General features: G+C 42.9%; 1 protein-coding gene across 2 annotated transcripts; it reads left to right on the top strand.

Moving 5' to 3' along the window:
* The first annotated feature begins 49426 nt into the window (after window positions 1-49426).
* Window positions 49427-114711, top strand: Cep120 (centrosomal protein 120). Of its 2 annotated transcripts, XM_021150632.3 has the most exons (21): window positions 49429-49658; window positions 49799-49864; window positions 53958-54114; window positions 55584-55698; window positions 58453-58594; window positions 62536-62684; window positions 66074-66271; window positions 68927-69154; window positions 70141-70363; window positions 71583-71760; window positions 74062-74211; window positions 74805-74987; window positions 78119-78215; window positions 78299-78451; window positions 80600-80689; window positions 83347-83439; window positions 89274-89435; window positions 92995-93117; window positions 98805-98903; window positions 110442-110587; window positions 112940-114711. In XM_021150632.3, exons 2-21 carry the CDS (start codon window positions 49816-49818, stop codon window positions 113172-113174), a joined length of 2970 nt encoding a protein of 989 aa, XP_021006291.1. In that variant the 5' UTR covers window positions 49429-49658; window positions 49799-49815; the 3' UTR covers window positions 113175-114711. The 2 variants fall into 2 exon arrangements, with proteins under 2 accessions (XP_085689817.1, XP_021006291.1); XM_085833691.1 differs by lacking the exon at window positions 110442-110587 and having other exon boundaries at window positions 49427-49658.
* Window positions 114712-144179: the final 29468 nt, after the last annotated feature.

Here is a 144179-nt window from a genome sequence, read left to right as displayed (position 1 = left end):
GTCAGCAAACATTACTTTATAACTATAAAATGATTTGGTTGAAAAAAAAATCACCACAGGGGCTGGGATGTAGTTCTCTTGGTAGAATGTATATCTATCATGAATAAAATCCTGGGTTCTAGTCCCAGAATGTCATTAAACTGGCATAGTGGTATATGCCTGTAATTCAAATGTTTAGGAATGTAGAGACAGAAGGATCCAAACCTCACGAATTATCATCTGAGTTTGAGGAAAGCCTGGCATGCATGAGACCCTGATTCAAAAACAAAACAAAACAAAATATAAACAACTAGATCTACACTCATAACAGCATTGTTCACGATACCCAAAAGGGAAAACAGCCTGTGGTGGTTTGAATGAGAATGTAACCCCTAGGCTTATATATTTGAATACTTGATCCCCAGTTGGTGGAACTGTTTGGGAAGGATTGGGAGGTATGGCCTTGTTGGAGGAGTGTTACCAGGAAGACTCTAAGGCTTTAACACTGCCCACGATCCCCATCCTCAAGCTCTCCCTCCTATTTATGGATCAAGATGTGAGCTTTCAGCTGATCCTGCTAACGTGCCTTTTCTCTGCCATCATGGACCCATAACAACCTGAAACTGTAAGCCTAATTAAGTGTTTTCTCTGATAAGTTGACCTGTTCATGGTGTTTTGTCACAGCAATAGAAAAGCAAATAAGACTCGTCCTAAATGTTCATCAAGATAGAGGAAAATGATGTACAAAATGTTATCTACATATAGAGAAATACTATGATTAAGACATGAAAATTATGGAAATGCTGACACACGGTACAAACATGGATAAACCTTGAGGGGTTTGTGCTAAATGAAATCAGCTAGTCACAAGAGGCCACATACTATATGGCTCCACTTACATGAGGTACCTAGTGTGTTCAAGTTCACAGAAACAGAGGAGAGAGTGTGGTTGCCAGTGGGTGTGGAGGAAATGGAGTTATTTTATGGGTATGGGCCTTCAGTTTGGGACATGAAGAGGAGTCTGGAGATAGATGATTGCGCATTGTGAATATACTCAATGCTACTGAAATATAGCACCTTTGTTGTAAAACTAATAGAGACCGGAGAGATTGCTCAGTGATACAGAGCACTTGCTCTTGCTGAGACCTGGGTTTGATTCCTAGCACTCATTATCAGGCAGTTCCAAATACTTGGATCTCTAGTTCTGGGATCTGATGCCCTCTGGTCTTCAAGGGCACTACATTCACATGGTGTATACAGAGACAAGTAAGCATATATTTATGCACACATATGAAATTTTCATTATGATATGAAAATAGGAAATATTGTGTTAGGTACATTTTACCACAAAAAGAACCATTAATATGTAAATGTCTTTAAAAAAAGACATTTAAAATTAAAAAAAAACTGTATTGTTCTGATTCCTTAGACTTATGAAGCAGTTGACATCGAAAGAAATGAGCTAGCCCTAGAAAGAGACAGGTTGTACTCAGAAAAGATAACTAAGCTAATGATTTGCAGGGCCAAAGGGTTTCAGACGGTAACACTATGCAAAATATGATCGTAGGAGCAGATGAAATGAAGGAAAAGCCAATAGGATACAAGCTTGTCCAAGAACCAAGAGACTAGAACACAGGGTGGGGGCAGACACCAGAGTGTTTAAATCACTGGTGGGATGTCAGAGTTTGGGATGAGGAATACCGAGAAAGAGGTGAAACTCTGTGAATGAGCTCGAAGGACAATTCTGCTCCCGTTGATCAGCATTCCTAGACTAGATTTAGCTTCTGGATGTCCAGCATACGCCAGATGAGCTCGAAAGAGATGGCTTATATAAATGGAAATGACAGATCACTAGCTAAGAAAAGAAATGCAGCGATCCTGTGGACCATTCAAGCTGCAAGGGCAGCACATTCCTGCCCTGTGGGAAATGTGCGTGGGAAAGCACTTTACAATCAGAATCTGTGTAGTGAAGAATGTAGAACGAGAGAAAGGGTGGTGGTGGCTTCTAGGGGGAGGAAGAGGGGGAAATTTCAATTGTTTAAATACCCAGGGATGACATAATAATTTGATGTCTTGACTGCTACAGGTCAAGTGCAGTCTTGGGGTTCCAGCATCTCCCATTTATTGAACATTGAATAGATATTGACAGATTTTCTCCCTTTTAGAACTCACATTCATATTCTCTCTCTCTCTCTCTCTCTCTCTCTCTCTCTCTCTCTCTCTCTCTCTCTCTCTCTCTCCTCTCACCCCCAATTTCCCAGACAGGCTGAATTTTCTCTGTAACTCAGGTAGGCCTCTATCATGCTAGGCTGATGTCTCTTGCTTAGCAGTCACAGTTACAACCCCATTTTAACTGTTGCCTTGATTTCTTCATGAAAATGATGGCGCCATGCAGTCTTGATCCTTTATAATGTATCTAAGGACTCTGAGTTTGTAGGTTACATTGCCATGGGCTGTGGAGTCAATGCACCTTGTTTCCATCCACCTCAATTTCCTGTCGAGGCTCTAGCTCCCAGGATGATACCATTCCCAGACAAGATCTTTGGGGATTTTTTTTTTTTTTTTTTTTTAGATGTAGGTAAGGTCACCAGAATAGAACCCCTGAGATGAGATTAATGCCATTATAAGAAGAAGAGACACAAGATGTCTGTGAAGACTAGCACCAAGGATCCCTTAGAAGAATTAATCAGGAAGATACTCTCACCAGGAACCTAACCAGTTGCTTTGGCATGGCGTGGAGACGTGAGCAGAGGTCTCTGCTGTTCCAGCTCCCCAGTCTGCAACACATGCAGAAGCAGCTCACGCTAAGACAATATTTTTAGTTTTGCTTCTGTTAACACAGGGTCTTTGGAAACCCAGGCTAGCTTTGAACAGTGCTTCCTGACCCCACCTCTGAAAATCCAGCCTTTTCCCTGATATTATTTCTTACATCAACTTGAGTAGCTTGTGAAGAGTCCTGTATTTGGTTTACAGTGGAACAACCGTTGTTTTACTTTTCTATCTGTTTCTGCTATTCTTATTTCATCACATCTAGCCTCTGAGCATGTCTGTATTAGTCGCCCTAACAAAATACCCGAAGAAAACAACTTACAGGAGGGAAGGTTTCTTTTGGCTCAGGGTTTCAGTGCAGCGCCATTTTGCTCTGTTGGGGCTGTGATGCGGATCGTCATAGTGGGAACACTTGGTTGAGCAAAACTTTCACTCCCTGCTAGCTTAGGAGCTGAGGGTTGGAGCAGGGCAGGAAGGAGAGGAAGGGAGAAGCTTTTAAGGAATGCCCAGTCACCTACTTTCTCTATGTAGATCCTATGTCCTAAAGTTCTTACTACTTCAAGTAATGTCACCAAATTAGGGATTCATGGACATTAGAACCTTCATGATCTGATCAACTTCCAAAATCCAGACCTCTGGGCACTGATGCATTGTGGGTAGCACCTTTAACAGATGAGCCTTGATTCAGTGGGTGGGGATGGGCTGGGGGTTGAGGGTAGTATTGTATTTCAGATCTAAATAATAACAATGTCTGCCCAATTTATATGTATATTCATCACCCATTATCTTCTAAGTGAAAGATGCCTTATCATGTACTGACATCCCAAGAGCCTTATACTAAGCTGAGGCCATTGGAGAGACCCTAGTCTGTAAAGGGCTGATTGATTTGGATCAAGTCCCACTGTAAAGAAATTGGTTCTTATTTTGAACTCTTGAGGAGGCAGCGCTAACTGAATCTTACTCAGGCTGCTGTTCATTTTGAAGAGCCATTTTTAACATAGTCTGTCTGATTTTTTGTGATGGGTATCTAGAGATGTGTTTTAATGTTTTCAAGTCTCCAGAGAAAGTCGAAGAACAGTATGAGATTTAAACAGATAAATCCTGTGGTGTGCCCTAAGCATGATATCGGTATTTCTTTGTATAACCTCTTCCAGCTCCAAAATACCAAGCTACTTTTGCCTTTGTGGTGGATAATCTGTTATGGATGGATTAGATAAAACATTGCTACATGCGCCCAAAATAATTGGTGTTGGATTTTTAAACTTAAAGATAACTTTTTTTTTCTTAAGAGCAGTGCACAGGGCTGAGGAGATGGCTCAATACTTGAACTGTTTGTCACACACTGGAGTTGGGATCCCCAAGTAGCTGCCAAGTGGTCATGGTAGCCTGCCCATAATTCTAGCCCTGAGAAATTGGAGTCAGGGGATCGCTAGAGCAAGCTGGATAGCTAGAGTAACCATGTTGGCAAACTCTGGGTTCAATTAAGAGACCCTGTCTCAAAGAACATGGTGGAGAGTGGTTGAGGAATCCTGATGTCTCCATACCTCCACCCCACATACATGTGCATCCATGCACATGTGAACACATGCATATATACAAGCAGACACAGAAGCATGCACAGCATGCACATGCACACATAAAAATAAATAACTAATAAAAACAGAAGGGTAATATAAACCAGGCGTAATGGCACATGCCTGTAATCTTAAGTCCAGGGGCAGTTTAAGCTACATACAAAGTTCCAGACCAGCCGGGGCTACGTGGCAAGATGCTGAAAGAGAGAGTGGCTGGGGAGACAGTGAAAAAGAAAATATGGTCAGTGGCCAAATAAGCAGAAAACACAAACAAGCAAAAGGAAACCAAATGGTGGCTCAATCACATTTAAGACTGGATACTAACACACTGCTCTTGTTGTGCTTCGCAGGGCTGTGGCACCACTATTTCTCTCCCCTTACAGACTTTGCTATAAAATAAATATTTTTTAATGGAAATCCTACATAATGTACATACCATTTGATAACAAATGTATACGCATTGTGCATGCCTCCTATGTTGACACACATACATTGTTTTTTATTTACTAAAAACTACATGAAAATTTCTTGTACAAATAAAGCATCCTTTGCGGCTGGAGAAGCAGCTCAGTGGTTAAGAGCACTGGCTGCTTTCGAGGGGACCCCATTTTGATTACCAGCACACACAGGGTGGCTCACAACCCATCTGTATCTCTGATTCCAGGAAATCCAATGCCCTCTTATGGCATTGAGAGGTGCCAGGCATGCTTATACATGTGAACAGCTATACATGGCAAAACACGTGTACACAGAAATTATTTTTTTTAATTTATATATTTATTTTATGTATGAGAGTACACTGGAGCTATACTGATGCTTGTGAGCCTTCATATGGTTGCTGGGAATTGATTTTTTTTTTTTTTTAGGACCTCTGCTTGCTCCAGTCAACCCTGTTCGCACAGTCCCTGCTTGCTCCAGCCCAATGATTTATTTATTATTACACATAAGTACACTGTAGCTGACTTCAGACGCACCAGAATAGGGCATCAGATCTCATTATAGGTGGTTGTGAGCCACCACCATGTGGTTGCTGGGATTTGAACTCAAATTTGAACGGGAGAGCAGTGAGTGCTCTCTTACCTGCTGAGCTATCTCACCAGTCCCAGAAATTAAATTTAAAAAAAATCCTTATTTTAATTATTACTTAGTGGACATTACACTGGTCCTAAATGTTTTATCATAAGTGATTCTGTCATGAAAATCTTCATACCAACATTTTTTCCAGTATATCCTTCAGGAGAAGCTACTGATTAGATTCGTATCTTTTCATACCCTTGCAGGGAGCACACAGCTCCAGGTTAAGCTCTGACTGTGGCTTTCCCTGCAGCTTCTTCAGGACTGGGCATGATTACTACTCTTTCTATGGGCAACTTCGGATTTACACTTGAAAGTGCACACATCTGAGATTCTGAGAAGATCTAAGGAGAGTAAAGTGCAGAATGAAGGCGATAGCCTGGGCACCCAGGCCCAGCTGAGCCTCTCGGTTGGAGCCTTCCATTGCCCTGAATCTGCTTTGTTCCCTGCTTTAGTGAGCAGGACCGATTTCATCTCTGAGACTGAACTGGAGCCAGAGCGCCAGGCATTCCATTTCCAAACATAGTGGCACTGATGTAGTGATAATCTCTGGTGTGCTATGTGAGAGCATCACCTGTCAATAAAAAAACTGAACGGCCTATAGCAAGGCGGGAGAGAATCGGTGGGACTTCTGGGAAGAGAGAGGCATTCTGGGAAGGAGTTAGCTGTAGATGATTCACCACAGAGATGTGGAAGGAAGTCAGTTGCTTGATACTGAGGAGAGGTAGCCAGGCATGTGGCAGACCTAGAATAGTATAAATTGGTTAACTGAGTTGCAAGCTAGTTGGGGAACAAGCCTAAGTTAAGGCCTACATACATAATCATAAATAAATAGGCCTCTGTCATTATTCAGGAACTGGGGCAGACATAAAAATGCCAAATGTTTACACATTGACTCATGCACACCTAGATTTGAAACCTTAGCTTCCTGTGTTGACTTAAGTAAAGTCACAAAGTATCATAGCTTTTTGGTTATTTTGTTTTCTTTTTTTTTTTTTCTTTTGAGACAAGGTTTTGCTGTACAACCCTGAGGTTGTGTAGCAACTTCCTCTGCGATGAAATTTAATGTTTTAAAAGAACACTCTAGAAGATACAGGACGTTCTAAAGCAGTGGTTCTCAACCTGTGGGTCGCAACCGCCACAGGGGCCGGATATCAGGTATCCTGCAAATAGATGTCTACATTATAATTCATAACGGTAGCAAAATTAGTTATGATGTAGCAACAAAAATAGTTTTATGTTTGGGGTTCCCCACAGCATGAGAAGCTGTCTTGAGGGGCATTAGAAAGGCTGAGAACCACTGTAGGGAGGGAACATGTTCTACTCTGCAGGGAAGTGCCTCAAGCTTAGGAGGTAAAGAACACAAAGATGTAAGGAAGTCCTCGGATACCAGGGATCCTAAGCGCTCCTCACCCTTAGCATCCAGAACACAAAGATGTAAGGAAGTCCTCAGATACCAGGTATCCTAAGCGCTCCTCGCCCTTAGCATCCAGAACTACTGAGAGACACTCTCCGATAAGCTGAGCTGCGTTGAAGACTGTCAGACTGACTTTGCTGTGTGAGAAAGACACTTTTCAACCATCTGAGCTGTCTGCAGGCTGTGCAATGAGCTCCCAACCTGTCATAGGATCGATGTATAAGTTACTGAGTTATGGGATCTGCCACCCCACGCTGGGGTAGACTCTGATGACGCACTTGTCTTTGACTCATCTCTGCTCCCTTAAGTAACCCCTCACCCATATTCCTGTAAATAATCCCAATAAAACTCATTGGTTTGCCAAGCTGGACTTTGGTGGTAACCTTACTTTGATCTGTCACTGGTTCTCAAGAGTGAATACACACTTGCTCGCATCTCCCCAAGAACAGTGTCACGGAGCACCAGGCTGGTCTGGAATTTGCTGTGTAGACCAGGCCAGCCTCGAATTCATGGGCCATTGTTCTGCCTCTGCCTGAAGTGCCAGGTTTACAGGGATGTGCTATCACAGCTGGCTTAAAATTTTTCTTGCATCTAGGCTTCTATCAACAGAGCCCTGGACATTGTCAGGCTACTGTGTTGCTTAGTTTATATATATTATACCCTCCTTATCCCCGCCCCCACACTCCCCCCCCCAGCTTCTCCCTCAAGGTAAACTCAGTAACTTATACATCGATCCTATGACAGGTCTCTGTACTGGGACAGGGAGGTGTTGGAGATTGGTGCTAATAATTGAATCTGTGTGTTCAGATGCTGAAGGTCCTTGTCCCCAGTTGGTTTTTCATCTATCAATAAAGACACCAGTGGCCAATGGCTGAGCATGGGGCAGGAATTGTGGAGAGGGTGCAGAGAGAATCGCCTGAACTAGAGGAAGAAGAAGGGCAGTAAAGGCAGGAGATAAAGCCACCCAACCATGTGAGACTTAGGGTAAATGGCCACTGGCCACTTGCCTGATTGGACTTGGGGTAGCAGGGTAAGGTTTAGGAGTGCCCAGCCTTTGAGTTATCCAAGGCTTCTTAAAATTAACTGGCATGTGTGTATGTTTTCCATTCTCGAATCAAGACAGCTCCTATAGCGCCAGGGCTGGGAGCATAAAGCAGTATAGTGAAAATTCACCTCTCCAGAGAGGGATCGTTCACTAGTCTCTTTACATGACAAATATATTCTTTCATGGCCTCTCTTTTGTAGTTTGTTCATTTTCTCTTTTTAATTGTTATAAACTTTAGCATTTGAAAAAAAAAAAAACAACAACCTTGCAATAAAAATATTATACGGGCTGGTGAGATGGCTCAGCAGTTAAGAGCGCCGACTGCTCTTCCAAAGGTCCTGATTTTAAATTCCAGCAACCACATGGTGGCTCACAACCATCGATAATGAAATCTGATGCCCTCTTCTGGCGTGTCTGAAGACAGTGTGCTTACATATAATAAATAAATAAATAAATAAATAAATAAATAAATAAATAAACAAACACAAATAAATAAATAAATAAATAAAATATTTAAAAAAATATCGCACACTGAAATGAACCAGACCCAAAGTCTATCTATACACAGAAGAGCCATTCCAGAACTGTGGATGCTGACACTAGATCTAACACTTTGCTTATCAAATTTATTTTTGTGCCACCACCCAAATTGAAGACCCCGTGGCAGAGCTGGAACTACAAAAACAATTATCTTTATAACCTCATCTCCAGCTCATGTTCTTGCCTGCATTCAGCCCATCCTTCCTGAATATTTACCCTTTCTTCTTCCACGTCTTATATGTGTACATTTGTTTCTATTATTGGCTAGATTTAGCATATGAGAGAGAACATACAGGGTTTTTTTTTTTCTTTCTGGCCTTGTAATATTACACATTCTAAGTCCATCAACTTTCCTGAAAGTTTATGATTATGTTTTTCTTGAGAGCTGAGTAGTATTCCATTTTTATATTACTAAAGTTTCATTATTCATCCATCCATTGACAGGCAACTAGATTTATTCCTATTCTTTGATCTAGTGAATAAAGCAGCAACAGACATAGGGTGTAAGTAGGTCTATGGTGGAGTATGGAGTTCTCTGGGTATATGTTCAGAAGTGAAATAGCTAAGGTATGTGGCAGTTTTATTTTTAGTTTATAAAGAAATCTCCAAGTTGATTTCTGAAATGGCTATGTCAATTTTCAGTTCCTCCAACAGTGAATAAAGGCCCTTCCTTCCTTCCTTCCTTCCTTCCTTCCTTCCTTCCTTCCTTCCTTCCTTCCTCCCTCCCTCCCTCCCTCCCTCCCTCCCTTCCTTTCTTCCTTCTCTAACAAGCCCAATGTCATTGAACTATAGCCCCAGCTCTGCCCTCTCTACTATAGTACAATACTATAATACAATACTAAGTGATTGTAAGTGAAGTGAGATCAAGTCTCTCCCACATCACATCCTCTGGAACTAGCCAAAGTCACCATGATTCTCTTATTTTTTTAAGACAGTACCAGGCCTTGAACTTGCTTTGCATTGAGGGATCACCTTAAACTCCTGATCACCTGCCTCTGTTTCCCAAATGCTAGGATTCCAGACATATGATACCAAATCTAGTTTGTGCGGTACTGGGAATAGATTCCAAGGCTTCAGACACAAGCTTTCTACCAACTGAGATTCACCCACCATATCTTCCTCTTCATAACCACTGAGAGCTTCACATGTGCTGCTAATTCGTTCCCTCTTCTCATGTTCTCATGACAGGACCCTCCTCTAAAATAGCTCTTTCACATGCTTCAGACTGTACCACCTCTAATTTTAAACTACCTTTTAAAATATGCTAGGATTAGATTTTTGGTTTGCATTGGGATTTCTTCAAAGCAAAGGAAACCATATACCTTATTACTTGATATGTATTCGTTATCAGAAAAGCAGCCCAGATACTCAGCATGAATAACAAAGATTAGGTCTTTCCCAGACCACAGTTTCTGCCTGATTTCCTTTTCTCCTACATATGTCTCATTCTCATAGATATTTCATGTTCTTATCCATGCCTTCAGCTGAAACTCCTACTTATGTGCATCTTTCCAGAACATCTGCTCCTCTTACTCATTTAAAGTCTGACTTTAAATATAGGTCAAGTGCCTATGTTAAATATTTCATTGCACTTCATTTTCATTATGGTGCTTCTCACAAGAACAATTAATTTATTATTATGGTAGATATTTAGGGAATTGCTGCTCTACCAAACTATAAGCTTTAGGAGGTAAGAGACTGCATCTGTCTTCTTCTACAGCATATTCCTAGCTGCTGGGGGCAGGGGGTCTGTCGCAAGGAAGGACTCAGTGATTGTTAGGTAGACAGTAGTGAGAGGAAAGGAGGGAAGGGTGGGTACAGGGGAAGCCGGTAGGTCTTAAGGTGATGAATTGAGGAAGTTGTGTTTTTGTGGCTACTCCTTTTAGTAGAGTGGGAGACAAGAGAATCTTCCAGAAATGTCTAAAACTATAAAAGTGAAAGAGAGACTTGTGATGGTAATGGTTCATGTTGATTTGCCAAGCTTGGCCAAATGACATTCACCCATAATCACAGCAATCTGCAGGCTGTGAAGGGGAAAACTACAAGTTCAAAGTCAGCCAGGGATACAGAGTGAGACCCTGTCGGAAGTTAAATGAGACAAATCAAACCAAAAGAAAACAAACGGTTGCGTATTGACTTGACTGGATGGTAAAGCAACTTTAAAATTATTAAGTTGTGCTTCTAATTTCTCTATAAATATGTTTCCAGAGAAGATTGGCACATGGGTAAAAAACTCAATGGGAAAGACTCACCCTGACGATAGGCAACACGATCCAATAGGCTGAGGTTCAAATGGAAGGAAAGGATAGAGGAAGCTTATGTGTGTTCACTCTTGACCCTTCCTGAACAGGTGGGACTTTTTTGTAACTATTGTTAGTATGGGCGTGAGACTCTAGATTCTTTCTCCTTGGACTTAGAATTGTACTGGCAACTTTCCAAGATCTTTCAGGCCACTTCTTAGACTGGGGCTCTCTCATTGGTTTCTCCCACTCTGAGATTTCTATCTGTTCTCAGCTAAGCTGATATTTATCCCAATCTCCAGGCAACCATCTATAGTCAGCCTCTCGATGTGTCACCCAGTGTAACAACTCCTCTCTGGTACTTCTGTTGTTCCTAGTCCCCTGGAAAATCCTGACTAATATCAGTTGTTTCAGATTTGAAGGGAAATATTTACAATAGCCATAAAAAAGAATTAAATGTAGGTAATGTGAGGGCTATGGTTCATAGTCTCAAATGTATAGCAACATTAACTTGTATAATGTGGTATTTTTATTTACTGTCTCATTTAAGGTTGTTAACATTTCAGAGGGTAAGACAGAAATAGAATTGGGCAGGGAGCTTAGATACTGGAAAAAGAATGCTAAAATATTAGCATCAAGCAACCTGGCTTTATAAGAAAGGAACTAAAACCAAAAAGTCACCAGGAGATAGACACGAGGCCCAAAGTCTGACAATATAGGAGGCTTTAGACAACCGTGGCTTATTACACTTGACATGATGGTTTCAAGCCGTTGACACATTTTAACTGAGATAAAAAGAATACAATGAGAAAGAAGGTTTAAAAAGATGATGACTCACTCTTCTGAGAACTCCAGCCAGTACCACCGTGTGGCTCTTCTCATAAGATGTCTGGTCACTTAAGCCAGTAACTATTGGTCATTGGCAGCAGAGTGACCTGCTGACCAGCAGTTGCCTGCAGTACACAGCTGGTTTTGGTTAAGACCAGAAGAGCCACTTAGCTGTGCAACCGTTAAATTGTCAAAGTGAAGAAATAACAAGTGAAGCAAAGCTATTGTTTCAATCACATCAAATTTGGGAGTGGTGTGTTTCATGGTGCCTCAAAAAGAATAAAATAACTGAAATGCAACGGTTAAAAACAGAAAGAGAGACAATAGTGATTATTTTGGTGACTTTATGAGAAATTGTAGAATGACTGAAGGAAATTAAATGGGATCTTTTAATAAATTACTTATTTTTATTTTATGTGCATGGATGTTTTGCCTGCATGTTTGTCTTGTGAAGGTGTCATATCTCCTGGAACTGGAGTTTCAGACAGTTGTGAGTTGCCATGTGGGTGCAGGGAATTGAACCTGGGTCCATCTGGAAGAGCAGATGGTGCTCTTACCCACCAAGCCATCTCCCCAGCCCTTAAAATGGACTCTTTTACCCAGTTCTTGTGGTACAACATGAAAGAGATGAAGTTGATGGGGGGATCAGAAAGTTTAAGGCCATCTGCTACTACATAGGAACTTTAAGGCCAGTCTGAGCTAAGTGAGGCCCTATTCAACTGCTGCCTAGTAACAGCTCACCCACCACCCTCCAGATGCACCAGCAAGGACCACTCGCTACCCCGGCCCCATCTCCTTTCCAGGTCCTGCTCCCTTTTCCTTCAATAAATCTTTTTTTTTTTTTTTTTTGATATTTTCTTTATTTACGTTTCAAATGTTATCCCCTTTCCCGGGTTTCCCTCCCTCCTGGAAACACCCTATCATATCCTCCCTCTCCGTGCTTCTATGAGGGTGTTCCTCCACCCACCTACCCACCCACTCCCACCTCCCTGCCCTTGATTCCCCTACACTGGGTCATCTATGGAGCCTTCACAGGACCAAGGACCCCCTCCTTCCATTGATGCATGACAAGGCTGTCCTTTGCTACATATGCAGCTGGAGTTATGTGTACTCCTTTGTTGATGGCTTAGTCCCTGGGAGCTCTAGAGGATCTGGTTGGTTGATACTGTTGTTCTTCATATGGCGGTGCAAACCCCCTTCAACTCCTTCAGTCCCTTGTCTAAGTCCTGTCTTAGGGACTCTGTACTCAGTCCAATGGTTGGCTGCTAACATCTGCCTCTGTATTTGTAAGGCTCTGGCAGGGCCTCTCCATAGACAGCCATATCAGGCTCCTTTCAACATGTGCTTCTTGGCAGAGGGCTAATATCCAATATATACAAAGAACTCAAGAAGCTGAACTCCAGAGAACCAACTAACCCTATTAAAAAATGGGGTAAAGAACTAAATAAAGAATTATCAACTCAGGAATATCAAATGGCCAAGAAGCACCTAAAGAAATGTTCAACATCCTTAGTCATCTGGGAAATGCAAATCAAAACAACCCTGAGATTCCACCTTATACTAGTCAGAATGGCTAAGATCAAAAACTCAGGTGACAGCAAATGCTGGCGAGGATGTGGAGAAAGAGGAACACTACTCCATTGCTGGTGGAAATTCAAGCTGTACAACCTCTCTGGAAATCAGTTTGGCAGTTCCTCAGAAAATTGGACATAGGATTACCTGAGGACCCAGCTATACCGTAACTCCTGGGCATATACCCAGAAGATGCTCCAACATGTAATAAGGACACATGCTCTACTATGTTCTTAGCAGTCTTATTTATAAGAGCCAGGAGCAGGAAAGAACCCAGATGTCCTTCAACAGAGGAATGGATACAGAAAATGTGGTACATTTACACAATGGAGTACTATGCAGCTATTAAAAACAATGAATTCATTAAGTTCTTAGGTAAATGGATGGAACTAGAAAATATCATCCTGAGTGAGGTAACCCAATCACAAAAGAAAACACAGTAACTGATAAGTGGATACTAGCCTAAAAACTCCAAATAACTAGGATACAATTCACAGATCACATGAAGCTCAAGAAGAAGGAAGATCGAAGTGTAGATACTTCGGACTTCATTAGAAGGAGAACAAAATACTCATGGGAGCAAATATGGAGATAAAGTGTAGAGCAGAGACTAAAGGAAAGGCCACCCAGAGACTGTCCCACCTGGGGGCTCATCCCATATACAGTTACCAAACCCAGAAATTATTGTGGATGTCAATAAATCTTTAATTAGGTCTGTTGCATGGCGTGACACCTGGGCATGGGCCCTCCAGGTACCTCCTTACTCCCAACACATTATATTGCTTTATATTTCATAGCAGTAATATTTTACTTTGCCCCTCGTTCTGATTTTCTGAGAAATATACAACTATAAGGCATGAAAGGAGTTTTTTTTTCCCAATTTTTTCCACATTAAAAACACCTGGGCCTATTATAATTGTGAATTGATTTTAAATTTCCTTAGGACACCCCTTCTTCTCTAGATAGACTCCCAGTTTGTTTTGTCCTAGTTTCTAAACGCCTTTAAAAATGAAGAAGAGGACAAACCAAGAGGAGTCAGAGGAGTTGGAGGAGTAGGATCAGGAGGATACAGGGATGGGAGGAGGTATGGGGGAGAGGGAGGAGGGGGAGAAAGGGAGAAGATAAGGATGGGGTGAAAAAATATGGTGGGGGTAGGGAGAAGAGAGGGAAAAGGGAGAGGGAGGGAAAGAGGAGGAGAGTCTCTATGCTGGTGCAAGCATTGCAGTTCTACTGTGTTCCTAATGAGAAACTGTCACACGTTACAAAGATGATTTACTCCACAGGGAAAAAAAGAGTTCTGCTTATTCATTCAATATGCTTGGTTTACTTTTTCCTGCTTCTGAAATGACTGTTTCCAAACACACACACACACAAATTCATCTAAATCAGAAAGAGGTAAATGCCTAAGGTAGAGCAACAGCCTTGCATACATGATGGTCTGCGAAGGAAAAGACAGTGAACAGCTGCTCTAGGCTTCTGAGCAGCAGCCTGGCACAGGCAGTGCATTTTGAAAGGCTTAGTGGACTTGATTTTTAACACTACGTGGATGACAGCAGTGGTTCTCAACCTGTGGGTCGTGACCCCCATGAGGACTTTACTGTTCCTTTCATAGGGGTCTCTTATTAAATATCCCACTAATCAGATATGTATATTATAGTTCATAACAATGGCAGATTCCAGTTATGAGGTAGTAATGAAATAATTTTATAGTTGAGGGTCATCACAACATGAGGAACTTCATTAAAGAGTCACAGCGTTAGGAAGGTTGAGAACCACTGGCCTAGAGTCATATGAATAATATTGCTCTATGTAGAATATAGACTATTATCATTGCAATCTCTAGGATTTTATGGGTCCTCAAGTTTAACATCAAGAATATCACTCACTATAGATATTTGGAGCTGTCAGAGGATAAAATACTGGTCATTACGCTTTTGTCATACATAAAGGGGTCACTCTATAATCTGTACCTTATGGGTTTTTTGCACATAAAACGCTATGTGACCTTTTATTTTCCAAGGGACAATGAGTTATCACTACAGCTTAGAAAGTTCTATATTATGTAAACTATTTTTTGAAAAGCTTTGAAAGGAATGTTTAAAGCTACGCACATGAAAACACATCACAAAATTGAGATTCCTTGAAGCCAAACTCGAGGCTTTAAATGTGCTGAGGCAAACGTGGACAGAGCACAGTGGGCAGAGCTGCTCTTGTTTGCTCTGTAGAAGATCAGCGATGAAGGAAGGGTGGGCCGAACAGCAAGTGTCTAAATGGAGAGCAGCCTGAGGGAGATCACAGCAAGGGTACAGCATTGGCAATTAGCTAATGTCATTGATACACTTAAGAAACTCTCTGCGAGACAGATAATAAATCACAGCCTGCCATCATTAATAATCCATGACAGAAAGGAAAAGAAGGAGAGAGCAGTCAGTAACCAGATCCACGGCGAAGCAGAAGTGTCCTATAATTAGAATTATTTCTAATACCAGAGGACCTGGGAAAGGCTTTGTAGTGAGCGGCACAGTAAAGGGCTGTGGGGTAGACAGTTGTGAGTTTGTTAATTATTCTACTTCACTCTAATCAGATACAGGATGCTCTCAAGGGTATATGGTGCCAGATTGCGTGGGTATAGGGTTTTCTACTCTCAAGGACTTTGTAGTTCCAGATGAAATATATATTGCTGGTCTAGCCTCTGTTGGGAGTTTTTATCTAGACAGTCTTCCCCCAAGATAGCAAGGACTGCTACCCACCATTTTCAGGCTCTCCATACACAGAGAACTGAACACTCTTCCAATATCCAATCGATGTTTCTGTTCAACATTAATAACCTTTTCAATGATAACAAAGTTCATCCTAGTAAGTGCACAGTGCTAATTTTTTAAGCCCGAAATGGGTCAGTAAACTGGGAGGTATGGTATGGAGTAAAGTAAGTGAAACGTGAGAGAGAGAGAGAGAGAGAGAGAGAGAGAGAGAGAGAGAGAGAGAGAGAGAGAGAGAGAGAGAGAGAGAAGCAGAGGTTGCCGAGCTGAAGATTTTGAAGGTCAAAGAAAGCTTCCTGCAGGAAATGTCCTGCAGGAGACCCAAAGAATCTGTAAGAGGTAAACAGGCAAGGAGCCAGGAAGAGAGAAGATGACTTTAAGTGAGAGACGTGTAAAACCCTAAAACTGGAGAGCAGTTTGGCAATATAGGATACAAGAAGCAATTGAATATCTACTGTGCAGATCCTGAGGTCTGAGTTGTGAGGGTCTAATTAACCATAGAGAGCTAAGCTGCTGTATGGAGCCTGGAGCAATTGCAGCTGTCCAGGTGAGACCTGGTGGAGAGAGGAGGCAGCAGTCTCAGAAGTATTAAGTGAGGACTAGCAATGAATTTTGAAGGGATTGAAAGAGGCTGGATTTAGAATAACAGAATTTAATGTCGATTGCTGAATAATAAATTCCTAATTATTTTTTATTACTATTTCATGCAACACAGATTATCCAGTACATATTTGTTTAATGACTAAAGATATAAATGCAGCCAAACTTGCTTTTCCTTGCAACCTAACTTGGGAGGGATGTTCTCATCCCCGGTTTACTTTATTAGACTTTAACAACAATCTTTCTAGGATTATCTTTCATAGAGGTCTATAATGTGGGGAAAAAGAGACTATTTTCCCAAGTTTTTATTTTAGAGATTCCCAAAAATGGAAAAAGGAAGAGGATAATCAGCTATCTTTTCAATAACCCACTCTCCTCTTCTCTCTCTTTCTTTGGAGAGAAAGAATGTGTGTGTGTGTGTGTGTGTGTGTGTGTGTATGTGTGTGTGTGTGTGTCATTTGAAAGTTATAGTCAGCTAAACATGTTGTCTTACCTATACTCCCAGCAAGAGAATGAGGTTATAAAACAAACAAAATGAAACAAACAAGCAAACAAAAACTCACAATTTTGTGACCAGCCTTGAAAAAAAAAATCTCTTCTTCAAAGCCTGAGCTGTGTGGCAAGATCCCATCTCAAATGAATCAAAACAAAACAAAAACCTTCATTTGTCATACTTTACTTGTAGCTTCTAAAAATATTGCATTTAGATGGCATTTAAGGTGCATTCCTTAATACCAGAGCTCAGGAAACTGAGGCAGGAGCATTGTCAAGAAATCAAGGCCAGCCTTGACTAGATAGTGACACTTCTCAAAATACCAAATAAAAATTATATATAACTATAATAGCATTATTGTTCCTAAGAAATATAACAGTCTAATATGGTTTTGAACTCTTCCGATTAACCCCAAAATATCTTGCCATGGTTCACAGTTGTGCTTGGCTGTTAACTCAGGAGAATGAGAGCTTTCTAAATAATGAATAAAAGCAATAGAGTGATTTAATCCGAGATGAAGGTGCCGAGGATAATTTAATATTCAGCAGGCAATGCTGAGAAAGGTTGCTGTTTTCTGATTTCAAATACTTCTTGCTCTTTAGCCAATTAGTTCAGGTGGCGGGGACACTGTAATTTATGAGCCTCAGGTCAAGGGCTCACCTTCCATATGGGTCCCCTCTTGGTCCTATGAGGATAGTCTCTCTTGGCATGATCAGACAGGCAGTCTGCTCCGTGCCCCCAGTATTGATTTAAAAGAAAAATTGGCCTTTGTCACTGGCAGGAACTGAATGAGCATATATAAATGGTTATATAATATAATAAATATACACCTGAGCAATGTCTTCATAAGCAGTGTCCCTACATAAGTCCAGGCCTACTTCATGGTGTGCTTTTTTTTTCATCTTGAGATAGGGTATTACTATGTAGTCCTGACTGACCTAAGAAGATCAGGTTGGCCTCAGACTCATAGAGATATACTTCCATCTGCCCTCTGAGTACTAGGAATTGAAGGCATGCATCACCACACTTGGCATGGTGTGATTGTTGTGTATAGTGTTTCTACAGGAGGCTGGCTAGCAACGGAGAATAAGCGGAGAGAAATACCGAAGGTAGGTGGACATCATTCATTCCCAGTGGACTTGTGGAGTCATCAAAGAACTAAGCACATCAAAGCACAAAGACAATCTTAACTACAAACATCAGAGCTTTCATTCAAGGGCTAATGTTTTGTCCTTTTTAAATGTGTGTGTGTGTGTGTGTGTGTGTGTGTTTTAAGTCATCTGGCCTTTAACGCATCATGTAACTAAGGCTAGCCTTGAACTCCTGACTCTCCTGCCCCAGGCTCTCAAGTGTTAGACTCCCAGGAGCACAGCATACTGGCCCTCTTTTCACTAGACTTTAACTTTCTCATCCTCCTTCTTTGCAAACCCACAAAGGATGTATAAATTTGGCTTTTGTTGCTGTAACAAACATGGGAGGCTGGGTACTTCTAAAGAAGCAGACACGGGCAAGAGGGCTTTGGCAGTAAAGGTGAGCACCACCACGCCTGATGTCTGCAGTTTGACCTTTGGGTCCCACACGGTGGGAAGAAAAACCAACTGACTCCTAAAAGCTGTCCTCTACCTTCACATGAGCACTCAGATACATGCATACCCCCTACACACACACACACACACACACACACACACACACACACATACATACCAAAGAAACAAACAAATAAATACAAGGAAATGGAAAAACAAACCAAAAGAAGATGGTGTAGATCTCACAATATGACAGTAGCTCTGGTGAAGACCCTGGTGGCTACATCACTTCATGGTGGGAACTTTCTGGGGAAGGAAGGTGTGATCTCAGGGTGAGGCAAGAAGCCAGAGCAAGGGGTAGGTTGCCTTGTGACCTTTTTCCAGGTCCTACCCACCCCCTAAAGGTCCCAGCATCTCCTATATTGCCACAGTGGAACCAACACTTAAGTACATGGGAGACAAAGCGTATCCAAACTGTAACAGTGGAGAGTTCTTGCTTTCTTCTTTCTTTTAAAAACACATGTATGACAGTCTACCTTCCTATCCCATGCAGTCTGCTTGTATGTGAACACAAGTATCCTGTTTTTTCCATGATTATTTTTAAACATAAATGCTCATGTGGACTGGGATGATTGCATGCTCATCTTGGTTGTGGGGTTCAGGTATGGTCCTCTTTGCTGGTGAATGCCCTTTTGGGGCTCAGGGGGCTGCTTCTGTTATATGTGGAGCCTGACCTTGGTGATGAGGCTTTTTTCCCCTGAGGTCTCTACTCAGCCTTTGTTTTTAATTGTTGTGTGCCAGATTGTGGCATCTCTTTTCTGGCAATACAGGGCCTTGAGGCTGAGTCTGCTCTCATTGCAAATCTCGGGGATTCCTATTTAAAGCTGTCTAGTCATGTTCCCTGCTGTCGAAATGCAGAGACGGAACATTCCAGAACCCAGTTGTCAATGATGTTTCTGAGCACTGTCCTTTTCTATTAATACCAACTCAGAGGCAGAACTCACAGCGTTACATAACTGTTGTCCTTCAGGGTTTTCATTGCTATGAAGAGGCACCATGACCACAGCAACTCTTATAAGAGAAACATTTAACTGGGGCTGGCTTACAGTTCAGAGATTTAGTCTGTTAGGGTGGGAAGCAGGGCCCCATGCAGGCAGACACGATGCTGGAGAAGTAGCTGACAGTTCTACATCTGAATCCATAGGTGGCAGGAAGTGAGACACAGGGTCTGGCTTGAGCATCTAAAACCTCAAAGCCCAACCCCCAGTGACATACTTCCTCCAACAAAACCACACCTACTCCAACAAGGACACACCTCCTAATAGTGCCCCTTCCTATGGATCTATGGGGGTCATCTTCATTCAAACCACCACAAATGGAATCAGATTATACTTTAGGATATAGTAGTCATTCCAATCACAAATAGTATAGAAAAAGATTACTGAACCAGGGATTCCCAGTCACTATGGTGGGATAAATTAATGAGAAACCTAGGGAAAGATTCACAGCCGGCCTTCAGATTATGATGTATAGCCACAGCTGACTATACCTCAGATGGGGCTGTAATGATGCAGGTACACTGGCCTGTGTGTATACTCATCAAGAAAGCCCTGCAGAAAAGAGTACTCAGGGCCCCTCACCCCAGGATTCAGAAAGCTCTCCAAATAGCCTCATACATATTCATTTCCCTTTCTGCTTGTCATCATCGCGTATCTCAAAGAAAAAGCCTTCTAGGTAATATTAAATCAGTCTACTGCCTGAGCTGGCATAACTTTAAATTAAACATTTGATTTTTTTTTTTAAAGTTAATTTAGAACCTTGTTAATATTGTGGGAAAACGTGACGGAAACTGGTTTCAAGGAAGTGTGCACGCGCTTGGGGCTATTTAACAGCAGTGCGCACGCTCTGGGCTTTTCCTGGGCTTGCTTACTGGTATGCCTAAAATATCACAAAAGCATATGGAAGGCTTTACTTTGTTTAGAAAATAGTACAGGAATGTTCCATCGCCCAAAAGGGATCACGACTCAGGCAGACATTGACTGCTTGCTCGAATGTGGTTTCAGGGTTTCCTGACACCTTTGTGCAGCCTAGAAGGAGGGCGTCAGAGCCCGGGCCATCCAAGGCCTGTGAGGAACTTCTGTTCATGATTTTCCTGAGCATGTTTGCAAGGCATTTTCTCACAGAAGAATAGGAAGGATACAGGAAAAATAAGGGGATCTCTGTCTCATGTACCACTGTTGGTGAGCCAGAGCCCCCAGCATTAAAGAGGACGAGATGGGACTTAACGGTGAATGTTCTTAAGACAGATATCTAAGCCGGGCGTGGTGGCACACGCCTTTAATCCCAGCACTCGGGAGGCAGAGGCAGGCGGATTTCTGAGTTCAAGGCCAGCCTGGTCTACAAAGTGAGTGCCAGGACAGCCAGGACTACACAGAGAGACCCTGTCTCGAAAAAAAAAAAAAAACCAAAAAAAAAAAAAAAAGACAGATATCTAGAAGGGAGAGGAATATGACTCTCTCTTCTTCTATATGGAAAGGTCCATAGCTTTGGTGCAGTGAGACCCCTGGCTATCCAGTTTTGGAAGCATCTAGATATTAGGGCCAGCAATAGTAGAGACCAAGGTACCCTGAGATAGCGTAGACCCAAAGTGAAAGACTATGGGGCCAGGGTTGGGACGACTTATGAAAAACATAGCTGGAATCCCAGAAACAGACTGCTGAGGTTTTAAATGGAGCTAGAATCCCTGCACTAGCTCTCATGGGAGAGAGCTAGTGTTGTCCCATGAATAGTAACCTGCACGCAATAATGTTAGACCGTAAATAGCAAGCCTGATCATCTTATTGTCCTGTGTCATCCTGAGATGGAAGCTGTCATCTATTTTTTATGAGAAAACTAAGGCAGAGGGGGAGAGAAATGATGATTTGCCTAAAGCCCCTGAGCAAGTATAAGTCAAACCGCAAATCCTGCCCACCCAGGGTGGTTTGGGTTCAGACCCCACTCCATACTCCTTAACGGAATTGTCTTATGCTGTGACACCAATAACCTTGCTGAGACTTCCTATTTGACTTTTGTAACATCATCTGTTCTTTGTAAATCTTAGTGAAAGACTATAGTACCATAAACCATCACTGAAAGATTTCTAGATATAGTTTGTTTCATAAGATAAATAACTTTTCTGTTGATATATATATATATATATATAAATATAATGTATTTTATGTGGTTTATATATGTGTATGTACATATAAAAGTATATATGTGTATGTATATATATGTGTGCATATATATGCTTTTATATATATATATGCACATGCATGCCACAGTGTGGATGTGGAAGTAGGTCAGAGGTCAGCTTGTAGTAGTCACTTCTTCCATTCCACTATGTGGGATCCAGGATTCAAACTCAAGTCATCAGGCTTGGCAGCAAGCCCCTTTACTCACTGAGCCATCATATTAGCTCAGCAAGTTGTATTTGCTTACTGTGGTTTTGCATTAACAGCCATGGTTATCTCCTATACTCGGATTCTATACAAGCTGCAATAGAAGTAATTTTATAGCATACTTCCTAAAGGTAACTCCTTAGGCTTCATTCGTTCACTTTATTCCCTTCCAGCCAAACGACTTTGTTTCTACATTTCGTTCTTTCCTAGGGTTTCAAGTACCTTGAGGTCAAGGAATATTGTGTTTCTTTTATTCATTTATTTACTTATTTATTTATTTAGGCATAGAGGCATGAACCCAGGACCTCACACGTGCTAGGCAAGCACTCCACCATGGCTATATATCACCAATCCTTTACATTTTTTTTTAAATAGCTAAAGAGTCTGGTTCAGTTGTCCAGGCAGGGCCTTGAACTCACTCTGCGGGCCAGGCAGGCCTTGAACTCTTCATTTTCCTTCCTTAGCTTCCCTGGTAGTTGGTATCCCAGGCCTTGGACAGCAGGTATGACTGGACTTATCTGTATTCTTAAGCTCCTGCTAGTGAATAAAAATAAAAGCTACAGAAGAATAAATATACAGCCCATCTATGACTCATGAATAGTCATCAAGATGAATATTTGAAGAAAATATGAATTTTCAGCAAGTTAAAAAATGTAAATTTTTAAATAATTCTTGAATGGGAAACAAAGTTGTATATTTTTAATTTTTTTAAAAAAGATTTATATATTTATTTTATGTATATCAGTACACTGTAGCTGTACAGATGGTTGTGAGCCTTCATGTGGTTGTTGGGAATTGAATTTTAGGTCCTCTGCTCATTCTGGTTGGCCCTGCTCACTCAGTCCCTGCTCTCTCCGGCCCAAAGATTTATTTATTATTATGCATAAGTACACTGTAGCTGTCTTCAGACACACCAGAAGAGGGCATCAGATCTCATTACAGATGGTTGTGAGCCACCATGTGGTTGCTGGGATTTGAACTCAAGGCCTTCGGAAGAGCAGTCGGTGCTCTTATCCACTGAGCCATTTTGCCAGCCCAGTTGTGTATTTTTAATTACTATCCCATATGCTCTCAGTTCTTGTTTAAGTGTGTGTGTGTGTGTGTGTGTGTGTGTGTGTGTATTTTCAAACTCAAGTTGTTAGGCGGGGTGGCAAGCATCTTTATCTGATAAGCCATCTCTCTGGCTCCTCAGTCCTAGTCAACATGCTTAAAGATATATAAATTACTTTGGGATACTTGAGTCCCTTGTAAGTTAAAATAAAAACTCTTACGGTATCCTAGTGACCTTTAAGCATTAATAAAAATGGTTTGACATATTCCTGAGGCTAGCTCATTTGACATATTCCTGAGGCTAGCTCATTTTTTCCAGAGAAGGTTCACCCAGACTACAGACATAAATAGAAACGGGGTTAAAGTCATTCCAGCAGAGATGAAGCGTCCGCTCAGCCCTCCAGGAAGCAGATACTGAAGAATATGACTTAGTGAAGATGTGTGCCCTGGAGTCCTGCCTACCACCAACTAGCTCTGTCACATTAGCCAATTCAGGTTGAAGCCTCCAGTGCCCCTCAGCTGCTGATCACCACCACAACAGACAGCATCCTATAGAGTCTTCTGAACAAACACTAAAGCATCATCATGGAGAGAAGCATAAAACTCAGAGAAAATGTTTCTCGAGGTTTTATTGCTATTGCTATAGCTCTTGTATATTGGTTTTCTTGTTCTGGGGAACCCAGGAGCCTGGCGAATGAATCAATAACACTTAAGAGATTTAAAATCTATGGAATGGTTAGAGATGCGGCTCAGTTGGTGTGTTAGTTTTTGTTGTTGTGATAAAATATCATGACCAGGACAATGCACAGTAAAAAAGGGTTTACAGTCCCAGGAGTCTCCATCGTGGCAGAGGCAACATAACACTAGGCAGCAGTGTCAGGAAACAGAAAATCATACTATCGACTGCAAGCATGAACTAGGGGAGGGGGTTGGGGATGGGAGGGAGGGAGGGAGGGAGGGAGGGAGGGAGGGAGGGAGAGAGAACTGAAAGTGGGGTAGGCTTATAAACTCTCAAAGCCCATTCTCAATGATGTAATTCTTCCAGCAAGGGTCCCCCTCCTAAAGGGTCCATAACCCCTACACATAGCACCACCAACTGGGGACCAAGTGTTCAAACACATTCACCTCTGGGCAAAACTGTTCATTCAGAGCATCACACTTGGTAAAGTGCTTGCCTAGTAGCTGTGGAGTTTGAGATTTGATTTCCAGTACCACATAAAATGGGAGCTGTGATTTACACAACTAGAGTACCAGCACTCTGGAGGTAGAGGCAGGAGGATTAAGAAAAGACTTCAAGGTCATCCTCTGTTACACAGTGACATTGATGCCAGTCTGGGATACAGCCTTGTGGGGAGGAGAGAGAGAAAAGGAGAGACAGAGGCAGAAACAGAGATGGAGAGATAAAGGGACAGAGATAGAAAGACAGACCCAGAGGTGGAGAGACAGAAATATAAAGAGACAAGAGACAGGGAGACAGAAAAAGACAGAGAGAGACAGCCAGTGGAAACTATGTGAGCCCTAATACATCTTTCATTATGAATTTGTAGGCCTCCTCTGTCAACAGATACTTGTGTGGAAGGAGACTAAGCTGTCAACGAGCCAGAGTTTGTTCTAGCTTTCAAGCCTCATAATGATAAACTTCTGAAGAAGCTAAGCAGTGTTTATATCTCCAGTGAGGAGTCTGCCTGTAATAAAACAACCCCTGACTCCAAGAAGGGCACTCCAGTCTCTACAAATCTAATTTTTACATCAAACAAATCTGCCACAATCACAGTTGCAAAAATTAAAAATGATATTTATTTTTTTCTTAGAGTTTAACCAGATGAGACATGGATTTTTTTTTCTTTAACATTGCCTGTTGTATTTTTTTAAAGAGATAACCACTTTCTGTCCTATATAAAATGCCAAATCCTTTTTTAAAAAATTAAACACAGTAAATTATCTTGTCTGCATCTCATTGACAAAGGAGAACAACACAGTATGTTCCAATTAGCGTAAACAGACAATAGAGATTCTTTTCTCTTGCTGTAGTCTCAGATCTCCTAGGAGACACTGTGTCTGGTACACGTTATCAGGTTACAATCAAAAGTGTTTTTGTAGAATGACAGAAACAAAGTTACAGAAAACAGAAGGGACACAAACTAGCCACTGGGGTGATAATGAGGCAAGAGCATGTTACTACTCTTTCCCAATGTCTTAGTTTAATAAGTGAGTCTAGACTGGAAACCAGCTGTTTTGTGGAACTGAAATCAGAATCTGGATATGTTTAACAATCCTGAGGAAGAAAAAGAAAAACAGAAAGTAAACGATTGTTATAAAACTGAGCATGGAAAAGAACAGAACTATAAGGACAAATTCTGTGAATCCATAATGTATAGGTATATACACATTCATTTTTTTCATGGGATAGACAGGCTCTCATGTAGGTCAGGCCTTGAACTCCATATGTAGCTGAGAGTGTCCTTGAACTTCTGATCCTCCTGCCTCCAATTTCAGAGTGCTGGGATTACAAGTGTCTTAGTTAGGGTTTTATTGTTGTGAACAGACACCATGACCAAAGCAAGTCTAAGAGGGACAACAGTTAATTGGGGCTGGCTTACAGGTTCAGAGATTCAGTCCATCATCGTCAGGTGGGAACATGGCAGCTTCCAGGCAGGCATGGTGCAGGAGGAGCTGAGAGTTCTATATCTTCATTTGAAGGCTGCTAGTAGAATACTGACTTCCAGGCAGCTAGGATGAGGGTCTTAAAGTTCACACCCACAATGATACACCTACTCCAATAAGGCTACACCTACTCCAACAGGGCCACACCTTCTAAGAGTGCCACTTCCTGGGCCAAATATATACAAACCATCACGACAAGCTTGTACCACAATCTCCGGTTTTATGTGGCAGTAGGAATAGAACCCAGGACTTAGGGTTGGGGTGTAACTCAGTGGTAGAGCACTTGCCTGGTATGCACAAGGCTCTAGGTTTAGTCCCCAGAGCTTCTTGGAATGAAATAAAACAAAACCACAAGCCCTGGGGCTCCTGATGCTATACAAGCTCTATACTAACTGAGCCAATACCAACTATCTTCAGCCATAGCAACCGAGCTAGACCACTGTTTTCAGTTCCTAATCCCTATGCGTATATATTCTTATAGCAAATTGAATTTTTTTATTTCATGCATATAAATTAGAGCCTGTTGCCCAGCCTTGTATACTTTAAAGTAAATTAGTAAAGTCGAAGTAAAGCAACAGACTCTAATTTACGCATGAAACCATAAAGGAACATTGTAAATGTAAATGTCACTTTTATTTCCTTGGAGGAAGGATGAAATGAGAGCTATGCCTAAGATGTGTGAATACGTGACTTGGGCTGAACCCAGAGCATTTCTCTCTAACGATCTCCAGGCTTGGAAGCTTCTAGCTTCCATACAATCTAATCTTCAGCAAGCTTGGACCCTGAAGGCCTTAGCTTCCAGCCTTCATCTGCTAGCCTAGGCATAGAATGTTTCAGCCTCTGAGACTTACTGCTGAATAAAACTCACTCTTTCTAGATCTTTCTGAACTCTGGCTGGCTGGTTCAACTCAGCTGTTCCGGCTCAAACTCCTCTCCAAGCTGACTGATTCAAATTGGCTTCTCTCAGCTTCTGACCACATTGCTCTGCTTAGAAGAAGTGTCTCTTAACTCCACAAACTGAACTTCCCTAAATTGAACAGCTCAGAACTTAACTAAACTCAACTCTTTCCTGTCTGTTCTTATGACAGTTGGGTGTCTCCTATCTCTGACTCATTCTGTCAAATCTTTCACTTTGTCTGCTCCTCAATTAGATATCAGTGTTTAGGATTAAAGGTGTGTACTAAAGGCCTGTCTGTGTCCCAGCTAGAGGGATGTTTGGTGTGTGGCATATCTTTTTTTGCCAGAGCAGCCATGCTGCTGGATTAAATTCCTCTACAGAACATGATTTCTAGATGCAAGCTTCTAATCAATTACTGATGTTATGACTGAAACTGTTGCAATATATGAAAAGCTGAGAAAATTTTCCTCCTTGATCTTTCACATTTCTACACCTGTTGCAATTTCTCTTTGCTCTGCACCTTTTCAAGGATATTTGCATAGGAAGCAGATGTGGGAAAAGAGAGAAAGTGTCTTTTAGAACAAAGTACAGTTTGACTCATTGCCTTCATCCAGCAGCCTCTGGAGCAATGAGGAGGCACATGCATGAAACAACAAAGAGAGAACCATTCTCTAGGGCAAAGGGCAGGCAAGCTTACTGCCCATTATAAAAATACTGGCTTGTTTATCTCTGGTTCTTTTCTAGTAACAGATCAACACACATTAAGCCATCTTCTGGCTGCACTTATGTTGCTCTAGGACAGTTAATGCTGGGCAAGTCAAAGGCAATACTCTATGTTCTGGCTACTGCTATGAATGGCTTTCATGAGTTTTTCCTTCTCTTCCAGCATCCATTTGACTCTGTGAAGCATAGTTTGTAAGCTAGCAAAATCTCAGAAGCTCAGGTTTTGAGACTGGCAGAAAAACGACACGATCTCTTTTCTGAAATTCTGGGAAATTCTGAAAAACCTCCATACCTCACCTGAGAAGAGACATGGGTGGTCTGTTTGACCATGGTGATAAACCTTCTGAGGTACTGCTACCTGCAGTCCCATGCGAGGTACATCTTCTGGGTCCTTCGTGTTGACACAGCACAGGGGACTAATCAAACTCATATGAAACTCGTATAGAGTTCACGCTGTTGGCTCTCTTCATTTCAATTTAAAAAAAAAATCAATTTCCAAGAAGATGAGAAGTTTGCCTAGAGAGAGAGGTAGGAACCATGTCATATATGCAAAGCAACTGAATTAAGTGAGTAAGGTCATCAAGTCCGGTGCACGCTCTACAGTTTGAATATGAAACGCTACCTTAGGCTTCTGTGTTTGAATGACTGGTCCCCGGTCACTGGGGGTGGGCCTTGGGGTTTAGTGTCTGACCCTGTTCCTGTGCCTGTTCCACTTGATACTTTCCGACAGCAGATCCAAGGTGTATCAAGGACCTCCCACCCCTGCCGCCATGCCTTCCCCTTGATGAGCCATGTTTCCTCCATTTCCTGAGACCCAGACTAAGCTATCCCTCTTTCAGAGGCTTTTTGTATTTCACCATAGCCATAGGAAAGGGACCTAATCCAAAGTGCATGGCAGACGACTTTCTCTTATAGTCCAGGTTGACTGTTGCATCATTAAGGACGTTCCTCTGGATAATGATGAGCAACTTCAGATTTTACACTGGAGGGTTTCATTTCCAGAGATTCCACAGATCCACGCGAAGCCCTGTTATTTTCAGTGTGCCATTCACGGCTGTTCTCTAGTAATTTAACTTCATTCTACACATAATCTGTTTTTGTTTGTTTGTTTGTTTGTTTTTGTTTTTTTACCTGAAATAGAATTGGCTATTCCCAGGCCTTTCCTGTCATACATTCAGAGATAATAAAATGATTCGTTTCACCAGCTGTGTTTCTGGCCTCGGATGAGTTCAGAGGTATTTTACCTTGCCTGCTAAATACATGAAATGAGCCACGGGCGCCGTGCTTTTCCCTCTTTGGGTTCTTAAGGCATATCTCCAGGCCCCATCAGTACCATCGCTCAGCCATTCCTAAGGCTCCAGCTAAGTCTATTAAGTCTAGAATTCAAGGCGTGAGATCTATTAAGTGTTTGGACATGTCCTGCATTCTAAAGAGAGTGCATGAGGTAAATCTCATTAGATGAATAAGGCGAAGTCCAAAGGACCATTAAATTATTAGAAAGTATCTGATGTGTAACTGGGAATAAATCGAACATCATCTAGTGCCTAAAGCTTGAATACTTTGCTTTAGATAAAAATATCTATGTTGATCTTTATAGAAAGCTGAATGGAGTATACATAGTGACTCTCTGCTGTTCTTATAACTGGTTGTTGGGAAGCTATACATATTTCAAGATAAATGTTAAAATTAAAAAAAAAACAAAACCTCTCTGGGCATGACAGTGAACACCTATAATGATCTTACAAATGTGGGCATGAGAGTTACTCGATTTTGAGCCAGTCTGAGAAGACAGTGAATTCCAGGCCAGCCACGGCTACATAAGGAGACCCTGTCTCAATACAACACACACACACACACACACACACACACACTCACATGCAAATACATCTCTCACACACACACCATACACACATCACATAAACACCACACACACACACACACACACACACACACACACACACATCCTACCTTTTGAAAAGAGTTTGATTTGTATAGAAATCAAGTCAAAGATGTTCTCATAGTACTTAAAAGAGGTATCTGAGGAGTTTTCTGGGCAGCCAGTGTTACCCTGGGATGTCTGTCATGTATTTGTTCTTCATACTGTAGAGAGGGGAACTGAGATTCGTCTCTCTTATAAACATCCAATGTCTATTTGGGAATGATAATGACGAGCCACAAATAATCAAGCTGTCATTTCCAAAATGAGAGATCGCACAGAGTTTGGGACAACTGTCTCAGAAGAGTTTTGCAACTCATGAATATCAGAGTCTTGTTCACCAAAGCTCCGGTGTAACTTTGTAGATATTCATTGATCAACATGGCTATACAGTAGAAGGTGGCTGGTTTCACATGAGAATTTCCTATTGCATTCCAAGGTGAGAATAAAACTAAAACTTTCATGCATCTAACAAAAGACCTACTGTCATTCACGAGTCCACCACTCATGTTCTGTATATTGCAAGACAGGTCTGGCAGTCTTTATTCTAATTAGCATATACTATTATCCACTTCTGGCCTCCCTGTACACAAGGCATCCACCTAGTGCACACATACATATAGGCAAAACACCCTGTCTTAGTTAGGGTTTCATTACTGTGAACAGACACCATGACCAAAGCAACTCTTATAAGGACAACATTTAATTGGAGCTGGCTTACAGGTTCAGAGGTTTAGTCCATTATCATCCAGGCAGGCATGGTGCAGGAGGAGCTTAGAGTTCTACATCTTCATCAGAAGGCTGCTAGAAGAAGGATGGCTCCCAGGTGGCTAGGATGGGGGTCTTAAAGCCCACACTTTAAGTGTGTCACAGTGACACACCTACTCCAACAAAGCCTCACCTCCTAATAGAGCCACTCCCTGGGCCAAGCATATACAAACCATCACACACCTGTCTTAGTCAGGGTTTCTATTCCTGCACAAACATTATGACCAAGAAGCAAGTTGGGGAGAAAAGGTTTTATCCAGCTTACACTTTCACATTGAGGTTCATCACCAAAGGAAGTCAGGACTGGAACTCAAGCAGGTCAGGAAGCAGGAGCTAACGTAGAGGCCATGGAGGGATGTTACTTACTAGCTTGCTTCCCCTGGCTTTCTCAAATTGCTCTCTTATAGAACCCAGGACTACCAGCCCAGGGATGGCACCACCCACAATGGACCCTCCCACCCTTGATCACTAATTGAGAAAATGCCTTACAGCTGGATCTCAGGGAGGCATTTCCTCAAGGGAGGCTCCTTTCTCTGTGATAACTCCAGCTTGTGTCAAGTTGACACACAAAAACAGCCAGCACACACACACACATAAAATAAATGTAAAATAAAGATTATTGATCAGCTCAAACATATAGGGTAGTTTGGAAGTTTTTGAGTGAAATTTTGAGTGAAAAATACCAAAATTCCATATACCCCCTCCTCTGACCTCCTGGAGTTTTCCCTATTTTTAATGTCTGACTTAGCCTGATGTGTTTGAGTCAATCCCAATGCATTGGTAGCTAAACATCAGAGTTTATATTCAGAAGTAGAGTTTGTGTGGCACAGCTCTGGTCTTGACAACTTCCTAATGCCATCTCTCACATAGAAGTGTTTCATAGCCCTAAACATTGAGTGTGTTGGTGTGCGTTTGCTCCCTTATCTAACTCTGTTAATTATTTCTTCTTGTTACCAGGACAAAATACCCAACAAAAACATCTTAAGGAAGGAACGGTTGATTTTAGTTCAGCTTCAGAAGAGATGCTGTCCTTTATCTTTCAGAGAAGGCACGGAGGCAGGAGTGGGCGGCAGATAGATGGTCACATCAGGTCTCCAATAGGGAGGCAGAAAGAAGTGAAGTCTGGAGCCTTGCACAGAATTCCCCAGCCATGGGTGGTGTCCTGACACTCCGTGTAGGCCTTTCCATCATGTTAGTCAAACCTTTCTAGAAATATCCCTATAGGCATACTTACAGGTGTAGTTCCATGGTGATTCTAGAGTCAATGAAGCTGACAATGAAGAGTAAACTGCCATCTTACATCAAACCCTGGTAGCCATAGACCCTTTCACTGTAACCTTCTCAAATGTGCATTGAAGATACAAATTTAAGTGATAAGTTTTTTACTGTAGTTTTTTTGCCATCTCCAGAATATCATGCAGTTGGTGTATTCCAGTCTGTTGCCTTCTCGAATGTGCACTGAAGATACAAATTTAAGTGATAAGATTTAAGGTTCCCTCAAGTCTTTTCAAACTTGCTATGTCCCTGGTGGGCTATACCAGAGTTGCTTTATGCATTCATTCACCTCTTGAGGGACACTTTGGGGTCCCCACATTTTAGCAACTCTGGGTAAAGCTGGCATCACCATTCATATAAAAGGAATGGATGTAAGTTCTCAATACAGATTTTTTAAAACCATACACCAGGTGGTGCTGGTAGTGATTGTGGCTGTGGCTGTGGCTGTGGCAATGCCAGCAGTGTATGCCTTTAATCCCAGACTTGGGAGGCAGAGGCAAGTGGATCTCTGTGAGGCTGAGGCTAGCCTGGTCTGCAGAGTGAGTTCTAGGACAGCCAGGGCTACACAGAGAAACCCTATCTCATAAACAAAACCAACCAACCAAACAAACAAACAAAACAAGGAGTATCGAAGAGTCAAGCATGGTGTCCTGATTGTATTCAGGTTTGAAAGAAAGTGCCAGGGTACCTTCAAAAGAGGCCACACCCCACCGATGACCTTCCCTCTTTTATCCCCTTCCTTTATTTTTTCCTTTCTTTTGAACTATTCTGACTTTAAAGAGCAAAAGTAGCAGTTTTTGAAGCACCTTACCTACTTAGACACTCAAATATAATTTCCTCTTCACGTTGAAGAGATTAATAAATCACATAGACCTGGTCATGGTGGCGCAGGCTATTAATCCTAAGACTCAGGAGGTAGAAGCAGGAACTCAAGGTCTTCTTGGGCTACAGGAGACCCTGTTGCAAGCAACCAGATAAAAAGAGGGAGGAGCAAGAATGGTTTCCTCAACTCAAAAGAGCCCTTAAAACGTTCTTGCACAAAGCAAAGCTAAAGTCAAGACTAAATTGCTGAACACAATGTTTACAGCTGTTTCCACCTTAACCTCAGATACTAATTAACTTCCTTTGCAAAAGGACACTTTATGCTTTGAAACCAGCCTGAGCCACAGCGTGGAATTCCAATGCTTTGTGCACTGTTGTTGGGAGTTTCTAAGGAGTCCAACGAAAATAACAACCAAGGGCGGTGCTAGACCATAGGGCAGGTATTAATTTTCTTCTCCTGCCTTTCAGTCGGTGAGGGTAGAATTTTTAAAATCCTTTTCAGCCCTTTAAAAAAGAAAAAAGAAAAAAAACCATCTCCAGAGAGAGAAGCAGATGGTTCGCCCCGCCCAGCACACCTGTTCAACTGGTGACTCTCCAACAAAGCTTCAAACACAAACACTCACGTGGGCTTGCTAAAAATACTGGGTAATTATAATCCGTATGTTTTCTTTAGACAGTCAAGGAGCTCAGGTGTTTCCCAGCTTTTAGAAGAGTTCTATTGTCAGAAAGAAATGGAGATTTTACTTTAAAATGAAGAACTGATCAATGACCTTTCATTCTTCCTGGAAAACATATTATCATTCTAAATAAGGCAAAAGAATGTTACAAATATTATCTTTAAACCTCCCTCAAATTTTACAGCAAAGAGATAGTTTTACAAATAACATGGTAACGTGCTTCCTGGCATCTCTTTAACTACTAGGTTCAGAGAATTATAATATTATATATGTTTTAGCATAACCTGTGTTATATCTATACGCACTTCTCTGTCAAATACTAACTTCAAATATAACTTGTAAGGACAGTATGTTATTCTATCGAATGGTTCTACCATAAACTATTTGTAAATCCTATAATGAACAACAGTTAGATTTTTTTTTCTAATTTCCTGGTTCGGTGTGCAATGGTTATATACCAATAAACTATTCTGGAGAATTTATTCTGCCAAAATGTTTTTACTATTCTACTCTCCCTCCAGTGTGACAATAGAGGTTGTGCTTCTTAGGTAAGCATAATACCAAGCATGCTTAGCTGTGTGGGACACGTAAGTCACATGCATGTCACTCCAGCACGTAGGGGGCTGAAGAAGGGGGATCTCTGTGAGTTCAAGGCCAGTCAAAGCCACATAAAGAGACCCTTCCCCATTCCATCTCAAACAAGAAAACCACGGGTGAAAAGCTGTATTATCAGTTCTGCCTTTATATCTCTTTAAGTATTAGACACATTTTCCTTCGCTCATTAACCATTTTGACCACCTTTCTATTAGATAACAGTTTTCTTTCCTTTCTTTTTCATTTGGTTTTTGTCTTAGTTTCACTATGCAGCCCTCCTGACCACTATGTAAACCTTGAGTCCTGAATGTGCCGGCCGATAGGTTACTAAAGTTCTGTTGGGGAAGAAGATGAATATTTCTAGGATGGAATGACCCAAAAGGTTTTGCTTTCTAGTCACAAAACAAATTTTGGATGATTGTTATAAAAATGATTAACTTCATTCTTTTTATTTTTTTATGTCTTAATTTTTTATTTTTTTTATTTTTTTGTTTTATTTTTTTGGTTTTTCGAGACAGGAGTTCTCTGTGTAGCCCTGGCTGTCCCGGAACTCGCTCTGTACACCAGGCTGATTTTCTACTCTAAGATGACAGAAGACAGCTTGTTGTCTGTTTCCCTTACAGGAAAGACTGGGAACTCAGAAGTAAGTCAGCCCATCTGTACAGGCCTTCATGGAAACCACTGAGCCACCTGCACCCCCACTTACACTTTAATTAGGTTCTCCCTGTCGGGCTGGGAGATCCAGCCTTCCTAAATGAATGCTTTGCCTTTGTTTCCTGCAGAACTCACGAATTCAGACACAGACTCATCCAGGGTTTGCTGTATTGCATCCATTTTAAAGTATTTAGCAGAGATGCTAAGGAGAGCCCCACCAATTGTCCCAGAACCTGGAAAAAAGTGGGTTCCTTTCTTCCTATTTGATTGAGAAGAATAAAAACATAGAAGATGAAACTCTGTGACAGATGTGTATATACATATGCACACACATATATGTATTTCATAAATGTGTATTATATGTGTATGTATAAATGTATATGTCTGGTTAACTTTTATGGTGATTTATTTCAAATACATAGAATTTTTTTTTAATCCATTGAAGATGAACTAAATAAATGCACATGTCTTCCTTAAGGTAGGATTTGTGATTGAACCTCTGATCTCATTTGTAAAAGTCAAGTTTTCTACCCTTGACCTACAGCCTCAGCCATAAATATACATTTCTTGTTAATAGAAACAATCACTGGGTCTGGAGAGATGGCTCAGCGGTTAACAGCACTGACCACTCTTCCAGAGGTCCTGAATTCAAATCCCAGCAACTACCTGGTGGCTCACAACCATCTGTAAAGGGATTCAATGTCCTCTTCTGATATGTCTAAGACACTGACAATATACTCACATACATAAAATAAATAAATATTGAAAGAAATAGAGAGAAAGGAAGGAAGGGAAGAGAGAAAGAAAGGAATAAAGAAGAGAAACAATCACTAGAGACTTAGGTTTGGATTCCAAATCACAGAAACAGATTTGAAGCACACTCAGCCCTTCTGAACTGTAAAATGGAGGTGGACACTGTAGCGTTTACTTGGGCTCTCCTCCAGCCTCCCTTCTGACTTGGTGTGTATGTTGGTGAGATGGTAATGCGTTCCTTTGTTTGTTTTGCAGTACTAGGAATGTTGAACCCAGGGCCCAGCCCATGCTAAGCAAGTGCTCTATGCCGAGCTACGCTCTCAATAACACTCCGTTCCTGAAAGGGTATGGGGTCATTAGCCAAGATCAAGTTCTAAGGAAGTTAGGGTTCTTCTTAGTCTTTTAACTCTTACGGAAAGAGAGTGAGTGGTGTGAAACCTTTATATAAGAACAGAATTACAGCGTCACTTATTTAGTCTATAAAACCCTAGCTTGCTTATACACTTACTACTTATTTGTGAAGTTGTTTTCCTTGCTAACTATAGTCAACTCCTTTGGGGGGGGGCAGGGCCTTTGGATATTTTCTTGTATCTCCTCAATGAATACCTATTTCAAGGCTTCAGAAAAATGGGCTAACAGTATCGAGTGCGGGTGACAGTTTGTTAGGAACAAAAATAGGTGCCTTGAAGTTTTATAAACGCTCTTAAATTCCGGAAACCATGGCTAAACTGAAAATAAAGGCACGTTTGCTCACTATCGTAGAGCATAGAGAATCTGCTGTCAAGAGAGTCCAGTTCACATGTACCGAGTACACATACATGTATGTGTACATCCCCTGTATGACTGAATGTTAACCCTAAACCTTGTCATCAAACCTAGAAGCCATGCATGGGAACACATGTCTGTAATCCTAGCATTATCCTACGATGCTGAGGCAGGAGAATCGCAAGCTTGAGGTCAGTTGGGCGACTAAGCTAGAGCCTGCCTAGAAAATTAAAACAGACCATTTTGTGATGTTAGGTAACAGTGTATTATTTTTAAAAGGTCTTTGTTTTTCCTATAAAAAAATAGCACTCATCATAGAAAGATGGTCGGTGCTATCGCGTATGCACAGATCTGAACCCATGCTGCAAGTTTTGCCAGTCTTTATTTTTTATTAATCACAACCTTGGACCATAATTAAAAGGTACCTATAGCCGGGCGTGGTGGCACACACCTTTAATCCCAGCACTCGGGAGGCAGAGACAGGCGGATTTCTGAGTTTGAGGCCAGCCTGGTCTACAAAGTGAGCTCCAGGACAGCCAGAGCTATAAAGAGAAACCCGGTCTCAAAAAACCAAAAAAAAAAAAAAAAAAACCAAAAAAAAAAAAAAAGGTACCTATGCTCCTATGTGCTTGCTTAGATGCTTGCTTCCAAGTGCAGGTGTCCAAATGATTTACATGGCAGGCATAGTGGCCCAAGCCATTAATCTTGGCACATGGGGGGGGGGGCAAAGGCAGATGGAATACTGTGAGTGAGAGACCAGCCTGGTCTACACAGGGAGTTCTAGGGTGATATAGCTAGGGCTATATAGTGAGATCTTGTCTAAAACAACACCAATAGAATATATACAACATATACCCTTAAAGTATTTTTATTACTTTAAGTTGTGGATATATGCATGTGAATAAAGGTGCCATCGGGGCTGGGAGTGTTGAATCCTTAGGGTCTGGAATTACAGGTACTTTGAGCCAAGTGACTTGAGTGTGTGCTTGGGTCCCGTTGAAGAGAACTACAAGCTTCTAACCATTAAGCCATCTCTTTAGTTACTCCACATACACTTTTATTCACAAAAGCATCTTATTTAGATACTTGGATACTATGGAAAGTATAGTGTAACATCCTAAGTATTTCCAAATGTGTTCTGATGCTCGGTTTCTTTTTAAGTGGGAATAAGGGGTGGCCCTCGGTCCAGCAGGGCTCAATCCTGGGAACCTGGCCCCCTGGGGTTACGCGTTCTACACTTGGCTTTCTTTCTCTCAGCATGTGATAGTGTGTGTGGCCTGTAGGACTGGCTCAAGAAGTACATGAGGAGTAATGGATACCAGCTAGGGGGCTTGAGGTTATTTGGATTTCTTATGTCTCAGTTTTTCATCCGTAAAGTGGCCTTAGTAGAGAGTTTCATCGGTCTGGGAGATGGTTCAGTAAGTAATATATTTTCTGTGCATGTTGAGGACCTAAGTTTGGATCCCCCATACCCATGTAAAAACTGGTGTGTTGGAGCGCCATGGCCAAGGCAATGTGCAGGAGAGTCTGTGTGGGCTTAAGGCTCTCATTCAAAACACAGAAAGCCCTGGGATGAGGGTTGGGGTGTGTGTGTGGAAGAGGTTAGCTAGTCTCCCCAGGAGGTCTCTGTAGGAGTACATTCTCAGGTGGGTTTAGGAGGAGAGACTGGTTAACAAAGACAGTTGACTAATCTCATGGTGCCATAGCACCCTTTAGTTCATACATTAGTGACTCCGATGATCTACCCCATCTTGTATTATTTTTGAGGGGCTCAGGTAACAGAAGCAGGCAGGTATCTGTACACTCACTGGTTTGCACAGATGGTTATCAATATAGTTGATTTTATGGCTTGATGGGAGCAACATTTTAAAAAGATTGTATTTGTATTTTATGTGCACAGATGTTTTACTTGCATATATTGATTATACCATGTGTATACCTGATGCCTATGGTGGTCAGAAGAGGGCATGGGTGTGATGGTTTGTATATAGGGAGTGGCACTATTAGGAGGTGTGGTCTTGGGCTGCAGAGATGGCTCAGCAATTAAGAGCACTGTCTGTTCTTCCAGAGGTCCTGAGTTCAATTCCCAGCAAACAGATGGTGACTTACAACCATCTGTAATGGGATCCTATGCAGTCTTCTGGTGTGTCTGAAGAGAGCAACAGTGTACTTATGTATAATAATAATTCTTTTTTTTTTTTTCAAAAAAAAGGAGGTGAAGACCAAAAGAGGGCAGGCACTAAATCCTGTGGAACTGGCGTTACAGATGGTTGTGGGCTGCCATGTGGATGCTGGGAATTGAACCTGGCTCCTCTAGAAGGAACAGCTACTACTCTTAACTCTTAACCACTGCGCCATCTCTTTAGCCCCGTATCACTTTTGACTAAGCTCTAGTTGCCTCTTGTGACAAGGTACCTCTGAGAACACGGTCTATGAGATCTACAGTTCCACTTCTAACCTCGGGTTGTCTCTCACTGAGGCACATTCTCCGGGACGCCAGTGATGCAGAGGACAGCTTGTGCCACCAGACTTAAGCACCTGCCTCTGTTGTATCCAGGATGTGAGTCTTTGTATGTAATTTCCACTTGGAGCCCGACACATGTTCTTCACCATAGATCCACACATACATTATGTCTGCATGGGTTCTGAACTTCAGTTTTCTCTGTAATATTTCAAGAAGCAAGCTGAATTGACTTGGGGACAGGGGAAGTGTCTTCTGAGTTTGTTCCATTCAGCAAATATATTGATTTGCCTGAGAGGCCCAGACTGAGCAATTTAAACAGAAATGATCTTCTCACAATTTTCAAGGCTGAAGACCATGATGATGCTGTGAGCTGACCTGCTTTCTTCTAAGAGGCCTCTTCTTAGTCTATAGATTGTATTTGATTCCTGCATCTTCGCATGGACTTCCTTCTTTCTGTATGTCTGTAGCCTACTCTCAGAACATCCGTAACCCTGAGTCAGGGCTCACCCCGACAAGTATACATTCTCTTCAAAGTCCATTTCAATTCTTATGGGCCTGGCTACTGGAGATGAAGACTTCAGTGTAGCCGGGCAGTGCTGGCACACCCTTTTAATCCCAGCACTCTGGAGGCAGAAGCAGGTGGATCTCTGAGTTCAAAATCAGACTGGTCTACAAAAGAAGTTTCAGGACAGCCAGAGCTATTGCACAGAGAAACCCTGACTCAAACAAACAAACAACACAAAATTAAAATAAAAAATAAAAATCACTAAAACAAGCAAACAAACAAACAAACAAACAAACAAACAGAATTCGGTATAAGCATTTTGTCTGGGCGTGTTGAGTCAAGATCGAAACGCCAGCACATGGTAAGTTCTGACAGGAGGATAAGGAATTTAGGATTATCCTCTGCCATATAAACAGATAAGAGTTTGTCTCAACACCCTTCCACCTCTCACAAAACCAAACCAAACCAGTTTGAGCTACATGATCCAGTCCACAACGGGAGAGTTCGTGAGCACAGGGCATACCCTGACCAACATGGTGTGCAGTTACAGAACACGGAGGAAAATGCTTCCGTTCCGCAGTAGTTCTTACAGCTGGCTCAGGGCTGCACCAGAGCCCACTCTCCTTTTACCTAGAGCGGCATCCAGGAGCAGAGTGTTTGCTGGAGACGGGTGTGGGCCCCTGGGCAGGACGTTAGGTGATATAAATAACAGTGACTCACATAGTAAAAGTGATTTAATTTCCTTGCAGTTCTGGGGAAGTCCTTGAACTGACATGACAGTCTGGGTTTGTTGGTAACGCTTTTTAACCCTTGTTAATTTCCCCTTACGCAGCCCAGGACCGTTATTTCTCTTTCTGAAACAAACGGAACTCTGGATTCAGGCTCAGGAGCCTTTGACAAGCAACAGCATCTAGGTTTGACTCAATTTTTTAACATTTATTCTTTGTACGTATGACTGTATCTTCTGCATTTGTCTCTGTGCCCTGTGCTTGCAGTACGCACAGACGTCAATAGAGGGCGTTGGATCCCTTGGAACTGGAGTTAACAAAGGGCTGAGAGTTGCTTGTGGTTGCTGGGAATTGGATCCAGCTCTTCCGCAAAAGCCACTGATGCTCTTAACCCCTTCATCCCTTGAGTGGTTTTTTTCCTCTGTGTACTTAACTCTCGTTGAATTCACAAAGTCATCTTGTATTTTCATTTGAGGCAAGTGATAACCGTTTTTTCCAACTGAAACCGCAAAACAAAGCAATACTGTTGACAAAGAAAATTGGTGTGACAACAGGGCAAAATCATGAAGAGGTAGTCTGTTGAGGATCTGAAGTCGTGGAAAAGCTGCCCTAGTGTGTGGTGCAATCAGGCAAACCCTGTTTCTCTAAGGGACGTTCCTTAAAGTGATAACACTTGTTGTCCCTCCCCTCTCTGTATTATGCTCTGCTCTCATCTCCAGGGGCCATGGCTTACCTCTCTCACAGTGATTGGTGATTTAATTGCTGCCTCCACTGGGTCCTTGAGGAACCGAGTATGAAAGCATATATATTCTGCTTGAATGCTTCCAAACACTGTCACACAAGGACAATGTAAACAAGAACTCACTCTTAGACAGCGGCTCACTGAGAACCTCCACCTCTGATTTCAGTCCTAACGTAAGGAAGGTCCTTGTCCGAAAAACGAGCGTGAACACCGTTTGATGCAGACCAGTACAGACGAACAATGTTGCTTCCTTATATCCAAAAACCCAGAAAATCCCCTGCCTTATTCGTAATTCTTTCCTGTCTTAGTCAGGGTTTCTATCTCTGCACAAAGCATCACGACCAAGAAGTAAGTTGGGGAGGAAAGGGTTTACTCAGCTTACACTTCCAAGGTTGTTCATCACCAAAGGAAGTCAGGACTGGAACTCAAGCAGGTCCGGAAGCAGGAGCTGATGCAGAGGCCATGGAGGGATGTTCCTTACTGGCTTGCCTCCCCTGGCTTGCTCAGCCTGCTCTCTTATAGAACCCAAGACTACCAGCCCAGAGATGGTCCCACCCACAAGGGGCCTTTCCCACTTGATCACTAATTGAGAAAATGCCCCCATGGAGGCATTTCCCCAACTGAAAGCTCCTTTCTCTGTGATAACTCCAGCTGTGTCAGTTGACACATAGAACCAGGCAGTGCATTTTCCCCCCACCCCCACCCCGTGTTTGTTTTCTTTCGCTTTACACTTGGGCTTTTTCACTCCTTCCTTCTCTGGATTCCTTATTTGGTGCTGTGTGTAGAGCCCAGGAAGCCCCGCTAGGATGCTAGGATTTGTTTGTGTTGGAGAGTTTGCCTTATCCTCAAAATTGGTTAAATAACCTATTTGTGCAACTGGGAAAGTTTTAGCAGGAATTATTAGTCTATGAAAAACTGCTCATGGTAATTTTAAACAAGAAGATGCCATTTCTGGAAAGAGCATTAAACTTTAAAAAATGTCTACGAAGAGTGGATTCATACACAATTGCAAAGCTATGCTTACTGGCCTAACTGCACGAACAGTGCTTGGTTGTTCTGTGGGAGAATTAGAGATTTAACTTTCTATTCTCTTTAAATATAGAGTTCTTTTAAAATAGAGTTTTTAAAATGTAAAACAGTATCATCACATTTGGAATCTGGTTGTGTTTTGCTAGATGTTCAAATAAACAGTATGGTAAAAGAAATTATAGCTGCGGATGACCTTGAACTCCTAATCCTGCTGCCTCCACCTCTCATGTACTAGGCTTATAGAATTGCGTCACCATACATAAAATGTATAGGGTCTGGGGATCGAACCCTCAGCTTCTGAGATGCTAAGTAAGCTCTCTACCAACTAAGCCACATCCCTATGGAGAAGTTGACACTAGCACCCAAATGCACGCAGTCTATATTCCTGCTTCTCCCTTCCTGATTACACCGGAATTTCTTCATTCTAAAAGTTTCTGTCAAAGAGATGAAAACCTCATCTCCATCACCAGTGCCAAAGACCTTAACGCTCAGGGAACGGATTTGTGCTCAGAGTCTGTTTTTTGCCTGTAATGTCCTTGGCACTGCTCTTAAAATATCAGTGCTGATAAGAAGTGATTAAAATACATCCCTCGGTGAATAATTCATGTGTTACATCATCAAGTTGAAGAATTACATGGAAGAGAAATTGCAAGAGCTCCTCTGAGGGGAACCAGAGAATCATCCCTGTGCCTTTTGAAGGCAGCTTGTTGTCAAATTGTCCTCTTAAATGGATTGAGATAATTAAACTGACGTTATCATCATAAAAAATACAAGCGTAGAAATAAAACTAATAAAAAAAATACAAGCGTAGAAGTACAACTACGAAATTAAAGATGACACTTTGGGCTGCACCCAGCTCCGACTCGCTTCCACCCTCACCCCCCTACCCCCGCCAAAGAAAAGGACGAGAAAATGAAGGTGAGTTCCGTTAAAGGAAAGTGTGGAACTCTTCCTTTTTGAAGTGAACTTGTTTCATTATCTGTTTTGAGTCTAAGAGATCAGTACTTTAGTGTAAAGGAGGGGGATTTTTTTTTAAAGTTACATCTAAATTGGTTAATGCTAAAATAACTGTGGACACCTGAGCTACAGTTTGCTAGAATAATCTTAAGACTTTCATGCACACGTACGTGGAGTTTGTATTTCCTTTCCATAAAAAGGCTAGTGTTTCTTTTGTACTCTATGAAGTCTTTTCCATCGGCCTCTCCCCCTCTTCCACCACCTGTTTTAATTTGCCAGGCTTATCCATTTTTACATATTATAATAGCCCAAGAAAACAAAGGAAAGAGTATATATCTATGCTCTGCTGAGTGTGTCGATAAGTGAGATTTAAATTGATTTCTATTTTCTTGACCCAGAAAGTGAGAAAAAGAACTAACTACACCAAAAGAGAGAGCTCTTGAATTAAGGCAAAGTCTGTTATGTTAGCTCTGTTCTTTGCATGTAGAGATTTTTAGAACAGAAGGTAGCATCTCTTAAGGTCTAAACAAACCAGATGAGATGATTTGTGCTTTCTACTTTCAAAAGTCAAATCCATTGAGAACAAAGAAAAGAAATGTGCAGAAAAAAAAAAATCTCAGTGAGTGAAATTTCGACTGAAAGAAACACTGTATCTGGAAGTCCTTATCTTTGAAAACAGCCAGGGTTGACTTATTTAGGGGCTAGGTGAGGAAAGAAACACTGGGCTGAGAAGCAAGGAGAGAAACACTGGGCTGAACTACGCTGCCTTGTTACCAGGTATCGAATTCAACTCTGCTTGTCTCAAATGGATTTGAAGTTAAAGAAAGAATGAACGAACCGGCCCCTCAGCAGCTCTACCCTTTCGTATCCAAACGACCCATACTCCTGAGAAAAGGTTGGACAAGGGGAGAGTTAATTGATCCTCACAGAAACACTTCAAGGGAAAGGGCAAGGAGAGAAACTTGACCACGTGTGTAAAATGAGTGTCCCTAAGCTCTACTCCCAGAAGCGGTAAGCTATCGGATGAGGTTATGAGAGGGTTCACGGAGACGCATTCGTTAAAGCATTTAATACTCGTAAATGGGAGCAGATTTGAGCTCTGAAAATTCTGCTCAGCTTTCCCAAAACGTAGATACTTACTTTAATTAAAAACAAAAATTGCCAGTGAACGCTCCTGGAAATGGATATATGGTAGAATTGAGTCAGCTCCCTGGTGTTGAATCAGAGGCCGATTATCGAGATAACTCTGTGGACCTTAGTATTTGAAATTTGAAGAAACTCTTGGGAATGTTACAATGCCTGGTAGCTCTGTGTTGGTTCAGTGAAGAGGAAGGAGAATGTTCTGGAAAACTGCTGTCTAAATTGAAAACATTGAAGTGAAAAAAAGCCAATAAAAACCAAACCAAATGAGCTAACAAAAAACCCTACTACTCGCCTGTAGCAAACTGGCACTATGACCTTCTGTCTTAAAGAAATTCGTAGGGCTGGAGAGATGGCTCAGCGGTTAAGAGCACTGACTGCTCTTCAAAAGGTCCTGAGTTCAAATCCCAGCAATCACATGGTGGCTCATAACCATCCATAATGAGATCTAACATCCTCTTCTTGTGTGTCTGAAGACAGCTACAGTGTTCTTGGATATATAATAAATAAATCTTTAAAAAAAAAGAAATTCATAGACTAAGACATGGTTTATGATTCGATAACTTACAATGGAAGATTGCGCTCATATATTGTGTCAGGTTAGGTTAGAATCCGTTTGTAGCCTCAAGTGTCTTATTTTCATTTATTAAATGAATATCATAAATGTCTGCTGCAGACCAAGAACTTTTCTAGGCCTTGGGGGTCAAAAGGAAAGCAAGCAGGATCAAAACATCACAGAACCTAACACCATTACATTTCCTTGTCACTTGTGCTAGTGACACAACGACTTGGTCATTTTCAACACAGATTTGGAATGCATTGTATGTCAACAGTGTTAAGGTGTCTACAGGAAAATGAGGCAGAAAATGTTCCTTTAACTTGGATCTGTTGACGAGACTGTATTTTGTTGTGTTTATATTTCTTCATCAAGGTAATAGGAGCCAGCTGCCATGAAGCAGTTGTCAGAGGTCAACTTCATGTGTTGGTTCTCTGCATCCAGCTTTACATGGTTTCTGGAGATGGAGCTTGCAGGTCATCAGGCTTGCCTGACAATTGTCTTTATGTAGTGACACAGATTAAGGCAGTGGTTCTCAACCTGGGGGTCGAGACCCCATAACTATACTGCATACCAGATGTTTATTTACCTTAAGATTCATAACCGTAGCATCTCAATAACGTCCCCCTCTTCTTCTCTTTCCTTCCTTGATGTTGTTTACTTGTTTGTTTGTTTGTTTGTTTGTTTAATAGAGTTTCATGTATCCCAGGCTGACTCAAACTCACTTCATAAAGAGGCTGGCCTTGGAACTTCTGATCTTCCAGCCTCTACCTCCAGAGTGCAGCAACTCCTCGTGTGCCCATTGTTATGCATTGGTAAGGATAGAACCCAAAACTTCCTGCAGGCTTGGCAAGTATTCTCCGAACTGAGCAGTGACCCTATGCCGTGAGGTTGCATTTTCTATCCCTTTGTCATAGATCCAGAACTTTCCCTAGATCTGTCTTCTTCTGCAGAGTGAGAGACGACCTCCTCTCACCCTCCCCTTTACACCTGCCCTCGAAAGAGCCACTTCTACAAACAGGATGTTTCAGAGCCCCTTTCATGCTCAACATTACCCACAAAGCAGACACCACAAGGACAACATACAAAAATGTTGCTTTCCCTCAGCCCTTAAATTCAACCCAAACTCCACTTAAGCTGGAAGCTGGTCCTTGTCATCACTGGCTTCCCCCGCCCTTGAAACAGAGTTTACTATCCAGAGCAAGTACTGGGAGAAATCTCGCCAGGTTTTGCCTTGCTGGTCACTAAGGATCCTGGAAGTCTAGTGCATTTGTTGATCCTGGTTCAAATCAGAGACTTCTGAGACTAAGGTAAGCATCTGTGTCTCCTTTTTTTTTTTTTTTTTTTTTTTTTTTGTGCCGATCTCTAGGGTTCCACCCGGGAGTAGACTGTTAGTCTCCACCAAGGGAGTTGATTGCTATTCTCCACCGCAGCACACTCACTCCGCCCTTTGCTTCCCAGTTTTAGGCAATCTCTTCCTGATTACACTTACCTTTGCGTCTGGAGGTGCTAACTGTGATATGCACTTCTTGAAATTTGGGCTAGAGGTCACTAGCTTGTACAAAGCACATATTTTGTTGTGGTGGTGGTGGTGGTTGTTGCTGTTTCACACTTAATCTCATCCCAGCATTTAAGATTTGGATAGTTTCACGGAAGAATCTATTAATTCCCACTTCTTGTGAAAACTGGAAGACTGTGATAAACAACCCTGTGCCAACAATCAGCCGGAGAAGAGCCATCTCCTGCACAGCTGTGGTGTCCCGCCTGTGTCCAGGGATCTGCTGAGTCATCACTCTTTTCCAGCTTTGACTTACTGAGATGTTCTGGCTTCATAAAAAGCCAGAGTGAGATGGTGCAGGTGACATTCCCTCCAAGAACATAGGTCTAAGCCAAGTTGAGAGAATATAAAGAACTTGGTTATCTTTGTAAACCTGGAAAGAGAGAGAAATCTGAAGATAACTATAACAAATGATCTTTTGAAATGAAAGCCTGTCATTCAGAGATTTTAAATTATGCCCGGGCCCCTCCCAGAAAGGATGCTGTTTAATCCTCATAAAAATCTTGTGTGTGTGTGGGGGGGGAATGGCAGCTGGCCTTGTGGATAAAGCAGTTGCTGTGAAAGTAAGAGGACTGATGTTTAGAGTTCCAGAACAAACATATAAAAGCCAGGCAGGTTAGACTAGCCAGAATTGGTGAGCCCAGGGTCAGTTAGAGACCCTGGCTCAATAGATAAAGTGACCAATAATTTAGCAAGCTGCTTGTTTATGAGCCAATTCACAAACACGAGTCCATTTGCACTTGTATACATACTTGCATACACTGATACACACCACACACTCATACATAGGGAAGAAGAAAAAAAGACCCAAGTACTATTAACCTAAGCTGGGTAGTGGTGTGGCCCATGCCTTTGACCTCAATGCTCTGCAGGCAGAGGCAGTGGGGTCTCTGTCAGTTGGAGTCCAGTCTGGACTACAAATCAAGTTCTAGGACAGACACGGCTACACAGAGAAACAGTGTCTTAAATTAACCTTATATTGCTGATGGAAGAACTGAGGCTCCAACCAGAATTACTTGGGAGAGTCACAAAGCCAGAAAGTCTTGTGACTTGGAGCTCAGGTATTCCTGATACCTGACTGTATTGGTTAGGGTTTTACTGCTGTGAACAGACACCATGACCAAGGCAAGTCTTATAAAAAACAACATTTAATTTGGGCTGGCTTACAGATTCAGAGGTTTAGTCCATTACCATCAAGGTAGGAGCATGGCAGCATCCAGGCCGGCATGGCGCAGGAGGAGCTGAGAGTTCTATGTCTTCATCCAAAGGCTGCTAGTGGAAGACTGACTTCCAGGCAACTAGGGTGAGGATCTTATACCCACACCCACAGTGACACACCCATTCCAACCAGGTCACACCTATTCCAACAAGGCCACACCTTCAGATGGTGCCACTCCCTGGCCCAAGAATCTACAAACCATCACACTGACTTTCTGATTTTTGAGCTCTACAGTCTCAAATGGGTATTAGTGACCCTTTCTCAAGAGATTAAAGACACCATATTTAATTGTCCCATTTATTGGTAAAGGATCCAGGTTTAAAGGGCTATTTGTGTCGCTATTAATTAGGTTTGGTTTTTTCTCCTCCCTCCCCTCCCCCCACCTACTCTCCCTCTCTTCTCCTTTCTCCCTCTTTTTCTTGAACATTGTTATTTTTGACAATTTTATACATGTAAACAATGTATTTGCTCGCACTTTGAACTCTCTCTTTAAATGCCTAAACACTCCCCAACACATCTGCCTCCCTACCTTCACGTCCCTTCCTTTCTTTTGTCTGTCTGTCTGTTTGTCTGTCTGTCTTTCTCCTATGACCACTGAGTCCAGTTAGTGTTGCCTGCTGGAATGCTGGCTGGTCTTGTCCTGACCAGGTGGAAGTCTAGTGTGTGTGACTATAACTGCAGTAAGTCCAATGGCCATGTCCTACCAGCTGTCACAACATGTCACAACACTTTATTCTTCAGCTCTCACTCGTCCTGTCCTCTCTTCAGTGACAGGCCCTGAGCCTTGGAGCAGTTGTCTTTCTGATTTAGAGTCAAGGTCTCACTGTACAGTCCAGGTTGGCCTAGAATTTTCAGGAATCCTCCTGCCTCAGCCCCTTGAGTACTGGTATGACAAAGGGATATGCCTCCACACCCAGCTCATTCCTTCTTCCAAATGGAGGCTGGTTTTCTAAGCAGTTCTCAAAGGTCAGGTATTGGTATCACATTTTTACAAACAGCAGGTATTCAATAAAGGGTATTAATTTTATTAGTCCTGGGATTTCATTTTAGATTTATTAAATATATATCTCTGGGCTGTTTATATGCATGGAGATGGACTGAAGAAAGGAAATTTTAATATAATTTATAATTTCTTCTGTAGTATGCCATAGAAGTTGAAAATAAAACAGAAAAATACTACAAAGTAGGGTTTATTCAAAATGTGAAATAGATATAGAAAAAAAAGGGCTTGCTATGAACCAAGATGTCCTTTTGTTTGCAGAAATAGAAAGTTTCCTAATACGATTAGCTAGCAGACTGACACACTGTCGGTTTGAATTTGTATACTTTGTATGCTGGTACTGTGATGAATCTTCCATTGTCTAATAGATACAATTTACACATGCTATAAACATTTTCTTATGTATTTGGCTACAGTAATTGGTACTTCATAAGCCTGTAATAAAATTTCCTCTGAGGAATTTAAACTAATATGTGATGCTTTATGCTAGAATCGAAGCCTCTTGCTGTTTAGACAACAAGAGGGGAATTAGATTATGGAACCATGGACTTAGATGATGATGGAATTACAGCCCATTTGTAGAGGGCAACTTCCATATCATTAATTTTGTACACTCTGTGAAAAATAAAGGCACTGTGCAAATGATGCTGGTCAGTTTTCAGCAACTTCAGTGAGGGGACCTCACAAAAGAGGTTTAGGGAGGAAATCCTGCAGCAGAGAGCTGAACCACTACTGCAGTGGGTCAGCAAGCAAAGACACCTGCTGCCACGCCTGACCTGACACCCTGAGTCTGATCCCGAGGATCCCACATAGTAGGAGAGAACTGACTTCCAGAAGTTGTCCTCTGACCTCTAAGTGTGCCCCCACAACACACACACACACACACACACACAAGCAATATGTTTTGAAAAGAGAGCTAGATCAAAAAATTTACTACAAGAACTCAAGGAAGAGCATCACACACACACACACACACACACACCTGCCTTCATTTGATTAATTTTAGATTTTTTTTTTTTTTTTTTGAGACAGGGTTTCTCTGTGTAGCCCTGGCTGTCCTGTAGACCAGGCTGGCCTCGAACTCAGAAATCTGCCTGCCTCTGCCTCCCAAGTGCTGGGATTAAAGGCGTGCGCCACCAAGCCCAGCTAGCTCCGTCCTAATATCCTTTTCTTTTGTAGACAAAGAAGAGAAAGACAGCAGTGCACAAGATAGTAGCAGGGCTCAGAGATTGAATTATAATTGTTCTCAAAACATCTTCTAGGTCTACAGAGCAAGAAAGCAGCAGGTGTCGGCACACTTAGTCCACTACTTCGTGAGATCTCACTTCAGCTATTTTATTGTTTTGCCCTATTACCTGTCATGGTGTTTTACTTTTGACTTTCCGGGCGGAATTCTTGCAAATTTTAACGCTAACAGAGTCCACGATGGCTCTAACAGATTCACTTTTTAGGTTTTAAGTTAGATAAGCTTCAAAATACATCTAATCCCTCCCCCGTCCCGCCCCCCTCCCCCAAATGAAATCGGAAAGGGAAATGTGGGTTCAGGGCACTCCCACGCCTTAACTTTTGGCCTTGATTTTGCAAATTTACTATGTCTGCGTAGAAACTACTTCTTTAAATATTCTCGCCCACGTGACAATGTTTTTTCCTCTCTCTCTCTCTTTTTTTGGAAGTGTTTCTAGGGTACAGCTTAATCTGGGAGAGATTACGTCAGCGCCAGCGGTTACAGTAACTACCGTATTGACGCTACTTGTTTTCATAGGACAAACAGTGGAAGTGCTGAACATGAACAGGTTCACACTCTGGCCATTCTTCTTATTATTATTTTTGGTGACAATGCACTCAGTTCTGTTGACGCCAGGTGCCTGAGAACTAGCATTTAAAAAAGAAAAAAACGCTATTGTTTCATTTCTTAGATTAAAGCGGAGCATAAGGCTCAAAACACACTGCCCTCCTACTCTTTTAAAGATCCAAATGACGCAGGACCAGGAAGCGTTTAGAGCACTGGTGCGCTTGCGCGGCCTGTGACCCGGGAGGGGGTGGTGGTTCAAGTCTCCTGCCCTCCCGCATGCGACCAGCAGGCGACGCTGCGGGCTAATGCAGCCGCATCTCCCCAGGGCTCTTGGAAAGCGCGTCAAAGGGCGGGAGGTGAAGGCGGCTGATGGACGTTCTATCCCCGACCGCCCTGGTCTCTATCACCCTTTGTCCTCCAGCCTCCCTCGGGCTCTCGGCCTGCGGGCCTGGTTGCTAAGCGGAAGCGGGGCGCGGCGGCGTCCGCTGCGGCTGCCGGGGCGTTTGAATAGCGGCTTAGCAGGCGGCAAAAAGGTGCCGGGCTGGCGGGCTTGTGGGGCGGCAGGGCCAGGCAGCGGAGCGGCGTTCGCCGAGCCGGGGCTGGGTTAGGGCCTGGGCGGCGGGCCGGGGAGCGGGGCCGGCCTGCGCATCTCAACTCCGCTTCTTTCCTGCAGACCCTGCCGCCGAGACCATGGTCCCCAAGTCCGACCAACTGCTCATCGTCGTATCCATCCTCGAAGGTGAGCGGCCTCGGGGTTTAAAAATTTTTTTTTTACAACTGCTGTTTCCCGAGCCTCAGCAGAGTAATGTGTGACCGGAGCTTTGTTAACCTTACGAACCCTGTCATCTCTGCTTTTGTGGTCCCCGAAGACTTGTTTCAGTTGCACGGAGCGAGGTCTGTTAGGCAATTGATTTAAACATCTCTCCGGGGAACCGGAGTGCTATTAGGGATAAGTGATATTTAGCGTGACTTAGCTGTAGCCCCAGAGAATGTAGGAAAAAAACCGATCTCCATCACAAGCAGCCTGTCGATGGCTTCTATATCCGAGCTAAAAGTGCCTGCAAAGCAAGTTCTGTTCCGCAGTCCCCGCTAATGCCATTTGTAAGAACTTTGCCATTGACTTTAATACAAGCTTTGTACCATTCCAGATCTGTTGCCGTGACTGTTCCCTTTACATGTCTCGATGGCCTACCGCGGGTGCTAACCATGGTTAAGGTGTACTAAATGAGCCTTGCGTGTTTGTCGAGCGAGTGGCATTTGTTTATCCGGGACTTACTGAATGTCAGGTGCCGTCCTGGCAAGGCAGGTGGCTCTGGGTCTAGAAGCTTAGGGAGGAAGTTAAGTGGGCAGCGAGTCAAGCTGGGATGGCCACCTCTTTTGGGGAACGGTTTCCTGAGGAGATGGCAGCTATGTGGATCTTAGAGCTAATTGGGAATGGGTCAGATGACAAAGGCTGGACAGATGGATGGTCTAGCTGCAAAAAGCACTTAAGGTGTGGAAAAAGAAGCTCTGCTTTGCTCTCAGACTCATTCAACAAATATTGCCTCGTTAGCTGATGGCAGCAAAGTGGGGTTTCATAAACTGGAACAGGTTATCAGTGTGAGGATTCTTGAGTGTTTAGCCACAGGTGTTGATTGCTTCAACCCTTCTCCCCTCAGGAGAAGTCTGATAGTGTTTGAGGAGAGGGAAGGAAAAAAAAACCTGTAAAAATAGTTTCTGAGTTTGGAATAAGAAATTGGCCAGAAGCTATTAAACAGTAGCGACAATAATAATTGTTTCTTTACTGCTTAAAAATACAAGATTGAGCAGGGAGTGGTGGCAGCTCGGGCCTTTAATCTCAGCACTCAGATGGCTCAGAGCAGGCTAATAATCTCTGTGAGGTCAAGGGCAACCTGGTCTGCTGGTGATTTCCTGCACCCCTCACCCCAACAAACAAATAACAAAACACCCAAATAAACACCCCCCCCCCCAGACTGAAACAATTCGTTGACTTCTAATTGGTTGATAGAGGCTGTTAAATTTAGAAACTTCTCTGTGAAAAAAAAAATTGTAGTGATTTTCTGTCCTCGGTGACATAGGGGTCTGTTTTACTTGGGATGAACAAATTAGTGTGCAAGACACCCTATGTTGGGCTACACTATAATAATAACGTGGTGCAGACCATAAACGTGGGTGTGGCAGGAGGAGCAGTAATCGAAGTAGCTTCTTTCCTAAGCCCTAGACAGACAAGGGTAGAAGAAAGTTATTTCCGGTGACTAGATCAGCCAGGATAATGAGAGTGAACACGGTGGGTGGACCGAGGCCGCAAGAGGATGGCGAGTATTTAGGAATATTGTACTTGGTCAGAACGAACCAGAGTGAATCGGCTTTGGAGGACCTCGGAAGCCAAGGAGTGTTATTCTAAGGGAAGTGTCCGTGGCTGTCGTCCCACCTAGAGAAAGGAACTTGACTCCTGTTCGGTTTGTGAGTTGTATTCAGAAAAGAGAACCAGGAGGCAGGGATGTCGGTTAGGTTGTCACCACAGACACACTTAAAATTGGCATAAGGTCCTCTCCCCAGCCCTGCTAGTGTTTACATTGAACCCGGGCACCCAGGATTCGTTGCCATCTCTTTCTGTCCCTGTCTTCCAAAGGATTCCCGAGGGTTGATTTTATTTTTGGTGTTACATACACAGTCTCCACTGCATGCCTGGGTTCAGACCTTTACTATCCCCTAACCTGTAGTAATGGACTCAGTCTGTTTTCCTAACATTTCCTTCCTTTCCAGAAATAGCTGCTGCCCACAACTACCTGGCAATCGTCTTTCTCATCCATAGATACTGTCTTCATTTTTCCAGAGTTCTAAGGGGTTACTACACTCTTAGAGTAAACGTGGCCCTTCCTGTTAAGAACGTCTGCTCACCCTTTAGGTGTCCTATATCCCCAGGACTCTGGCTACATTGAGCTACTTAGCATTTCTTAGCTACATTCCTAGAAATGTCTCTTATTGAAAGGACCTGGATTTCTACGTGGAGCAGAACCATTGCACGCTGGGTTCCAGGATAGACACGCAAGGTTTCTGTTGTCTGCCTCCTCGCTGTGATAAAGGCAAGGCAGCCTGGGGAGGAAAGGGTTATCTCATCCTGCATCCCAATCCCAGGTCATCATTGAGGGAAGTCAGAGCAGGAACTGGAGCAGTCCGTGGAGGACTGATGATGCTTACTGCTTTGCTTCCCATGGCTTCCTCAGCCTGCTTTCTTCTGTACAATACAGGACCGCCTGCCCAGCGGTGGCACAGCCCACATCACAACTGTCATTAATCAAGTAAATGACCCACAGACTTACCTACCTACAAGCTAATCAGATGGAGGCATTTTCCCCATTGAGGGTCCCTCTTCCTAGATGACTCCAGCTTATGGCAAGTTGGCAAAAAAAAACAAAAAACAAAAAACAAAGAACAAAAAACAAAAAAAAAAAAACCCTAACCAGCAGAGTTTAAAGCAAGAGCCTCAGGCGGCCATTGTTAAAGGACATTTTTAGATTTATTTATTTACTTTTGTATCTGTGTGAGTGTGTGCATACCTGTTCATGCCTTTAGAGACCAGAAGCCAGTTTTGGTCACCTCCTCAACCACTCTACCTGTTCTCCCTGAAGCTTGGAGACAGGCTCCCTCAGTGATCCTGGTGTCTCTCAGCTGATGCTCTGGGAGCTGCATTTATGTCACAGGCTGCCTGGCTTGTTCCTCCCAACTCCAGTCCTCACACTCGAGCAGCAAGCTTGCTTCTCCCCGTCTCTCTAGTCCCTCATCCGACACTCCTAAGGCTACAGTCGGGGTCCTTTTCTTTCTTCCTTAAAACCAGAGCATTGCTTTTGTGTCTGATTGTTGAAGTTCTCACGATGAACTGGGCGCTGCGATAGTTGCCTCTCTTGGTTTGGGTGGCAGTGATGGACTTCTCCCTTGGCCATCTTCTGGACACCACATTGGCACAGTCTTGGAAATATGTTGTCCCTTACCTTGGCACTCCAGTTTTACTTTCTCTTTGATGGGAAGCCTGTGTTTGTCACAGGGTGACTTGTGGGTGGTAGGTGTTTGGGTCACAGCGGTGGCATGTGTGTGTCTTGCTGCAGTGCTTCTTTTCCACATGGTGCAGTTCCTTTTCAGCTTCTGCTGCCCACAGACCCTGCTTAGGGTTTGTTCTGGGGTCTCGTCATCCAGGCTCTTGGCTTCCACTAAACAAGTGTTGGGGTTGTCTGTGTGCACCACCAACTCGACAAATTTGGTCTTTTCTACCATTTAATTCCAACCAAGAACTGTGTGTGTGTGTGAGATGTTTATTTGATAGTGGCTATAATTCCCTTCTCTCAGCAGAGTGGAGGCCACAGTTATTGACTCTGTGCAGGAGGGTTAGCAATTCTTACTCTCTGTTCACTTTCTTCCAGTTTTGAAATTTTCTCCCTCGTAGGCCCATGGTTTTCTTTTTAGGACAAGTACCTGTTTTATTCTTTTTGAAGCCATTTATCTTACCATTTGTTTATCTCCCTTTTAATGTACTGATCTGTGAGCAAGTGAGTGGGTGCACTCTTGCTGTAGGGCCTGATAACCTGTTAGAAATGCAGGCTTTCAGGCCCACCTAGACCCACTGGATCTCTGCAGTGATTCATAGTCACATAGTGCTGGAGAAGCAATAATTGCTAAATTACAGCTTCCAATTTATGAAAGTAAGTGTAGATGCATTTGAGAGATAGTTTATGCAACATGCCGGCCCGTCAGCTCCCTGTAGCAGACCTCAGTATTTAAAACATGCGACAAGTGATCCTCTTTGGTTTCTGTATGTGTGTGTATTCTTTCACCAGGTCGCCATTTCCCCAAACGTCCAAAGCATCTGCTTGTGGTGGAAGCAAAGTTTGATGGGGAGCAGCTGGCTACTGATCCTGTTGACCATACTGACCAGCCAGAATTTGCCACTGAGCTAGCCTGGGAGATTGACAGGAAAGTCCTTCATCAGCACCGGTGAGGCTGCTTGCACTGTGGCAGCGTCTTTGTCCTTTCTCATAGCTTTTTATGTTTTATAACCTCCTGGTTATAGTGATCATCACATTTATTGGGTGTTTTGTTTTGTGTGTATTTTTGCTCTTGAGACAGGGTCTTTCTTGGTTTGACTTTGTGTTGTGATAAAGCACCCTCATGAAGCAACTTAAGGGAGAAAGGGTAACTTAGTCCCCAATTCACGCTACTGACATCGTTGTAGGGAAGTCAGGGTTGCAGGAGCTTGTGGCGGTCAGTCACATTCTATCTGCAGTGGGGCGCACAGTGGGGCGCACAGTGGAGTGCATAGTGGTGCATTGATGCATATATGCTTGTGCTCACCTTACCCTCCCAGCTCTTACACATTCAGGACACACGGCTTGGGCATGGAGCCACCCACATGGGCGAGGCTTCCCACCTCAACTGTACTTAGATTGTACATTTTTAAATGAACTTCATGGCTAGAAACATCAATAACCACAGTACTTTTATTAAATGATTAAAAATATAATTCTAAAAGCTGGGCATAAGATAATATGGTTTGCCTCTAATCCCAGTACTTTGGGGGTAGAGTTCAAGGCTAGCTTGGGCTACATAGAACCCTGTCTCAGAAAAAAGAAAAGAACCTACCACCATCAAAACTCCCATATCACTTTGGTACTAAATCAAATCAGAACAGAAAATTAGCAAAATTCAAGAATTCTTATTGCTTTTATTGGTGGATTAGAACATAAATTTATTTGAAGGTCTATTCTTAATGAATGTTAAGGTTTTGTCTTTTTACTGGCATTCAGAATATTTGCTTAGGCTGAGTTCTATTATGCGATGTAATTGTCTAAGCACCATGTGATACAGCCCTTTGGTTATTTAGGCTAAGAATTCCTAAGTGGATTTTGTGCTAAGTGGAGTTAAATAGTGACTCCATTGGCTCAGTGATGCCAGCCTCTATTCAGCTCTGTGCATGAGCTGGAACAGGGGTTCCCAGATTCCCCAAAAAGACCACACTGTACCAGTCACTGTCATCGTACAGATCATTGCCAAGTGTTGTATTACTAAATCTTAGTAGTTAGATTTTGTGACATTTAATTATGAAGTTTACTTTTTTTTTTTAGCTACAAAGAAAGCTGGAAGCAAATATGTATCTTTTATATGGAACAGTACTGTATAAGAAAAATCAAATTTTTTGTCATTTTTAAACATGATACTTTCTGACTTGCAGAGGACTGGTTATTAATTATCACAGTGGTGTAGGAAGAACCTGGTTGACCTAGTTGGTATACAGATAAATAGATGAAAATAATAGTTCTTCCCAGGTAAGGGATCGTTTAGAAAATACAGAGTAGACACAGCTGGCCCACCAAGGGTGTGATCTGGAGGATACAGTTATCTTGCGGCTTGGAGAAAGCTGGCTTAAGCTGGGAAAGCCTCACTGTTTCCCACGGACATCACTGCAGGTTACAGCGCACGCCGATCAAACTCCAGTGCTTTGCCTTGGACCCGCAGACTTCTGCCAAGGAAACCGTAGGCTACATTGTTTTGGACTTAAGAACAGCTCAAGAGACAAAGCAGGTATGGTCCTTTTGGCTTTGTTTATTATGATGATAAATAGTTGATTAAATAAATACCATACGAAAGAACAGAATATCAAGTCACAGCCTCAAGATGAGTGTAGACTCTAGCTTCAAATGTGTTGGATTTGAAAATTCCAACCTTTCACTTGTTCTTGTGAGCCATCTTTCTCCAGGAAACTTGTTCTGGAGCTCAGACCTGTGTAAAAGGAACTGCCCCCCACGGCAGAGGCTGGGCTCTTCTCTTAGAGGCTGTCCTCCTGCGGTGGGACCCTCGGGTCAGTGAACTTTCCTCGCCCCTCTCTGTTTCCCAAGTCCTAAGTCCAGAAGTCTCCTGGACACTCCTCTGCTCCCTCCTTAGCCATCGGTACAGGTGATTTTGTGCACTTGTGATCTTTTCTGCGTTTTCCCAGCTGCTGTCCCTTCTAAGCCACTGTAGTTTCTTACCGTGGCTATCACAACGCCCTGGTTGGTCCCCTTGCTTTCTAGCTCTGTATCCTTGGAGCTGTGTTACTCAGATGTGTCTACTAACTCCAGCTCAGGATGCTGTTTTCCCTAACCTTCCTTATGAAGCTTGATACTCTCCAGTACTTTTGAGACTGAGGCAGGGGGATTACAAGTTTGAGGTCATCTTGGACTGCATATATACTAAGACCTGGCCTTCTGCAAAGTAGCCCCTAAAATCTGACGTTTAAAAGTCTGTGTCAAGCCAAAATAAATATTTTTTTAGAGACAGTTTGAAGGAGCAGCAGGCTGGCCCTGGTGTGTTGGCTTGTGCCTGTGAGTACTAAGAAGCCTTGGGCTGCCTTGTCACACTCCTCTTGGCATCTTCGCTCCTCAAACCAGACACCAGAGCCTGGCAGTGGTGGTGCACCCTTAATCCCAGCCCGGGGCGTCAAAGGCAAGTGGATCTCTGTGAGTCTGAGGCCAGCCTGGTCTTCAGAGTGAGTTCTGGGACAACAAAAGCTACACAGACAAACCCTATCTTGAACAACACACCCCACCCCCACCCCCCAAAAGAGCACCAACAAAATTGTACCAAAATAGAAAATGTCTTTTGTTCTGATAAAAACATTGAGTAGGTTTCAATTGATGTTGCTTCAGGCTCTGCCCTGGGTCTCAGGGGTGAAGTTTAGGGCCTCTTTTGTGCTAGACGTGGTCCTATATTGAGCTGTATCTGTAGTTCTTACTTCTTACTCTGAGTTACCCTGTAGGCCTTGCCTCCTAAGGAGCCGAGATTTCAGGTTTGCCTTATGTTTTCCTTTTTATTAATATGTCTTTTTCAGGCTTTTATAAATCTAATATTTCTTATATTGCCATAATAATATCATTATGATATTATAGTAGGCTCTTTAAAACAGGACCTAAAGGTTTTATAGTAGTTGGAAACAATAACTCATTTAAGGACAAGCATGTGGACCAAGGTTAACCTTGAACTTCTAGTACTCTTGCCTCAGCAACTTAACGTGCTACACATAGATAGTCATGTGCCAGCTATATTAATTTTTTTAAATGTATGTATAGGTGTGAAATGGCACCCCTGCTGACTGGTTCCTGCACCCGTGGCACACTTTTTCCTGGCTTGAGCCATGTGTTCTGGCTGGTCTGGGCACTGGAAATGCTGAGGGTGCTGTCTTTGGGTTAGTCAGGTAGTATAGGCTGCCACACCCTAGAAGGCCTTTGTTGTGAGTGTCTGCCCAGTAAATGGGTCATGATGCAGAACAGGGCCTTTTCCGTAACATTTTATGCTATTTGTTAGTAGTGTCTTAGTCACAGTTCTAACGCTGTGAAGAGACTGTGACAACTCTTATAAAGGAAGATGTTTAACTGGGGGCTTGTTTACAGGCTTAGAGGCTTCGTTCATGACCGCTGTGCTGGGGAGTATGGTCACAGGCATGTCAGCACGGCAGGCACCGTGCTGGAGAAGCAGTTGAGAGCTGCTTCTTGTTTCACAGGTTAAGAGAGTGAGATTGGGCTTGCTATGGGCTTTTGAAACCTCAGAGTCCATCCCGGTGGCACGCTTCCTCTAACAAGGTCACGCCTGTTCCCAACAAGGCCACACATACTCCAGTAAGATCACATTCGAATCCTTTTAGTCCTTTGAAATAGTTCCACTCCTTGGTGACTAAGCATTCAAATGTATATCAGCCTGTGGGGGCCATTTCTACTCAGAGCACCACAAGTCATAATATTTTCATTTTCTTAGTTGTTATAAGCAAGGCAGAGTACAAAGAAGAGGTCTAATAGCAGCACTGAGCAAAGGAGTTGAGGGAACAGATGATAACAGGCTTTGGCCATTGATGGATGGCATGATATTGGAGACAGAAGACTGAAAATGGATGTGTATCGTTTTCTCCCCTGTGATATTTACTTGACAAAGTGTTGGAATGGGAACAGAGAAGACTGTCTAAACACTTCAGTATGTTTCTTGAAGGGAAATGTAGTTGATGGCTTCCTAATCAATATTAATTTCTTTTGAAGAAAATGTGAAAAGAAATGTTGTTGTTCTCTGAGACAGGGCGTCACTGTGGAGCCTTGGGCATCCTGGAGCTCACAGGTTGACTCAGAACTCGGAGACTTGCCTGCCTCTGCCTCCTTAGTGCTGGGATTAAAGGCTCTGCCACCATATGCTGGGTTTATATTTCCTTAAGAGGGGAAAAGTACTGAGAAGGCTGCAGGGGAAAAGTGAAAACCTCAAAGAACATTCTGAGTACTTACTCTGTGAACATCGTGTGCTTTCTGCTTTGTCGTGCAGGCTCCCAAATGGTACCAGCTGCTGAGTAACAAATACACCAAGTTCAAGGCCGAGGTGCAGATCAGCCTCACTTTGGAGACAGATACAAAGGCCCAGGTGGATAATTATAAAGCAAAAGCAGCCCCGCCTCGGGATGGGAAAGGTTTGTACATCCCCTGCCTCTGGTGGGTTTGTTGTTTCGCTGTGTTTGTTTGTTTGTTTGTTTGTTTGTTTGTTTGTTTGTTTTGAGACAGGGTCTCAAGCAGACCAGCTGGTCTGGCCCTCACCGTGTAGCTGAGGCTGGTCTTGTGCTCCTTATCCTCCTGCCTCAGCTTCTTGGTTGTCTGGGTTATAGGCGTGCACTGCCGCATGTAGTTGTGTGCATCTTCTCATAAAGACTTTCTTGCACAAGTTCCTCTGTGCACTCACTTTAGGAAGGGTGATGTCCCGGGTCAGCCCGTGTGTCAGGCAGACACAGTATGGTGGGCACAGGTAACATGTAGCACTTGACGACAGAGGTTCGCTCTTATTTACAAATCTTAGAACTTGGGAAAGCCTGTTTTCTTAACTTTATAGGTATTAGAACAGAGAATGTTGTATTTTAAAAATTGTTACTTAGAAAAAGTTTCTTTCCAGAATTAGTTAAGGAAAGCCCCAATGTAATGTTTATTATTTGACTGCAGTTTAACAAAACTACATGTGTATCTATGTATGTATGTATGTATGTGTGTATAAACTCACTGAGATTTGCCTGTCTCTGCATGCCAAGGACTGTGATAGAGACACTCACCAACATACCTGGCACACTTTGGCATCGTAGAAATATTGGAGAGTACAGAATGTCCCCCGTGCCTTCAGTGTGTATTCACAGAGCAGCTTGCCCATTACAACTCAGCACTCGGTGGTGGTGCAATCAATGAAACATCATTGGTGCATTCTCACCAGAAGCCCAGTTTGCACTGGATGTCAGTATACACAGCACACACATACACACGCAAAGGTGTGTCTGCATGTATGTCTATATATTCCATGTGTGCCTGGTGCTGGTAGAGTTTAGACAGTATTAGATCCCTGGAACTGGAATTATAGTTAGGAGCTACCATGTGGGTGCTGGGAACTGAACCCTGCTCTTCTGCCAGAGCAGCCAGTGCTGTTAACTGCTGAGCCATCTCTCTGGACAAGATTTCACTTTTGGTGTTGTTCATTGTTTGGGATTTTTGGGGTGATGCCATGTACCCCATGTAGTTGAAGTTAGAAGAGGTTCACTGTTGGGTGTCCTTTGTGCTCTGCCTGTTCAGCCTTCCCTTTCCACAGGTCCTAGTTTTGGTTTAGGTACACCCAGAGGATAGTTCAGGTAACAGGGACTTAATTTCTAAGATCCTGATAGAATTTGGAGTTGGGTCCTTTGAGAACTAACTGGACTGTAGGACTCTGCCTTTATGAATGGACTAATTCTGTTCATGGACTAATGGATTCTTACATTACTGGGTGAGTGAGTTAGTGATCATTAGAGTGGGGCCATCTTTGAAGTCATATGCCCTGTACTGCCTCAGGACCTGAAGAATTCCCATTAATAAGGGTCTTAGTAACAAGGCTGTTCATGAGAACTGTAAATTTTTTTTTTTAACTTATAGTCTCAAGTATTGTGATGCAGTAACAGAAGAGGTACTAAGACAGCTGCTGATCTTTCTTGCCGTCTGTGTGGCTTTGCCTCTCAGGTGTCATACCACTGGAGTCACAGTTTCTGCACAGGAAGGGGTTCTGGTTTTGTTTTGTATTATTTGTCTTTCAGCTCTTGTCCATCCATTCCTCTAAGGATCTCTACTTCCTCTTACTAAAAATGTTTAGGAGTAAAAGCTCAGGCGTTAAGTATGCCAGTTGTTACTTCATTATTGCTCTCAGGTCCATTTTGTAGACAAAGTTATGTAATGTGTGCACGTGCGTAAATATATGCGTTTAAGTACATAAATAGTCTTATCCTGTGCTAATGGGTAATGTGTAAAGAACAGAAGTGTCTCACAGTTCTGGAGGCTTGGATGTCTGAGAAGACACCAGTATCTGATGCTGGTCTTGTTGATGTTCTTCCTATGACAGAAGGCCACAGGCAAGAAGTGCACACCCTCTGTCAAGTCCCTTAATGAGCACAGCGCGTCCCATTCCTAAGGAGCTGTCTTGACTTCACTACCTCATAAAGACACTGCTGCTTTTTAAAAATTGTATTTCTCTGTGTATCAGTGTTTGCCTGTGTGTAGGTGTGTACAGTGTGCTCAGCTTTCAGAAGGGGTCATGGATCCCCTGGAAGTGGAGCTCTAGACAGTTGTGGTGGCTGCTGGAAACTGAACCCAGGTCTTGTGCAAAACCAGCCAATGTTCCTAAGCATCTGTCCAGCCTGAGACGCTGATCTTACGGCCGTCATCACAATTGCCATTAAGTTTCAGCACCTGAATTTTGGAAGAGACACACATGAACTACTATACCTATTAGTATACATTTGTCCATATGTTTTTGACGTTGTATAGTGTGTATTCACATCAGCACTGTTAGTTCCTTTCTGTGTCACAGATTTATCCTTATTCCCATACTGACAGCTGCGTTCTTGGCCATGAGAAACCTTGTGCTTTCTGTTTATTTTTCTTCTGTTGTTTTGAGATAGTTTCTGAAGTGTAGTACTCACTGAGTAGCCCAGGTTGACCACCAGATTTTTAGCAGTTCTTCTGCCTCAACATCCAAATGTCATTATCCCATGAGCTAGCAGCTGGAGCGCCCAATATCATGCTGAGTGTTTCGCTTTCAGAATTTAATTGGATCTTCAACAACCACATAAAAGCTTTGTGGAAGGAAAAATGGAGACTGAAGAACATTCAGTTTTCTGATACAGATAGTAAATGACCCTGGGATTGGGATTTCAACATCTGGCCTGTGTGTCTGCTCCTAACCAGAGGCTGCTCTCAGCCAGTGCTACAGGAACACATTTCTTTGTGAACCACTAAAGGAGAGGGGTTGCTTGCTGAAGGTGTGAGCATGCAGGTTTTCATATGCCGTGCGTGACACAGTCCCACTGTCTGCCTGCTGTTCGTGCAGTTGCAGCACCGAGTGTGCCTGCTCTTCTGCAGCCCCCAGCACGCTTATCCAGTTCTAGTCTTGTGTATGTCCTTTTCTTTTTCCATCGTTAATCAGTTTGCAGACCGTTGAACCTATCTGGTCTTTTCACACTGACTATATTGGTCTCCCCTCAATCCCTTTTCATGGTTTTCCCTTATTGTTAAACTCTGAGGGCTGAGGGCTGTCCCTGTCTCTCCAGCCACCGCTCTTTCTGGTCATCAGTCCTCACTCAGTGATCTGCCACTCTTGTCTCAGGTCTTTGCTTTTGTTTTTAATAATGGCAGTGAACATGGGCCTCAAAGTGTTGGGTAGGCGTCCTGCTGAGTAGCTGTGCCATCAGCATTTGTCACCAACATTTTTGTTTGGAAATAGTACCCTAGTTGCCCAGGCTGGCTGGAAACTAGCCCTGTTTCGGGTGGCAGGCCTTGGCCATCGAGTCCATTTGCTCCCCAGTATTTGGGATTATAAGCCTCCTCAGCCCTGGGTCCTCTGGCTTCATTAACTTGAGCTTGCTCCTGGGTCTGGTATGCACTGTGTCTGTATGGAACATGCCGGGTCTTCGTTCATTCACCTGCTCACTCTCTCAGCCATATTCTTCACTTCAGAGCTCATAAGTTCATAAAGAAACCTACGCCACATTCCTTTTCAATGTGGCCTGTCCAGTAATTTTAAAATACTTTACTTAAGAATATTGTTTTTATGTACATAAAAATAAAGTTAAAGCTGCCTAGGAAACAATGAAAGGAAACCTTTTGCAATACTGTGCTCCTGAAAATGGCCAACTTCTTAATTAAGTCCATATAGCAAGTTTCCAGATGTGTACAATGGGCCAGGTCTTGTGGCACAGGCCTGAATTCCAGCACATGAGAAGTTAAGATAAGACAATTGTGAACCCAAGGCCAGCTTAGGTTACATAGTAAGTTCCAGGCCAGACTGGGTAACAGTGAATTCAGGACCACTGGGAAGGTACCGTCTAATGTAGTTGTGTGTTTGTCTGTGTAGTTCTTGCTAGCCTGGCAGGAGTTGACCCAAAGGACATTGTTGCAGTATTGAATGAGGAAGGAGGCTACCATCAGATTGGACCAGCGGAGCATTGTACTGACCCCTTTATTTTGTCGGTGACTATAGCGTTTGCCACCCAGTTGGAACAGGTAAGACATTCCCTCGGACTAATGGCTTTTATCGAGTGTTTGAAGTCACAGTTGTCTTCTGGGAGCACTTGTACTCGCATGCACATTCCCACACGTGGACTCACACCCCTCATACACGTTGTTTAAAAAGTATAAAAATGTTTGCAATGTTTTCACACCAGTAAGTATTTTTCTGTAGATTTCAACATCTTGACAACAAGAGAATAGAGCAATTCCAGGGTTAAGCGACAGTGTTTGTACTTGTGTATGTGGCGTTGTGAGGAGTAAGGAAGAGGAATTCTACAATGGCTCTTTTGAATAATATATTGTTTGATGAAATTAGCAATGTCAGGAACATTTGGGTTGGGGATTATATTTTATTGTGTGTATACTTACAAATGTTAGCCTGTTGTCATGGATGCTAGCAGAAGATAGTATGTTCTTGTGTCAGAATCAGAGGACTTTCTTACGTAGTGAACAGCATCAAAATGGGTGTGTTTTCTTGAGCCTCTCTCAGCCCTCCATTTGCTACTTTTCTGTTGCTGTGATAAAACTGTAAGCAAGACCACTGTGGAAGAAGAATGTCTTTGGGTGCAACAGGTCCAGAGGGATAGCGCCATCAGGACAGGGAACCGTGGCAGCAAGGACAGGGAACCGTGGCAGCAAGGACAGGGAACCGTGGCAGCAAGGACAGGGAACCGTGGCAGCAAGTGGCCTGTATGGTAGCAGGAAGCAAATCTGTGACTTTCTATATCTGGGAATAGGAAAAAAGGTGGCTGTGATTGCTCACTGGTTACATTGTTTCTCTTTGGGTGAAACCAAGACACTTAGTGTTTTCCTCTCAGCACTTAATTCAAAGGCAGGGAGAAAGCACTCAGCTCAAACTAAAGTCTCTTTGCAGAGCCTGGCAGCCGCTGGGAGGGTTTCTGCAAGAGTGCAGAGACAGGGGCAGCTTGTTCACTGCTGTAAGGTTAACCATGAAGTCTTGAAAGCTTTGAATGGCATCTTGTGCCTGAATTCTAGGATGTCAAAGAATTCCTAAAAGACCCTCTCTCTGCCTGTAGTAGGTATTACTTGGAAGTTAAACATACTATGAAAAAATAAAAGCCACTGTAATACAACTTTTTTTAATATCAGTTTTTCATCATGAAAGAAAAGAAATAGTTCCCTAACTAAACTTCCCTGAGGTAATCATTGTTAAGACTAATGTGTGTTCCTCCAGATACTGTCCAGTTATTTCAGCCAGCGCTGTGGTCAGCACTGTTGTGTTACGATATTCTTCCCTTTCAACTTCACTAAAACAAAAGGAGACACAAAACAATAATGTCATTTTCTGAAGGTTTCTCCAGAATTAGTGTTCTTTACAATCACATATCTCAGTCCATGTGACTAAAATTCTCTCGAGTACATTAAAATGTAGGTTAAAACAACCAGTGCACATCTAGTGAAGGTTAGACGTCCAGTGCTGTGGTGTCAGTGTTTTTCCTGCGTGTGTGCTTGCTACCCTCAAAGGCCAGAAGAGGGCATCAGATTCCTGGCAACTGGAGCTATGGATACTGGTGAGCCATCATGTGGCTGCTGCAAATTGAACCTGGCTCCTCTGAAAAGCAGTAAGTGCTTTAACGACCGAGCCATCTCTCCAGCCACACTATAACTTGTTTTAGCCCAGCAATCCATTTTACTTAAGTGTCACTTTATGACAGTGTGTCATTGCCCACCAAGACCTATGATACCTGACGGTGTTTAAGCCATTTCCTATTGAGACATGAAACGTTCACAGTGTAATGCTTAGCAGGGTTTTACTGAACATTCATAGTCTGTTTTATCTCGTGCCTGGTGTGCTGGTTCATGTCTGTACTCTTGGAAGGCTGAGGTAGAAGGCTCTGTTTGAGGTCAGCCTGGGATGCATGTCACCGTGACTCAGAAAACTGAAACAAACAAAAGACAAAACAGATGAAGTTTCCTATCTCATAAACACAAATACCATCTTTTCGTTATATATTGCCACAGGCTAGCAGCCGAGACGTGACATTCCTAGAATAGTGTGCAGCCACTAATGCTTTGTCCAGTGCCTACAACTAGCTACATCCCCAGGTTTTGGTGTTTGTGAGACATTAGTCTGAAACTCACAGTCCTCCTCCCTTAGGCTCATGAGTGGTGGACTTTAGGAATGTACCATGCTACTTACTTCTAGAATTGCTCCCAAAGTACTTAATTTGGCTAATTTTTGTGTGTTTTGTTATGTTTTAAAATCAAAAGCATAAACTAAGATTTTAATCTATTGAGTAGCTTGGATTAAGACTTATCATTTTCTCATTTATAAAAGTAGAGCCTTTTTACTAGAATAAGCATCAGATGAAAGGGCGTGATAATTAGAAAAGCTTCATTTAAAATCCGTGGTTCCTTCCAAGAAGAACTTTCATATATTCATGAAATGGAAGCTGGAAAACAGTGAAGCCTTCCGTCTCTTTTGGACTTTTCAAATGTTAAATTAGCTCATTGATTATTCAGTGTCTCTGCAGCCCAGGGTGGCCTCCAACTTAGTTGCAGTAGTGGATGTCCTTGAACTCTTGATCCTCCTGCCTTTGCCTCAGAAGCACTAGAATTACAGCTTGCACTACAAGTTTGATGCACATTTTATCAAATTAGGTAGTGGGTGTGTGGCATTTGTCGTTAATCCTAGTATTAAGGAGGCAGAGGCAGGCAAATCTGAGTTCAAGGCCAGCCTGATCTACATAGCAAGTTCCAGACCAGCCAGCTCTACATATTGAGACTGCCTGCTCTACCTCCTCCCACCCCCAAATATTAGGGGCTGGACAAATGGGTTAGTGTCAAGTGTATAGGCCCTGGGTTTGGTTTCCAGTACCTAGATGGAGGCTCACAACTGCCTATAATTCCAATCTGAGGAATCCATTGCCCTCTTCTGGCCTTCATGGGTACTGACTACAAATGGTGCATTTATCTACATGAGGGTAAAACTCTCACATACATAAAATGAAAATAAATAAATCATTTAAAAGTAATCAGATTAGTAATTTGGGAGCAATTATAGAAGTAAGCAGTATGCAACATGCTTAGAACCCACCACTCAGGAGTCTAAGACAAGAAGACTGTGAGTTTCAGACCAACTTGTACTATATAACAAGACCATGTCCAACAAAATGCCAAACACTGGAGATGTAGCTTCATTGTAAAGTACTCGCCTGGCACTTGTAAGAGGTTCAGTTTGGCTCCAAGCGGCACCACCAAAAGACATCACTAACTAACCAGAAAGAAGGAAAAAAGGTCATTTAGCAGAGACTTAAAAATTCTGTATGGTTAGTTTTAATACTTCAAGTCAATGGACGTTCTAGGAAGATTTTTTTTGGAGTGCCTTAGATTCTAATAACCTCTTTTCTTTCTATATTTAGTTAATTCCATGTACCATGAAGCTTCCAGAAAGGCAGCCTGAGTTTTTCTTTTACTATTCTTTACTGGGAAACGATGTTACAAACGAGCCTTTCAGTGATTTGATCAACCCAAACTTTGAGCCCGAGAGGGCATCTGTTCGTATACGCAGCAGTGTGGAGATTCTTCGTGTGTACCTGGCTCTTCACTCTAAACTGCAGGTAAGTGCCTCTGCAGATTGTTTTCTACTGGAGATGTTTTTAAAGCAGTGTGCATAAACCCGAGGTTATCCCTAACCTGTATTGTGTTTCCATTGTAGAGATGGCTATGCCCTTTCAGTTTGGTATAGGCATTAACATCTTGAAGTCATTAGAATTACAGTTGCTTCAGAATTTTTGGAGTTAACACATTACCTACCACGAGTTACTAAGAAGAGCTGTATCAGTTATCGGCTTCTATATTACAAGGTAGTACTTAGAGCTGGGTGAGCCTGACCCTGCAGGCAGGGTCTGTACTGTTAGGGAAGTGGTAACTGTCAGTACACAGGTCGAATGCTTGATGGCAGAATTTACCGTTTTATAAAACCTGCCCACAGGTGTTTTTGTAAATACGTTTCAGTTGGATTCTGGTTAAATTCAGACCTTGAGACTAGTAGAAGTTAGTCTGCTGTCTTCTCTGACCGTTGGCTTTGATCAGCAGGACGGTAGGGTAATGAGACAAGCATGCATAGTTATGTAGCCATTTACGAACCAAGCTCAGTCAGCAGACTTTGCATTTTGGGTGGCTCATGAGGTATTGAATATTAGAGGTATTAAACCTTAAACATATTTAACCCAATATCTGCTAAAGCCAAGATATCTAGAAAACTAGAGACTGTATAAAATATTAAAATTTGAGGAAAAGTAATTTCGGTTTTATTCTTTATCAATACCATTGGCTTATCTGCTTCTAGTGCACATTAAAGTTATGAAGATCCTTTGTTGGGGAGCTGGCGAGCTGTCTCAGTGGTTAGAAGTGCTTGCTGCCCTTACAGAGGGCAGAGTTCCTTTCTCAGCACTGATGTCAGGGGGCTCCCAGGTGCCTGTAGCTCCCGCTCCAGGGGGTCCCCTGTCTTCTTGTAGCCCCTGGGCACCTGCAGTCACATGTACACATACACACACACACACACACACACACACACACACACAACCCGTGCACATGAAATTCAGAATGTAAAAATACATTTAAAAGTGAATAAATAAATGAAATTGCTTTGTTTCTCTTATATGAAAAATATTAAAAGGCTGACGAGATTGCTCAGTGGGAAAACCGTTTGCCTCAAAAGCCAGGCAACGTGAGTTAAATCCCTGACACCCACATAAAGGTGGAAGGAGAGAACCAGCTGCACAGAGTTGTCCCTCTGATCTCAACCTCACACACACACACACACACACACACACACACACACACACACACATATCACATGTGTATGCACGCACCTATGGTAGCAATAAATAGGCCAGAAGCACTTCATTTCTAGTTTTCTAAAGAAAAGCATTAGCCTTGCTACCCAACTCTGCAGAGCCACGCTTGGGTCTCAGCACTGTGTAATCAGCTATTAGTGGTTTCATATCCTGTAATATTGCACCATTGGGGGCAGACATGATGATCACCAGGCCCTGCTGGCTGCTAGCCTTACCACAAAACATGAGCTCCAGGTTCAGGGAGAGACCCTGTCTCAGAAGAACATGGTGGAAAGTGATGAAATGGACCCAGTCCTCTCCTCTGGCTGTTTCATGTGTGTACACACACAGAGGTGTGCACATGGTACACAGTAAGAACTAGAAAAACGTCTCACCCAGGAGGTGCCCCAGTAACTTTATACAGTTCTGGTTACATTCATCTGTATCAGTCTGCAGCACCAGCACACAGGAGACAGCACACAGCACAGCAGGAGATTACAGTTCAGAGCCCGCTCTTTGTGTAGAGTAAGACACTGCCTCAGAAGTTATCATATGTCTGTTGTAATTCTGTCACTGCTAAGATGAGAGGAAAATAATAGAGCAATTTCTTACGTTCTTTAGTGTGTAGTCTCCCAAGATTTGAGCATAGTAAAGGGCAAAAGAGTTATGTGTGTGTGTGTGTCTGTGTGTGTGTGTGTGTATGTGTGTGTGTGTGTGTGTGTGTGTATGTGTGTGTGTGTGTATGTGTGTGTGTGGTATCTTTAAGGGGTGGTAATGTTGAGGCCTGGCTTGGTTGTCATGGACTAACAGAGCCGTCTTCCCAGTGGTTTTCTCTCATCTTTTACTCTTTACCATTTGCTTTTATAAACAATTTCTGGAAGTAAAATGAAGAAAAAGGAACACTCAGTATGTTTGATGAATGGTTCATACAAAAATTATTTGCGTTTTTAAAATCCTAAATCTAGCAGACTCTAAGAGCTGTGCTTAATTAATGAGACGGTGGAAGAAAGGTTCTTGAGACATTTGGTTAAATTTACACTTATTTTATTGTATAATTTGCATATTTAAAGTAGTATATTCAATTAATTAAATATTAAAACAAGCACAGCTTACTGATGAGACTAAACAGAAATTTATGTTGTTTATTTAAGTTTATGTTGTTTATTTAAGTTTATGTTGTTTATTTAAGAAGGGGGGGGCGGAGAGATGGCTCAGCGGTAAAGAGCACTGACTTCTTTTAGAGGTCCTGAGTTCAATTCCCAGCAACCACATAGTGGCTCACAACCATCTGTGATGATTTCTGATGCATCTCCTGGCATGCAGGTAGAGCACTCATATATGTTAAACAAACAAACAAACAAACAAACAAACAAGTCTTTAAAAAAAGAAAAGGGGGAAATATAAAGCACTGTTTTGACTTTTCCTTCCTATTAGATCCATCTCTGCTGTGGAGACCAGTCACTTGGCAGTACAGAAATACCTTTAAATGGATTACTGAAGAAGGGCAGTACAGAGATTAACCAGCATCCGGTCACAGTAGAAGGTGCTTTTACCCTTGACCCTCCAAACCGAGCCAAGCAGAAGTTAGCTCCGGTCCCTCTGGACCTGGCCCCAACTGTGGGAGTGTCCGTGGCTCTGCAGAGAGAAGGCATCGATTCCCAGGCAGGTGGTGACTCCGCTTTCACTTGTCAGTTCTCCCATGCTCGTGATGACAAACGTTGAATCTTTGTAGTGTTCCCTGGCATACAAGTATTTTATTCTTCTTTATTAGTGCCGTGCATTTTTACTGTACCTCCTTTCTGAATAAATCTTCAGAAAGCCCACTGACTCTGCTTTGCAGATTGTGACTGTGCGTTGGGCCTTGGCCTTTGGGGCAGCCTTCTGCAGTGAAAACTGTGTTTTCCTGCTCCCAACTCATAGCTATTTATGGTGCCAAAAGGCAGCTGGTGAGAGAGGACAGATGGTTTGGAGTCTGCAGTAGCGCTGTCTCTTTTTGCCAGGTACAACTCAGCTAAAGCATGGTTCTTGGTGCATTAGTGCTTCCTTCTCTCCTTGGCCATTTGTTCTTCTCCTCCTCTTCCTTCTTCCCTTCCTCCTCCTCCTCTTCCTCCTCCTCCTCCCCTCCTCCTCCCATTATTACTATTATTATTAATGTTTAGCTTTATTAACAACTATCTTATTCGTTCAAAGGATTTCTATGTAGGTTACAAACTAAAGATAGGAAAACTGAAATGAGAGTTTAAAGAGTCCGCACATGGAAAGAGCAGACTGGGTGGAGAGGGAGTGGGACAAGGCTGTGGAAGACTGCCACACCTGATGTCTGGACTTGCTACCATTGCCCTGTCCTGGTTCCGAGGTCCTAACCCTAGCATGTCAGGCCTCGCCTCTTTTCTCAGATACCCCTTCTTAGCTGTTAGGATGCATTTTGGTATTCAGCTCTGGATACTGTATTTTCCTTCCTGTTCATCTTCCTTTTTCTGGTCCTAGATGCTTTAAGGAAATTTGCAAATTATGAAGAAAAATAGACTAGGAATATCCAGACTGGGAAAGGAAGCGTGTACTTTCTAAAAAGCAACGCCAAGTTTTTTGCTTAATTATGAAGGAAAGTATTTTGCAAATTACACTTTATTTTTAAAAATTGTTTTTAGTCTTTAATTGAATTAAAGACCCAGAATGGACATGAGGCAGTGCATTCACAGAAGAGAGTTTTAACCCCCATAAAGGAGAAGACACTCACTGGGCCAAAATCACCAAGGGAGTCCCCTGCCCCGCCCCCGCCTCCAAACCAGACGCCTCCAACCAAGGACGATGCAACAGAAAGTGAAGTGGAGAGCCTGCAGTATGACAAGGACCCAAAGCTGACTGTGAAGGGTAAGGCGTGCTTTTCGCTACACGCAGTGGAGTGGGGTCTACAGTGACTCACACGCAGGGAGCGGGGTCTACAGTCACTTCCTGTCTGAGAACATCTGTGAGAAGCTTGAGGAAAACCACAGGCTTCATTTGGGACTCAGAAATATGTGGGGGTATAAAACTTCCAACTTAATGTCACTTCAGCCTGGTAAGTTTTTAATAAGGGCTTGGTAAGAGAAATCCTCATTGTACTTTCATATTCAAAGTAGCCTAGTCAAAAGAAATGAAAGATGTATCTTTCAAATAGATTTTTTTTACACTGAAATTTTTAAAAATAGAGCCATTAACTGCTTCCTGTAGTAAATTTTGTAATAAGAAAGTTTGGTAATGTAAGTTTCTAGTGTCTTTAAAGAGTTATTATTTTTGTGTAGCTTGTGTATGTGTGTGTGTGTCTGTGTGTGCGTGTCAATACCTGAATGCAGGTACCCAGGGAAGTCAGAGGCATCACATCTCTTTGGAGTTACAGGACTTGGGAGTGGGCACTGGGAGCCGGAGTTCGGTCTGTGCAAAGACAGTGTGTGCTCTGAGTCACCTCTGAGCCCTCTGAGCCCCGAATGCACCCACTTTCACACATGCCCCATTCACTGCTGAGGCTCTGTAGTTAAGAGCCAGTAGTGTAGACAGTGGGCAGTGTAGACTAGGAGTCAGATGTCTGCAGCCCAAGTTCACTCCATCACTGAGTAGCTGTAGGACTTAGTCACTAGCCATCTCTGGCCCACATTAGGATTGGACTACCATGTCTTGTCTTCCTAAGATGTAACTTGTATTGACCTATTTTATATGGGCAGACAACTACATTTAGTTTATTAAAGTGTTAAAATTATATCTACAGTAAATCCTAAGCCATTCAAATGATCAGCCATGCGCAGGCATCTCTCAGAGTGAAGCTACTGCCTGGCGCGCTCTGGTCAGACATTGTTGCCTCACTGTTCTACTGCGTAACCCAGGTTGACTTTAGACGTGTAATCCTCCTGCCTTAGCTGGAATTCAAGGAGCAGTCTACCATGCCTCGCAGGAAACCTTTTCTTTATACAGTTCTAGAGTGGGAATTAGGCAAGTTAGAACAAACCACTGTTTAAAATGCTCAAGGTAGACTCAGTTCCTGTGTTCATAAAGCAGATCTGTCAGACTGTGCTTCAAGGCCCAGGCGATGAGACCATTCATTGTGTTTAATGTTTAGGCATTGGTTCTGTACCTGCTTCGCTGGCCCAGCCAGAGGCCACCTGTGGTGCGTCAGAAGTGGTGACATCAGGACAGAAGATTGCTGTTCCAGCGGCGTCACACCACTTCTGCTTCTCAGTAGACTTAAGAAGCGTCCATGACTTGGAGCTCAGTTTTCCAGTCAACTGCATATTGAGGTATGGTGGGATTCTGTTCTGGGAAAATTGCCCTTCTTGTCTAGCGAGGTCACCTAAGGAAATGTCACTGCTGTGAAACCAGCGGCCTAAAAGGCTGGACTGTCCTAATGACTAAGTTGGATCCAGGGTAGCTCTAGCTCTGGGAATAGGAGACTAGGAAGCTGTCTATTCTGGTATAACAGTTAGAATCATTTATTGATGACGCCATTTAAGATGTAATGTTAAGATGGTTTAGTTGCTTGTTTTTCTATAGGAGAGGGACTACAAGTCAAAATCATGGTTTTGTATCTAATTTTTCTGTAAGACTGTATTACAGTGGATACTATATTCCTAACACCTACATTTTATAGTTGCAAGTATAAAAACCATGCTTAATGAACTTGAAATGAGATTGCAATAGAAGGAATGACTTCATATAATCAGTTAAATGGCTTTCTACCACAGTCTGTTTTAATACTGCATGATTGTAGACATCGCAGACTGTGGTAGAAGGTGCGCATCTCCCACATGTGGGCGTGAGCCATTCACAGAAGCAGAGACCTTGCCCTGGGTATGGCCAGGGATGCATCTTCCCTTCTCTGCTCAGCTCTGAGTAGACATCAAAGTGCTTGTGGTTAATACTAAGGTGCTCTGCTTGAGCCGCTGGGAGAGAGGATCTTAGGAGTGCAGCTTTCCTCAAAGGGTTTGAGTCCTCGATTTTAGAGACTGAGTTGTTACTTACAGGTTCTCTTCTCTTTGTTCTTTTGTCTTTTCACCCCTTCACGGCCTTTAGATTTTTGCTGCTGTAGCAGAGTGTGGTCTTAGTACACCCAAAGAGAAGCAAGAGCATGCAGCTAGGTCCGACCTCAGATCAGATACTCTGAGAGGGAGAACTAATTCTCACTTTCCTGTTTTGCTTCTTGCTATCAGGACCATCTGTTCAATGGTTAAGTGCCCATATTATACCAATACTGACATTATACCAATTATATCTGGTATTAGGGTTTATAAGAGAAATGAACCAATCGGTTTAGGAGGATGACAGATTTAGACATGAATCTATACCTGAATGAAGGTCAATAGTAATTCACTTGGTAAAGAAAGAGGGAAATAATATTCTAAGCAGGAAATACATGCTCCTGACCTGTGGGCACTTAACATGGGAAATCTCCCCATGCTGGGTTGGTGGTGGACTCATTGGAAGCACTTTTTAGAGTACTGACCATTTGTCCTGTTTTGGTTTGGTTTTTTTGTTTGTTTGTTTTTTGTTTTTTATTTTTATTTTATTTATTTTTATTTTTTTGAGACAGGGTTTCTCTGTGTAGCCTTGGCTGTCCTGGAACTCACTCTGTAGACCAGGCTGGCCTCGAACTCAGAGATCCGCTTGCCTCTGCCTCCTAAGTGCTGGAGTTAAAGATGTGTGCCACCACTGCCCAGCCTTTTGTTTGGGGGGAGGGTGCAGGGGGCATTGGCATTTGTTCTGTTTGACCAACTTTATATCATTATGCTCTACATACACAACTCTGTAATGAAATTTATGAGGGAAGACTGGTATTTGAAAATAAATATAACCTGCAGATCTATTTGGATATTTCTCTTTTAATTGCTGAATGCTGTAGTAGGATGGTAGGAGTTGAAATTGTAGGGCATGAACGTTGAGATACCTCGCTTCAGTGGGTGAGTAATTACATAGGATTGGTGTGATATACAGGATATATTTTTTTGTAGGAAGAACAGTTTTTTACTAGTTGAGTTTGTTTGATTATAGTTTCATATATGAGTAACAAAATACAAGACGAAATTTAAGCAAGCATTACAATATAAGTTTGTGTTTAAATTTAGTTTACACTAAATTTATAAATTAAAATTTAAAGTAAAAGCAGTTAGGCTTCTTACGTTTAATCTAGTGTGATTTTTTTTTTTTTATGAAGAAAAGATGAAATTGTGTGTGTCACTCACTTGGTGTATGCATAATATATTTGTATTATTTATATTTTGATTTGCTGATTTGCTGTTCAAAGACAAACAACTATAAATGTGTCCTTTTGGCATTGTTTAAGGGCCTTTTAGCCCATAAATATCAGTCCACTACTGTATGAAGGACACTAGGATCTATAGTTAAATATATCAAGCATTTCTTGAATGTGCTAGATCGCAGAAATTGCTTGTTCCTGAATATGCTTCTAAACACGTCATAGTCCAGGATTTCTACTTTATCTTAAAAATTGTATATGCTCATAATTTATTGTATGCTGTTTAAAACCATCTGGCCTTCTGTGTCGGCTCTTGCGTGTACCATGAGCCTTGTGTCCTGTGTTGTAGGTACTCCTACCCATTCTTCGGCAGTGCAGCTCCTATTATGACTAACCCTCCCGTAGAAGTTCGGAAAAACATGGAGGTTTTTCTTCCTCAGTCTTACTGTGCATTTGATTTTGCAACTGTGCCTCACCAGCTCCAGGACACTTTCCTACGGTAACATACAGTCCCTTGCAAATGAGATTCCTTTGCAGCAAGAATTTATGATATGTATTTATATATAGCCCGCAGAAGCATCTTGAAAGCAAGACCTTAGTTCACTGATGTCAGTCCTGTCCACCCTGGTGCAGGGCTTCACATGGTCTCTGTAAACCCCAGCATAGGCGTTAGAAACATGTTAAGGCAGTCCGAGGAACAAGAAGGGAGGAAGACTATTTCATTTTGCTCAGTGCCACCAAATGTTGTATGTTTTCCTCACTTTTATTTCAGTCTAGTTATGGGAAATAGGTTTTTCAAGGAAAATTGGCCTGTGAAATCTGCTTTTCTGAGAGTATCATACATACCCTAAACTTAGAGGTTCTTAAAGGAAGAGTGGCGGCTGGCTCGAGAGTCTGTGATGACTTGTGAGATCAGTGTTCAGGGAGCTCTTTTTGCTGCTTAGAGACAGAAGACACACAGTGCTTCAGATGTGTTCCCTGGGATGCTGAGCGTAGCTCTTGTGTTAGATAACTTCCCAGGTAGCAAAGTGTCTGTTGTTTGGAAAGGACTGCTTCAGGCTTGCTAACTGTGACCATGGTTTCTCTCCTCAGGATTCCTCTGCTGGTGGAGTTATGGCACAAGGATAAAATGAGTAAAGACTTACTCCTTGGGGTTGCAAGAATCCAGCTTTCTAATATCTTGTCTTCAGAAAAGACCCGGTTTTTAGGTGCTAATGGTGAGCAGTGCTGGCGGCAGACGTACAGTGAGAGCGTGCCTGTGATCGCAGCCCAGGGGTAAGCCTCACACCACAGTGCTTCCTCCCCTACCCCTGGAAGGAGCCTCACTCAGGTGCCACAGCCTCAGTCCCTCATGTCCTCTTGCTGGTGGATTTTCACTGACCTGGGGGTGGGTTTATTATAATTTATTAGCTATTTGATATCCATTTACTTAGAAAAGTATAAGAATGTTGCTACAATGTCATGATTCTTGTTCAGACTGCGAAGTATAGAAGTATCTGTCCACCTTTAGCCTGATAATTATAAATTTTATTATTTATTTGTTTACATTTTGTGAGAGGGGGAGCACAAAATTGTGTGTGTGTGTGTAGAGGTCAGAGGACAGTAACTCTTAGGGAGTCGATTCTCTCCTGCCACCTGTGGGAGATAGGAATTAGACTCGGGTTGTCAGGCATCTCTGTGTATAAATGCATCGCTGAGCCATCTCACTGCCCCTAGGCTGGCAATTTTTACAAAATTTGTGTGTGAATCTGATTATATATGTATGTGTATCACATGTGAAGATGGGACGGCATTCAAATTCCTTAGATCTGGAGTTACAGGCCCTTGTGAGCTACCTGATCTGGGTGCTGGGAACCAAACTTGGGTCTTATAAGAGATGCAAGTTCTCTTGACAGCTGAGCCATTTCTACAGCCCCTTAGTTTGATGATCTTATAATTAAGGAGCTGTTATTTGCTATTGGTTTTGCTTTTTTTGTCTTGTTTTATATTTTTTTATTTTTATTTTTGTAGCCCTGGGGGTTCTTACCCTAGGCTTTGTGTGTGTTGGACAGGGGTTCTGCCGCAGAGCTCTAGCCCAGCCTTTAGGATCTGCTGTTTGATTATATTATTCTAACTTGAGCTTATCATGTATTTTGTGTTATTTTTCATTAGGAACGATGTGATTTTTTTTCCACTTGAAAAATATTTTAAAATTTGCCTGAAATTTAAAGAATGAGAGTGTTATAAATGGCAGCCTTCAGTGGCAGTTTTGAAGTTAGATTATTAGTGGCTTGGGATATAGCAGTGGTAAAACACTTGTCTAGCACGCACAATCACTAGGTTTAGTCACCAGCACTTACAAATATGTCAGCTTAACATAACCTAAAGTCAGATGGGAAGAAGGACTCTGAAATCAAGTATGACCTTGGTCACATAAGTCTGTCAGCATGACTATGTGCCATTGTCATAATTGCTAGCTGATGTAAGAGGGTTCAGCCTACGATGGGTAGTACCATCCCCTAGGCCGATGGGTCTAGAGTTATAAAAAGGCTAGTTGAGCATGAGCCAGAAAAATCCAATAAGCAGTATCCCTCCATGGTATTGTCTTCCCTTCCTGCTTGAGTTCCTGCCCTGGTTTATCAGACAAACACTCACCTCTCAAGCTGCTGTGGATCATTGTGTTATCATAGAAGTAAACAGTAAACTAGAAAAAGTAATATTGTTTCTTTTACTTGAACTTTATTGCTACAGTGAAAATGTTTCCCTTTTTAAAATTAACAATAAAAAATTAGATTCAAATTAATATTATAGACCATTTATTCTTTAAAAAAAAAAAAAACTAGTGAGAATGTAGAAAAAAAAGATTCAGCAAACCTCTGAGATTTAAAAGTGCCTCTGGAACCGTCCTCCTTGCTCCCACGCAGAGGCTGGAAGGGTTTCGAGGACCTCCCTTCCCTTGAGTTTGTGCAGCAGTGCCTGGAGGTCAGCTGTCTGGGGAGCAGAGAGCTCACTTTATTTCCATTCTTGTTCGGGAAAAGAAACTCTTTTAAAGCTTGGCATTGTTGTCTGTTGTCACCAGTAGAATGCATGATTATATACTAGTGACTAACATGACTGTATTAGTCATGAGCAGTTGAAGCTATTTCAATGCTTCTCTAATTATTCTCAGTGCTCTGCTTTGTAGGCAGTTTAGATTTACCTGAATGGGAGCTTTGAGATGTGCTCAACAGCTTTTCTTTAACATAATAGTGCTTCATCTAGAACATTTTCCCCTTAGTTTTGTGGGTGCTGTGGCACACATGGAGGTCAGAAGACAACTTGTGGGGTTGGGTTTCTTCTTCTAGATTTCAGGGATCCGGTTCATGTCACCAGGCTTGGTAGCAAGTGTCTTTACCTAGGGGACCACCCGATGGCCCAGGGTCTTCATTGTACATAAAAACTTTAAGAAAAAGAACGTGCATTTGGCTAACTAAGGAGCAGTTAGCCATATAAGATCTGTTTATTAAAGTCAGGTTTTAAACGGGTGTTTTTGGGCTAGACAGCACTATTTTTTTTCTTGAATATTTCAGTTTTTGTTACTTAATAAGTAATAGAGCTCTGTGGTACAGAAGATGCTAATTATGACCAAAGTAGCATCTGATTACCTTGCTTTCCTGGATTGTCTTGAAGCACTGTCTGTGTCCAGGAGAAGGTTAACATGTGTGCATATCCATTCCAGGAAAGTAGACAAGTTTTGAATAACTTAAATAACCAAGAGTAGCAAGGCTGCTGAGTATATTTCACTATATAAATTCATCAGTGTGTTGTAGAGGTAGTAAAAATCACAGTATTGTGCTGAAGGGAATTCAGTGGCAGAACTGTTGCCTGACAAGCATAATGCCCTGGTTCCCTCAACAAAACGAAACAAAGAAAAAAATGCACACATTTGAAAATGAATGCGTATGACTTGAGACCTCAGGCCTTATTCAAACAAGAGAAGGTGACAGTCAGTGTGCACACTTGTACATCTGCAGCAGAGGAGAGAGTATCGAAGTGTCCAGCATGCACTCAAGAGGCAGAGGCAGATCTCTGTGAGTTTAAGGCTAGCCTGGTCTACATAGCAAGTTCCAGGCCAGCCAGAGCTACTAAATATTCATTAGCAATAATTATGTGGGCTGTGTGACTTTATTTTTGGAACAAATGCACAGCTATTTAGGTACGTTTTAGTAAGTATAAGTATTAAGGTGCTGTGTTGGTCAATAAGCACACACTTGAAAACTCCTGAGGCCCATGGAGGCTGGCTCAGTTGGAGCTTTGGAGCCGGGCGTGGTGGCGCATGCCTTTAATCCCAGCACTCAGGAGGAGAGGCAGGCAGATACTACAGACAGGGTAGTGGAAGGAAATACAAGTTTCCATGAACTTTACGATAATTCCCATTTCATTTGTAGGTCAAATAACAGGATATTAGACCTTTCTTACACAATGACTCTGGAAGACTATGGCCTAGTGAAAATGCGTGAGATCTTTGTATCGGAGTCATCTCAGGTAAATGTAGTTACAATTCCCGACCCAGGAGTGTGCTAAGGTGTTTATGGGTGTGTCCCCTTCACTTTTCTTTCACGTCGTAGGGTGTGCCTGCTGTGGATCAGAAGCCATCTTCGCCTCCTCCCGCTCCCTGCCCTTCTGAGATCCAGGTGGAACCCAGAGAGACCTTAGAGTACAAGGCTGCCCTCGAGCTAGAGATGTGGAAAGAGATGCAGGAAGACATATTTGAAAGTCAGGTAGATTGACATTGTACTCTAAAATCTCTGCTTTACCACAGAGTTTATTTTCTCCTTCTCTACAACTGTGTCTTCTCTCTATGATGTCTACAGTTTGACTATCAACAAAATCCTTTTGAGATTTATTTTTTAGTTATGTGTATGCTTATGCGTTGGGATGTGCACACAAGTGTGGAGCTGCCAGGAAGCTGAGAAGAGCATTGGATCCCAGGAGCTGTAGTTGTGGTCCTGAGGAGTCTAATGTGGCTGCCGGGAACCAAAGCTGGGACTGCTACAGGGGCAGTCTGAGCTCTTAATGGCGAGCCCTCCCTCCGTCGCCACAGAGCCTTCCTCAGAGAAAAGCAGGATTTTAAAACATAAAACTACTTGAGATATGCAGTTTCATAGCTACTACTCAGAAAGATTTCCCTGAATTTGACCATTATTGTTGGAAAAAATTAATGATGAGGTGGATTTGGGTTTTTGTTTTGCTTTGTGATAAACTCCGTACTCCTGGCTGGCCTGGAACTTACTTTGTAGACCTGGCTAGCCTCCTACTCAGAGATGTGCCTGTCTGTCTCCCAGGTGCTGGGATTAAAGGCTCGTACTGCCATGCCGGGCTTATAACGTTTCTAATCTCAGGCACTTATTCTCCTTGTTTCCTGAGACTACTGTCATGAGTCTCAAGCAGGTGAGTTAGAGACCAGAACTCACTACTAGTTTTGATGTTTGCAGAATAATACTCAAAAGGGATTAGTTCACTCAAGAAAGTTCCTTTTTTATGCTCAAGTTTTTTAAAATTACATTTTGTGTGTGCGTGCATGCACTTGTGAAGGGATGTGAGCTTCTGAATTGGTTCTCTACTGCTGTGTTGGTCGTGAGTAACAGTTTCAGGTCTTGGCTTGACAGCAAGCAGCTTCATGCTGAGTTAGGTCGCTGACCTCTACTTTTGAGTTGTAAGAGCGTCTCCCACAGGCCAGGCTGACCTTACTAAGTAGGTCAAGGATGGCTTTTCAAGTGCTGGAATTATAGGTGTGCCACTATATGTGGTGACCCAAGCTCCATTTTATCTGTCTGTCTGTCTGTTATTTGAAAAAATTAAATAGAAGGGACTGGATAGATGACAATAAGAGCGCCCATGTGGCATTTCTACAACCATCCATAACTCCATTTCCTGGGGATCTGATGTTTTATGGTCTCCAAGGGTGCCAGGCACACACATATAACCAGGCAAACCACTCTTACACATAAGATTTAAAAGTAAACTTAAAGGTTTTGGGTGTGGTGAGATGGCTTAGCAGTTTAGATGTTGGCAGCTCTTTCAGAGGACCTGGATTGGCACCCAAGTAGAGACTGCCCTACTTAGGGTTACTCTTGCTGTGATGAAACACCATGACCAAAAGCAACGGGATTAGAAAAGGGTTTATTTGGCTTTCACTTTCACATCACCATTTATCATTGAAGGAAATCAGGACAGGAACTCAGGCAGACAGGAACCTAGAGACAGGAGCTGATGTAGAGGCCGTGGAGGGATGCTGCTTACCAGCTTGCTCAGCATGCTCTTTTATATAATGCAGGACTACTCTCCAAGGATGGCACTGCCCACAGTGGGCTGAGCCCTCCTCCATCACATCAGGCATTGATTAATGACTCACAGGCTGGCCTACAGCCCCATCTTATGAAGGCATTTTCCTAATTGAATCCCCTTCTGTCAGGTGACTTCAGCTTGGGTCAAGTTGACTAGCCAGCACAGAGGCTCTGTAACTCTAGTCCCATGGGACCTGATGCCCTCTTCTGGCTTCTTTTGGGCACCAGGTAGAGAGAAACATGCAAATAGATCATAAATACACACACACACACGATATAAAGGGCTGGAGAGATGGCTCAACAGTTAAGAGACTTGACTCTTCTTCCTGGGGTCCCGAGTTCAATTCCCAGTAACCACATGGTGGCTCACAAGCATCTGTAAAGAGATCTTCTGTTGTGTCTGAAGATAGTGACAGTGTACTCATATTCATAAAATAAATAAAATACACGATATAAAAATAAAACAGAATACTTTAAAGATATTGGTAATCAGTATTAGTTCTTAAACTAAAGTTCTTTTGCTCATTTGAAATATTTGTCATTTTTACATGACTATTTTTTTTTTTTTTTTTTTTTTTACAGCTGAAGCAAAAAGAACTGGCTCACATGCAAGCTCTTGCAGAAGAGTGGAAAAAAAGGGACCGGGAAAGAGAGTCACTAGTGAAGAAAAAGGTAAAGAAAAGCTTGTTTAAAAACCAAGAGAGGAAGGGAGAGTCCCTGTGGCAGGAGCTTCTCACGCTGCATCACAGAGTTTGGAAGGAGTACACTTTTTAGTTCTTTGCACAAAAGACAAGATTTGAATACCTAGTGCACTTTGAACTAAGCCAAGAGAAAAGGACACTTTAAGTCTCCATTCCTAAGAAATGTCCATTTAGATGGGCACACACACATCTTAAGTACTGTCCTCGTTTACTATTGGAGCTTGATATAATAAGTTGGGGGTTGTTTTGTTTTGTTTTTCGAGACAGGGTTTCTCTGTATAGCCCTGGCTGTCCTGGAACTCACTCTGTAGACCAGGCTGGCTTTGAACTCAGAGATCAGCCTGCCTCTGCCTCCCAAGCGTTGGGATGAAAGGCGTGTGCCACCTCTGCCTGGCTGAGCTTTATATAATAGTAATGTGGACAGAACTCAACATGTTGAATATTACTGAGGGCAGGGTTAACGTGTTGAAGTTTTCACTTTGAGAGAAGCTGAGTTCCTCCTTGGACCAGTTCTTCTCATGCTATTGTTCTTTAAATGATGAACTAATTTGAGAAATTTAATAAAATTACTACAGTGGGACAGATCCAGTTTGTGCCCTTGCTTTCCCAAAGAAGTTGTTTCAATGTCATGAGGTTAAAAGTTAAAAAATAAAAAAACCAACCCTACCAAAACTAGGATGTAGCACAGTGGTAGGCATGCATGCCCGGCAGACATGTGGCCACAGGTTCAGCCCTCAGCACTGCAAAACAGGACAGGAGACCCTCACCAAGTACGTTTGGGTTTGCTCTTATCTTAGTGATAGAGACTTTTTTAGTTGATGTTTTTTATTGGTTTCCATGGATACTACCATTTCTAGCATGTGAGCTTGAACTTATGAGCCCATGGCTACTTAGTAACTCTTCAGAAATCTGGCTGAGACATGGCTGGCTGTGTTAGAGCACCTACTTAGCAGGGACACAGCATCCTGGGTTCCACCACAAAGAGAGGAAATTGAAGATAAAAGCCAGTAGATTTGAATGCCCCCGTGCGTTTACTCCCCACATTGAAGGCAGATGGAGAGTTGCCAGTTCTTCAATCCCAAGTACATTTTAAAAACTATTTGTCTTAAAGTGCTTTATTCTGAAAACATTTTGAAACCTGTGAAGTGCTAAGATACATGATTGGTCTTAAAAAACCTTACAAGCTACTGTAAAATGAAGTCAGAAAGACCACTTCCCTTCAGTAAGAGGTCCTTTAAAGCCAGCTTCAGTGAGAAGCTCACCATAATATTTTATGAGCACAGCATTTGAGCCCTTTCTGTCAATTTCTTGTTTCCATTTGAAGATTTTTTTTAGCAATACATGACTTCTACTTTGACAGTTGACCTGAATGACCATGTACATCTGGTTCCAGTTTTGCATTCTGGAATAGCTGGTAAAATTTTCATCTGCCCTACACACAATTGTCTGTCATATAGCTAGCTATCCTGTTTCCCCAAAGCAGGCTACATCAACCGTATATGTAAGGAAATCTGGGTTCCATCTCTGACACCACAAAGAGAGGAAATCTGTGTAAGGAAATCTGTAATTGATAAGGTCAGGCCTTAGATGTATACTTGTTTATTTATAGCCCATCTTCCCCCAGCACACAGGTTCCACTTGTGTTGCCCAGAATATGCTAGTGTATAATAAATAGTCACTAAAGTAAAAGATAGGTGTTTAAAGAATAGACGTGTTCAGCAGGCATTAAGTAGGTATGCATGTCTGACAGTGCAGGGAGGTTTAACCTCATAATATAAACTTGGGAGTCCCTGGTGGACTGACCCTCAGCAGTCATGCATGAGAGCAAGTATGAGTTAGATTCGAGACAGTGAGGAATTTAGAGGTCATAGTGTGTAAAGTTGCACTGTATGTTGATCTTGGAGAAGAACAGATACGGAGGGACACAAAGACTATTGGAGCCTTGGATATTGTGAAGACAAATTTCTCTTTTCTTTCTCTACAGAACTAGGATAAAAGGTAGGTTTCTGAGAACTGTCAAACCCGGCATTCATTAGCCTTAGGAAGGAGGAGATCTGGATAGGGCCTGGGTCCCAGAGCCTGGGGGATGGCGAAGGTAGAAAATGGCTTTGGAAAGTCCTGGTACACATGAGTTAACAGAGGAAATGGAGAGTCCTCTGCCTCGCGTGTAAGCCGAACTGGTAGCTTTCTATCCCAAATAGAGCTCTATTCGTAAAAACAGACCTGGCTTGGATGTGATGGTGCACATCCACCTTTAATCCCAGCATTTGGGCGGAGTTCATGGCTAGCCTGATGAACATAGTGAGTTCCAGGACAATCAGAGCTCCCAAGAGAGGTTCTGTCTCTACAAAACCAAACCAAACCAAGTCAGAGTCTAGGTCATAGGCCTAAAGAAATGGGCCACTGGAACGGATGCACAGGATTTCTGCAGCACCTGACCTCTCAGTAGGACAGCGAGCTTTCTTGGGAGCCCCCACTGCAGATGTCCATGAGGAAGCGCACTTGTCTTCCTCTCTCGGAAGTGTCTGCCTCGGTACATGTTATGCTTCTTTCCCATTCCCAAATCCTGTTTAGTGAAGTGTGTGTTGTCTTGAACGTGAAGATCACTTTTCTCTTTCTGTGTTTTAGGTAGCTGAATACAGTATTCTAGAAGGCAGACTTCAGAAGGCCCTCACAGAGCTGGAGACCCGCGAGCAGCAGCTGGCCAGTGCAGAAACAGAGGTACTCGTGTCTCTCCGTCTTGATTCCCTAGGCCATGGAGTCCGGACCCTCTCTCACTTGTCCTGTGCGTTCTGTGGCGTGCATTGCATGGCGACTGCATTTCCCACATGGAGACTGCTGCCGTTGAGCTGGTGCAGCATGCCTGGATGGCAGGATGCAGCAGGAAAGCAGGGCCACTCAGCCGGCTCTGCTCGCTTCTCCAGGAGTGGTTCTGTTTAACTTCATTCTGAGTAGAGAGTGGTTATTCTCACTGCCGGGGCCTGGAAAAGAGAAACGGGCTGGTTCATAAAAACTGGGCTGCAGCGGGAAAAGAATATCACTCTGATTCATTTTAGGGTTCATCCCATGTACCTGTAATTCAGGAGGCAGAGTCAGGAGGATCATGAGTCTGGAGCCAGCCTGGGCTATATAACTGCTTCCAGAGCATCCTTGTTCCATAGCAGGAAAAGAAAAGAAAAGAAAAGAAAAGAAAAGAAAAGAAAAGAAAAGAAAAGATTGGAGTTTAAGACACATGAAAATTTATTGTAGCATTATACATAGTCAGCTGTGCATTAGGTCTTATCTAAACTGTACCCTAGGACTTTTCTATAAAATATAAATGTGTAATACACATGAACTTACAAGTATATGTCCCTTCTCTAGCCATAATTTTTCTTAAGATTTATCAGTAAATCTTATTCTGACCTTACCACTGTTACATTTCTGGAGGTTTTTAGGACATTAGGTGTATCAGCCTGTTGAAATCTTTCTTCTCCATCAGTGCTTCTCAACCTTCCTAATGCTGTGACCCTTTAATATGTTTTCTCATGTGTGGTGACCCCAACCATAACATTTTTTGTTGCTACTTCATCACTGTAATTTTGCCACTGTTATGAATTATAATGTAAATGCCTTTGTTTTCTGATAATTTGAAGCTGCCCCCCCCACCCCCCCCCCACACACACAAAGAGGTCACCACCCACAGGTTGAGAACCACTGTTCTAAATAGTTAGGCAGAAATTAGAAACTTCTAGTTGAGGAATTAAACTCAGTCACATTTTTATATAATAATAAGAGTTTTAAGTGTTTTTTTTTTTCAACTGAATTTATGTAAGTTGTGGTTGTGGGTAGATTTTTCTATAATAATTGTATATTATAATTATAATTAGCATTTAGTGATTGAAAATCATTATACATAAACATTTAAGTCAAATAACTAAAAAGGACATGAAGCAAGTTTGTAGGTATTATTTGTTTTTTATGCAGGTGTGCATGCATTTTGGCACTGTTTGAAACAAGGTCTCATTAGCTTGGAGCTCATCAAGCAGGCTGGGCTTGCTGTCTTGCTTGTCTCTTCCTCCACAGCACTGGGACTAGAGTATGTACCTGAATCTAGTGTCCTAAGCTTGAATTTCGTGCTGCACATTTGATGCCAAATGTAGTGGGATTTCTTGGACCCACCAGCAGAAGAATAATGACACAAAGACTTATTAATTTTACTATAGTTTAGGCTACCTCCCAGGCAGCTCATCTAACCTAATTAACCCTACTGTCCTAGTCCATGTCCTGCCCTGCGGCCTGTTACTCCTCTTTGTCCAAGTCCATCCAGCTTCCTCTGGCCTCCATGTTCTGCCTCTGTCCCAGGGACCCTCCCTCAGACTGGAAATCCCACCTTCCCTTCTTGCCCAGCTGTTGACCATTAGCTCTTCATTAAACCAATCAGCAAGTGAGGAAGGTATATGTTTACAGAATTCTGAGGCAGTTGATGAGACGTAAGAACAATACCAAAGTTGGTCAGCTCTCTGCCAGTGCAGACTTAACAACGGAATAATACTGTGAGTGTTCTCTAATTCGCCCGCGAATAAGGACACCACACACAATAGGGTTCTTCTGCAGCAAGCTTTATGCGTCTTGAGAGGGAGAGCATAAGCTTCACAACCGGAGACCCCAGGCAGTCCGAGCCCCTCCTTTTTATAAGAAATTCTCCCTGCCTCGGACGTGGCAAGCCATGATTGGCTCAACACTGATTGCCCTATCCCTGAGGCGGAGCTGCCCGGGGCGGGGATTTCCAGCACAGGATGTTTACGAGTTGTTATTGAGGAAATGACTCAGCACAGGATGTTTACGAGATAGTACTGAGGAAATGACTCAGCACAGGATGTTTACGAGATAGCAGCGCTCCACATCTCCCCCTTTTTTGTCTAATAAAACCAACTGGACACCCAGTATGAGAGGACGGGAACATTGGCCGAATCCTCTTACTCAGAGATGTAAGAACTATGTCCGCAAGCAACAACTAGGCTTGAGTGGGACCCGAAGTTGCTCCGACCTGTCCCTCTGCCATTTTTTCGAGGAGGGGAAGACTAGGGCAGGAAACCCCCACTAGACGGCATATTCCCCAGGTGGGACGGGGGGACCACCTGTGCGATGCATTGCTCTACAATCCTCTAGGGCTGCTGAAGCTCACCCGCTAAAGCGCGGGCAGCCAGCGACCAGTGGTGCAAATCGATTTTGTTTAAGCGCCGCCAACCATACCTGTGCAGATTGCCCCTGCTCCAAGGCAGCAAGCGCCTGGGATATCATGATTTTGTCTCTATTATTTTTCTTATATAATTTGCAAATTAACCATAAGCTAGATACCGATCCGAAGCAAAGGAGAATTCCAAACAAACCCACCCCCACCCATTCCTTAAAATAAGAAACAGCAGAAGAAATCCATGACGAAAAGCCTTCGGTCAAGGAGAGGTCAAATCTGGTGGAATTGATTTGGACGATGGCCAATCTAAGTTTCTGGAGGGTTTGATCAAAATCAGACGTCCAATTATATAGCAGCTGTTGGGACAAACTCTTAGAAAGATTAGCGGCATATGTGAAATTATAGCATCATGTTTTTTGCCTTGTTCAACCCTTCCTCCGACACGATTTTTTCATTGGACAGGGTTAGGCCCAAATGTTGCATAATGTCTCTCCCCCAAAGGTTTACTGGGAGCGGGAGCACATAAGGTTCGAATTTACCCTTTTGTCCCTCAGGAGCCTTCCAGGTCAAACTCATTGAGCTTAAGGCAGGGCATGAATGATATCCCAGACCTTGTAGAGAGTGGGACGATTTTGTAGTGGGCCAAGCTTTTGGTCACCAGTGCGTGGATATAATGCTTTTGTCTGCCCCGGTATCAAGAATACCTTCAAACCTTTTTCCATTTACTTTGAGGCAGAGTTTGGGCCTTTCATTCAGGGATACAACAAGGTAGGCTGAATCAGTTCCTGACGACCCCATCGTTTTGGGACTGGGGCCTGGGGAGTCCTCCCAGAGGGTGTCGGGGAGGAGCAGCAATTGAGCTATCCTATCCCCTGCACTGATAGAAAACACGCCCCTGGGGCTAGAACATAAGACCTGTATTTCGGGGGAGTGTAGATGGTCAACAACCCCAGGATGGACCACTAGGCCCCGTAAGGTGAGTGATCCTCGTCCGAGGATAAGGCCCATGGTCCCAGGGGGCAAAGGTGACATTGGCTCTATAGGTACTGGTTGGATACTCATTTGGGGCATTAGTAGGAGGTCGGAGGCGGCGCGCAGGTCCACCCTTGTGGGTCTTCCTGGGTCGCTTCTTCCGCCATCCCGGATGTTCTGACAAACCGGTTCCCATATCTTTGAGGGCCCTGGGACCGTGGGCCCAGTGACCCGTTTTTTGACACATTGGGAGCAGGAACATTTAATGGAGGCAAAAGCCTTCCCTGTATATCTCGCACTGAGCGACATTGATCTGCTCTGTGGTACCCTTTACCACACCTCGTGCAGAGGGTCAAGACCCCCCCTTTCTTGTCTGGGGCTTTGCAATCTCTTTTGAAATGTCCAGGCTTACCACAATTAAAACAGGTCCGTTCACCGGTCTTCTTTTGTGGAGGATGCTTTTGTGCTAACATGATGGCGGCCGCGAGGCCAGTATTGCTAAGTGGACCTCCAAGCTCTCTACACACTCTTAGCCATTCTTGCAACCCTTTTGATTTTCTAGGAGCAATGGCATTCCTGCATTCCTGGGTGGCTTGTTCAAAAATCAGTTGCTCAATAAAGGGTCCTATCCCCTCTGGGTCCCCAAAGATTTTTCCTGCCGCCTCCACCATGCGTGCGACGAAGTCGGCAAAGGGCTCCTGGGGCCCTTGAACAATTTTTGTAAGCTGATTGGTGGTTTCTCCCTTGTGATTAAGTGACTTCCAGGCCCGTATGGCTGTGCTGGAAATCTGGGCGTACGCCCCCCAATGGTAATTAATTTGATCTGCGGCCCACGGGCCTTGGCCTGTTAAAAGGTCAAATGTCCAATCCCGCTGCTCTTGCGTAAGGGCTATTGCGTTGGCCCTGGCCTGGGACTGGGCTGCCTCATGCCACAAGGCTTTCCATTCTATGTATTGTCCCATGGTAGGCAAGGCGGCCTTAACCACCATTTGCCAATCACTAGGTGTCATGGCAGTTTGTGCCATTCTTTCAAGAATCATAATAGTAAAATTAGCATTGGGACCATATTTTCTTACTGATTCTGCAAGATCTTTTATCTGACTATAGTCTACAGGAGCGTAGATTCTCCCCCCTTCCTGTTCATAAACAGGAAACGCTAAGTGTAGCTTGCGGAGGATCCTTTGGGGAAAAAAGGAAGTTGTGGATGACCGGGCCTCATAAGGTGGGGGAGCGGAGGGAATGGCGGCAGCCAACAATCTCCTATCCTTAGAGAAGACACCGGACGCGGGCTTACTTGACTCAGGTCGCCCGCCTTCATCTGGGTGATACCTTTCTCCTTTATATCTAACTGCTTCTTCTTCTAACTCGCCCTCTTCCTCCGAGGTCAGCTTACTATCCTCGGTTTCAGAAGAATCCGAGGTATCTCTTAGGTGGAGGGCAGCCAGTTCTCGGGTCGGATATAACCCGGGCCTGCTGCTCCCCTTCTCTCCCTTTCTATTTCTCCCGGGAGGTCCTTTTTCACTTCCCTTTTTTGCCTTTTTTACGGTTTTTGTGCGCACACCCATCCTCTCACTACGCTCGGATTCTGACATACCTTCCTGCATAGCTTCTAAAACCTTTTGCCCTTTCTTTCGGGCTAGGAACCATACAACCAAAGCCACGAAGACGATAATTAAAGCCTCGGGCAATCCCTCCCACGGCCCAGTTAGTTGAAGGGAGTGCGAAAGGGTCAGGTAAAATTCAGGCATACCTTTCCGAGACGTAGTTCCTGCAGTTCTGGACCCTCCCCGTCACCGAGGGATCTCCGACGGTGCTCACGATGTTCTTTGTTTTCCCAGGATTTCGGCACCAGATGTGAGTGTTCTCTAATTCGCCCGCGAATAAGGACACCACACACAATAGGGTTCTTCTGCAGCAAGCTTTATGCGTCTTGAGAGGGAGAGCATAAGCTTCACAACCGGAGACCCCAGGCAGTCCGAGCCCCTCCTTTTTATAAGAAATTCTCCCCGCCTCGGACGTGGCAAGCCATGATTGGCTCAACACTGATTGCCCTATCCCTGAGGCGGAGCTGCCCGGGGCGGGGATTTCCAGCACAGGATGTTTACGAGTTGTTATTGAGGAAATGACTCAGCACAGGATGTTTACGAGATAGTACTGAGGAAATGACTCAGCACAGGATGTTTACGAGATAGCGGCGCTCCACATAATACAAAGGCAGGCTTCACGCTTTGCACCCTGGCACCTGTGCTTTCATAGTGGGTGCTGGGAGTAACCTGAGTCAGGGTTCACATACGACAACACTTAATGGTCTCCCCAGCTCAGTGTGTTCTATTTTGAACACTGTCTGTTGTAAGGTGGACCATGCCAGTGGTGATAAGCTAGGTGCCTAACGTGCTTTTCCTTTCAGCTTCAGAGAGAGAGAAAGGAGCTGCAGTTAGAACGGGAGCGGAACCTTCAGGAGCTGCAGGACTCTGTCCGAAGGGCCAGAGATGACTGTGTGTACCAAGTGGAGCTGGAGAGGCTGAAGCTGAAGCAGCTGGAAGAGGACAAACAGCGGCTTCAGCAGCAGGTGAGAGAGCCTCTGCTCCTAGAAACGCTTCACTGTGAGGTGCTGGCACCCACTGGGGCTTGGACTGTTGTACTTGCTGCCCAGAGATTCCCACTACAGTGGAATTTTTTTTTTTTTTTTTTTTTAGTTAAAGTCAAGGACTATGTTAGTATACTTATCTTACCCTTCGAACCATTTTTGTGAAACTGTACAATTTCAGGTAACTTAAAATGTAAGAGATTTTTCTGTAAATCCCTTTTTAACAATGTAGACATTCATTAGGACATTAATGCCTTAAGTATCCTAAAACAATCCAGTGCTTTCTAGAACCTACATTTTGTAAGAAGAGTTCTACCCTCTTCTTGTTCATCATGGTCCCTTTGTGTGCCCATGCCTATATGCAATTGTTAGAGTCCACCATGGCTGGGTCACTAGGAGGAATGGGCATTTTCCTATCTGAGTTGGCTGAGCTGTATGCATATAAACACTGTTGTTTTGGTCTTGCCTAACCTCTCCTCCTGTTGCCCCGCCCCCCTGCCTTCCTCCACCCTCGGGCCTCCTGTGCTGTCCTGCAGTTTCTTTCCTTGTCTAGACACTAAACTTCCACATTTATTATATTCAAGACCTTCTCTCTGCACTCCAGTCCTCCACCTCAGACTGCTGCTTTCAGTTCCTTACCTGGACATTTTTAAGGCACTTTAAACCTCTATGTCTTCCCATTATACTTACCTTGTTCATGCTTCAGCCCCAGCCCCTCCAGCCCCTCTTGGCGCACACACTGTCATTTATGTCAATGATGGGCCGTCTGAGCTTATGTTGCAGTGAGGTAGTTTGAAAATTGGGAAAGATAGCACACTTGAAAACCTACCACTGCCTTCTCACCGTCTGTAGGGTAACCATCAGGATCAGGAGCCTCACAGCCCGGGCAATGTCTACCCATCTGTCTGTCCTACCCACTCTGTACCTCTGCTGCATAGTAGAAAACCATTAAAATCCTGGCCTGGGGTTTCTACCCCGCCTTTGCTTATTGAGTTCCTGGATAAAAACCCACACAAATAATAGCTGGGCAGCTGCCTGCCCTCCATGCTGTTAGAATCTACTTTGCTATCAATAGCTCCGAGTTACTACTTACTATTTTCTATGTTCCATCTGGGCTGCTCCTCACTCCAGTTGGGCAGTCCTCAGGGCCACGTTTTCATGGCACAGCTAAGCCACAGCAGTTTCTCCTTTCTCCACTAGCACACCCTGCTAGCTTCTCCCACAAGGCCTCATTGTGTTCTGTTTTCCATGGGCCCTGGGTATGCTATGAGTCCTTCCGTTACTTACAGTAAAATGTCACTTGCCCCAATAATATTTTCAAGCTTATGATAAATGTACTCCTGGAATATTGCTTCCTTGCTCTTTTTCTTTTTTTACAACGTGCCAATTTTTATTTTTATTTAATGATCATTTAATCAGTCTCAGATTGTTGCTCCATGAAACCTTTTTGTTTATAGTTCTGTCCTGGAATCCAGCCTGGTGTCGGCAGTGGTAGAAACTCAATAAATATTTGTAGAAAATAGAGGGAAAAGATCAGGCTGTTAAAAATTCAACTTATCTTTCTTGAAAAACTTGAGTGTGGATTAGATGTGTGTGATGAATGCTTCGGGGCCTTCTGTCATGAATAGTGTCTGTAGTAGCTCAAGGCTTTCTCACCCATACTGCTTGTATGGTTGTAAATGCGAATTGGGTTGTTACTGAGGGCCTCTTTCACCATATAAAAGTGGGTGTTTGCCATGGGGCTCACCAGTAGTAGTGTTCTTCAAGCTCAAGATTCAGGCGCTTAGAGCAACGGCATCATCGGCAGAGTCAAGGGAGTGCTTGGAGCAAATGCCCACCTTCTGTCACATACCTGTCAGTCCACCCCAAGATGCTACCACTGTCTCACAGTTATGGAGCAACAGTCTTGGTGTGAAAATTGGTAATTTGAAAAAAAATTATCAAAGGCACACCGTTGTTCTTGAAGCTCAGTTTTTATCAGGGGGGAAACTGGTGAATGATCCAGTTTGCTCAAGGGATGTGCATGAGGACAGTCTGGGGTCATTACACTGACGTGGTTGCATATATTAGATATGTTATTTCAGTTAAACTCGAAGAAGAGGCCATTAAACACAAAGAACTGATGAAGATAAACCTGTTTGTGTTCTAGTGAGGGCAGCACCAGAACTCAGGGCCATGGCCATAATGCTGGCCTCCCAAGGACTATCCTCTGTGCCCTAGCAGCCTCTACAATTGTAGCAGTGGCAGTCACTTATGATAGTGTTCGTGAGTGGTGAAGAACGATATGCACTTACTATTAGTGTATTTTTTTTGTTAAGATATAAAAGTGGGGGCTAGGAAAATGTCTCTGTCAGAGACAGTGTGCGCCAGGCAAACATTCCGACCTGCGTGAGGATCCAAGCACCAATGTAAAGAGCTGGGCCTGGGGATGATGCTCTGTCGTCCCTGTGCTGGGAGGCAGAGGCAGAGGCAAGAGGATGCCTTGCACTCGCTGTCAGCCCAGCCAGTCAGTCTGTGAGAGCTCCGGGGTCAATAAAGACCTCTTTCGGAGTATAAGTTAGAAAACAGTTGAAAAGGATGCTGATGTTGACCTCTGGCCTCCACGTGTGCATACACATGCAAACATGTATAGACACATACATACATCATGCACACCAAGCAAAAGTGAGATCATTTCCGAAAGGTCTTTGTGGAAATGTGAATTATGTGGGAATGTTTGCTGTAGGGGCAGCTTCTTCTAAGGACCACACAGGCAGCTTGACAAGTGTGTTGCAGCCGTCCTTGTGCTGGGTGCAGCGTATCAGTGCTGCTCTAGGTTGTCCCTTAGCCACGTAACGTGTCAGAGTTTCAGCTTCATTACATCTGTTGTCATAGAAAAAGAGCCCATAGGTTTGTCTAACTGTGACATCAGTGTATGTTTTCAGAAGTCATCCTCAACAATTGTCATTTGCATTGTTAATCTACATGTGAAAAGATCTTATAAATTATTATATACTTTTGTTTACTTGCTCTTTAAGACATCCAGTAGCTCAGGATAGCCTGGAACTCATTGTGTTCTCCAAACTTACCTCCAACATAGGGCAGTCTTCTTGCTTTGCCCTATCAAGCATTAGGATTACAAGTGTTACATAGATACGGAGCCACCGTCCTCAGCCAAACCGAATATCTTTTTACCCTCAGTTACAGTGTACAGTTAAGACCACCCACTACCTGTCTGTCCATCTGTTGCCCCCCCCCTCCTTCCCTGCCCACCCTAATAACTTACCAAGTATTGGGAGCTGTGATCAGAGCCAGTTCTGCAGGATGAGAAGCCTCTGCTCCTGGTGAGCCCCTGGTGTCTTTGCCATTCCTTCAGGCATTAAGCCGTTCAATCCTTAATTTTTTACCTAGTTTAAAAACAAAAGGCTTTTCTGTTAATTAATGTGCTGAATTCTTACTGACCACTTTATTTTTTCCAAATGTTCCACCATAACATGTTTTAGAATGACTGTGCAGTATCAAGATTTGCTTGTAGTGGCTATAATGTACTTTCTCTTTACAGCTTAGTGATGCTGGCAATAAGTATAAGGTTTTGGAAAAAGAGTTTCAGCAGTTCAAGGATCAACAAAACAACAAACCAGAAATCCGGCTGCAGTCAGAAATAAACCTCCTCACCTTGGAGAAGGTAACTGTCAGCCTCTGTCAGTGTCACGAGCTCTGGTGATCAACGCATATAGCCACTAATGAATACGTGTGCACAGGACTCTGCTCCAATGCAGCACAGCAGAGGAGGCGAGGTGTGTGACATTGGTGGTATTTGAACTGGTTGTGTGTTGTCAGTAACAGCTTGCATAAATAGATTGTGAACAGAAGTGACGACTGTTGGAAGGAAGGAACCAACACTTGTCAGAAGGTGAAAGACCCAGACCCAAAGTCTGAGTGGGAATGTGTAGAAGCAGGGTACAGCCAGTGTTCATTCCAGTTACCCAGGGTACCCCTGCTGCTAGCGCCATATTGGGACCTCAAATCCTCTGATTCAGTGGTGAGCTTTCAGTGTTGAGGCGGTCACTGTGACTGCTCTATTTCTGTACTTTCTGGATCCTGTGTCCTGCACAGGAACTTTCAGGGTAGAGACCCACATACTTCCTAGCCTTTAGAGAAGAAATACTCACTGCACTCCATTTTCTGGGTTTGAAACGCAGTCATGGCTGCCATTTATGTTGGAATTCCTCCATAGCCAAAATGTGCAGCAAAGCATTACAAAGTATACATTCGGGATACCAAGATGATACAGTGGGAAAAAGGTCTGTTACTCAGCCTGACAACCTGAATTCGAGCTCCAGCCAAGAGAAATGACTCCTGCAAGTTTTGCTTTGGCTTCATATGTGCGTTCTGGAACTCAAATGCACACACACACACTACCTATTTTATAGGATTTATCTTACTGTTTGTGTGTATGTGTATGTGTGTGTGTGTGTGTTGTGTGTGTGTGTGAGAGAAAGAGAGAGACAGAGAGAGAGAGACAGAGACAGAGAGAGAGAGAGACAAAGAGAGAGAATGCCATGAATGTGAGGTACCCACAGAAGTCAGAGAGGGCATCTGCTCCGAGGGCTGGAGTTAGGAGCTAGGACCTGAATTCGGGTCCTCTGGAAGAGCCACAGATGATCTTGAGTATCGAATCATGGCCCCAGCCCCATAAATACTGTTTACAGAAGTATGACTATCCAACAGCCATCCAGAGGGGGGCGTTTGCATTGAGGTCTGAGTGGAGGAAGCAGAGGTGCAGAGCTGGGAGAAGGGAGAAGTGTCCGGGGAGCTCCTGCAGACACTGAGAGTGTGATGTGGACCAGGTCGGTTTTAAAGCCATGGAGGGAGTTAGGCTCATCCTAAGCTGGGCGCATGACAGTTGCCATCGGGAACACATAACCACTTGACTGCTGTCTCTTGCTCACTCGGCCCCTTCCTTGTGTCACAGTGGACAGCTTCTTCACTTCTGTTGACTTCTGTCTTTTAAACAGGATTAATAAAATGGACAAAATGCTTAGCATAGAACCTGGGGCATTGTCTACATTTATTTAAATACCAGGACTGTATTTGGAGACATTGTTTTGTGACTGTCTCTGTCTTAGAACTAAGCCATGCTTTTAGCATTCCAGTTTTGAGTGTACAGTAAAACAACTTAACTTTTTTTGTTTTAATTCCTTGTAAGTCTGTTTGGAACCAGGAGAGGGCAGAGTCTGATTCTGAAATAGTAACTGATAACTCATAGAAGTGCTGCACAGTGAAGCAGTGTCTGAAGTGGCTCTCCAGGCTTGCTGGTGCCTGGGGAGAGCTCTCTTCTCTTCTTCTCTTCTCTTCTTCTCTTCTCTTCTCTTCTCTTCTCTTCTCTTCTCTTCTCTTCTCTTCTCTTCTCTTCTCTTCTCTTCTCTTCTCTTTCTCTTCCTTCCTCCTTCCCTCCTTCCCTCCTTCCCTCCCTCCCTCCCTCCCTTCCCTCCTTCCTTAATACAGAGACACTGTTGTAGCCATGGCTGTCCTTGAATTATAGAGATCTGAGTGCTAGGATCAAAGCTGTGTGACACCATGGCTGCCCACCTATTGATGCAGCATGTGCATTTTCATCTAAAGAGTCTAAAGTAACACTAATATACAGTTTTATAAAATCTTGATTCCTTTTATTATTACAAAAGTAAATAGTTTATGTTTTTTTTAAATTTTCATTGTGTGTGTGTGTGAGAGAGAGAGAGAGAGAGAGAGAGCGAGCAAGTGTGCGTGTACACGTGTGCATTAGCACTTGACAACTCTTCCGGAAGTCAGTTCCCTCCCTCCCTCCTTCCATTGTGGCTCCAGGACACTGGTCTCACTGCTGTGGGCTTTGTGCTGCTAGTACCCTGCCCTCTGAGCCACCTCACAGCCCCTGCACTCCAACCCCATTTTTTTCACTTTTTTTGAAGCTAGGTCTTACCTACAAGATGGTCCAGCACACACTCTGTAGCTTAGACGGGCCCCAGCCTTGCTTCGGCTTCCTGGCTGCTGTGTTATACTTGTGAGCCACTGTATCAGCTTTGTGAGTTTTCTGTCACCTAGAAAATATTCGTTACATAATTTGTAAATTATTAAAGCTTTAAAAACTTAAAATATGGAAAGCATACGTTTTAATGGGGCAAATAGAGCTTGAAAATCAACATATTAAAAGAAGGTCAACATTTGAATCATGCTAAAAGTTGTGTAGTATTGAATAATATTTTGGTATCTAATGTGTTACTACTCTTAGAAAAACAAGAGAGATAGAAAAAGAGCGAGCAAAAGTATTTATTATTCTCGGGGTACTTTAAACACTGTTGTGTGGTTTCAAAGATGACTTTGAGGAGTAAATGACCATGACTAACCCAATCCAAACAAAACCATTTGGTGTTTCGTATTGTAGCAGGTTCAAGAGAGCCTCAGACAGAGGTCAAATCTAAGGCGAGCTTTAAGATGTAGGCAAGCAGAAGAAAGAGAAACGAATCAGTAGCCCAGGCAGTTGGGTGAGAAGGAGTTGCGGGGCACATGGCTGGGCAGTGGGGTTTCTTTTTTTTTTTTTTGGTTTTTTTTGAGACAGGGTTTCTCTGTGTAGCCCTGGCTGTCCTGGAACTCACTCTGTAGACCAGGCTGGCCTCGAACTCAGAAATCCGCCTGCCTCTGCCTCCCGAGTGCTGGGATTAAAGGCGTGCGCCACCACGCCCGGCGGCAGTGGGGTTTCTTGTTGAAGACTCCTGAAGAAGGTTCAGCAAGAAGTACAGAGATTATAGTTTGGATCCTAGGCAAATAGCTGTAGTAAAGTTTTCAGTAATTAGTAGCAGTTTGCAGAACTTACAGACATTTAAAACTGGATGATAAGAGACACTTGTATAGTTGACATGAGAAGAGAGAAGCTTGGGCTGCGTAAGTGGAATAGGAAGAGAAAAAGGGAAATCTGAACATATTTCAAGGGACGAATAAGTAGTTCCTTGTGATAGGTTAGACCTGGGAATGGACTCAAGACAAAAACGAATGCTAGGTCTTTGTAGCAGATGGGAAGTTCGTCTTCTGCATTCTGAGTTGATTTAGGTCTTGAGCGATCTGTCTCCTTTCAGGGATATTTATCTTAGCTATGGTATATGACTTCAGTCTCGGAACAGTGAAGCCCTAAATAAAATTACAAGTACAGGTGTATACCTGTACTGCAAGCACTGTTGATGTAAGAGGCCAAGAGTCAAGGTCAGTTTCAAAACAGCAATGAAAGTCCTGATATTGTAGTAACTATTTAGAAATCTTCTGTGAGAATGTGTGTCCTATAAATGAGAAGGAAGCTCCCCCCCCCACCCCTCCACACCTCAACGATATGGCTGCCTAAACAAGGCTCAAACAAAGGCAGCATAAATAGTCATGCTAAGTTAGGAGGGGAAATCTCACTGAGTCCTACCTACACAAAGAACTACACGCACCTGAAGACGGTGAGAAAGGGAGAGATGGCTTCTCCCAGGGACGTCCCCCAAATTAGTTATCTAACCCAAAATGGTCAGCTTCGAACTGGATACATACAAACAACAGTAAATGGAATCAGCCTATGTGCGTGTGTGTGTGTGTGCGTGTGTCTGTGTGTGTACGTACGTATATATTTAACAATAGTAAAGAAAAGAGGTCATGAATTTGAGAGGGAGTTGAGGCCTTGGGAGCAGATGGAGGGAGAAAAGAGAAGTATTATAATTATATTTTACATTTTTGAAGTCAGTAAATAATAAAAATAATTTAAATAAAACCAAAGGAAATTTTAGTTACACATATTATTCTAGGAATTGGGTCCACACGATTCTTTGGAATCACAAGCACCATATTCTTAAAATAGAAATTAGGGATTATTGATAGTAATGAATTTGTGCTTCAGATTTGCAAGTAAGTTTTTAGGAATAAAATAGGCAGAATGATGTGTGTGTTTTAAATTAGTGTGTGTAACTATGAAAGTATGAATTATTTTTATATTTATGCAAAGCTGGTAGAGCTGTCTAGTCTTTACTGTTCGAGTGGGTCTGTTAGGCCTCATCCTTGGTCTGGTCCCAGACACGGACCTTGTCCAGGACCCATGTGCATGCTCTCAGAGACTGTCTCCACTCTTCTGAGGTATGGCTTGTTGTTAAATTACCAAGTGATGTGCATGAATCACGGGGCACAAGTGGAGGGATTATCTCCAGTAATCTCAGCAATATCATTCAACTCAAGATGCTTGAGCCTGGTTGTGAAATGTCAACACATCTGAGTCCTAGCACTGGGGTGGGGTTGTGGAGCGGGAAGACCTGGACTCCAAGTGTCATATATAACCGCAGAGAGTTCTGGCCCTGGTGACGAGGACTTGGCAGCCTGCTCTTCCTCACATTTTATTCTGCTCTGAGTTTTCTAACATTCGAATTTTTTAGAGTCTTCATCTTTTGTTTTTCTGTGAAACATTGGGAGTTGTATGTATGGGAAAAAACTAAACTTGATATTAAAAAAATCAGCTAGTTCAGAGTGACAATGTTTTGCTGTAATTCAAGCAGATTATTACATTATCACGTAACAGTAAGGCTGTCTTCTGGCTGCATGGGCTTGCTTGGTTCATAGTTTGAAGCACTGAGTGAAGACATTCCAGAACATAGCCAACTTGGCTTTAGTTCAGGCACAACAGATTGCCTGCTGCAAGCATAAATAACCGGATTTTTAATTGAATCACTTTAGTGTTTTTCTTTATATATTTCAGGAAAGATAGAAAATAAAAGTGAGATGTGTGTTATTAAGGACCATTATTTTTCTTCCTCTTGGGTTTATTTTAACATTCTTAAAATATTTTTTCATTTTTGACTTTGCACCTCTTAGTAAATTGCTTTTTGATAAAACACTGCACTGTTTCCAGCATTCTGTGGTTTTGCCAAAAGTTATGAAAGTATCTCTCCAGCTCTCTTTATTACAAGACAGAATTCCACCTAATGATAGGCCTTCTCAAGGAAAATTTGCCTGCTGAGAGTGGGTGCCAGCTCAAGCAGGATGTTAACAGTTAGAGCTGCTTTTTGTTAAAAATGAATGTAGTTTTCACTCTGTGTAATATACACGTTTAAATACATTTACAGTAACTGTCTAGAGGCTAAGACTAATTCAGTTCTTTTTAGTCTAGCCTGCAAGGCAATAAAAATAATACTATATTTTAAACAAGAAAATGTCCATGTGCCACAATATTTATAGTAAATTATATAACAGCTTCAGACGATGTCATATGTCACGCTGTATAAACTCTTTTCTTAAGCCCGACTCTTTGTATATATTATCTTTCAGTGATTGCACACAGTGGTATAGTGTTTCACTTGATACGATTTTAATCACTGTTAGGTTGAACTTGAAAGAAAGTTGGAATCTGCAACCAAGTCTAAACTGCATTACAAGCAGCAGTGGGGCCGAGCTTTGAAAGAACTTGCCAGACTAAAGCAGGTACGTGGTTGGGAGCAGACTCTGTCTTCCCTTCGCAGCTTTGTAAGTGTCCTGTTTGACACTGTTAGAAATCTGCATTGGCATCGCCAGTGCTGTGGTCTAAGATCAGAGGCTTTGGCTTTGTTTTTTAATGTCTTATAATATGCAGAATCGTGTTTTCACAATTGAAAGCTGGAACTTTTATATCTTTTATTTTTAGTTGCCAGCAGTCTTGTTCAAAATAACTTACTTTCACTTAGAAACAACTGCTTCTTTCCTTTGGATTCATTTCCATTAGGGACTTCTCTAAAAGGGATGAAGGGGACCATTTTGTGATAAACTAAATTTAGCATTTCTTAATTTTTTTTTTATTTTGTTTTGTTTTTTGTGTTTTGAGACAGGGTTTCTCTGTGTAGCCCTGGCTGTCCTGGAACTCACTCTGTAGACCAGGCTGGCCTTGAACTCAGAGATCCGCCTGCCTCTCTGCGTGCTAGGATTAAAGGCGTGCGTCACCACTCTTAATATTTAAGAGCCTAACATTTTATAATAATTTTCCTAGGAATATACAATTATTCAATTATGAAAGCTGTCATAGGGAAGTTTTGCATAATTTTAAATTTAAAAGACTTCATAGTTTTTTGAAAATCTTTGTTGATATTTTCCCTTCCTAGACAAAAAAGTTCTTTTCATCAGAAATTAATCTTAATTTGGGCCATAATTTTTTCAAATGATTAAGATCTAAGAGAATATGAATGAGGGTTTTACTTTGAATATGACTTACTGAACCTGTTGAAAGTTCACAAGTATGACTCGAACTTAAAAAAAAAATCAGTTTTATTCTGAATGAATCTGGTACGTGTCTATCAGATATTTTTTTTTTAAGATTTATTTATTTATTTATTATATGTAAGTACACTGTAGCTGTCTTCAGACACTCCAGAAGAGGGTACCAGATCTCGTTACGGATGGTTTTTGAGCCACCATGTGGTTGCTGGGATTTGAACTCAGGACCTTTGGAAGAGCTGTCAGTGCTCTTAACCACTGAGCCATCTCACCAGCCCACCCAGATATTCCGTTAGTTTTAGTATGTTTCCATAATAATATATGCTGTGAGTCCTTACCATATTTTTAGAGACCTGCCAGACTGGAGAGGAATTAAGGAGTAGCCCAGCACATGTCCCAGAGCAGCTGTGGCTCTGCTGAGACTGCAGGCTACCAGTGGGGATTAGACACTGCACAGTGGGCACACTCAGCTCGTGTGTCCTTCAGTTGAAATTGGACCAGAATATTCTGAATTTCAGATTCTTTTCATATTTTATAATATTGCATGTATGTAAGGAGATATCTTAAGTGTTATGTCCAAATGTAAACACAAAATCCACTTGTGTTTCAGTTGGACATTAATTATAGTCTAAAGGTAGTTTGTTTCTTTACAGTATTTTTAAGTACACCTGTCTCCTGACCATGATGCTAGTCTCACCAAACTAGAGCTCAAAAGTTTTTGATTGTAGATTTATTTATTTACATTTTTCATTTTCAAAATAACAATGTGCTATTTTAATGCTGGCAGGCCTAGTGTGGGCATCTTGCACAGTAACAAGTGCTTCTTAAACTTAAAACACTCTGCTCAGTGTTTGTGGGTAGATAAGACATGGGCCTCACCCTCTAGAGAGGTGAGAATTCAGCAGTAAGGAAGAGACAGTTGTAGCAGTTAGCTGTCATGATTTAGAAGAGAAAACCTATTTGTTCAGTATGACTTAGGGATGATGTGTGAAGAACAGGCAGTGTTTCAGATGGGCCTCTGGAGTTGAGTCATTAGAATATTAATAGCAAGTCTGGTTGTGACATAGCAACAGAATAGAGGATATGTAGTGACTACCGTGGTTGTTAAAAAGAATCATGAAGTGAGAAAGCATAAGCTCGTATTAGGTACAGGAGGCTGCGTTTTAAAGGTCATTTCCAGGAACAAAGCCTGGAACTGTAGAAATAGACGTGAAACCAGATTCTTGTGAAAGATGATGCTAAGGACTTATCCAGAGATTCTGGGAAGGCTTTCTAGTTTGGGAGCTACCATGTAAGAAGCTAGTGGAGCCAAGGATGCAGTGCACACCTGTAACCCGGCAACATCTGGAGGTTGAGGCAGGAGGGTTACAATGAGTTGGAGGTCAGTTTGGATTCCAGGCCAGCCAGGATTTCATAATAAGACTCTCTTAACTGGAGCAGAGGAAGGAGATAAGGTTTGCAAATGTGAGTGGGCATTTTAGGTTTTAGATTTAGAAATAAGCATCTTTTTGGAATGTGATTGACCTCAAGCGATGGAGTCTTGGCAAAGGAGCGACCTGAAGCTGTGTGGGATAGAGCTTGGGATTCTTATGCTTAAGTGAGTGGCAGATAATAGAGAAGAGTTTCCGTGGTGATGTATAGTGGTGTTTTAATTCTGTAATCCCTAGAGAGCAGATGAAGAACTGGACTGACAGTTTGTCGTGTGTGCTCAGGGAGACACTAAGTGATAAGACAGACGGAATCGTGATCAGCTCTTCCTGTTTCAGTGCTTGCATGACAAGGGTTTCCCACAACAGCGCTGGAGCAGAAGTGAGGAGTTGGCATGTCCTAGTAGAAAACATGGTGTCATTGCCTGCTAGAGCAGCGCTGAGGAGAACTGACTGTCTCTGAGGAAGAAGCAGCTGGACTTTATAAAGTCATAATGCTAAGATACCGTGGTTTCATACAGAACGTAGGGAGGACGCATGGAACACTGAGCCAGGAGAGTGGGGAGAGAAGTAGATAGTAGCAAGCTACTTCTGAAAGGGCCTCTCCCTAAGCTGCCCAGACTGCTGTTGAATTTATAATGCTCCTGCCTCAGGCTCCCAAGTAATTGGGATTGTAGGCATGAGCCACTGCATCTGGCTGTGGTAGGTTTTAAAAGTAAGAAAGGGTGGACGCAGAAGCTCTGGGGTCCGAGATTTCCCTTGCCTCTGGCTAGTACAAGGTCAGCCTAGGCCAAGAGAGACCCTGTCCTAGAAGGACAGGCTGTGTGTCTTGGAGGTGGATCAGTGGGCAGCGTGCTTGCTAAGCAGCCTGAACACCAGTAGCCGTCTAAACTAGAGCAGGTGCTGCTGCAGGGGCTGCCATCTTGGCACTGGAGAGGCTCTCCCAGAAGGCGCTTGGTGCCGCCTGGACAGCCAAATCGGCAGGCTCAGGTTCACTTTGAGAGACTTTGTCTCAAAGAAATATGGGGAACATTGAGGAAGGCACTGATGTCAACCCTTGGCCATACTGGCATACATGCATGAAAACACTCTTAAGAAACAAAATGAAGCCCAGGGATAATGAAATCTCCCACCCCAGATTCTTCTTTGCTAATTCTGCTTCCTCACATGGTGGTATCCTGTGGATCTTGTCGTGTACCGTTTCCTATTTAGTCTTTCTTCCTGTAAATTTTTAGTCTCTGGCTCAAAAAAAAAAAAAATGTTTATTATTTGTTCCTAAGAAGAGAGGGTATCACTTTCAGCTTTTTTCCTTACCTCTTGAATTTACTAAGGGAATTTATTATAAATTTATTAGGGGAAGAAAACTTGAATTAATACTTCTCCCAAACTTACAGTCCATTAAAGAAACTGAGAGCACCAGGGCTGGAGTGATGGCACACTGGGTAACATACATCCTTGGAACTTGCTGGCCACAAGCCTAGCCAAAACTCTGCTAGTTCAGCACAATATCTTGTCTCCACATAGTAAGGAAACATCTTACTTCCCAGTGTCCTGCTCTGCCCTTCTCTGTGCATGCATGGACACGGGTATCTACTCACATGTATGAGTCACACACAGACACACACACTAAATACTCATTTAAAAATAGCAGTCTGAATGCAGTGTGTTTAGTGCTTTCTTTCTTTGGACTGATTTTATCCCTTGTCCTGTAAACTTTCTGCTGTAGAAACATTATAAACAAGTTTTGAGGTCACTAGGAACCTTTGATGTTTTGCAGGCCATACTGAGATGTGGTAATTTAAGAAGAGCAATAGCCCATGGGGTCTTCATAGTGAATTATGCTATGCCACTAACAGTTTTTGGAAGATTAAAATTAATAACTTCATTAAATTGGCACATTTCACATGTGTGAAAATTACTTTAAAAATTTCCCCTAAAACTCTTTATTAAAAACATATTTATTTTGTGTTTGAAAATAAAATTGGAAGTGTCTCTCTGCTTTTGTTCAGAGAATTGTTTGTGCAACTTTTTGTTTAAATTGGATTAGTACCATGTTAATTTTACATTGCCTCTGGTGAATAGCCACGAGGCTATAATCTCTGCCAGTAATTTGTCACATTGAATCCCTCTGGAGGGCCATAGAAAACATTTGTGTAGTGCGGATTAGACGGTGAAAGCCGTATCTTAGATTGTTAATAAATGTTAATGACAGAACCCAGCTGGTACGGCCTGCAACTAAGAGCTAAAGCTTGGTGCCCATTGCCAGAGCAACGTTTAGAGAGAGCTTTCCATCACTCAGAGGCAGCCTAGGAGTAATGAAGTCTGTGAAGTAAGAAATTGTAACCTTCTGATTGTTTAGAAAAAACTTTCCTTTTCATTCTCAGCCTCAACCCAACTGGTATGTTTTCTAAAGTTTTTTAATAACTGATGACAACAACTGTAATAAATAAATATGACATGAAGTGAGCCCCAATTTAGAAAACAAGGAAACAATACTCTTATATTTTGGGTTTGGCGTCTTGGGATATTAAAACTACTTGTTTGATATGCAGGGACAATTTAGTTTCCTTTTCCCTCTTTGTGAAAATACGCTGTAACAGTACCTAAACAAATGCTTGAGTGATAACAAATACCTGAGGTCTGCACCGGTCTTCATGGTCTAAACGAGAATGTTACCAAAGCCCCTTCTAGAATGTAGATCTGCAAGCAGAATAAAAGCTGCATTGTTTAATCATGGTATAAAGCATGAATTAGTCATAAAAATCTAACATTTTCACTGTTATCTACTTTAAAACTCTGTATATTTGTTCTCAGGACAGGAAACAGAACTAAGACTTTATTTAGTAGCACGTGGGTCCCTTACCATATTTGTGCACAGTAGATGTGTTTAAAACTAAGCCCATATATTTAGTTAGAACAACACAGACTTCATCGGCTGACATCAGCACTATCTTGTCCAGCCTCCTGCTTATCCTCTCAGAGTAATTAATTTGATTAATTTATAAGTAATTTAGCCAAGGATGGGGATGTAAATCTTTGTTTAAGAAAACAGTTGGAGGTCCAAGTCTTAGTTAAAAACTGTGTCTTGAAACCATCCAGGCCCTCCTACCGGCTTGTCAGCTCTGGGTTATTTTCAGAAAACTGGACTTGAGTTCCTTAGTTTAGTTCTGCGTTTTTCCCACAGACTTGGATGGTATGTGTGAGTGGGAGAGTAAGTAGTGGCCACTCTGTAGCAGCTGTTTAGTCTACTGTGTGCATGTTTACATCTCCTTTCTGAATTTATAGGCAGCCAGGGCAAAATCAAGATTATACTCACTTGATTGAGGAGCCTTTAACCCAGAGCACCTGGCAATGGAAGGCATTGCCCTGGCCCCTCTTTTTGCACGCACATGTGATTATTAACAATATGGCATACTTCCTTTAAAACTCAAGGCGTTTAAAAGATTTCTCTGGTATGTTTTAGAATAAAACTGTGTCAAGTTGGGGGAGGTGTTAAGTTCATTTTTAAAGTAGCCTAAAGTTAAATAATCAATTTCTGTTCATTTTTCTCCTTATAGTCATACTTTTTCTCATTATTTAAAAACAGTGCAAATTTTTCTAGTTGTAGTGGTACACATTTGTAATCCCAGCATTCAGGAGTCAGAGGCAAAAGGATCAGGACTTCACAGTAAGAACACTGGCTCAGAAAACTGTAGAAGTTGCACTGTGTAACGGAGAAGTAGTAACAAACAGTCCATCTCACCTCCTTCCCCTTTTACCCAGATACTTTTCTTTCCTTAAAAATAACTTGTTAAAGAATGCACTTATGGATAGGGATGCACACCCCTGCAAAGGTCACACACACACTTCTTGGTTGCTCTCTAGTGAAGCAGGGCCTCTCAGGGAACTGGGCGCTCACTAAGTGGCTAGCCTGACTCCAGCCTCCCAGTGCTGTGGTACAGATGCAGGCCACCATCCCTGGCATTTACTGTAGGGCATGGAGATGCCAGTGCACTTCCTTTAGGCTTATACAGGAGCACTGTACACACGGGGCTTCCCCCAACCTCTTATCTTTAAACTGTACCTTCTTGCTTTCCACTAATTACCATTATCCTGAATCTTTTCTTTGTCATTTCAGCACATAAGATATTTTAAAACTATATCCAGGAAAGCCTGCTGACTTAGAGCTGTAATCTCAAGTCTGTATAAAGATGAGCAGGAAGGATGAGTGCAAGGCCAGCCCGGGCAAGCTGGTGAGACCTTGTGTCAGCGAGTGGCCCTGTCTGCTGGCTGTGAGGAGAGAGAGAGCAGCACAGTCACCGCGCCCCGCCCCACTGTGCCCCACGCTCTTCAGCGCACAGGCATTTGGCTACAAAACCAGTTAAGAAAGCTGGGAAGAAACCAGGAAACTGGTCGCCTCAGGTGTTTGAGCTTCCATACTCAGGGCCTGCTTAGCACTGGGCAGTTTCAAAATCCTAAAGGCCTCTGGACATAGTATTATTTGTTTTCACATGTTTTACTCTCTAGGTACATGGAGTAGTATTCCATGAAAATGCACCACGCTTAATGTAGATTTTATATGCAATCTTTAGTAAAACTGCTCTTACAGGTTTCCCTGTGGTAAGGCAGTCCTAGCAGTTCTCACACAAGTAACAGTTTTCAGATGTTTATATCCAAAAATAAAATTTCAGATACTAGAATACATTCACTTTCTTTTTTAAGTTTTACTAAATGTTGCTCACTGACTTCCTGAAGTGGTTATGCTAATTTTACATTTTCAGGGTCATAGAGAGCTGCAGGGGTGTGGCCTGGGGAGAGACTTGCCGAGCAAGTGTGGCTCAAGCCCCAGAACCACGGAAACCAGCACAGACGTGCCACACGATAGCTCCTCTTCTTCACAGTCTTGCCAGTGATTGCCTACTGTTAGACGTCTTAAAATTCTGAGTTTGATAAGGTTGAGATAGTGTTATTTAGTGGCTTCAATTTTTCATGCATGACTTTCAGCATCCTTTTTATATACTTACTTATTGGGGCAGTCCTCATCAGTGGAAAACCCGGTCGCCATTTGTTCCATAGAAATCTATCAAGGAGTGTTGTAGACTTTAGAGTAATCCAACAGTCTGAGCTTGTACGATTCCTATAGTCTAGAGAATAGTTGGCACAATGGAGGAACTGTTAGAGAAACAGTCCTGACTCAGGAATTCTGGGAAGCATTGCAAGGGAAACTAAGAACTACAATTCATTTGCTTAAGATGGACTAGGGCATGGTAACTAGGTCAGTAATAGTATTCAGACTGAAAGAGGGAAAGAAGAGTAGTAATCACAGCAAAGAGCATAGAGAGTGGGTTAAGGATTGAGATAGCTTCTGGTGCAAGCATCCCCGGCACCTATCAAAGATAGGTGTGTCCACATGCGTCTGTCACTCCAGCTCTAGAAGTGATGGAGAGATGGTCATCTGTCCCAGGTTAGCTGAAAACTCTTCTTAAGGTGGAAAGCAATAGAAGACAGTGCCCAGCATTGTCCTCTGGCTTCTATACGGGAGTACACACACACGGGCACACACAATAAGATAAAGCTTGAGACTACGTATGTAATGAACAAGTTTGAAATGCACATAAATTAAGAATTCATGACAAAACAATACAAGTATGAAGTAACAAAGTTCAAGTGTATGAAATATATTTTGCTTTCTATAAGACTGTCACAGTCCTAACTCACACTGGGTTTTGTTAAGTAAACATCTTATATCTCAGAAGAACTTGAGAGGAAATTTGACATGAAAGAGTTGATTAAAAGATAAGAAACAAGGGCTGGAGAGATGGCTCAGAGGCTAAGAGCACTGGCTGCTCTTCTGGAGGTCCTGAGTTCAAATCCCAGCAACCACAACCATCCGTAATGAGATCTGACGCCCTCTTCTGGTGTGTCAGAAGACAGCTACAGTATACTTCCACATAATAAATAAATCTTTAAAGAAAAAAGGTAAGAAACAAAACAGATGAAAGGAATAGAAAATGGTACAGAGGAAAGATGGAAATCTACACACTTCAGGTTGTTTAAAACTGAGCTAAGTGCTTTCATAGAGAAAATATGAATAACCCCACATTCCAAACAGCCTGACAGTATGCTCTATAAGGAACAGAGCTTCCCTGTAGATTTGGCATAGCAGAGCAATAACTTCAGGCAGGTAGTCTTGACTCAGGAAGCATCCCTGGTGGCAGCTTTCACAGTTACCGTCAGATTAATAGAATGAGGGAGGATATAAATACTCATCGCACAACACAGTTGTGTATAAAAGCTTAAACAAAACCAAAACAGTTGTGTGCGTATGTGGACCTGACATTGACACACTGCAAGTGACCACTGGCTTGTCCAGAACAAACACTTACTTGAAAGATTCCACACTTTCTGGTACACATGAGGTACTTTATCAAATTGTGCAGAAACTACCTTAGACCACAATTCACCACATTTCAGAAGATTGTACATCAGGATGTTCCCTGCTCACAGGGATGCTGAAGTGTAAATTAATAAAATTCAATAACCTGGGGCATTTCTGTAGTAGTTTACTTCTAATAACCCATTGTAAAATCAAGACCGTAGAGATTAGAAAATGCAACCTATCAGAGCAGGAAATCGGGGTGGGAGGACTGTGCTTAGAGAGGAATTTGACCATAGCTGCATTACGAAATACGAAAAGAAAATTGTTTCTTGTAGACAGAGCTAGGGAGAGAGCTCACTCAGTAAAGCGCCTCCATGCGCGAGGACCTGAGTCTGAACTCTATTACCCATATAGAAACCTGGTATGGGGGCGTATGGTGGTAACCCCAGCACTGGGAGGCAGAGACAGGCAGGTCCTTGGCCCATACCAACCAGATCTACCTGCCTATCAGTGAGCCCCAAGTCTCAGTATCAGCTCTAAAAACAGGGTGCCTGAAGAGCGCCCGAGGTTTACCTCCACATGCAAGCATGCAAACATACCTGCACAAAAACCCAAAAGTTGTTTCTTTGAGAGGAAGTCTTTGGAAGAGAGACACTCTCCGTACATACCAGCATGCCCAAGGGAGAGAGGACTCTGGATCCTACCAGCGTGTGAAGAGACTAGGATGCTACAAATACATGAGTTTGATTATCTACTAAAGTGACTCATAAGTTAAAAAATAATGGTACAGCAGTCGTAATGGATAATATATACAAAAAAATACCTGACTCAAACAATTGAATTTACATAAACAGTAATAGGAAGAAATAACCCTAACCCCACAGACTACTTAAAAAAATTTAATAAGAGGCCAGTGTAATAACCATGATTCTAAATCTTAAAATTAATCTATAGATTCCATCATAAGGAAATTACATGTGCAAAACTAGCCAGTTAGTCTCAAACAGGCACAAAACCTGGAAGGGCCACAACCCTGGCTTGTTCGTTGAACAAGGTGTTATCATAAATACAATACAGAGAGCAGGGCAAGGTGCTGCATACCTTCAGTCCTGTCATGCACAAGACATCCTTACTAACATGGGAACCGGCACTGTCCTTAGAGTTCTGTTTGAGGCAAGAAAGCAGGTCTCGTTCTCACGCTGTGCACAAAGCCCGGTGTTCACACACTGATCTAAGTAAGTATGCCCAGGCTGGAGAGGCAGCTCAGGGATTGAGAGCACTTGCTGCTCTTGCAGAAGTTTGGTTCCCAGCACCACATCGGGACCTCACAGCAGTGTGTAGCTCTAGCTTCAGGAGTTCCAACACCTGCCCTGGCCTCCCCGGGCACCTGCACTGTGCACATCTCCCCTCCCCCACGCCCCCCCCCCACAAATAAATACATTTAAAATAATAGCCTCAAGGCTGACATGGATTAAAAAGAAAATGAAAGGCATAGAGGGCCAGCTAGAAAGGAATTGAGGGAGCCATGCAGACTGCTTCTGTTCATCCTGAAACACACGGGGTGAAAGGGCAAAGCAAAGAATAGTGGGAGATCCTTGAAGTGTGACACCAGTAAGAAAGATAAGCAGGCATAGCGAGGCAAACCCCAGAGCTTCCATAAAAACGTTATAGATAAGCATATCCAGATGCCATTAAAATGTTTTGAGACTTGTTTGGGAAGAGATGCAAAATAAAATCAGGACAAAGCATAGTGTGACCTGTCAGAACTGTTTAAAAGAAGGAAAAGATCACCAAGTGTTCAAAAATACAGGGCCCAGGAACTTTGACAGTAGCCATTCAGTGATGGACTGCCTTGCACACAGTGTGGCAATATTTGTAATCCTGCAGTTGTGTTTTCTGACCCCAGGTATAGAGCTAGGTAAAATGCATCCAGATGTGTTCAGAGGGCACGCATAGTCATCTTAACATTGGCAGTATTTACAGTATGAAATTGGAAGCTGCCCAAACGGTCCTCAGCAGTGCATAAATGGCGCATTAGTTGAGTGGATGGTTTTGCAGTACTGTAGGTAATGAACTGTACAGGGCAATACAAATGACTATCAAGTCAGTGGTAAGAGAAAGAAGCCCAACACATCGTAATCTGGACTTGACGTTTCTACACAGAGCTCAGCACACCCAGCATACTCCTGGTGTTGGAGTTAAGGCCGTGATTACCTTGAGCTGGGCACAGCAGCACACACCTTTAATCCTAGCACTCAGGAGGCAGAAGCAGGCGAATGTCTGAGTTCCAGGCATGTCAGGAACAGTAAGCCAGTACAGACCCAGAAGATAGCACTACTATCCTAAGGAAAGACTAGCACTTGTCTGCAGAGACATGCACAGGTGAACTTGGAAGTTCCCTGTTAACTACAGCACAGTTTGTCACAGTAGATTCTCTTACAAGGCATGGAATCTCTTCCTCCTATAGATTAGTACATTGTTTTAGAAACTTTTATCAACTTCTGTGGAAGAACTGTTAATTTTTAAATACAAGTTAAGATATATCATTTGATCCCCTTTTATTAAAAAAACCAAAACCAAAAAAGAGTATATGCTTAGATTTTTGTATGGACCTAGAGAAGAGAACACTTGGTCAACTAGACTGTGTCGTTAATTTTTTTTGTAGGCACACTGGTGTGTAGATGGGGCTCCTAGATGCTCATAGATGCAGGTTCTTCTGCACTTCTTTGTGCTGGCAAGTGGCTGCTCCTGCCTTCACATTCTTATATACTGTAACTGTTCAGCAAACCTCAGTCCTCACTGGCCATGAGTTATGACATCAAAAAGAGAGAGGGCTAAAAAAGATAATTAGGAGAAAAAGTGGGCATTTCTAAATTTTACTGGGTCCAGAATTGGCAGCATATCATTCTGTCCCAAGTACTGTCCATAAGTCAGTCCTATGAAATGTGTATTCTCACGGTGGTACATGCCAGCTTCTTTGTTTCTTTTAAGAGGGAGCAAGAAAGTCAAATGGCCCGCCTTAAAAAACAGCAGGAGGAGTTGGAGCAGATGCGGCTGCGTTACCTGGCGGCTGAGGAGAAAGAAACAGTGAGAACTGAGCAGCAGGAGCTGCTGGATATAAGGAACGAGCTGAACAGGTACTGCCCTTACCACCATTCCTTCTCTCACCAACACAGGCCGGATAGCCAGTGAACTCAGGCCCCTGATATTAGCCGTGTGGCTTTCCAAGGTGGGGAAGTCTTTTTCTTTAATCTTGTCCTCATCTCTAGTCTCATTTCCAGTCTTACTGAATGAGTTGCTTTGAAGTTTTTAAAAAGGTAAGATAGGCATATAAATCATTTAAAACAACCCCTGGTTTAGTAGGGCTTAATTAAAAAGTTATTGTATTACTAATAAGAATAACTAAATAAGAAATTTCTTCTATATTAACTCTAAGTTATCTTTAATCAGTACTAACCGTTATCCTCAAATAGTCTCACAAAACCAGACTTCCAAGTATTAAATGCTATCAATGAAACCCGGCTCAATAAGAAAAACAAAATAGAAAACTTAGTGTGAAGAATCTTTTGTAGAGGCTAGAGAGATGGCTCATCAGTTAAAAGCACTGTCCGTTCTTCCAGAGGTCCTGAGTTCAATTCACCGTAACCATCTATAATGTGATACGATGCCCTCATGCAGATTAGCACTCATATACATAAAATAAATTTTTTTAAAAAAACAATCTTTGGTAGAATTTTCAATAAATATTTGGTGTCTGCAACATTGTAAACTTGGAAACCACCAACAGTGAGCTAGAACATGATGTCAGTCACACCTCGCTGTCCCAACCAGCACAGGACCCAAGTGCATGCTGTGTGCTCAGGTCTCTTGATCACTTAAAGTAAGATGAAAGATGCCTGCCAAACTGTGAATCATGCACAACTGAGTCTTAGTTTCAGCATACATCGTGACTGAGAACTGAACTAATGAGATAACACGTTATGTCCTCTGTAAGTTAGAACAGTCTCTGTGTGGTAGGAAAGACATGGAAACAGTTCCCACAGAGACACCATCCACGTTGCTCTTACCACTATGGCTCAGCTGCCAGAGCTGCTGCCGCTGGGGACCATCACAGGCCCTGTGTTTGTGTTTTCTACAGAAAATGTCTCTGCAGTTCTCACCAGTGTGGGATGTCCTTCAAAGGAAAGCAGATACCTAGACATCTTCAGTGCAGTATAAAAAATGATACATAGTGGCATCCAGATGACTAGAGGGGGATATATTGAATATGGTGAAGAAAACCCTTGGGAGAGCTGTCTGGAAATACCTGGAGGACTGTCATTAAAAGCAGCGAGGCTTCTCCTTTTGGGTGGAAAACCAAAAAACATTAAGAGGATTAAGAGGCATACTGAGCTCACATGACAACAGCAGTCCTGTTGATTCTGAGGGAGGAAGCAAGGGAGTGGAACACACAGCATAGGTCAGGCATGTTATTAAAGTTTCCTGCTGGAATTCTGAGGGCTTCCTTAGCTACCAAGTGTAAATATTCTATTGTGACTCTAACAGTTCAGTAAGTACTTGATCTTATATAACCAAATAATTAAAAAAGGGACATGATTAGACCTGTTGGTCTGTAGTTTGGCACCATGGATCATGAATTTGCTTAGAAGATCCCTTCATCCTAGGTAGCTATAATAATTAACACAGAAAAGGAAGGGAGACAGCTAAATGGATAAAAAGTGCTTGCCCTGCAAGCATTTGGATCTGAGTTCGAATGCACAGTAGTGTGTATCACTTATCCCAGTGCTCTTGCTCCTGTAGAGAAATAGGAGGAAACACGAGAATTCTCGGAAGCTTGCAGGTCATTTAGCCTGGCATACACCACAGAGTAACAACAAAGGTTCCTTCTTAAAGTGCAAGGGAGGACTGATACCCGAAGTTGGCCTCTGCCCTCTGCACATCTACTTTGGCATGCATGAGTGTATTCTTTCTTCTGTTTATATACTTAGCATATAACTAATATTTATAATTAATAGTAAATATATATATGCATCTTAATTTAGAACAAAATTGTCATTTTCTGGTGTCTGTGTTTGGTGCTTTTTTAAATTGTTTTTAAGTGACAGGAACTGAACCAAGGGACTTGAAGTGGCAGTCAAGTGCTGTCCCACTGATAGTGAGCTGTGCTCCCCTGGCTTTTGTGTTTGAAACTGTCCTGTGCAGCCCAGCTGGCCTGGAATTTGTGGTCTTCCTGCCTCTCTCTCCCTATGTGCTGTGCTTAGGAGTGTGTTGTCTTGTGCCTTACTGCTTGCATGCATTCTGTAAGTACAAACACAGCTTGTGTTTTTTTAAATATATTGCTTTTATCAGGTGGTAATTATTAGTTTTTGCTCTCTTACTAAAAAAAAACTAGTAAGACTGAGTTCTGAATTGCCTTGTTTTTAAATATGCTATTAAGAGTCAAAATGGTCTTTTGTCTGCTACAGTGCCATTTGCTCTTGATTTCCCAGGTTAAGGCAGCAAGAACAGAAACAGTACCAGGACTGCAAAGAGATTGCAAGTGGGAAACTGGGCAGCCCGCGGGGCTCTGGGCTGGAAGAAGGCTTGGATGACTACCTGACACGCCTGATAGAGGAGAGGGACACTCTGATGAGAACGGGTGTCTATAACCATGAGGACCGCATAATAAGTGAACTCGACCGGCAGATCAGAGAGGTTTTGACCAAAAACAGTGCCAGTAATTAAAAAACACTGGGGAAATCTTTGCAGGTACTCTAGGCCTGCAGTTTGATATTTTGTAAAATCCTCAAAAGCAAGGAAAGTGGCTACTTTGGAATGCTCTAATTTTTATAAGCTGAATTTTATATGTTACTGTATATAGTATTTATTTGATTTTACTTACGCTACCTCTTCAATGCTGGTTTCATTTTAATTGTGTTTTATGTGCTCATTTAAAATGACTTTTCAGTGTTCTTCAGTTTAAAATCTGTTGTTTGACTTTAAAAACAGCTTTTCACAACTTGTCCCAGGAGAACTGGCCATAGTAGTTCCCACTGTATAATTTTTATGTTGAGCCAAGAGAGAATGTGTTGCACTTTAAACACGCTGTGTCCTGCTCCCTTTGAGTGTAGATATCTTCAAGTTGAAGCCAATTTTAAGTGTAGCCATTTTTAAAAAGCATTTATATGACCAGTCTTTTCCCCCGCAACCTGTGGTATTTGCAGATGACAACTTTGAAGATAAAGCAGTCTCGGGCAGAGACGCTGTGTGACATGTTGGCTGACAAATTAGTCAGCGCTTAAACACAGTTCATGCAGATTAAAAACAAATCAAGTTCCAAATTTCATTGGCCTCTACTTGAAGACCATGAGAAAATAGCTCGGGCTGACCACAGTCTCCTGCTCACGACTCTGTACGGCTTCTTGTTAAAATGGTAGGTTGCCTTTGTTGTTTCTCAGTGATAGCGATACAGCTCAGGAACGGACTGTGGAAACCGATACCTACCGACATTAGCTGAGAACACCACCACGGAGCTGCTTCCCTCCCTCTGCAGTCAGTCTGTTTTCAGAGGCACCCCAGCGAGCGAGCGAGCGAGCGAGCCAGCGTCAGTGCATCGCGCAAGCCCATACTCTCCAGAGCTCCTTCACACTGTGTTCTCCAAACCACCCCATCCTCACGGCAAGCTTATCCCTAGCTCTGCGTGACACTGAACAGGCTAATTAGCAAACTCCCAGTTCATGCAGCATCTTGAAACAAAAGTCAGAATTCTGATTCCCAAAAATAACAAATTTAAGTGTATACTTCAGCAAGTGTGTACTAATTACCAGTAACTTCAACACAAGCAAAGCAGGTTATATGGTAATGTTCATTCAGTATATTTCTTGTTTGTGAAATTAAAACCTCTATAGGCATCATATGCTTCTTGTCTTTAATTAACAAAGTCTTTGTCTTCTAAGAGCAACCCCGCAGTAAACAACAGAGGGGTTGCTGGACTTGAGGGTGACGAGACAGATGATCGTAGCAGGGATTTGAAATATGAATTATGGTTACATGGTCCTGATTTTTTTTGGTGACATGAATGGAACAGAAGTATTTTGTTTTAGAAGGTCCTGGCCCAGCGCTGGTTCTTCCTCCTGTATCCTGTGAGGCCTGGAGCTTTTCAAACACTAGAGGGGGCCTTAGAGCAAGTGGAAAGGACTTCTAAAGTGTGTGTGTGCTTTGCCTTCCAGAAAGCCATCTTTGAGCTACTGTAATATGACAAATAAAACCCTCACTGTGTGCATCCTTGAGTTGTGTGGTCTCTTTCTTTCTAAATGGAGTGGGTAAGGTGCTGGCCTCCTCCTGTTTGTTGGTGTTTCCTGGGCTCTTCCTCTGCACACGTGCTAAAATGTTACATTTCCCTTCCTCAGCAATAGCTAGCACATTCCTGCGTGGTGCTTCACATATTCACACCGATCTTTGTTCAGGAGCTGTCAGTGCATGGGTGCAAATGCAGCAGCTAGTGCGCGTGTCTCTGTGACGTCTGTAGTTTTCACTTCTAAAGATGGCACATGAGAGGGGTGCCCAGTGTCTGCAAGGTTGAGTTAGCACTGGGTCTGTTTGCACTTTGAGAATTCCTTTACAGGGCTGTCCCAGTGACACAGATACTGGTGTGTAGACTGAGTTAAGGTTATACTGGGGCTCTGTACAAATGAAGGACGTCGCATGACTTCCTCTACTGACTGCCTTGGTCACATACTGATAGGAGTTCATGGGTTGTTCCAGTATGAATTGTCTGTGTGTCTGAAGATACTCGGGAGTAGACTGACCTGGCTATTACAGCTTATAGAAGGACTTACCATAGAGGTGTGGTCTCACTACCACTGCATCTGGCTTCCCTTACATGATTTTTTTCTTAAAACTTTTAAAATTTAATAGTGTGTGTTTGCATGATGTGTGTGGGGTGTGGTACACTGTGTGTGCTATGAAGCATATGTGGTGGCCAGAGGGCAACTGTGTAGAGTCAGTAATTTCCCTGTGCCTTTATGTGGGATTGAACTCAAGTCACCATGCTCGTATGGAAAGCACCTTTATCCTCTGAGACATCCTGCCAATTTTCCTAACATGATTTTACTTGTTAAAACTCATATTCCAAATAAAATCATTTTGAAGTGTATAATTCCATGGTTTTGTGTGTTTATAAGGTTATGCCAGCATCATCACTATTTAAAATAGGTTTGTTACTCCCAAAGAAAACCCCTATACAACGCAAGTTCCATGTATAGAGGTGTGGTGGTCACATACAACTATTACACAGCTTTCTGAGTACTGGGAAGATATATTCCTTACTGCAATTAAGTACTGTGTAACTAGTTGTTACCCTGTATCGTGAAGTGAACAATGAAAGAAAAACCCACGCTCTGCTTGGTCCAGACACAATGTTTCTATGTGTTGGTGATGTCTAATTGGATCCATGGAGGCAATTCTTAGATACTGAAGTTGGCTACATTTCCTAAGTCCAAATGAGGGCGAATAAAGATGTGATTGTGTGTGTTTTGCCTGTTAAGAGTGCAGGCTCTCCTGGCCTAACTAGTGGGCTTATGACAGTGGGTGACTGGCTGACACTTGGTTGAAGTGAAGGGATTGGATTCTATTTGCCAGGTAGGGTCAAAAAGCCAATGTTTTTAAAGTCAAGGAGACAGAAAATAGAAGACAGGTTTCTAAAGGGTTGTGTGTGTGTGTGGGGGGGGGGGGGGTGCTGCTCAATAGTTGTAGAGTCGTTGCTTTTGGTTGTACGGCACAGTATTCCTGAGCCACGGGGTGACATAGTAAAATGCTGGAAGTGCCAAGCTTATGGTGTGTGTGTGGTTTGTTTTTTTTAAGACTTATTTATTTATTTATTTATTTATTTAATGTATGTGGGTACACTCTTCAGACACACCAGAAGAGGGCGTCAGATCTCATTACAGATGGTTGTGAGCCATCGTGTGGTTGCTGGGATTTGAACCTCAGAACCTTCGGAAGAGCAGTCAGTGCTCTTAACGGCTGAGCCATCTCTCCAGCCACATGTTGTATGTTTTACACCAGTTGAAAAACTATTGGCTTCAAGTTTTGTCCACCTTCTCACAGACTGGTGCTCTGTTTCCAAGTGTCACCCATCAAGCCAGCCCTTCAAACATGGTTATGGCACCTCTGGGCACAAAATCCTGAGTTCTAAAGATAAATTCAAGGTATTTTGAAACTGAGAATTTTAAACTCCTGTTGTATAATATTAAGACCCGTTGTTCTTAAGAAAAACAAAGTATAAATAAAAACAACAAAAGGGAAAAAAAAGGAAGAAAACACTGCCTTTTACATTTAGTAGGCAGTTCAGACTTTAGACATAAATTCCAGAGAATTTTCCCAATACGTTACTGGTTGTCAGCATTAGCTGAGGTGTCTTTGTTGGGGATAAATAGACCTCTTGTTGGTTGGTGGTCTTAACTGACAAAGTGATTTGGTTGGAATGTCGAATCTCTGATGTCTGTCCCTTTGCAACTGTGACCTGGAGCCCACACTTGACAGTTTGCCTGCTAACCTCTCTAGAACAGTCTTAACTGATGGACCATTTGCATCTCCAGGACGGGGGGTGGGGGGGGAGCGAAAGATGGAATTCATCCATTTTGAGGTAAGTCAGAAAGAGACTTGTGTATGGGCTTGAGTTTTTCTGGAACCCAAAGAGCAAACCTTAGCCCTCTTACACAGTGATTCTCAATCTGTGGGTCATGACCCCTCTGAGGGTGGTATGTCAGATATCTTGCATATCATGGAGTTGTGTTATGATCCATAACAGTAGCAAAACTACAATTATGAAGTAGCAATGAAGAAATGTTATGGTTGGGGGTCAGCACAACATGAGGAAGCAGATTAAGGGGTTACAGCATTAGGAAGGTTGAGACCCACTGCTCGGTTGAGAACCACTGCTCTTACATAACCTTTGGCATGGAGGTGGAGTCCACGAGTGTCAGGAATGTACCAGTGGGAAGGCCACCCTAGACTTAACACCTCTTTCTATTTGCTTCTCTGGGGGTTGTCTTGGTGTTTTCATTAGCAATGTTTGTACAGATGTAGGCCCTTCAGATACAATGTTGCTAAAGTGGAGACTTAGAAGCCTAGCTTTCAAACTGAAAGGGCTGGAGATCTCTTTAGAGAGATTAATGTGTAGATAAATAATTTACTGACTCTCATTCCTAAATGTACAATAGTCCCTAGAGGCTTTTAAAGATGTAGTCATTATATTCTCAAGATTGTAAGAACGTTGTTTAACCTGTCATTCATAATAGCGACCTAAAATGAGACCCATTTGTCATTTCTTCTTGGAAGCACTTCACCCACAGATTCAAAGAACTTAAATAAAATTGGGCAGCACAGCTCTTTCCCCAAGTAACTTGTTAGCAAGTCAGAAGCAGATTAAAGTTGGCTAGAACAAAGAAAATATCCCTGCAAAATCCTGCTTGGCCCCGTCTGTGCCAGCATGTACGAGCACTGACACAGTAGAGCCAGGCTGTGCCTGCTCGGCTGCTGCCTTCTCCAGGGCTCAGTCAGCCTTCATCCTCCCAGACCGAGTAGGACTGAAGGCATTTCCAAAGCAATCTAATGAGATGAGAAGGTTTGGTTTACTAAAATCTCCATATATTTTCTTGGGAGCTCCGACCTTCTAACACACTGCTTCTTAACCTGTGGGTTGTGACCACTTTGGGTTCAAGTGACTCTTTCACAGGTGTCGCCCACGACTATCCTGCATATCAGAGATTTATATTACAATTCATAACAGCAAAATTAGTTATGAAGTAGCAAAAATATTTGATTGGATGATTGGGGGTCTGTATTAAAGGGCACCAGTAGGTGAGAGCCACGGCTCTAGCAAGAATATTCTATGACTTGAGTTCAGGTTGCACAAGAAAGTCACCTGCCAAGTCAACACCTTGAGGCATTACTCTCCTCTCCCAACTTAGATTGGAGGAGATGGTTGTGTGGACTGCTTGCTGTATCCATCTGATTGTTGCTTTGAAGAAGGACATTTCAATTCCTAATTTAGGTTCCTTGTTGACAGATGAGATTAATGGTCTTCTCTTGGCTTCTGGCAGAAGTTTGTTTAGGTAACTTAATTGAAATTTATAAAATTGACACAAAGAAAAGAAAAGTTACTTGTGTAGCATAGTTTTTAGAAGCATTTTAGCCTATGGACTTTTCTTTTTGACAATAAAAAAAATTGCATTTGCTGCCACAATCAGATCTAACACCTTTATGCTAACTTAAGAAGAAATTAAAAATTGCATTGGCAAGCTTGAATTAGGCTACCGTCTTCCCCTCTGCTTCCTCTGCCACCCTGGGAATGTGTGGTTATCTAACAAGCATACATTTGCCTTTGAGCAGGCTTAAGAGATGTCTCAGTAAAGTGCCCACTTATAAGCACAAGGCCATGAACTTGGAGCTTAGGACCCACATACACGCCTGGCCACATCTGTAACCCAGTACCAGGCATAGGACTGGCAGATCCCTGGATGCCCACATCTGTAACCCCGTACCAGGCATAGAACGGGCAGATCCCTGGATGCCCACATCTGTAACCCCGTACCAGGCATAGAATGGGCAGATCCCTGGATGCCCACATCTGTAACCCCGTACCAGGCATAGAACGGGCAGATCCCTGGATGCCCACATCTGTAACCCCGTACCAGGCATAGAATGGGCAGATCCCTGGATGCCCACATCTGTAACCCCGTACCAGGCATAGAACGGGCAGATCCCTTGTGCCCATTGGCAGGTCCAAATAGATGAGATCCAGGTTCAGGGGGAGATCCTGTCGCAAAAAGCAAAGGTGGCATGGAGCATCGATCTCTTGAGTTCCAGGCCAGTCAGAGATACATAGTGAGAAAAGGAAAGAAGGAAGGGAGGGAAGGACAGAAGGAGGGATGGAGGGAAGGATGGAAGAAAGGAGGGAGGGAGGGAGGGCGGGCTCAGCTGTCATGGCACTCGCTAAGCAAGCAACCATGGCAGTCTGAATTCTACTCCTGGAACTCCATAAAGAGGAGAGCACTGACCTCTACAAGTATATGGTGCCGCATGTGCCCTCCTCAATGTCACACACATGCACATGCGCGCGCGCGCGCGCGCGCACACACACACACACACACACACACACACACACACATTCCGCAATTTCAAATTCTGTTATATTCCAAAGGTAAAATTAAAGTTGGGAAAAAGAATGAAGCTAGACCTGGTGGAGGCAGAGGCAGGAGGAACTCGGGCTCAAGGGAAGCCTGAGCTTCCTAGTAAAGCCCTGTCTCAAAATAAAAAGTTAAAAGAGGGCTGCGGGGGAGGGGGTATAGCTCCGTGTTAGCATATGGCTAATATATGTGAGTCCTAGATCAAGCAGAGATAAAAAGTGAATGTGCCAGTGTGCCCACGTCTCCCTCCCCAGTGCAGGCTTTCCAGTGTTGGCTGCACCGATGCGTTGAAAGGTAGGAAGAAGTTTCAGATTGCAACCTTATTCTTTTTTTGTGATAACATCCATAATGATATATTGTGATTTGGTACATAGAAAAGTAATGATCCTTTCAATTTCATTTACCATCTTATGTAAAATCATTGTTTTATCTTTTTTTCTAGTTTTTTTAAAAAGAAATTTAAGTTAATTTTTTTACACTCCATACATATTCTATTCCCTGATCCCAATCCACCCTCTGATTGTTCTACATCCCATACGTCCTCCCCACCTGACCCCCGTCTCCACGTGATGTCCCCACCCCCACCCCACCTGACCTCTAAATTCCTTGGGGCCTGCAGTCTCTTGAGGGTTAGGTGCACCATCTCTGAATGAACAGAGACCCGGAAGTCCTCTACTGCATGTATGTTGGGGGCCTCATATCTGCTGGTGTATGTTGCCTGTTTTGTGGTACAGTGTTTGGACTCAAAGGGAGGGACCTTAGATGAAATGCCAGATAGTAGGGAGAGGGAACTTATAGAGCCCACCTCCAGCAGGAAGACAGGACATCAAGTGAGGGATGGGGTTGCCACCCCACAGTCACATCCCTGACCCATAATTGTTCCTGTCTGAAAGAATTACCAGGATGGAAATGGAGAGGAGCCTGAGGAAAAGAAGGTCCAGTGACAGGCCCAAAGTGGGATCCAGCTCAAGGGGAGGCCCCAAGGCCTGACACTGTTACTGAGGCTATGGAGTGCTCACAAAAAGGGACCTATCATGACTGCCCTCGGGAAGACCCAACAAGCAGCTGAAAGAGTCAGATGCAGATATTTGCATCCAACCAATGGACAGAAGCTGCTGACCCCTGTTGAATTAGGGAAGGCTGAAAGAAGCTGAGGAGAAGGGTGATCTTGTAGGAGGACCAGCAGTCTCAATTAATCTGAACCCCCAAGATCTCTCAAACACTGGACCACCAAACCTTATTCTTAAAAGCTCTAGTTATGTCATGTGAAAGGGGACTTGTGCAAATTTAGTAGGACTATTTTGATACTGAGTTTAACCGTTACATGGTTGTCAAAGCTGTTGAACCAGAGGTGCAATCAGTGTTAAACACATCAGATAAGCTTACTAGTCATGACCAATCTCAGAGGTAGGCTGTGATACTTGTTTATCACCTTGTGCTTTTTGAAAAGGGTTCGATGTGTGTGTGTGTGTGTGGGGGGGGTATTATAGGCAAACTTTGCAGTAATCTGAATTGCCCCTAAAGTCTAGGACCCAATGTGATTCATAGAAGATGACAGTAAGCCAGGTGTGGTGGCGCACACCTTTAATCCCAGCACTCGGGAGGCAGAGGCAGGAGGATTTCTGAGTTGGAGGCCAGCCCTGTCTACAGAGTGAGTTCCAGGACAGCCAGGGCTACACAGAGAAACCCTGTCTTGAAAAACAAAAACAAAAACAACAAACAAAAAAAGATGACAGCAGCCATTTGGAAATACACGTACTGCTGTAGTCTGAATGGATCCTCAGGACTCCTACCTTGATATCTGATCATCAGACATCATCAGACATAAGATCAGGAGACAGCCTTTGGGAGAGGGGTACATAGGATTCATAGCCTGGTGAGGGAGACTCAATATGAGTCTACCACCACGTGAAATCATGGTCACAAGGTACCGTGTATGAATAGGGCTGTCCCTTAAGCTACTAGAGGTACTCAGCTTCCAGTGTTTTATCATAGTCATCCAGATTAAGACAAGTGATACTATTGATCAGGTGAATAAAAGCTTTGGCCAAAAAAAAAAAAAAAAAAATTCAACATCCATTCTTTATAAAAAAAATTTCCCAGCAAAGTAAGAAGAGAAATTCTTCCTAACAACACGAGACTGTTTGTGTGAAAACCTACAGCTAACTTAACAGGTAACCCTGAGCTCTCCTTGGAGATCAGGAACAAAAACAAGTGTCTTCTCTGCCTCTGTTCAATATTTTATTGAAGTTCATAGCCGCTGAAGTAAGACACTAAGGGGAATTAAAGACGTTTAGATTGTAAAGGTAAAAATAAAATTCTTTCTGCACAGAAGATATGCTCAAGTGTCTACATCAAATATCCAATTCAGTCTACAAAGTTACCAGAATTCAGCAAGGTTGCAGAATACAAGATCAATATGAGAAACTTAAGAATTGGTCCCGTCTCCACATACTGTCGTCAACAACTTTAGTATAAAGATACGCTGGACTTTAAAACAAGTAGGATGAAACAGTGAAAAAAAAAATACACTTTAAAAGGCTCCTGGGAAAAGGAGAGGACAGCTAAGCAACTCAAGGCCTGCCACGAGTATCTGTCAGGTATTTTGCTGGGATTAAAGGTCTGTACCCAGTTCCAATGACATTCTTTACACTCATAGAAAATAATCATAAAATTCATATGGAACCATAGGAGACCCGCCCCAATAACCAAAGGGATCGAGTAAGAGGATGACAGCACCAAAATACCTGATTTCAAACTATACCACAAAGCTATAGTAAACAAAACAACATGGTACTGACATAAAAACCAACATATAGACCAAGGGAATAGAGAATCCACAAATAAATATGTAAACAGGTACCAGGATGCTTCATCTAGATTGCCCAGTTGATGGGACTTAGGATCACCATGGAAACAGATCTCTGGGTGTGTGTCAGGGGGCGTTCCAGACTGGGCTAATGGAGGTGAGAGGGCCCACCATGATTATGGGAGGACCATTTCATCGGCTGGAGTTCCAGACCGAATTTCATCAGAGAAAACAAACTGACAGCATCTTCTGTCTCCGCTTGCTGCTGCAGATAGACTCCTGCTGCATGCTTCCTTTGTGATGGACTGTCCCCCTGTCGTCGTTACTGTTTCCATTGCTGTGACAAAACAGTATGACCAAGACAACATGTGAGAGAAAGGATTTGACCGAGAGGCTCTCAGTTCTAGAGGGTTGTGGTCCATGGTCGTCATGGTGGGGAGCATGGTGACAGACAGGCAGGCAATGACATGGGAATTAGAGCTGAGGCAGAAAGTGAGCGAGCTCACTGGGGATGGTGTGAAACTTCAAAGCCCACCCCAGGGACACAACTCCTCCTGTAAGACCACACCACTTAATTGTTCCTAAAGAGCTCCACCAACCAGGAACGGGTATTCAAACACGATCCATCGGCATCAAACTACCATAACCTTCCATCTGGGAGCCGACATGAAAGCCTTCCTTCCTAAGTTCCTTCTGTCAGATATCCTGTCACCGCTTTGTCAGAGGCGAGGAACTGCTACAAGCTGCAAAGCATGCGGTGCACTAAATCAGTGTCTGCAGTAAACAGTGCTGGGAGAACCAGAGATCTTTGTGCAGGAGACAGAGCGCTATCCCACCACTCGCAATAAACAACTCAAAACACCTAAGCCGAAGGCAGGAGAGACTTCCTGAACAGGGCTCGGAAACCATGGGCAGCAAATGAGAGACCACATGGAACAGAAGCCTCTGTGTAGCAAGTAGAGCCTTTAGGGAGGATTCGATATTACGTTCAGATTTGTTCTTTGCTTCCTTTTGCAAGGAAATTGAAGCAGTTTGTGATGCTCTACTTAACTCAGAAGGAAATCAACATTTTGAAGGAAGACAAATGAGAAAATGTACCTCGCAAACACCATATCTGGGGGAAACACCCAAGGATAGGAATAATGGCCTGATACTGTGACAGAAATCCAGCTTGAAGATGCTGGAACGTCACGTAAGCTACAGAGTACTGCCGTGGTAAATGAGTGGCCTAGCATTTGTGAGGCCCTGGGTTCCACCCACAGCACAGCCAAAAGACAAAACCAATCAAACGCCCATGGTGTTTACGTAAGGACTAGCAGAAGCAGCCTGAGATGACTGAGGTAACTGGTGTAACTGGAAACAGACATTCTCTACCCAGAGATAGATAGCAAACCTTTGAAGTATACCTAAGGGTCTGGAAAACGAGCATATATGAGGCCAGGGAAAGTGTTAAATACTCCAAACAAACAAACACACTCTAGGGAGCATAAATACATGAAGAAACTTTGACAGAATTAAAGAGAGAAGTAAAAGTTGGTAGCGATGACGGCAGACTCCAGGACCCCGCTTTTGATAATGAATGGATGAACCAGAAAGGAGATCAATAAGAAAGTAACTGATCTAAAAGGCATTGCCGACACCCAGACCTAACAGATAAATCAAAAACATCCCATTTAGGGCCAGAGGGATGGCTCAACAAATAAAAATGCCTATTACAACCCTGACCACTGTGTTTGATCATGGCACCCACATGGTGGGAGGAGAAAACTGATTTCTTCGTGTTGTCCTCTGACTTCCACAACAGCATTGCTGTATGCGCATGCACACACACACATACCCAAATAAATGGTTTTCTTTAACCCCTTTCAACCCAACAAAAGCAGATGACAGTTTTTCCCAAGAGCATGTAGAGCATCACATAGACTACATGTCTAGCATCACATGCTAGACTACAAAATAAGTGATTTTTATACTTACATTTTTCCTTTTGTGGATGTACACGTACACATTTGTGTACGTGTGCATTCACCCGTCGAAGTGCAATGCCCTCAGTGGCCAGTAGAGGGTGCTGCATCCCCTAGAGCTGGTGTTACTATGAGCTGTCAGCTGCCCAGCCTGGGTCCTGAGAACTGAAGCCAGGAGAGCTGTATCTTAAATACTGGGCACTCTCTAGAGACTGTTGAATCTTTTTCTAAATAAATTTAAAAGACTGAAATCATAGGAAGTATCTTTTCCTGCTATCTTTCTTTTTATAATTATTTTGAGGTTTTTTTTTTTTAAATTTTTATTTTTTACTTTATGTATGTGGTGGTCTGCACCGAAAACAGCATCCATAAGCTCATCTGTTTGAATGCTTGGTACCCAGTTGGTGGAACTGTTAGGGAGACACTAGGAGGGGTATCGCAGCAGGGAGGGAGAATAGGGAGGAATGGAGACTGACCGCTCACATCATTCCCAGGTAGATTTCTTTCTCTCTCTCTCTCTCTCTCTCTCTCTCTCTCTCTCCTCACAGTTGTGGATCAGATGTAAGCTTTCATCTACTGCTTCAGCACTATGCCTGTCTGCCTGCTGCAAAGCTCCCAACCACGATAGTCACTACCCTCTGGAAACATGAACCCCAAAGTTTGTGGTTGCTCAAACTTTATGAGTTGCCTTGGGTTATATATAGTGTTTTTGTCATAGCAATGGACAAGTAGCGAAGGCAATGTGTATGGCTGTCTTGCCTGCATGGCTGTCTTGCCTGCATGTCTGTGCACCACATGTGTGCCTGGTGCACACAAAAACCCTAAGAGAGTTCCCTGGACCTGGAGTTATGGTTGGTTGTGAGCCACCCTGTTGGTGTTTCGAATTAAATCCAGGTCCTCTGGAAGAGCAGTCAGTTCTTTTAGTCACAAGGATATTTGTCCAGTCCGAAAGTATCTTTTTAAAAAAACTAACAGAACAAAATGAAAAAGAAAATACATAGCATCTAAAAATTGGCCAAAGACTCGTAAGACTTAGAGACAAGTCAAGGCCAAATCCAGAAGAGAAAGAGAAACATCGGAGCACTGTGGCTTTGTGTTTGCTGAGTTTTCTGTTTTACTACAACAGAATACTTGAGCAACTTAAGGGGATGAGTGTTTGGACCTTGGGTTCAGGATGTCAGCTCACGGCTCCTGGCTTCATTGGGCCTGCGATGAGGCAAAGATGCCACAATGTTGACAGTGTGGAGGTAGAGGTTCTCTATCTCATGGAGCCAAAGAACAGAGAGGATCAGTACTAGGAGGTGGCCAAGGCAAGATGTAGCCTCCAAGGACACACCAGTAACTGACCTACTTCCCCAACAAAGACCCTACTGTGCACAGTGCCACTGCTTCCTGTAATCTACTCAAATTGTGAATCCCACAAACTTAACACATCTTCATTAAGTCAGAGACCTCAGGATCCGGTCGTTTCTGGAAAGAGCCTCACAGGAAGACCTAGAGATGCACTTTACTGATCCCGGTGCCTCTAAATGGGAAGGAATAACGAATAGGAAAATATCCACATGTGGTAGTACATGTCTTTAATCTCAGCACTTGGAAGGGAGAAGCAGGTAGATCTCTGTGAGTTCAAGGCTAGCCTGTTCTACATAGAGAATCCCATGCCACCTAGGGTCCCTAGCTTGACTAGCTAAAAAGAAATGTGTTACAGACATAAAGAGAATTATTAGAGAATACTACAGACAATTGTATGCCAGAAAGTTGGCTAACTCAGATGGGAAGAACAGAGTCCTAGAAACGCACACAGTGTACAAGATTGAGTCATAAAGAAACAGAAAATCTGAAAAAAAAAAAAACAGCTAATAATGAGATGAGGTCGGTAATAGAAAACAACATGACACAGGAAATCCAGGAAGATAGCTTCACATGTGAGTTAGACCAAATATTTTCCAAAATGTCCCTCATTAAATTAATCGAAGAGAAGAGAAAACATCCAGTCAGTCTAGGAAGCAGTAACCAACCCCAGAGCCAAACAAGAGGCCACGCTAAGACAATTACAGATTTGTGCCTGGAGAGGAGTCTCGGGCACTTGCTGCTCTTGCAAAGGACACAGGTTCAGTTCTCAGCACCACAGAAGGCAGCTCACAACTACCCAGAACTCCAGTTCCAGGGGATCTGATACCCTGTTCTGACCTCTGTAGGCACCTGCATGAAGGTGGGATGTGTATGTGTGTATACACATACACACACACACATATACACATACACACACATGCACACACACATATACATACTCAGACTCAGGTTCTCTCTCATTCATATATATGTGTGTGTGTATGTATATATATGTATATATGTACATATTTTTTTTTTCTTTTAGAAGAGAAGGAGAAAGGGAGAGGCGGTAGGGCAGGCTGCAGAGATGGCTCAGTGGTTACAAGCATTTGTTCTCACAGAGGACCCGGGTTCAGTTCCCAGGACTTATGTGGTAGTTCCAGATCTTGAGGATCCAACACCATCTTGTGACCTCCAAGGGTATCAGTCCTGCGTGTGATGCACATACGGACAAGCAGGCAAAATGCTCATTGATATGGAATAAAACAAATTATAAATCTAAATAAGATGATAAAGATAGAGGAAGTCTGCCCCAACTCAGAAAAAAAAAAAAAAAAAAAAAAGGATTTGAAAACCCAGTGACGAAAAGTCAGCCTTAGAGCAATCAGGCAAGAACATGAAATACATCTGAATCCAAAAGAAGCTAAACTCTCTGTGTTCGCATATGGCATGATCTTCTATGGGAAAATGCCAATGGGCACATCTGTAGATACTGTCAGAATAAATACGTTCAACAGAAGTCCACGGTGTCAAATTAACAGGTAAAAATCCACTGTATCAGTGAGGCACAATGACTTATGCTGGAATTCTCCCAGAACATGGAGACTAAAGGAGTGGGCCTGTCATGAATGTGAGAACCGTCCTTGACTGCGTAATAAATTCCACACCAGCCTGGTCTATAGAGGTCTACCATATGTGTGTATGTACGTGTACGACATCTCCACAAGGCAAAGCAGACAAACAAAAATCACTTCAATATAGTAGGAAATGATCTGAGAAAGAAATAAAGGAAATGGGTTTGTTTGTTTGTTTCATAGTAATCATATTTATTGCCAACTTGGATGGACTTGGAATCACCTAGGAGACACACCACCAGGGATGTCTGGGAAGATGCCAGAGTGTTTTTAACTGAGGATGGAAGAATGAAGGTGGGAAGAAGCAGAGGTCCCTCCCTCCCTGAGTCAACAGAGAAAGGAATGTCAGCAGGGCCCGCTGTCTGCTTCCTGGTCTTCCCAGGTATGATGAACCAGGCTACAAGCTGGCTCAGCTGAAAAGTCTGCCATGCTCCTCCCGACAAAATACACGGAGCTCCCTTAACCTGGGAAGCCAAGAATCAATCCCTTTCCCCTTACATTGTTTTTTGACAGGTATTTTGTTACAGTGATGAGTAAAAAGAGAAATGCAGAAATAAAGACTTTACACGGAAAGACCGAAGAAGACAATAAACAAAGAACTAAAAACCGTCCGGAGTTTTGGATGGAGAGACTCAGTCTTGTTTAAGAGGCCAGTGCTGCCAAATAGAGGTCTACAAATTCAATGCAATATCTGTCAAAAGCTATTTTGTTTTCTGGGAAAACATATTTAAAGGTCATGTGGAATTTCAAAGGGCCCTACCTTAGTCTGTTCATGCTGCCGTAACAATAACACCAGCAGCTGGGGAAATCGTAAAGAAACCTTTCTCTTATCGATTGAGAGCATAGGCAGTTGAAAGTCAAGGACCCGGCAGACTTGGTGTCTGTGAAGGCAGCTTTCTCTCTGTTCTCAAGATAATGCTTTTGGTGACAGTCCTTCAGAGTAGATACACACTATGTCTTCAGGTGATGGAATGAGAAAGTGGGGCTTCCAACCTGAGTCCTTTTATACCGGGGCTCCTCCAGTCACCAAGGGCTCTGCTCTCATGTTCGTAGCCTCCCAAAGGCCATACCTCCCAGGACTAGAGCGGTGGAGCCCAGGCTCCAACCTCACCCTTCAGGAGACTACAAAGAACAAGAACAATCCTCAGAGGGGAATGAACCGAAGTCCTAACATTTCTGATTTCAAAATGTACCTTAAAGCAACAGTGATCAAAACCGTGGTACTTGCATGAATATGTGTAGCATATGAAATAGAGTATAGAATACAGATCAAGAAATAAAGCCTCTGGGGGCTGGAGAGATGGCTCAGTGGTTAAGAGCACTGACTGCTCTTCCGAAGGCCCTGAGTTCAAATCCCAGCAACCACATGGTGGCTCACAACCATCCGTAATGAGATCTGACGCCCTCTTCTGGTGCATCTGGAGACAGCTACAGTGTACTTAGATATAATAAATAAATCTTTAAGAAAAAAAAAAGAAATAAAGCCTCATACATACAGCCCAGTACATCAGATGCATAGATAGGGAAATATGTGACCTGGAGCTGCTGCAAACAAAGGAGTCTTTTCAGTACACAGTGCCGGGGAAGTAGAGCATCCCCTGGCCCAAGAATAAAGCTCACTTTCGATATACTCAAAAACTCAACTCAAAATACACCAAAGACCAAATGTTAACACCCAAATTATAAAACCCCTAATAAATGACTTATGGGAAATCTTTACAACATTGGTTTTAGCAATACTTTCTTGAATATGTCATGAAAGCAAAGGCAAAAAAGAAAAACGATAGTTGCTAAATTAGACTCCCACAAGGAGAAACTCCCGGGTGTGGGATATGATTTAGGTAAAATCACAGGATTGGGAGGGGTGGTATGGGGGGGGGGCAGGAAGAATATTTTCAAGTGATATCAGAATTCAAACAAATTCCTTTTCCAGCACCCTGGGCTTCCCAAACCTGAGTTTGCATTTTAGAAGCTACCCATAGGCTTCCTAGGAACAGAAGCACTGGGCCAAAGGTCGTGCCCTCTCATCCCAAACACACAACCACAACACCCAACACCTGGGTCGGCCACACACAGGGATTGATGCTTGTGATCAGAGCTGCCCAACGGCACCTAACTCAGGCATTCTGTGTAAGAATGTTGGAAAGGTAAGGAGGGAGGCTGACCAGGGCAATCAACCTAGGGTAGTCTAGGGTAAGAGGGTCTCAACCTTCCTAATACTGTGACCCTTCAATACAGTTCCTCATGCTGTGGTGACCCCATACCATAAAGTTATTGTCGTTGCTACTTCACTACTGTTATTTTGCTAGTTCTGAATTGTAAAAAAAAAAAAAAAAAAAAAAAAAAAGAAAGAAAAGAAAAAAAAAAACCTATTATTTCTGATGGTCTTAAAGGAGTCAAGACCCACAGGTTGAGAACATCTGGCTAGGGCTTTCTTTTTCTCCTTCACTTTCTTCTTTCCTTTTCTTTTTCTTTTTCTTTCTTTCTTCCTCCATGATTGGGAAATCTAAATGTAAACATATTTAAGGGACTTATGCAAAAAGTTGAGGTACCTGTGTGGAGAACTTTAGACACTTATCTCAGGACCCTGAACATCTTGTCAGGCTTTAAAACGTACAGCAGCTGACTGAGAGGCTGAGGAGATGTGTAAGGAAAGGCGGCAGGGCTAGGACAGAGAGTAGCAGCCTGCTGCTGTGGGACCCAGTGGGGCCTAGGTCAGCTTCCTGGAACCCACCAAGTCCACAATTGACAGGGGACGAAGAGGGTTAGAAGAAGTCAAGTTAGTCACACATCAGAGAGTGGGACAGAGAGAGGCTGCACAGGGTTTTTACTCCCTGTCCCTTACCAAAAACCCACCTATATAGCCCACAAAAGAGTTGCCTGGGACCTGCTATAGACAACACTTCAAAAACCAGCCATATCAAAGAAATCATAACAGTCCCCCAAGAACACAACCGCAGGGCAGGGACACAGGCCCACTTGTTATACCCATGTCCCTCCTAAATGGGGCCTCTGCAATCTTCAAAGGAAAATGAAGCACGCTTTGATTCTAGAGCATCCTTGTAGAGAACTTCTGAGTAGGTAAGTGTTAGGATTCTGTCTAAGCTCTGCCCCATGGTTACCTGGCAACAGCCAGGAATGCCTGACTCACTATAAAAGGGCTGCTTGCCTCCTCCTCTTGCTATTGCCTTCCTGTTCCTACTCTCTCTCCATTCCCTTCCCCCTTTTCTCCCCACATGGCTCATGGCCAGCCTCTTCTTGCTCTCTCTTTCTCTCCTCTCTCTCTCTCTCTCTCTCTCTCTCTCTCTCTCTCTCTCTCTCTCTCTCTCTCTGCCTTTCTCTGCCCTCTTTTTTTTTTTTAGACAGGGTTTCCCTGTATATCCCTGGCTGTTCTGGAATTCACTCTGTAGATCAAACTGGCCTTGAACTCAGAAATCTGCCTGCCTCTGCCTCCCAGGTGCTGGGATCAAAAGGCATGCGCCACCACCGCCCAGCTGTTTTGTTTTGTTTTGTTTTGTTTTCTGAATCTTTATCTTGGGTCATGGGTGTGTACTACTATGCTCGAGCCAGGTTATATGTTACTTATGTAAGAGTTTATAAGAATTATGCAGTTAGGATACCACATATTATTGACATTCTAAAATTATATTCTCGTCTCTCATCCTTAAACTGGTTATTTTTCCCTTTAGTCTACCTACTTCCTGCCAGATGAGAGACAGTTCCCAGTGCCCATGTAGACACTGGCCACAGAAAGCCCTCTATCCCTCTTGCCTATGGCTTTGGGGACCACTCGGATCATTTGGGGACTGAAAATAACCAAGAAAAGGAAGGCCTATGAAGGCTAACCAAGTAATAAGTATTCAAAAAGAAATAATAATGTTATCTCATAGGCCAAAATAAATCCCACCAGGGAAAGAGTTTTAAAGGAGTTTTAGGGTGCTAAGAGTGATGTGTTTATAGAAAGATAAAGAGAGAAGGAACATGTTTTTGTGGAGGTATGGTGAGGTGTGGGGGAAGAAGGTGCCTTGGTGGGCCCATGCTGGGCCCATGGGGAGGGGAAGGGAGTTAAGAGGGTAGTAGATGCAGAGAAAGGAAGGAAGGAAGGAAGGAAGGAAGGAAGGAAGGAAGGAAGGGAGGGAGAGGGGGAGAGAGGGAGGGAGAGAGAGAGAGAGAGAGAGAGAGAGAGAGAGAGAGAGAAGAGGTGTGTAGAGAGAGTGGGGAAGGGAATAGAAAAAGAAGGGTGAAGGGGTGAGAGGACAGAGAGGGAGCAGGAAGGAAAGAGTAAGAGAGTGAGGAGGGGGCAAGCAGCCCCTTTTATAGGGAATCAGGCACACCTGGATGTTACCAGGTAACTGTGGGCAGAGCTTAGACAGAATGCTAACAAAGGGTATTTTAGAGCAGGACAAGATGGCTCCTCCGGTAAAATGTTGGCTGCATAGCCCTGCTGACCCAAATTCCATCCCTCCAACCACCCCCACAAATTGCCCTCTGATCCCCACACACAAGCTGTGAAACACACATGCCCACCCCTGTCACTCACATACACACACACACACACACACACACACACACACAAATAAAAACCATGAAGACAAGGAAACATTCCTTTAAGGAAAGAATACATTTAATTTCATTAAGTCAAAAACTAACAGAAGTCAAACCAAAATGAAGACAACAAACTAGGAGAACTATTTGCAGTGCATGTGACAGACTTCTGCCTTTATTTTATAAGTGATAAAAGCTATGTGAGCAAGAATGTATACAAAAAGGATTTTATAATAGTAATAAGTTAGATGAGTCAGTTACAAAGGGGACTGCAGCTCATGGGACTGGCCCTAGAGGGAACAGTAGACATTTGTTACAATTGAGGTGATTAAAGAATCCTTGGTAAGTATGTATTCTTGCAAACAACATAATTTTTTTAAATGAAATACATAGAAAATGTTTACATCTAATTAAATAAAATTGTTATGACTCAAGATGTTTGATATCAGGTAATGTTAAGTAAGTATGTTCTTTTACAAAGTGGTCCAAATATGATTACCTCTCAGAGATGTAATTATTAGTGTCTTAATTTTTCTATGGCTTTTTTTGTTGTTTTCAAAACTTTGGCAATGAACATACAGACTTTAACCCAAGCACCAATGTTTTACCTTGAAATATACTACAAGCAGATTAAAAACACAGTGAGTGGCTGAAATATTGCAACATACTTAAAAAGTATGCGTATTTAAAAGACTGCTCTGACCAAAGTCAATTGTGCTAAAAACCCATCCAACTTACCTGTTTATGCAAATAGCACTTTTTCAGCAAGGTTTCCCGGGACTGTTTAAAATTACCACCCTCACAGCCGGGCATGGTGGCACACGCCTTTAATCCCAGCACTCAGGAGGCAGAGGCAGGCGGATTTCTGAGTTCGAGGCCAGCCTTGTCTACAAAGTGAGTTCCAGGACAGCCAGGGCTATACAGAGAAACTCTGTCTCAAAAAACCAAAACAAAAAACAAAAAACAAAAACAAAATTAAAAATTACCACCCTCTTCTGTCCTAGAACTATTCGATCATCAGACTCAACCTGCACTTTTCCCACGCCCCCAATATGGTCTATTATATTACATAATTTTATTTTATTTTTATTATGATGACTGCTTTTCTGCTTCCCATAGAATGTTGCCAGGAATTTAACAAGAAGTCATTGACTGGCTGGATAACTATGGATAGATACAATAAACTTTTTAGAAAGAGATACATGCAGTTACAAAATGTGAGTCCTTTTAGATTGTGTAATTATGGGTAGTGACTATTTAGATTTACTTAGATTGTATAGTTTTTCTGCACAGAGGAAAACGTAAGTACACACACACACACACACACACACACACACACACACACCACTCACTTAAAAGCTATTTAGCCAGGTCTTTAGGTAGCAATTTATCCTTAGAATCATTTTAGACACCTCATTGTTTTTTCAAACGAGGAAAGGCTTTTACATGTCTCCCCATCGACCTGTGTTGGAGTTTAGTATCCCTGAGAATAAAATTCTTTTTCTGTCTCCACTGTTGCCCTTGGCAAGTTAGGTGGTGCCTGTGGGTCTCTTTCAAGGCAGAGAAAGGTGGACGTTTCTCACCAGGGAGTGATGACCAAGGAAAGAAAGAAAAGAGAGAGAGAATAGGACCTGCACAGTCAAAGCGGCTGTGTTGTGCTTCCCTCTGCTCTGACCACCCAAGGCTATGTATGCAAGTGTAACAGAGGCCCTGTCCTCAAGGGGTTTTTAATTCCACAGAGAGCCGGGAGCCTGGGGCACAATGTTTACTCTCTGTCTCCTCCTGGAATCTGAGCCAACATTTACTCTGCAGGCCTTGGCTCCTTGGTAGCTCCTTTAGTGGCCCCCTGCTGGGGGTGAACGTTGACAAGTTTGCATTATAAAACTGTATCCATTGCTTAAAACAAACAAACAAACAAAAAATCAACCAACCAAACAAAAAGGACCACTTTCCATTATCCTGCAAAGGATTGTCCTCCACAGCCATTACCTGTGCCACACACACACACACACACACACACACACTGCCCCCCCCCCATTGGAAGCTCTTTTTCTTTTATTTTTTTAATTTTTCCTTAACATAGTCATAAAACACACTTAGGAGGTTCTGAAACAGCAGTTCCCAATCTGTGGGTCACGGCCCCCTTCAAGGGTGTGTGTGTGTGTTGAATATCAAATATCGTGCATATCAGATACTTAACATTTCTACTTATAACAGTGGCAAAGTTACAGTTATGAATTAGCAACAAAATAATTTTGTGGGGTGGGGGGTAGGAGATGTCACCACAACATGAAGGATCGTGTTAAAGGGTCACAGCATTAGGAAATTTGACAACCACTGTCCTAGAACAACTTTCAGACTGGCCCAGGGCCTAGGAGATGATTCAGTAGGTGAGAGTGCTTGCTGGCAATCCTGGCGTCCTGCGTTCCATATCCAGGACCCACAGATGGAAATAACTGATCTCTCTCTCTCTCTCTCTCTCTCTCTCTCTCTCTCTCTCTCTCTCTCTCTCTCTCTCTGGATAAGCGTGATAAAATTTTTTTAAGAAAAACTGGCCTAAGCCAGGCGTGGTGGCGCACACCTTTAATCCCAGCACTTGGGAGGCAGAGGCAGGCAGATTTCTGAGTTCGAGGCCAGCCTGGTCTACAAAGTGAGTTCTAGGACAGCCAGGGCTATACAGAGAAACCCTGTCTTGAAAAACCATAAAAACCAAACAAACAAACAAACAAAAAAACCCAAAAAACCTGGCCTACATGAGACACATAAACAAATCTGGACTAGGCCAAGCCTCGCTGAAACCAGAGCCAAGTGTAACCAGGGAGTTTTCTGCTGCTGTGGGCCTTTGGTCTGACAACCAAGACAAGGAGGAAGTGGCTGCTTTCAGGCTTCAACAAATCCAGCTTTCTCCTTCTAGGACAGGACAGAGGCGAAACTGGTCATTTCTCTCCCAGAATGTTTTTGATAAGCAAACTTTGATGGTTTTCTTCAAACGAACCCAAATTCCTTTTCCTCGTGAGCCTTTATTTTCTAACCATATTATTTCTCGCAGAAACAATTTCCCAGTCTCCACACCATCCTGAGGCCGTGGGGCCCTGTCTAACACCAGGGCTGCTGCGGCTGATGTTTGAACTCCGTCGTCAGCTCTCAGGATAATTTGGCCTCTGCTCGGATTCTGAACTGTATTTCCATTTTAACATCCAGATAAAACATACTTCCTTAGGCACCCATGGTACTGGAATTTCCGCTGACTTGTCTGCACGTTCAAGTTGCTTATGCCCTGCCCTTTCTATCCTAGGGCCACAGGGTCCTTGTGGTTTGATGCTATAGTCTTGCGGAACCGGAGTCAGGACACCTGGCGTCTAGTTCTCACTTGGCCCTTCCTAGGAGGCTCTGGTTAAATCTAGTTTAAATCTCCCAGCTTGTACTTGGTGGCTGGAAGCATTACCTTCAACAGTCAATGTGGAAATCCTTTCCGAACTGGCTTCATAATGGGCTGGGCTCAGAAATAAATATTCTCTTCCAGGTCTGTTTATGTGCTTTGTGTCATGCCCCTCAGCCTCCTCATCCCTTGGTACTGCCCCTGCCTTCGGATACCACCCTCAAAGTTCCCAACCAGAGAGCCTCCCCGCTCCACCTGGACCTGTTAACCAGGGCGTGTCCCATTCAAGCATGCACATGGCGTACCACCCCTCCTTAGTTCTTGAGAGAGCCAAATTTTTTCAGTGCATGCTCTAATTCCAGCATTTCAGGGGTGCAGGTAGGAAGACTGGGAGCTCAGGATTCTCCTTGGCTATGCAGGGAGTTTTGAGACTAGCCTGGGCATCCTAGTTTGCTTCCTACTGCTGTATAAAACACTGGCCAAAATGAACTTGGGGAAGAAAGGGTTTATCTGGCTTACAGGTGAGGGGATTCAAGGCAAGAACTCAAGGCGAGGGGGGTCCCTGCAGGTGATCACAGCAGCGGTGAGAATGATACTCCCATTCAGAACAACTTTGCCAACCTAGATCAAAGTTACAGGAACTCTGATGCCAGGTTGCCAGCATTTAAAAACACAGTATAACTTGGGGAAAGGTTTCCCAGCGTAATACAATCCCTGGTGCGCAGGCAAGTGTAATTATATGGAGAACTCTGCTCAGGGTACATGTCATTTCTTCCAGGAAGATGAGTTCTAGAGATAGTTAAGGACCTAAGGAAGGAGTCAGCCTGGTCTCAGTCATACACATAAGCTAGAGGGCATCTGAGCTACTAGCTACCTCTGGTCCAGGTTGTGGGAGCTTTATGTGACCTGGCCCAACAGATAGCACAGATCACCAGGCTGTTCATCATTTCTAGCTTCCAGCCTTCTGAATAAAAGATTAGGGTTTTTGTTTGTTTGTTTGGTTTGGTTTCGGGTTTTGGGTTTTTTGTTTGTTTGTTTGTTTGTTTGTTCATGTTTGTCTATTCTTTGAGAGTACAATCCTATTGTGCCTAATATTTCTGGTCTTCCTGGAGATCTCTGGGTACACGGATCTCTGTGCTGTGTTCCCAACATCAACCTGGAGGCAGACACTGAAGCAGAGGCCTTGAAGGGACCCTGCTTGTTCATGTTGGCTACCTTTCTTATGCCTCTCGGGACCACTTGCCTTGGGTGGCACGGCCACAGGTACGGCCACAGTGGGCTGAGTTCTCCCATCCTAATCATTAATGAAGAAAGTGCCCGGCAGACTGCTCTACAGACCAATCTGATCCTCAGTGAAGGTTCCCTCTTTCCTGAGGACCATAACTTGGGTCAAGTTGATAGAAAAGTTTGCCAGCATTTTGGGCTACATGAAATCTTATCTCAAACAAAAACAAGCAAATGAAACAACAACAAAAATATAAGTAACTAAAAAAACCTGATAACTGAAAGTCAGTGTGGCCCAGTTGTCTGTTCCTCATTGATGCTTACCAGTTGTGATTTTTTTTGAGCCCTGGAGAGGATATGTCTGTAACCCAGCTTTTGAACATATAAGGTAAAGGTGACCATAGTTTCCATCCATATGATTGTTGTGACATTTGCATGAGTCAGAGCATTGATGAGCCTGGCGTTGTGTGATGGGCACTGGGCACATCTGTATCCTCTACAGGTCTGGAAGGACCATGCTTCGTTTCTCAAGTGTAAGAAAAAACCTAGAGCAAGTGTTTGATATAGGTTTGTTGATTTTAATGTATTAGGTATTCGTGGACACGAAACTTAAGCTGCAAGTTTCATTTTCACCCCATTACCACACTATTCTGCATCAAGTGAAAGTAGAAGGCACCAGGTTATCAAGGGCCAGGAGTTGACTCACAGCACGGAAAGAAAGGATGGCTGGGAAAGTCTTTCAAAATCTTAGAAAAATCTCTCCCAAGTCTCAGCTAAGACATCAGCGGTAACTATTTGTACACACCACAAACTTCCTTTACTGGACATCTGTTGCTTGTGAAGTAATTATCAGCCCTTGACCAAAGCACAAACAACTCTGCAAGGCATTTTGAATAATATAATGAATCGGTTCAAGTTGCTTGTTACAAAGTTACGACGAGGTGTCAGTATGATACCAGGAGAATAGTCCCGGCAAGAGATGAGTTCTATTTGCTGGTGGTAGAGGGATGAGAACTTTCAGTCAGAGGTCAGGCAAATGGAAAAATGCAAAATTAACTCATTTTGCTTCCCCCTCCACCATGCCCATCAATTTGTTAAGAGAGAAAATCCCTCCGAATTTACTTGTCTTATGCTTCTATCCTGTATTTTTGGTTTTCCCCTTAGTGATTTTTTTTTTTTTTTGGTTTTTCGAGACAGGGTTTCTCTGTATAGCTCTGGCTGTCCTGGAACTCACTTTGTAGACCAGGCTGGCCTCAAACTCAGAAATCCGCCTGCCTCTGCCTCCCAAGTGCTGGGATTAAAGGCGTGTGCCACCACGCCCGGCTCCCCTTAGTGATTTTTAAAGCTTTGCTTTTAGAGACAGCTTAAATCATTTTCACAGTATCAAGTTTTTAGTCTTAAAAAAACCTCACAAGATATCTTGATTCCAAATGTTAAAAAGCAAACCTATTGTGTCAGAGAAAAGTTTTATTCACATCCTTTCCAAAAAGAAATCAGTGTGTGTAAGAATTACAATAGCCAATGTGTACCATATACATCATATGCGTACTGTATGATGTGTACCATATAAGTGTTCATCAACAGATGACAGAAGAAAATGTCATGTCTGGTGTGTACATGCAATATGGCATGTTATCCAGCCCTGCCACTTATGACATCCTAACTGAACCTAGGAGGTCTTGTGCTGAGTGAAATTAGCCAGACACGGAAGAAAAAGTATTGCATGATCTCACTTATATGTGGAATCAAAAAACTTTAATCTCACTGAAGTAGAGAGTCAAAGTTGCCAGGGGTTGGGGGAAAGGGAGAATTGTGTTGAAAGGTAAACGTGTCATTACATGGGATGGAAATGTTCTGGAGTTAACAGTATGTAATTGTTAGAAACAAAGAGACTTGGTATCACACAAAGAAATACACAAAGTGAAAGTAGCTCAGTTAGGCATCTTTTTTTGTTAAAGGGGGGAGGCAGGTGGGTAGCAGAGGTGGGGTTGGTACCAATGCCAAACTCAGCTATCAGGGTCATGGAGTCAAGATGGCTCCTTTCTTTTCTCCTTGACGTGGGTGGTGATTTTGTCTAATCTACTAACTTCACAGTCTGATGAGACTGACTAATGGGTACAAAGGTTCAGGAAGGATAAGTCCTTGATGGGCTTTGAGAAGGAGGAGGGGAAAAAAGAGGAGGAAGAGGAGGAGGAAAAGTGGCACTTGCTCCCTAATCAATTAACTTACCAATAATACTTGAAATTGTAAAATTTGCTAAGACCTTAAATTTTTTTCTCTCTCCTCTCTCTCACACAGTTGTTATGGGAACAGATATGTCAATTCCATTGGTTGTGGTAATCACTTCATAGTGTGTATAGCACGCATATGCCCAAACATCACATTGTATGCCTTCAACACACACACACAGCTTTTTATTTGTCAGTAATACCTAAAGCTAAAATAAATTCAACTACTTTTACCTTAACAAGGTGTGTTTCAGTGACGTGAGTGAAGTTGACAGTTTGCATACATATAGCTTCATCTGGCCAGGGAAGTCTCCTAGGTGAGGAAGGGCCTTCTGTGTGGGTTTTGTTTCTTTTGAGAAAGGGTATCTTATTTATAGTCCTCTGCTTCAGTCTGACAGCGGGCGTTACAGGGATGTACCCCCACACCAGAGGACCAACTTTGCCATTGCTGATTAGCTGCTATTCTGGGCAATAACGTTAAGCAAGTGACTTTAGAGAGTGAAGCGTAGATGTGATGTGGCAATCACCGATTCCTTGGTGGTAGGAACTTAACTCCTAGAGAAGATCACCCCAAGTCAAAATAGTTGGGTTCCCATCTTTGCTTATAGAGAGAATATGGGCTTATGTGCCAAGGGACTGGGTGGAAGTCAACTGAGGGGATTCTGGGAAATATTTTCCCCTAATTACCTAAATAAATTAACAAATAAATAAAGTTGAGAATCCACAGATTCAGGCAGCTCTTTCTGAGTTCAAGACCAGTCTTTTATAGACAGACTTTCTGGCTAGTCAGGGATACATAGTGAGAACTGTTCTCAAAACCAAACCAAACCAAATCAAACCAATCAACCAACCAACCAACCAACCAACCAAATAAATGAAATCTTTTAGAATTAGCATACTTTTTTTTTTTTTTTTATGTCTGGAAACAGCTGTGAGAGAGTGTGATGCCTGGAGCTTCAGCAGCCTTCCTGAGACCCTGGGGCCAAGCCAGCATATCGAACATGTTTTATAACAAAGAAGAGAAGGCCTTCTCATGATACCAAGTGCTGGACTCGACGTCCTGGTACAAGACACATAAACATGTGGTAACACCTAGCCCTACTTGGCATGACGCTTCAGTGCCCACTGCCCTCTCCACTGTACAAGCCGTCTTCAGAATAGCCCCCCCCCCCCCAGGGATCAGCAGAATGCTAAGGGCTGCAGGCTGGCCAGTAGGAGTTAGGAATAGTGGTCTTGCCATTCCAGTTCAGCTATCCCTGGTTAAGCAATGTTTGCTAGAAGACTACAGGTCTAGATTGTCAGACCTAGTAGCCTGGCCTCACACTAGCTAGTGACTGGGGGACAGTACACGGGAGCAGTCTTGAGTGAAGTGACTCTCTATACCCTCTAGCTAGCAAAGGCAATGCACAGATAGTGTCGAAGGCCAAGGGCTTTGTGTGTGGATACTCCCTGCCCTGCCACCACCCCACTCCTGGAAGATCACTGTAGAAAGGGGCAGCTGAGTAGTCAGTCCACCCTTCACAGGGTCTATAGCTTTGTTTGCCTTTTCTTCCTTCCCTTTTGCTCCTCCATCTCTCCCTCCTTTGTTCCTCTCTCTTCCCCTTCCTTTCTTTCTTTCCCTCACCATTCCATTCTCCCTTCCCCTTCCTTTCCTGGGGCTCAAACCCACAGCTCTTCAAGGCTTAGGCAAGACCACACCACATCCAGCTATATCTCCAGCTGTCTTTATTTGCAGCTTAATTACAGAATTAACTTTTTTTTTTTCAGAACATTAAATCTTAAACTTCTGCTAAAGTGGAGAGATAGTGAACTTTCATCTACCGATCTCCCAGACTCTTGTGGGAGTCTCATACATTGTGACTCTCATGTCTCATGGTCTTCGTACCTCTATGCCTCCTTCCACTCTGCTGGAATACCTTAAAACAAACTCAAAATATTAAAAATAATTACTTGGGGTTGATTAAGCCCAACACACTGGAGAATATTAGGATATTCACGTGCGCCTCTCCTCTTTTAGTTTTTAAATATATCTTTTAAATGATGTATTTCATATGTGTGAATGTTTTCCCCGTAAGTATGTAGGTATCCTGTGTGCATGCCTGGTAACAGTGGGTGGAGGCCAAGGAGAGCACCTGATGTCTCAGGATTGGAGTGACAGAGGGTTGTGGGCCACCTTGTGTCTGCTGGAAATTGAACCTGGATGCGGAGTGTTCTTTAGTAGTGAGACATCTCTCCAGTTCCCAATGTGTCCCTATTTTTGAAAGTCCTCACTAATTAGAACAATTGATATCAACAACACACAGCTTTCCCTTCCTCCTGAGTTCGTTTCAATGGCTTCACAGGAGACCTGGGGAGATGCCTTCAGACTCCTCCTTTGACAGAAGGCAGGGTACTCAGCAGTCTGGCCCCAGGTTTCAGTGTGCGAGCACGGACCCCTTAGCGGCCAGTGAGGGTGCCTGGTGTTCTGTTGCCAGTCAGAGGAACAATCGGAAGCGATGAAGCTGGGCTTGGAAAATGAAGAGTTTTGTGGTTCCCAAGGTCAGTAGATCCAGGTTTTAAAATAGTGTTTGTTTTTGCTATGGCCTCACTTTTCAAAAATTCTTCCCATAATGACCCTGTTCAATCATGTTCACTTCTAAACAACCATGTCTAGTGACACTTCTTATAAAATGGAAGGTCTCGGCTCGATTGCCATAAAAGGGATTCTACACCCTAGGATCCCTAAGCAAATGAAAGACTTCATCCCTCTAAGAATGGCTTAATCCCTTGTCCCAGGATGGGGATGTTGCTCAGTGGGGGTGGGGTGCATTGTGTATGTGTAGGCATTCCTGAGGGACCTGCTACTTACCTTTCTTTCTAGGCTTGAGATTTAACCTAGGGTTAGTTTCTGTCCTGTAAGTAACCTGAATATAAAGTCAGGCAAACGTTAAAACACTTTCCCCATTACTTTCCTTCATCTCATTCTGACGTATGGTCTTCTGTAGCTCAGGCAAGTCTTCAGTTTAGACAGAAGATAACCTTGATTTCTGATCCTCCCCTGGATTCAGTTTTACAGCATAAGGATTCAAACCTATGTCTTGGTGCATGAACGCAAATATTCTACCAACTGAGCTACATCCCCTAGGCCACGCTTGAACGTTCTTTCCAAAATGATGTAAGAACATTTGCCTACCTGTATGTTTGTGTGCCATTTGTGGGCCTGGTACCCTTGGAGTCCAAAAGAGGGTGTTGAACTCCCTAGAACTGGAGTTACACGTAGGTGCTTGAACTGAAGCCTGGTCCTCTGCAAGAGCAGCAGGCCCTCTAAGCTCTAAGCCATCTCTTCAGATTCTAGTTTTCATTTATTAACTATTAATAATTAATCATTATGAGTGAGGCTTGAGATAGGACACATGTGGTATGGAAGGATAGATGGCTGGAGCTTCAGTGTCTGTCCTTAAAGGAGCAGATAGGCCAGGCAAGCATGGTGACCTAACACATGGTGACTTGGAGCACGGAAGGAAGCAGACTCTAACTGTTAAGGATAAAAGGATAAAACTGCATCCGTGCTGCCCAGGAGTCATAGGTGTTCATCATGCAACTCTGGAGTTTTTCTAACAACAAGTTCAAAGTTTACCATTCAAAGGCTGCAGGGGATAGTGGAGGGCTAAATGATAACTTTTATGGTGTGTCCAGGGGGCTAATGGAACAGGTATTTCGAGTCACCAAGAGGAATGTAGGTTTAATATATTTCTAAGGATCTGTATCATTAACATTGGGCAAACTCTTGGGAAATTGTTTCAAAGAAATAATGATGTGGAGAGTCAAGATGGTGGTGTGTACCTATAATCCCTGAACTTTGAGCACTTGGGAGCTGAGAGAGGAGGATCATGAGTTCAAGGCCAGCCTGGACTACACAGCAGGCAATCAAACTATCCTGGGTTATAGTGTGACACCCCGATCTAAAAACAGACAGATAAGGGCTGGCAAGTTGGCTCAGCAGGTAAGAGCACTGACTGCTCTTCTGAAGGTCCTGAGTTCAAATTCCAGCAGCCACGTGGTGACTCACAATCACCCATAATAATATCTGATGCCCCCTTCTGGTGTGTCTGAAGACAGCTACAGTGTCTTTTACTTATTTATAATAATAAGTAAATCTTTGGGCCGTAGGAGTGAGTGGGGCCGACCAGAGCAAGCAGAAGTCCTAAATTCAATTCCTAACAATCACATGAAGGCTCATAACCATCTGTACAGCTACAGTATACTCATATACATAAAATAAATAAGTCTTTTACAAAAAAACCAGACAGACAAAATATATAAAATGAAGTTATACATCAAAATTGAGTTTTGCCTAGATTATGAGGTGAATTTTTACATTTGAAAATAGATTGCCTAAACACATCATAGTAATAAGGAAAACAGAGTTATCTCAATAATGTAAACTTGTCTGACAAATGCAATCATGGAAAGTTCTTACTAAAACAGGAATAGAATTTCCTGGAGCCAACAAAAGGCATCTACTGTAAGCCTCACACTTAATCCAACATCAAGAGCTCTCCTTGTAAAAACAGCAACCAAACATTAATTCTACCCAGCCTCAAACAAGCACCCTCCCCCAGTGCAGCTAAGGCAGAAGTAAGAACTCAGAATGGCTAAGGTTTGGCTGGTAACGAAACTGTCTTTATTCCTAGAAGACCATCAACTCTAGAAGAAAATAACCAGTAGGTAACAAATGGCAAGCTGTTGGGTATCAAAATAAATGTATAAAACTCAACTACACTTCTTGACGGAGGCTGGGCATGTGTGCTCCCTGGCACTTGTCTCGCTTAGAGGAGGTGCTGGGTTTGGTCCCCAGCAATGCCAGGATGAACGAATAAAGAATACATCGATGCATCATAAAACATAAAGGTCCTATGAATAAATTTCAGAAAACATGGATTAAAACTATGAAGCTTTATTTAAGTACATTAGCAAAGTCTTAAGTCATACACCATGTTGTTGGGTTAGAAAGTCCAATATCACTAAGGATAGAGTTCTCCTAGTCAATATTTAGATATAACATGACTATACAAAAAAGCCCCAAGTTTTATTTTGTGTGAAGTGATGAGGTGATTCTAACAAATCACAGGACCAAAGAAGAATCTATATGGCTATTGATAAGGCATAATAATTGAGGTGAAGGATAAGCAAATTGTACAATAAAATAGAGAATCCAGAAAGCATCAATACTTATCTTCTTGAACGTCTGTAACACAATGCTACAGACTGTGAGGATTAGCCAGCATACATTCTACTTCCAGAGGCATGAAAGTCCAGGTTCAAGATGACAGCTAATTTGGTCAGCTTCCTTGTTTAGGGGTATCTGTCTCTGTACTAAGACTTCCTGTAACAGAAAGCAGTCTCCCTTCCTCCTCTGAGGAAGCCCCATCCCCATGACCTTATAGAATCCCAGTCACTTCCCA

The sequence above is a fragment of the Mus caroli genome, unplaced genomic scaffold, assembly GCF_978045245.1.
Source record: "Mus caroli unplaced genomic scaffold, Mus_caroli_1 scaffold_19, whole genome shotgun sequence".
Lineage (NCBI taxonomy): Eukaryota > Metazoa > Chordata > Mammalia > Rodentia > Muridae > Mus > Mus caroli.
This window is presented reverse-complemented; position numbering and strand designations above follow the sequence as displayed.

Bases quoted from the DNA above. Each gene is read 5' to 3' on its own strand.
- Cep120 (XM_021150632.3), top strand. From the start codon at position 49,816: ATGGTCCCCAAGTCCGACCAACTGCTCATCGTCGTATCCATCCTCGAA. The intron at 66,272-68,926 runs GTAAGTGCCTCT...CCTTCCTATTAG, and splicing joins CTCTTCACTCTAAACTGCAG to ATCCATCTCTGCTGTGGAGA. The intron at 69,155-70,140 runs GCAGGTGGTGAC...AATTGTTTTTAG, and splicing joins GAGAAGGCATCGATTCCCAG to TCTTTAATTGAATTAAAGAC.